The 102,243-nt window shown below is 36.5% G+C and overlaps 1 protein-coding gene across 1 annotated transcript; it reads right to left on the bottom strand.

The window, feature by feature from the left end:
- Positions 1-9,751: 9,751 nt before the first annotated feature.
- Positions 9,752-95,083, bottom strand: COLEC12 (collectin subfamily member 12). Its single transcript, XM_083359152.1, has 10 exons — positions 94,896-95,083; positions 85,100-85,150; positions 32,499-32,621; positions 27,857-27,955; positions 23,666-24,712; positions 18,972-19,442; positions 17,439-17,575; positions 15,116-15,225; positions 13,315-13,460; positions 9,752-10,820 (listed from the first exon to the last, which is right to left on the bottom strand). The coding sequence occupies exons 1-10, from the start codon at positions 94,900-94,902 to the stop codon at positions 10,801-10,803; spliced, it is 2,211 nt and encodes a 736-aa protein (XP_083215278.1). The 5' UTR covers positions 94,903-95,083; the 3' UTR covers positions 9,752-10,800.
- Between the last annotated feature and the right edge of the window lie 7,160 nt (positions 95,084-102,243).

The following is a 102,243-nucleotide window of genomic DNA, read 5'->3' as shown; positions in this document are numbered from 1 at the left end:
ATTTGATTTGATTTATAGCTACCTATCTCACAATAGCAACTCTGGGTGGCTTATAACATTTCAAAGTAATATACATTATACAAAAACATAAGCAACAATCAAGGAGCCAAACCAGTATAAACAAATAATAACCATATCACCTGCTCCAGTGCACCCCAACTCTCATTCCCCAGGAACACACTCATGTCTTGAGAGCCTTCTGAAAAGGTGGCAGATTGGGATCAATCTAGTGGAGCAGCGCACACAGCCACAAGAAAGGGTCATTTCCCACAATATAAGATTCTTTAACTGATGGAGCCCTTAGCAGTCTTCGCCTGCTGGATCTAAAGGGATGGACAGAAAGCAGTGCCATAAATAATCTGATCTTATGCCATGAAATTATTTATAAGGAAGACCCAGCACCTTCAATTGCACCCTCATATGTCTCCCTGTGGTCAGGGTAGCTCAAGGTGCACCAAAATGTATCATACCTGCTCATACCACTGCATTCTGTTTCTGCTGCAGTTCTGGATGCTTTTCAAGGGCAGCCCCATATCCCAATAATCCACATGATATGATTATATCATGAGGGACTGTAGGCATAGTCCCCCCCCATGTAGGAAACGATGCAACTGATAGACAAGCAAAGTTGTGCAAAAATCCTCCTGCCCAGTCATTGAATAAGAGTTGCAAGGCCAGGAGGACCATCAGGTTGCACACTGGTTCCATTTGTGATAGTGCAACTCCTCCAGAACTAAAGCTGGAAAATCCTTGAATACAGAGCTCCCTAAAACTCAAAGTCACTTTGTCTTCCCAGGATTGAGCTGAAGTCTGGTTTTCCCCATCCAGGATATATTTACAGTCATGGTAAAAATAATATCTATACAAGTATGAAATCCTAACCTTTAAATCATGGGTGTCAAATTCGCCGCATCACATGACACATCATGACATATCGTGACTTTTTTCCCATTGCCAGAGCTGAGGTGGGCGCGGCCTCCACATGATGCAACCGGCCCACGGGCCAGCAGCTTGACGTCCCTGCTGTATAGGCACCTAATTGATTTATTATTAATTTAAAACCATTTCTACTCCACTCATCAACCCAAGAAATCTCCCAGAATACAAAGTAATTATCTAAAATAATGCAAAAGGAAAAGTGATGATAGTAAAATAACAAATTTAAATGATTCTTGCGATGTGTATTCCCTCCTGCCTGGTATATGCAAGTTCACATAAAGACATAAACTGGCTTGTATGCCTCTACCATTTCAAGATGCAGACAGAAGGGAAGAGGGCTAGTTATTATTCTGGCTCTATTGCAGAAAATTAGCAGTGTAGGAAGGGACTGAGAAAGAATCACAGTGGAGGCTTCTGTAGTGCTCCAGGCCCATCGGGTGCAAACTGGAGCAATAGGGAGAGGAGTTTTCAGTAGTGTTGTCCTTGTTATGAAATACGCTGTGCTAGGAGGGTTGCATGGTACCTATATGTAGTCTTTGTAGCATCAGCTGAAGAGCTTGCTTTATTGTCCTAGTAATCTATCTATCTATCTATCTATCTATCTATCTATCTATCTATCTATCTATCTATCTATCTATCTATCTATTATTAGAGCCTTGGTGGAGCAGTGGGCTAATGCCTCCTTAAGTAACACCAGCTGCCTGCAATTAGTGCAGGTTCCCATCCCACCAGGCTCAAGGTTGACTCAGCCTTCCATCCTTCCCAGGTAGGTAAAATGAGGACCCAGACTGTTGGGGGCAATAAGCTGACTTTGTAATAATGCCGCTTGGGGTGTGTGTGAAAGCCCTAATAAGCAGGCATATACATAGAATGAAGGCTACTGCTAAGCTTGTAAGCCGCCCTGAGTCTTCGGAGAAGGGCGGGATATAAATGTAATAAAAATAAATAAAATAAAAATAAATATTAATCATGAAATAATGTAAACATTTTAGAAAATATTTTGTGTTGTTAATATTGTATTCATTTCAATTTTGTTAATGAATTCTTCAATGCTGTAACTGGGAATAGATATGTGCACACACACTGAAAACATCCTTTTCTGAGTGCACAGCAAATGGGAAGACAGGAGTTGCATGTGGTACAACAGGAAGAAATAATACGTACACTTCAGCGTAAGAATAATAGTCAAAAGTATAGGAATGCAGTGAACTGGTTTATTCTACCCAATAAGACCTAATCTAATCTTATCTATCCTACATGCAAGTGATTTAAATGGGCACTTGCTTGGCATGACTGAGATTAAATACAGTTTGGCACTGAGATCTTGATTAAGCATCAACTTAATGCTTTTAAGTTGAGAATCCCTGGCTGTGCACTGATGCCAGTTATTGTGATTAATGGTATCAGAATCAGGATTATTTCAACACAGGACCTGGATCTAAATGAATATTTTTAACTAGTCATTTCTGAAAAAGAATTTCTAAGATATTGCTGTTTCTTTATAAGATGTCATGAGAAAAATATTTACTTACACTTGTGTATTAAATAAGCAGGCTTTTATCTTGCAAGTTCTTGGCAAAGCTTTTTATCATGTGAGTTCTTTCATACATTCCTCCCTCCCTAATCATATTTAGAGCAAGTTCAGGGCCATTTTCCTTCTCCTTGTATTAAAAATGTGTGCTTATAAGTAACTCCATTCCTCATTTTGCCTATTCATATAGCTGAAAGTTTTGAATGCTTCCAAACAAGGATATTAATTGTGCAATTCTACAGCTTTGTTCAAGAACTGTTAGTTATAGGAGAAGTGTCAGACCCACTCTATTGTTGGTAACCCATGATGTTTTCTCACTGTGTCCCACTTATTCTTCAAGGAGGGAAGGTGAGGAGAGGGTGAAGGATGGAGGGAGGGAGGAAGGAAGGAAGAGGAATGTCTTGACTGGAAGTACTAGGAATTGTCAAAGTCAGAGTGCTGGTCAAAATTATTCTGAAAATTAAATTTCATTTTCATTGATTTATAGAAATACTGAGCAAGATTCTACTGTTCTACAGAAGCAGTTCTCTCTTCTTCACAGTAATTTGAGGACTGAATACTGCATTACAGTGGTTTTTAAATGTCTTGTGGAAAGGCAAAACAAATGCACTTATATTTATAGGCAAAAACATTTTAATGAGTGGTCCCATTGTCTGGTGAGGGAAAAATCAACTTGATTTTTGATAGCAAAATGAAAGGAGTGTTAGAATATTTGTCTTCAAAGATATTTGCCTTTTATTTATTTTCCCACTACCTGGAATAAGACTGTTTTGTTTAATTTGCTTATGTCTAGTAGAGATGCTGTATAGTATTATTGTGCCAGTAGGTGTCAGAGCTAACACAGAAAATAAACTTGTGTTGTTTCTCTATTTTGTTTTCCAGCTTACATAGATCACTGGTGCTTAAGGCATTTCAACTGCAACTTCTACACAAATCAGTTTGTGTTGGTAACAGCAGGTAAATGTAACCAATACATTCAGCAAATTGGGGGAGGGGAAAATGCCAGGGCTATTTTAAACAGCAACTGTATTATTATTAATTCTTTCTTAGGAATGATACTCATACTGTTTTCCTGTATTAATCTGAAAGAAAATCATATGCAAATCGACTAACCATATGTCTCCTCCTATATTTTAGAACTTATTTTTCATTATTAGTATTCCATTTTAAAATGAGCTCATACAGACAAGACTAATTCAGTTAATGGAAGCTAGTTACTGTAATCTTTTCATTCCCTGCTCATTTCTTGAATCATTTTCTGCTATTTATGTGTGATCAACAGGAAAGAACATCTCTCGGGTAATAAGTGTTTTAAATTTGAAGGCACCGCTAGAAATGCTTGCATGGAAAAACTTTATGAAAATCCAAACGCTGAATTATTACACACAATGTTACTTTGCCAAACTTACTAAAAAACAACTTTAAAACTTTTTATGCTTAGCTTGGTTAAAGGAGAAGAGAATGACAGCATCAGCAAATAGAAAACATTGTAAATAGTGTTGTTTCCAGTAGTAAAACACTATTTTCAAACCTGTCAAGACAGAATGAACTATTAAAATGTGTCGCGGGACAATACTACAAGATTACTGAAAAGCAAATTCATGACTAACTCATGAATTCATGACTTTCAGTTTACCCATCAGCAAAACAACTTCCCCTCAAAAATGACTGGAGAACCAATGTAAGTATTATAAGCAACATTCCTATACGTATTATTATTGCCACACTAGCAAATTTCAGTTTATATAATGATTGCACAAATGGAACATTTAGGCAAGTAAAAACGTTCTGTTTTTTAAGACAGAATGTCTTCAAGTTATTTATCATAGAAATTGGCAAGCCAAATCATTGCGAAATTACAAACAGATTCCTAAAACCCTTTAAGTCATTTCCTTTCAGGCATAGAAAAAATGACGACCCCCCCACTCCCTCATTACTTAGTTTAAAGCATTTTTGTGCTTCATTCTAGTCACTACATAAACCAAAACAAACACAGTGTTCTCAGTAACACTAGAATAAATATCCTTATGTTTTATTGTTGTTGTTAGGTCAACTATATATTTGGACCCTGCTCAAAAAAGCAAAGTGTTGATTTTCCAAATACTTATTTGCCATAGTTAGTGAAATTTGTTCAACTGCATTGCCAGAAACATGCTGCATGGTTTAAAGACTCATTATTCCCAAGCTGATCAGTAACAGGATCAGAGCCCAATAATACTACAAACACCAAACTTTATTTCAGGAGCCAAAAAAAATGTATAATGTTATTTCTCTGAGGTATGTCCCATGTTTGTTTTAATAAAATGAAGATAATATGCAGCCATCAGTACACAAAAACAGTTAGCACTTAATATTAATTTTCAAAAATCCTAAATTGACTTCCAGTGCCATTATAGATACTGTGATAGTTATTTACATCTACTGTATACTTCTTCTCTCTCAGGAAGTCAAGGTGGAAGGGTAGCCTGTTCCCACACACCAGTATGGGGGGAATTGGCTGAGAAAGTGACTAGTCCAAAGTGAGTTTCTATGGAGGAAGAGGAAGATTAGAACCTAGGTCATTCCTTTCCTAGTCTGATACATGACCCACTGCATTTCACTGGCTCTCAAGCTTTTAGTTGTTTTAGACACCAGTCTTGCAACTTGGTGAGGATCCAATTAATGACTGCTTTAAAAATAAAGTAATAAAACACGTGTGAACACAGATTAAAAGCATTTCAAGTCAGAACTTTCATGTATTCATGTTCAGATATGAAATGCTGACACCATATAGGAAAGTTTATGGTCTACTTTGGAATATATATGGAATATATATAATATATATTATAAAGGGGGAAAGAATGCCATCTCTAGCATATATTGTTTTTTTCATGATGATCTAATTGCCTGATAAATTAATTATTCAGTAACTCATAAGATTAACCAAGTTTTTTTAAAATAAAATAAAAAGAGCCATATTTTCTAAGCAACAGTTAAGGCAGTTTGAGTATTAGGAAGAGAAGCACAGCTTCAAAAGAAGTACAGTACATTAGCAAATGAGAAATTATAATTAACTTGTTTCTTAGAATATAAATAATATAGCACTATTCTTTTAAAACATTTCTTATAATCCCCACAGTCACGTATTCAAAATTCAGGTGCTTGGCAACTGGCATGTATTAACAACAGTTGCAGCATCGCAGGATCATGTGATAACAAAGCTAGTGAATGAAGTAGCAATAGCAATAGCACTTAGACTTATATACAGCTTCACAGTGTTTTGCAGCCCTCTCTAAGCAGTTTACAGAGTCAGCATATTTCCCCCAACAATCTGGATCCTCATTTTATTGACCTCAGAAGGATGGAAGGCTGAGTCAACCTTGAGCCATCAAGATCAAACTCCTGGCAGTGGGCAGAATTAGCCTACATTCTAACCACTGTGCTACCACAGCTCCTAATAACCTTGTGATTCATTTAACAGCTACAAAAATAATAATAATAATCATAAAATCCAGTTTGACTCATTTAACAGCCACCTTCCTTAGCGGTGGAAATTATGGTCCTGACTGTGATCGTACATCGAGGTCTACCTGTACAGGCAAACTGCAATTTTAAAGCTAGTTGCACATTATTATAAAAATGTGTGTAGGTGGGAAATGACTAAGACAAATTTGACGGGTTTCCAAGACAAACTGCTTTCCCTCAGCAAGCTGCCTCTGACAGGAAAAAGTCATTAGATTCATAACACATTGCTTTCAAACTGTGAGGTGTTATTATTAATTTTTTTTACTGCAAAACACTTAGCTGAATATTTTCCACGAACATCATGGAACTCTTTGCATATTCCAGATGCACACAATTAATATATTTCGCCCATTACTTTGTAATTAGGTACAGTCATATATGCTAAATATAGCCATGGTGATAAAACATTCCAGGCAGAGAGTGAAGTGGCTGCCAGCCATGAGACAGCATATTTTAACTTTCCTTTCTGTGTAGCATAACACCAAAGCTGCCTGGTATAGGGGAAAAAAGATGCTTCTTCTCTGCAGGTCCCTAGTAGATTAACAACCTTTACTTTTCTTATGAAGCTTCTTCTGGGAAGAGTTACATACAGATTTAAAAATGGCAAAAGTTAGGAAGAAAAACAATTTTGCATAGACAAACCTTTCAGAGGATGTAAACCTGTTTAAAAATTCTCTGCCCACAAGGGCTGACAGCTTTTTTTCTATCTGAAAATAATTGTAACCTTCAAAGCCTTATTAAGAGAATATTTTTCAGCAGGAGGGGGCAAGTATGAAATGTCATAGCAATCACATTCCTCAACAATATTGGGAAGAAAAGCATGGTTGCTACTGCTGCTGCTAAACTGCAATGTTTGCATGCCATGTCAGTTTAAGTTGGGAGAAGTGAGAACAATAGAAGCCATTCAGGCAGAGGACTTCAAAATGAAATAGTGGTTTGGCTTGGAACTTTTACAACTTTTCTTGTCACAATTGTTAAGTGAATCACTGCAGTTGTTAGTAACACGGTTGTTAAATGAATCTGGTTTCCCCATTGACTTTGCTTGTCAGAAGGTCACAAAAGGAGATCACATGATCCTGGGACGCTGCAGCAGTCATAAATGAGTCAGTTGTCAAGCATTTTAATTTTGATCACATGATCATGGAGATGATGCAACATTCATGTGAAAAACGGTCATAAATCACTTTTTCCAGTGCTGTTCTAACTTTTTTATGATTGTTCTTCCCACTCCTAAGACCTCAGAATGTAGATTCAGGAAGAGTCCAGTAACACCTTTTCTATCAAATTTTATTAAAAGGCACAAGCTTTCACTAAATCAGTTGCATGGAGTGGCTAAACTGATGCAGATGGTGCCTGGGGAAAGGCGATTATGAAAGTGCAGGTTACACACGAGAACGAATGAGGCCTTCTGAGAGCATTTGAAATCTGTTGACATATGTGAATTCAGCAATCTCTCAATTGTATTGGTCAAGCTTCTTTTTTCTTTTGACCTTTCCCCTCCCAAAATGGCTATTTTGAAATCTCTAATGGACCCAAGATTGACATCAGAACTCAAAATAACAAATAGCTACTTGGAAAAATGAAAAAGCCACACGTATCAGGTCATCTGTCTATGCAAATACGTAGATCATTCATAAACAATTAACATGAAATATGATTTCTTTTTTGAAACTGTTATGCAAAATCTTCATGCATATTATGCGTATGTACAGGAAGCCCTTATATGTACAATTTACCTTGATATAGGTGCATTGCTTTGTTCTTTTTTATGTTTTAATATTTTTCTATATTCTGTTGCTATACATACACAAACAGCAAGTTCTATAAGAAGTCAACTTGCAAATTATCTGAAATGAGTTTGAGCCTGTTGGTCCTAAGTAAGTAAACAAGATTCTTTGAAACCATCTTTCACCTGATTAGTGAAAGATTTCAGGCATGTAACAGGAGGTTGAGTCAGGCTAGTAATCAGTGGAACTTGGGACAAGCAGTGGTGAATCTTTCTTTGAGGAGAGTGGTAGTATCCTCTTTCCTCAAAGCCTTATTGCTATTCCAATTGGGGAGTAGAGAAGTTGACATCTAGAGTTCTCCACTTGACTGCAACTAACCTCATTATGTTAACCTACTTAGCCAGCTGGAGACAACCAGTCTGGGCCAGCTAGCAACCGTTACAAGTATACACGTGAACAAGCATTAGCAACTGAATTCAAACAATTAGCAAGCAGTGCAACTCCAGCAAACACAACATATATAAAACCCAATACATTACAATTTCATCCCATTTTGGAAATCCTGTTATAACCTGGCTCAGGTTCAGGACTAGCAGGACATTCAGTACGGCTCTGGGTACAGAAGCCAAGCAAATTCATTTGAGTTTCCATTTTTGTTTCTGGCCAGGATAGAACTCCAGCATGCAGAATTGACTCATAATCTACAGAACTATTTATATTCACAGTTCCTGCTCAAAGAGCAGATGGCTTCCAGCTTGGGTCCCTTTTTTGGCAATTTCTGGGTCAGTAAGCTGTGCTAAGGGGCTTTGTTACCATGTCCTTTATTACTGCAATGGTGCAATGTACTCTACCTTGGGCTGCACTTGGAGATCACAAGCTTCAGCTGGTCTATAATGTAATGACTTAAGTAATGTCAGGCAAAACTTGATTTATGTACGCTATACCTATATACCCATATTTAGAGAGCTGCGTTGCTAATCAATTACTGGCCACATTTCAAAATGCTAGATATCACCTTTAAAGTCACGTATGACTCAGAAGGTGGCTATCTATGAGATCACCGAATCCAAGTATCAAATTAAAAAAACACGATTGCTCTGAGTGTCGATTTCTAGGGATTGTTGTGATTGGGAAATACAGGGGCAGATCTTCTCTGTCACTGTTCCCCTTCTCTAAAACTGCATATGCCGGAGATTAGAGCCCTACCCCTGCCAGGTTCTTAAGGGTCATTAGGACCTGGTGCTTCTAAAGGGCCTGAGAGGCTGATATGAATATTTGTTTGTCTTTGAACAGAGGTATTTGTCACTTTTGTTTTGACTGTCCTTTAGTGGCACATTATAATGGGCTATTTTATGTTTTTAACCATTTTGCTAGACATTGGAGTTTAAGTGGCTCTGAGTCCTTTATGACTGGAGCAACACGTAAGTCTCAGTAAATAAATAACTCACTCTATATCCAGTTTCAAACTAATTGAGAATTTGCCTTGGTACCAGTGAGGGACATACAAAAGGATGTTAGAGATAGAAAGAAAAGGTTTGTACATTATTTAACTGAACAGCACCAAGCACAGCAACAAATTATCCTAATGTGAAAAACATTTCAGAAGAAAAGTTAATTACTTCAATGTAGTCATTGTTTTGATATTCTGAGTTTATCAGCATTCTTTTTAGGTACCCAGTTGTGTCCAGATCTACAGCAAAATGTTAAGTATAAACCATTACAGAACACTGTGGAAGTACAGAAAGTACTGTAGTACTGTAGTATTTTTTGCCTGCTGATCTACCAAATTAGATGTTACAGGCAGATATACTGAACACTCTCTCTCTCTCTCCATGGAATGGTTAACCATTTTCTGACAAGTTCTTTGCCATGTGGAAGAAAAAGCTGCAATTTGGAGGGGTTTGAAGTGGAGCAGAAAAAAGTCTAACCAAGAAATGGCAAAATCTATTGGTTCATGTCCCCCCACCCCTGCCCCAGTGGTTGGTACCAAAAAAGTATTAAGAACAAGTTACACACGTCTATCAGAAAAATCTACTTTGGTTAAAAACTTTATTTATTAGTCTTAAACTAGTCCCCAATGGTCGGAAGCCCATTACACCAATAGAAATTGCCTACACATGAAAAAATAAGAGGAACATAAAACATATTTTATATTAAGTCATGTTAAGCAGCTAAGCACCAAGCCCTGCATTATAGCTAGTAAAATTCCCAGGGCCCTTGGCAAAGCCTTTTTTTTTTTTAGCTCTCTGACCACTTGATTATTTTAATTAGAATCAGGAAGACTGAATTGGGAATTTTCTATACAATATGTAAAGTATGTACTTTACTGCTCAATGTCATTCCTTCCTTCAGATCTATTGCTAGACTTTCATCTGCCTGGAGTTTTATCAACGGACCCAGTTCAGAAAAACAAGCATGTTGTCCTTGGATCATAAATTTGTATACATTTTTGTATAATAGACTGCAACTGCCATCTAAAATCAAATTTAAAAGTTATTAAACTTGGGTAATTTATTCCAGACAGTTATTTCTAGTGAATGATAAGTAGTATCAATGGTATTTTTTTAATTTCTATTTACTATATTTATATAAAAAGGCAAATAAATCAATATAAGAGGCAACATTTTGTACAAAAATACAGAATTTTAAAAGCTTTAAAAAGTATATTCTATATTACTGATCAGAACTGGACTATATATATTTATATATAAAATTTATATAAATTTATACATGTATATTTATATAAATTGCCAATATTTGGGAATTTAACAAGTAGCTGCTTTGTTTACACAGTAGCTTTGTATGCTTTTTTGTCTTCCTAGAGTAATCAGCTTGCTGTTTTCTAGTTCTTACCAGAACATATCTTCTGCTTAATCAGTGAAGAGATCTACAGGTAGTTTTGTCCAATTGCATTTTCTACCAACATGTTTGTGCAACAGGTTGTAAAGCCCCTGAAAAATTAGAAAATGTGGAAGACAAATTGTGCTGATGAAGTTTATTCATCAAAGTTCTCAGTGCTCCTTTTCTTGATTGGGTGATGGTTCAATCCCAGATGAATTTCTTTGCGAAGAAAATATCAGTCTCTTGGCCCACAACTTATTACAATGCTGGTGGCTGAGCTGCAGTGGGAAAGGGAAAGTAACAAGTGTTACAAAGGTAAAACTTGGCTTTAAAATCCAGAAACCAATACCAGAGCTGTAAGTTGCATTGATAAGTACTGCTTTCCAAATCTGTATCTGTATCATATCCAGTTAAAATGCTAATACAACAATGGTAAGAAGATATTTAATGTGAAGATCACCTGTACTAATAGAGGTGATGAAAGAAAGGTCACCAGTCTATCTTGTGTCCATTGCCAATGAACCACAAGGGCAGTGCAGTTGGTTTCACTCTTGAAACACAGAAGTAGAAAAAATAATAATAAAACCTTCCATCCACTGATTCTTCTCTACAGGTAATCCCTTCCCACCTCCACTTCCATAGTCTGGTTAAAAGACAATTTTGGTTCTAAAAAAAAAGTCACCTAAGTGTTGGCTGTTGTTAACATAATGAAATCTTGGAGGGTTTTTTTTGGAAAGATTGCTATACCACCTGAGAAAAGACTTGTCTTTATTTAACACATCATAATTAATAATAATAATAATAAATAATAATAATAATAATAATAATAATAATAATAATAATAATAATAATAATAATAATAATAATAATAATAATAATAATAATTTTATTTGTATACCGCCCTTCTCCCAAAGGACTCAGGGCGGTGAACAGGGCAATACATGTTAAAAGACAAGAATACAAAAATTAAAAGAGATTAAACAAGATGCCCAAGAACTATAACAATAAGTTAAATAAATAAAAAGCAATAAAAACCCATCACCCATCAGGCCAGGCCGGCTTGTTCGAACAGGTAAGTCTTTAGGTTGCGCCGGAAGGAGCGAAGGTCAGGCGCCATCCGGAGCTCAACCGGAAGATGGTTCCATAAATCCGGGGCGCCCCCAGAGGATGCCCTCCCCCTGGGGGCCACCCTGAGGAGGCCCTCTCTGTGGGAGCGCACTGGGCGGAGGGAAGTTGATGCCGGCCGCAGGTGCTCCCTGAGGTATTCCGGACCCATGCCATGAAGGGCTTTGTAGGTCATTACCAGCACCTTGAATCTCACACGGAAGACAACTGGGAGCCAATGCAGCTTGCGGAGCAGGGGTATAACATGGGAGTATCGGGAAACTCCCAACACAACTCTCGCGGCTGCATTCTGTACCAGTTGGAGCCTATACTTTTATTGTATAGTTTCTTAATCATCTCAGAGGGCCAGTTATAAAGTGAAATGATGTGCTGTTAATCACGTGGTAAGGTAATTGAAGATGGGGCAAGGCAGGGGATCCAACGGACCAAGACCGAAGTGATGGCATAGAGGTAAGGTGAACTAACTCTTCTTGCATTACTTCACTGTAGAAGTTATTTACTTTGTAGGACCAAGTAAACACAAATAGATTTCTAAGAAATATTTTTCTAGATGTCATATACTACAGAATACATTTTGGTTGCAATGACAACATGTTTCAGATATTAAAAGTTGCTGAGATTTAAATACACATGAAAATTCTAACTGAAATTTAAATTCAGTGAAATGGGTAGCATATAAATTTAATAAATAAGGAAGGCGGATTCAAGAGAGCCCTATGTTTGCTGTATATTTCTCACTTCCTTTTCTCCAGAAGCTCAAATGAGCACTTTATCCTAGCCCCAGCCTTCTTTACAAGGTTAGGCTGAGAGAGGAAAAAAGAAGAATAATTTGTCCAAAGCATCCAATGAATTTTATGGTAGACCCTCTACCTCAAACTCTTGTGGTTATATTGACTTAAGAGTCAGACATGAACAATTTATATATAATTGATAATAACAAAACACAGAAGGTAGAATTGTACCTCATTTTTCAAGTTTTCATTTTCATGTACAGGTACAGAAAGGATGAATGAAAGAGGGAAGCTGAGTAATAACATCTGACTCTTCATCCATTGTCTTTGATTATTGTAATGTGCTCTATCTTGGGCTGCTCTTTCAAGTTTGATTTTTAATAATACTTTTAGTACAACAATATTTTTGTCATTGTGGATCTATTATATGTTGTTGTTTTTTGTATTCCACTTTGTTTTATTTCACGGGAAAGGAAATGCATCACTAAATAGTCTTTAAAAAATTTTCAGGAACATTAGGTCCTGTTGCTTATAGCTTTTCAAACTGCATATTTGAGTTCTGAAATTACTGTCTTTTAGGTGTTAACTGGAAAAAATAAATTACTGCAGTGCTTTTCTTCAGAGTTAGCTGGGCATGTTTTAGAACACGGATTGCCAAATGTATGTAATCTAGTAAGAATAGCTGTGTAATCTTGAAATACTTGCCAATAGTTTAAAACTCTGTAGCCTGAATAAGAGAAGCAGCTGGGGAGAATTTTTATACACAGATGCTAATAAGGATTGATCCCCAGTTCTTTTCCAAGACCTTCTATCTATATGAGCAGGACATTCAATTCCCTCGTCCCAGCTGTGGAAATTTGGTTGCTTCAAGTCTTTGCAATAAATGTGAATACGTTTGGTTCAAAGTTTATCATACCTTTTCCCACATCTTGTTCACAAATAAAACTATTAACATCTTCACAGTGAAAGTCATTCCAGAGCCCAGCATGAATTAATCCAGCACAATCTTCCCCTGGCCCATGGCCATGTTTCCAGTTATCAGGCTGTCCCGCACTCCAGTTTCTTGCAATAAAACAAACAAACAAATGATCATTTCATAACCAAACCATCATATGACAATGAGAAAGAGGAGATTAGTAGTAGTAAAAAGAAAACAAAAATAAAACAATCTCTCCTAAAGCATAAATCTTACTCCTTAACAAATAATGCATGACTTTTCCTGGAAATGGAAAACAGCTGGGCTTAGAGATGGGAATCGATTGGAGAAACTGCCAAAGTTGAAAAGTCTAAAATTAGATCAAATATTCTGTTCTGGTTGTGGACTGCACATAGACACATGTACAGAGTGTAATCTGTCAATGAGGCTGTATTTGTTTCATCTATAGCTGCAGATGAGTTACTAAGATATAAATACAACTTCCTATTGGATTTATATATGCATCATTTCGCAGGGATTTGAAAACTTGGCTTTTTGAGCTGTCTGGCCTAGACTGAGGGGTCTTAATTATTTATTAATGGGGTTTTAGTTTAAATTCAGGGACTTAATTTAATTTTAGTTTTAATCGATTTTAGCTTTGTATGTATGTATTTTTAATTTTTCCCTGTAAACTGCCCTGAGTCCTACGGGAATAGGGCGGTATACAAGTTTAAATAATAAATAAATAAATCTCCAAATCAAAACAAAAAGAATAGTTTCTTGTTATACATTATTTAGAGAGAAATACCTAATATTATCATATAATAAACTCAAAACACACCAACAATCATATATTGTGTGTGTCATGTATGTGTTCACTTTGACAGCGGGCAACTAAATTTCATTTTTGATGTGTGCCATTGTGCCCACAGTAAAAAATCCTATCTTACAAAAACTATCTTATAATAAAGATAAATTTGTATAATTAGAGCTATCAGAGCTGGACTGCAAAACTGCAGAGGAGAGATTCTCAATCTCTTTATTGCCATTTAGTGATTCTTCAGATTTCTGTAGCCTTTGCATTTATTTGGGAATGCACCACTCTCCTAGTAAATTACCCTTTGGGTGGATTAGGAACAATCACTTTAAGATTTCGTAAGGTCCTTAAAGATGCAATGGTTTAAGTTACAAATGTGGAGTTTTCGTCAGGATAAGAAGGACTTAGCCAAAGATACCAGTAATATTTCCTTAACGTAAGCTCCAATGCTCAACAGCAGCCAAACTGAGAGATTGAAGGAAAAAGTAATAATTTCATTCAGTGGGAATGGCAGATCTTAGTCTACTTGATCTAGTGCTGATCCAGTGTATATCCTGATTCCAGTTCAAAAGAATTTGGCTGATATTAAGCTTCAATGACAAATGAAGATACAAGTGTGGTTCCAGCAATGATGCAATACAGAAGTCTTATTTTTTGTAATCAGCCAAGTAAAACTGACCCTTTCTCTTTCTTTATTTGTTGTCCCCACTCCACCCACATACGTTTATATAAAAATTGTTTTAAAAAAGCCTGTGGTTTCTGCCACCTAGTTTGCTATTAACTCTGTAATAAGCATCGTAAGCCTCTTCTTTTATTGGTTATTCAGGTGTTTTTTCTGGCAATAAGCTTTTTGAAATCAAAGAACTGTTAATCTGAATTTAAAAGCCAGTGAGTGCCCTTTATAAGGTTGTCACACCATTTCTTATTGGCAGATGCTAAGAAACAGTTACAGCAGAAAGCAGCGAACATCCTTCCTGCACTCACATGTATTCTGGTAGAGTGCCATCCAGCCATCGCCACTCATCTTCCTTCACTGAGTCGGTGAGACCAATCCAGAAACTGCCTTTTGCAATAACTTGCATTTTCAACCATTGCTGTGTACAGAAGAAAGAATCGTCACATTATTTCACTTCCCAGAGTTTTGACTTCCTAAACTACTCTAGCCTCTTGAAAAATGTGACTGAGCATAAACATGAGCTTATGAGCAGAAGCAACTTGGAACTATTTCTAGGTGTATCTCAGTAGTAGTAGTAGTAGTAGTAGTAGTAGTAGTAAAGTTGGAAGGGACCTTGGAGGTCATCTAGTCCAACCCCTGCTCAGGCAGGAAACCCTATACCATTTCAGACAAATGGCTGTCCATTTGATCTGAGCATCCCTCCAACACAGACTTCCTTTCATGCTCCCAATCTCAGTCCAATCTCCTTTTCACTATCCACCAAGAATTTCTTTTTCCCAACCAATTTTCTGGTTAAAGAAGGTGCACTGATAACAGTAATAGCCATCTATGGCATATGACAGGGGTAGGCAACCTTGGCTCTTTTATGACTCGTGGACTTCAACTCCCAGAATTCCATGGCTCAGGAATTCTGGGAGTTGAAGTCCACGAGTCATAAAAGAGCCAAGGTTGCCTACCCCTGTCATATGAGATGAAGAGATGGACTTTTTTCTTTCCTCTCTAGCAATGGAAATGGAGCAAAGTAGATTGTGAGAAAAGTTGCTTCCACGGGTCTATTTGACATGTGGCGTACTCTGCTGCCAGAATGAAAAGGGATAATTAAAGAACCTCTCTCATTCCTTTCTCCTGTTTGCTGCCACAAGAGCATCATCTCAGTAAGTGCTGACCAAGCATTTAGATTTCTCTGCCTCAAATACAAAATGCTGTCTTTTATTATCTTTACAGTGGCTCATTGTAGCATAATCTCGATATTGATGCGGCTGTAGTTTCCCTGGAATCAGATTTGAAGATGCCTAAGAAGAACTATTTCAAATAAATAAATAAACAGTTTGGGGCTCTGAGGCTAGGGAGAAGGGAATTTGGAAGCTGAATGGGAAACACGACTTAAATCAAAATCCAACATGTTCCCCGCAAAAGCATTTAGAAATTACAACAATCATCTCATATGGAATGACATCCTCTGCCTTATTTCCAGCAAGACCTTTTGGAAGGTCCCTATTTCTATTTCTGGGGCTGAAAATATTCTTCTCAACCATAGCACTAGTTTACAGTTGAACACACACAATGAGCTTAAGATGTCACTTGAGACAATCTTTTGTCTTCATAGGATCAAACTACATATTGCTTAGATTGCTTTCAACTTTGTTTTGTCATGTAGTGAAGCATAGCCATGTGGGAATGTCAGCTATTAACATGACAAAGTGGACGGGAATAAGGTATGCATTCCTTTTCCAGTCCTGCCCTCACCTCTAGCTTGCATTTTGCTTTAGAAAAGAAAAACATTTTTTGGGGGGGAGGGGCAGGCATAAGTGTCACAATATCAGTGGAGTAAGAAAGGGTGATCGATCCTCTTCTTCTCATGGATTGCTCTGAACAAACTGGCAGCATCTGACAGCTCCATTTCAAGAAAGAAAAATCAACATAGATTTTCAGCAGAATATTCAACCTAGGTAACAGCATCAGAAGCTCCTGTAATAAGTGATGGTTGGTCTTCCATGCAAATACAGGTAATCCTCAAGTGGGAGCAGCAACTCAGTTGTTGAGCAAAATAGTTGCTAGTGAAACTGCAAGTGAGCTTACAACCTTACTTCAGCTTTCCTTCGCTTTACAGCAAGTAAATGCAAGGACTGGTAACAAGGCTACATTTTTATCACCATCGTAATTGCAAACAAAATGAGGCAGTTGCTAAACAAGGACTACTCATATTTTTTGCTGACTTTTTATAGTAAGACTGCAATCCCCTGATCATCCTGATTATCTTTAGTCAGATGTTTATATTTACGAGACCTTAATGGCTATAAAATGAACAAAGGCAAATATACGTGTCCCACGATAATGTTGCAGGGTCCAATCTGGGTCGGTCATCGGTACCAGAGTTTAATCTTCTTTAGTCACACAACACTTGTTGAGAGACAAGTTCACTGAAGATGGGCTCCGGCACGAGTTCGAAAGCTCGGAAGACTAAACCTCTGGTTCCAGTGACAGACCCAGATTGGATTCTGCAGCATATAAAATGCTTTCTGTCTGTTGTGTCTAACCTATTCAATTCCAATCATTGTCAACTGCCCTGGCTGGAAGTAATGCTCTTTTTTACTATTTAAATCTAACGGCATGCTAGACAGGATTCTATACCTGTTCCTCTTTGCTATTGATGAAAACCAAATGAGATGATTTCTCTTGGCAGAAAAGCTTTGCATCTTCAAAAATGGCTCTTTCGTTTGAAAAGTAGTAACAGTTGCCTGAAAAGTTCTTCCAGTAAACAGGACAACCTGTAACGTGAAAACACTTGCAATAAACCCTCATGAGAAGTGAAACTTAATCCTCCCTCAGAAATTTGGGCCCTGCACCCTTTGAAAATGATTTGAAAGAAATATTTCAGACCTCGGGGCACAAAACAGCACCCTGCTATATGTTAAGGCAGGCTGGTTTTTTTCTGGGCTTTAGTAGGGACTGAAAAAAGGTACCTCTGTTTTAAGAACCAAAAGTCCATTAAAATCAGTGCCACTATTGAAACCACAGCATCTTTTTCCCCCCCAAAACCCACACAGAAGCCTGAGAAAAGATGCACCTGCTTTAAATAAGCATCAGGGGGCCACCATGGTTCTGTGAAGCCCAAGAGAACGTCCGACTTACTCTTGAAGCACTCAGAACCTTACTAGATATAGTTTTGAATAACACCCTTAGGAGCCAAGCAATGTAAAAAAAGTAATTATCTATTCAGAATATTGTTGAAATAGAATTTCCATTATTTATAGTTGCAGTCATCCTTTTCTATCAAATTGGCCTTCAAATCATTTCTAGTTTATCACAAAGAAAAAAAGGCTCAGTTTAACAATATAATTGCAGGATAAATTTTGAAAAGCATCCACATTTTTTTCATGTATCAAAACTCTTCTTCTAATACCATTCTGAAACAAATATTAACAAAGATTTGAACAATCCTACATAATTATCAGGTTTTAACAGGAATAATGGAGATATACCATGTTTTGCCCATTTTTTCCATGTAACTTTGTTTTCCCATTATTACAAGGGACAATTATTTGTCCTGCATATATGTATGTGGGTTCTACAGTAATGTAGGAATCATTTTGTGAATTAGAAAAGAAAAAAAGAAAAGAAAGCTTAATGAAAAACCAGCCTGTTCAATGAACTTTAGATATCACCGAATGTAGATATCAGTTGAAGGAAGAGAAAGAAATTAAAAGATGGGGAAGAGGAATTGGTCAGTTTGAACTTCCAATTTTTTCAGGTTCAAAATTACATTGTTTTCTTAACACTATAGAGAGAAGCTTTGGATTTAGAAGGTGAGAAAGAAAAAAATGTGCTTCATGGGCTCAGACCATTTCTCTTGTGTAATGTGATAGATTAGATGTCTGAATCCAAGCACTAACCACTCTGAAACAGATTGTGAGGAATTCTGAGGAAAAAAGGAAGAATTGCTTTTCTGTTCTTCCTTAAGAAACCATAGATTTAAGGACTATGATGTTCATTTCAAGCTAGTTGGAGACTTGAACAGATAAAGGCTACAAACTTCCATTGCAATACGTACACAGAGTACAATCCAATCCAATAGTCAACATAGTTTCAAACCATACTTTTACATATTGGTAATAAATATACAGTGAAGCATACAGACAGATAGTAGGTATGTCAACAGCTTACCATTAGTCTCACTTTGTAGCGCCATAGCTATTGCCGGACCTGGTAGTCCAGGAGGACCAGGCTCGCCTGGAAGACCACGTAGTCCAGGTACACCTGGAAAACCAGGCAGTCCACGAGCACCAGGTGCACCTGGTTGACCAGGAATTCCTTGAAAACCTGGGGCTCCAGGTGGGCCTTGTGGACCTGGGAGTCCATCTTTGCCAGGTGGTCCAGGGAATCCTGGATCTCCACTAGGACCAGGTAGCCCAGTCTTCCCAGTTGAACCTCTCTGGCCTTTAGATCCAGGTGAACCTCTGGAACCTTTGTCACCTTGTTCACCTGGTGGCCCAGGTGGGCCGCTTGGTCCCTTTTCACCTTGAGGTCCTGGAGGTCCTGGTTCACCTTTGTCTCCTTTTTGACCCTTGGGCCCAGTAAGTCCAATTGGACCTTGGGGTCCTCTGTCACCTTTGGACCCTCTTGGACCTGGAGGACCTACAACAACATGAATACGTGAAGAAGGTCAGAAGAATAATGAAATAATCTAATGTAATAAAATAACAAACAGTTCTTCTTAGTACTAAAAACATATTTCTACTTTAGATTTAAATCAATGTCTAAATATTTTTAAAAATAACTGGGCTCCTCCAAAGAACTCAAGAAAACTGAATCTGTAAGTGTGTCTTTATCACAAGACAAGTCAACAGAAAACTAAAATTAAAAGATTTTATTTTAAATAGATGTTTACAGCTTCCTTAAAAGATTACGGAAATTGGCCAAATTTGTTTAGGTTGTTTAATTTCTTTACATGATTCAGTGTTACATCAAAGAATGTCCATAATTTTATCAATCTCTCTTCTTATTTATATTTTTATTTGAAACAAGTATGAGGGTGATTCAATGGCCATATTTTAATTTTTCCTTGCTTTTCTATTCATTACAGTCACAAGTTAAACAAAGCAAATTCGATTAACTTTCCAAGTTACGAGAGACATATTTACAGAAGAAAGTTTAAAAAGTGGTGAAACTTATAAAATTCATGTTCAAGGAAAAAAATTATTAGGTAAAATAAAAAACTATTAAAACTATTGGAAAAGCTTTAAAAAAATTCTATATCTTCATGTTCTCTTGCTGATAAAGATATCTAGAGATCTCAAAAAGAGAGAAATCTCAATTTCATGAAACTGAGGAAACTCAGTTTTTGAAAGCTGACTATAAAAAATATCTCATTTTCATGAAGTTGTAAAAAAAAAAAGTTCCATTTACAAGAAGAAAAGGTTTTGCTAAGTGTCTTCACAACATTGGGCTGTTTTTCAGATAGTGACATATTCTATTTATCACATATGCATAATGCAATATATACATGATTATAGGGTAGTGAAAAATAGTAATGAAAACTTTAGAAATCTAAGATATTTTCATTTCTTTTCCAGTATATAGACAATATATATGAAATCCAGAAAGGATGATGTGATGTGTATTTCCTATTTTATTTGTTTTATTTATTTCATTTTACCCACCTTTATTATTTTTATAAACAACTCTAAGTGATGAATACTCCTTCTATTTTTCCCACAATGACCACCCTGTTGGGCTGAGAGAGAGTACTTTCCTTTTAACACTTTGGTGATTTAATATAAAGCCTTCATACTGTATATTTCAGTATGCTTTCCAGTATAATGGCAAAAATTGCACTCTAGGAATAGTTTCAAACTTTTCATTAAAGCTCTCCCCATGTGTCAGAGGCCAGCACAAGCACTGTAAAATCCTTTTTAGTAGCTGGGCTAAAGGAAAAAGTTATTGTTAACATGGCTAAGGTACAACACAAGTAAGCTTGTAAGCCGCCCTGAGTCTTCGGAGAAGGGCGGGATATAAATGTAATAAAATAAATAAATAAATAAAAAATGTGGACTAGGCTACGTCAGGAAATTCTGCCTAACTAGTTGTGGCCTAATGCAATGATCATTTATTATAGGGAGACTAAGAAAGAAGAGGTCTGTTAATAAGATAAAATTATTCCACCTTCCAGCTTGTAACATAAATCACTGATGGTAACACCAAGGCAAGAGCATCTGAGTCTAATCCACCAAGAATGCAAGTTTAGATGGGTGTAGACTGGGTGGAAGGTATAAATATTAAGTGAATAAAACGGAGTTGTAAATAATAGTTCATGACGATTCATTAATGGAATAAGTGTTCAGCATTTTTATTATCTGGATGAGGAGATAAATGGAACATTTAAAATATTTGTAGATGGCACATACTGTATTTCCCTGGAAGAGTAAAATAAAATTCAAAATAATAGGTTAGAAAGATAGGCTGAAAATAATAGGATGCAATTTAAGGGAGACAAATTTAAAGTTATGCATTCAGAAAAAGAATTCAAATGCTGAACTACAGGATGGGGAATAGCTAGCTTACCAGTACTGGAAAAGAACCTGGAATAATAACTGATTGCACTCTGAGTATGACATCATCATCATCATCATCATCATCATCATAATGAAAATAAGAAAATGCAATTTTAGGCTGTATCAAGTGAAGTATAGTTTTCAAATCATGGGAAACATTACTTCCTTTTCTTTCCTTTGGCAGTCCCACTAGAGTATTTTGTCCGCACTTTAAAAAGGATTCAAATGAATTGGACAGCCAGAGATTAGAAACCAAGTATTATAAAAAAGAGATTGAAGGAGCTAAGAATGTTTGGCCTTGATGAGAAAAGATTGAGCGGGAATATGACAGCACTCTTCGGATAGGATATTACAAAAGTTTAGGATACTAAATTATTCTCATTTGTTCTGGAGAGCCCTATACGAAATAATGGATGCAAATTACAAAAAGGCTGATATTGATTACTAACAATAAGAATGATTTGATAGTGGAACCAGGTTTCCAGACTATCATTCACTATGTATACACAAGAAGAGACCAAACACTATTTAATTCTTCTTGAACATACCTATAGGGGAGATGCCACATGGGTAGTTGTTAAGATGTTGGGTTAGGACTGAGTAAAACCCAAGTTCTTTGGAGCCATTCACTCAGCTCAATACCTCAGCATATTGTTGTGGAGAAAATATAAATCTAACAAATAAATAAATATCTGCCATAGATGCTTTAATTTGGATTCCTGCTTGGAGGAGTGGACAGACTTGATCACCTAAATAACAATTTTCATCTATGATTTTAAGATACTTCAGCATAATCAGCAAACCAAAAGGTCACAACAAACCAGACATATAATGGACCAATTTTACCTTACAGTTATTTTTTTTAAAATTGAGCTGTTTGTGGAATAATGTTATAACAACTAATGCAATACAGTATTGTTCTCCTTACTAGAAATTGGCATCTTAAACAAGTGATACAAGTTCATTCATTTATTACATTTTGTTTTAGAAATTAGCTCCAAAAGAAGTCAGATAGAGGAATATGAACTTAAGAATAGCAAAAATAAAAAAACCCAACCAGTGATAACCCTACTATGTTAATAATAAATTTTCACATAATCTGTATTTAAATTATACAACAAATAGCTTGTGTCTATAGCACTGTTTCTCAACAAGTGGTATCCAGTACCACAGTAGTTTATGACACACATTTCCCTTCCAAAATCATGAAAAAATGCAAGAGAGGAAAATAGGGCAGAGAAGGAAGGCAGAATTGCTAGTATGCAGCTGAAAGTTTTGAGCAACTCAGCATTTTCCAGTGTTTCTTAGTCCTCAAGGTTGCAGCAGCCTCTCTGAGGACAAAACAACATTTATGCTAGTTTGTTTCCTTTCATTATTTAATATTTTTACTTTTTTATTTTATTTTGGCTTAAAGACGTTCCAGATTGGCAAATATTGCTTCAATCTCAACGAGCTTGCTCATTATCTTACCATTATTAGTTCAAAAGTATTATTACAATGTTTAAGTCCATAAGAATATCAAAACAGATAGTAGCTACATATAGTAGCAGAAGATTTGCAAACATATTACCGCTTTCAAAAAAAGAAGATTGTCTGGTTATATGTTTGAGGACACAGATTCTTAGATACAGGAATGAAGTAATCTGAGAACCACTGGTCTAGACCAGGGATCTTCAAACTTGGCCCTTCAGCAATAAATTCAAGTATTATTTATACTGTCTGTAAATAAAATTTATGTGCCTGGTTAATCAAAGATGTGTTGTATACAATGTTCTGAAAATTATGATTTTGAGATTAACACATTTACATTAATGAATTATGAGGCACAGAGTCACCTGTAAATATAATATTAAAAAAATAAAGCCACCTCTAAGTCAGTCTAAAATCTATAAACAGCAATAATAAAATACAATGGTAAATGTGATATGTGGGATTTATAACTGTTTTAGGGGTTATCTGACTATTATGAATATTTTGCTTGATGTTTTAAAATTTTATTTATTTAAACAATATATATGGCCACATATCTCGCAACAGTGACCCTGGGAGACATACAAAGATTAAAATATTATTACTGATATGAGAAAAGTGTAGCTCTAATAAATCTAAAAGGTTGACCTACTATTTCTTCCTACCCTTCTATTCCCTTCTCCGCCCCCAACTTTACAGAAAGCCAGGACATGATGTAGTCACCATATTTATTTTCCTACAATGCTGAAATCCATATGGAGCTGGAAATCTGAGGTACCCTTGACAATTTGAAAATCAATATAAATATCTATTTGGGAAAAGTCATCCAGTACTTACCTTGCAATATTGTGAAATTTTTAATCAGCTGGCCATGTTTAGAATCTACTAGCTTCATTTCTTCCATTATTACTGATAAATTGGCTATTTCAATATCTAATCGTGTCCGCATCACATCCTGCTGCATCCTTAAAGTAGTAGCATCAAAACGAATATTTGCTAATGTGTTGTTCATAAAAGTCAGCTCATCTGTATGCTTACTAAGAGTATCTGTGCACGTTGTCCTGACATCATTAAGATTGCTGGTTAGTGTCCGTAAGTGATGGGCAGTGTAGCTAATATTACTAATAATGTTGACCATATCTGTCTCAAAGCTATAAAATCGGTCTTCTTGCTGGTTAAATTTGGCAGATGTTCTGTTTTCATATTCTTTGTAGTGTTCTTGGAGACCCTTCAAACTTTGTTCATTGGCTTGAGCAATAGTAGTGATATTCTCCATCTGTGCACTGAATGAATTTAACTGACTGCTCATATCCTCAAGTGTATCATTATTAGCTTTGGTCGTAACTGAATTATTAGCTGCTAATACTTGCAAATTCTGCACTTTCTCTTTAAGCCAGTCGGTATCTTTCTGTGCTTGGAGGGCAACCTGCTGAAGGTTTTGAAAGTCATTTTTGATTCTTTGGATAGTCTGACTTGTGTCATCCACAGATCTCTGCAAAGCACTGATAAGACTTCTTTGCTGAACCTGTGTCTGGTTAAGATTATTTAGATTCAATATGACAACATTATGTGAGTCCATTTGGCTTTGCAAGCTTGTTTGAATGTTACTTGTGTCTTGTTGGAGATCATTGATGTAGCCATTGTAAGCTTGCAGAGTTTTGTTGATATTGCTCATAATGAAAGAGTTGCTGTCCAAAACACTATTCATTTGATTTTGCCAGTTATTTAACATGCTACCAGATTCTTGTAACTTTTCCAGTGTATCTTTGTTCTTTGTGGTTTTCTCTGAAATCTCATGAAGTTGCTGGCGGAGGGCTAGGATATCGGCTTTGAAACTTGAAAACTCTGTGTTTGTGTTCATGGCTTTCTCTTCAGCTTGATAATCTGAAAGATGCAGGAAAGTGATAAATGTTCACATTTGTTACTTATTAGAAGAACAGTTTAACAGAGTTTACTTCATTATACAAACAGAAGGATAAGCCAATACATAAACAAACTTATTTGGGGAATTGCTAATGAACATCAGTTTGTGTTGGGAAACTCTGAATTAATACAAACTAATTTCTATTTACAAGGCTGGTGGAAGGGTCACTGAAAGGGGCGTTGTTTTACCTGAATGCCTTTTCCCAGCATGATGATGGAGAATCCACGAATGGGTTATCTCTGTCTTCCTGCCCAATTAGACTAAGTCAATCAAACTTTCCATGCCTCTCCTGGGCCAGGACACCTCCCAGTCACGACAAAGGCGAAGCAAATGACGACAGTCCGACGTGTTGGCTCCCATACCCCTGACACAGGACCTGACGGACACTAAGGGGTGGGTGTGGATTCTCCATCATCATGCTGAGAAAAGGTGTTCAGGTAAGACAACGCCCCTTCTCCAGCATGATAGATGGAGAATCCACGAATGGGACATACCAAACCTGCCCTGTCCCTATGGGAGGGAATCAGTCTGGGCCTGTGTCCCACCCTGTGGCACTACCTGTTACAGCACTCTTCAGCCAAATGAGGCCTCTGCGAAGGCAAACCTATCCTGTTTATAATGCCTCACGAAAGGGGAAGGCGAGGACTACGTCACCACCTTACAAATGTCCTCAATGGACGCCTGTGTCGCCCAAGCCACCGAAGTTGCAGCACTACGAGTGGAGTGAGCAGTGATATGCCTGGGAACTGCCAGGGAATGAGATTGGTATGCCCCTGTAATACAAGCCCTGATCCACCTGCCTATAGTGGAGGCAGAAACCTTCCGCCCCATAGTAGAGGGTTGAAAGGAAACAAAGAGCGCTTTGGACTTGCGAAAAGACGCTATCCACTTAATATAGTGGCATAAAGCCCTGTGGACGTCCAGAGTGTGCCATTGCTGTTCCAAGGCATAAGATGGATGAGGACAAAAATCTGGCAAAATGACTTCCTGAGCTCTATGAAACAAGGTATTGACCTTAGGAATAAAGGAGGGATCTAATCGAAGGACCACCTGTCAGCATGAAAAACGCATAAGTCCTGTCTGACATAGAGAGCTGCCAATTCAGAAATGCGTCTAGCCAACGTGACGGCTATCAAGAAGGCCATCTTAATTGTCAAGAACCGCAGAGTACAGGTTCTGATGGGTTCAAATGGAGGAGAGGTAAGGGCCTGCAAGACCCGTGACAAATCCCAAGAGGGATACCGGTGAACCACTGGAGGTTTGGTGTTGGTCACTCCTTTGAGAAATGAGCATACCATAGGATATTGAGCCAATGCCTCTGAATTGCCCCAAGTAAATACGGTGGAGAGAGCTGCTACTTGTCAGCGGATGGTATTGGGTGCCAAGCCCTTGTTAAGCCCCTCCAATAAATAGTCCAAGATCCTTGGGATAGTAATAGCCAAAAGATCTAACTGGTTCTTATCACACCAACTACAGAAACTCTTCCAAGTGGAGTCATAGATCCTGTTTCTTGTAGGCCATCTGGAGACCTGAATCATCTTAATTACCTCTGATGAATAAGAATCATGTGTCAGGAGCCGCCGTTCAAGTGCCAGGTGGTCAACTGGAGCCACTGGGGTTTTGGATGATGCAGAGCTCCCTGGCTGAGTGAAATGCGATCTGGAGGAATCCTCCATGGGGGAGAGATTGACAGACTCACGAGGTCAGCAAACCACGGCCGTCTTGGCCAGTGTAGTGCAACAAGTATTACCTCTGCCTCTGTGGGTGGCGGCGAGGCCAAGAATGGCACAGCCAGCACACATCTTCTGTTGGAATGGACAATGAGACAGCTAGGTTGAGGCCTAGAGCTACAGTTGAAGCCTCCTGTACTTGACCATCCAGTTTGAAAGGTTTCGGGCAAGGCAAACAATGATTGTGCTACAGTCAGAAGGGATCTGAACTCAGAACCCTCTGCAATGATTGGGAGAGGAGGAGTCTGAAAAAGGACCCCTGTGACTGACCAGAGACTCAGGGGACCAACTTCCCTGAGCTGGAAGGCAAGGTAAGCCATTTTGAAGTCTGTGGGGTTTTTTGGGGGGGAGCTGAAATCTACCCTCCCCTTCTCAGAAGCTAGCAAAGAAGACTGCACAAGCCTTTTCAGAGTAAAAGCAATGTGATCGTGGCACCCAAAATGGCGGCTGCTACTGCTGGTAGTGAAAAAAGAAGCAACCTGTCCTTCCCCCTTAATTCAGGAGAGAAGGCAGGCAGTGCTGAGAGTATTCACGTGCCTCTGATGCTATTGGCACTCTTAAAAAGGCAGCGGAGGCTTTCTGATAAAGAGCCTCCTCCTGGCCAGCTGCTGGTAAACTGAAATTCAAAGTGGCGGCCGCAACTAGCGTGCCGCAAAAGAACAGCCTGGGGCTTCTGAGAGAAAGATAAGGGCAAACTCCAATCCTGAGAAGAACTACAGTGAATGCTATCTAAGTGAAGAATCCACAAAGGGGAAAATATATATATACGAGAGATGACTCAGCAAGATTCTGGGAGCCAAAATTACCACATCTATTTTGGTCACAGACTAAGTCGTGACTGGGAGGTGTCCTGGCCCAGGAGAGGCGTGGCAAGGCAGGAAGACAGAGTTAACCCATTCATGAATTTTCCATCTATCATGCTGGAGAACATAGAAAATTAAAGGCATACAAAAAGCATATGAATTCTCTTTTATTGAAAGACCACCAGTAAACCTAGATCAGTATCATCTGTTTTCACTCTCAGAAGCTCTGTCTTATTGTATGTTTTCAAAAGGGTGAAAACTGTGTTTGCCAATATCCCATTTACCCAAGAGATTAATCTTAGCTTTAATAGACTTAACACATACTTTAGTTGGCTTTATAGTGAGTAAATACATAATTTGTATATGCATTTATTCAGTATGGTATTGTAAAAAGTGCAGGATTAAGAGTTTGAAAGCTTAAAGATGAACCATTAACAAATTAAACTAATCTTTTAAGGAATCTATAACCAGCTACTATAAAAACAATTACTACTGGTTCCAATTTTAGTATGTTGTGATGAAGGCATAATAACTTTACCATTTACTTAACCAGTTCATTCATATTAATTACCCAATTTCTTTAAATCATCCTTCACTTCTAAAAATTTTTTACTGCATCGTTGACGTGAATCTTCCATGTCATCAGAAACATTGTCCATTTTTTCTACAACTAGAACAGAAGAAAACAATGTCTTAGCATTGATCAATTTTGATAAAAGATTGAAAGATGTAATACAATGGTCTATGAAATGAAAATTAAGGCTCTCCATTCCAAACTATGTTAATATAGGCCTAAAGATACCAGGGTAATCTTCCCACTGGCACCAGCACTTAAAAATAACTATGAGATTGTTGATGATAATAACAATATTATCAATGACAATATAAATTTATTATGTGCTATTTTTTTAAATGATGCTACCAAAATAGCATGCAACAAAATAAAACCATGTAACATGATCAATAATATTTTTTAAAAGAAACCAAAAAACAGAACTAGACAAAAATCAGGCAGCAGCAAAAGGCAAGTATGCTAGATTTAAACTAGCAATAAAACAAGGGATACACATTAAAGCCTGTTTATATTTTATATAAACATAAAGTATATGTTTATTCATAATTTTAGTGAGATACACAAAGAGGGAATGCAGCAAATTTGACCTAGGAAGACATTATAGGTTTACTCATACCACCTATATGACAGGAGCACTTGTCTCTTATGTACTTTCACTAAATCTCTTAAAAATAGAACTGATATAAAAACCTTGGATACTTAATATGTAGGGATTTTTTTCTTTTAAGAAGTTGCAAATTATCAGAATTATCAGGTTTGTTTGGCTTTTCAGTTCATAAGCATGTTGCGACTGCTGCCACCCACAAGGGACTCAATAGGGCTTGGAAGCTTTCCTCTGGCCCACAAGGGAACAGAAGGATGGAGCAAGTGTTCACAGAACACCTGGTTTCAATTGTTAGAAATATTTATTTTATTTTATTTTATTTTATCACACTTATATACCGCCCTTTCCCGAAGGACTCAGGGCGGTTTACAGGGTGAATTAAAAAACAAAGATACAAAACTTAAAAACAGATTAAAAAAAATTATATTCGTTCCTGCATAAGTAAAACCCCAGTTAAAATTAAGATTAAAGCTAAAATTAGAATCCTCAGCCTGGGCCAGAGAGCTCGAAGAGCCAGGTCTTCAGGTCCCGTCGGAATGAACGGAGGTCGGGGGCAGTCCTCAGCTCCACTGGCAGCTGGTTCCAAAGGGCAGGCGCACCCACTGAGAAGGCCCTATCCCTGGGTGTCGTCCGCCGGCAATCTCTTACCGGTGGCACCCTGAGAAGACCCTCCCTGTGGGAGCGCACTGGACGAAGGGAGCTTGATGCCGGCACTTTTGGCACTTTTTAGAATCATGAAAGTACACAATACGAAGTGGCTCAATAAAAATAAACCCTAAACAACTGCATTTGGATGAAAATGTAATAGAAAAAGGCAAAAAAAAAAGTCACAATGAGATGACTGTAAAGCTATCTGTTAGGCATACTTAAAACCTCATGGAATATAGGGCTTTTTGTTTTTATTTAATAAGACAGAATTTGGCAAATGTTGTACAGGTAGCCCTTTATTTACTATGTACTTCTGACCTGCCTTTGAAATTCTGGTGGCTGGCACTGCCTCTCATAGTTTGATGACCACAATTTGAGTGCTCGGCAACCAGCCTGCAGTTATAATATTTGCAGCAAACCCCAGTTATGTGTCTGCAATTTACAATATTTTTGCTGGGAACCAGCATTTACCTCCAGTTTGTGACAAAAAAATCCCCATAGCAAACAGTACATTTGCTTATCGATCATCACATTTTGACCATCATGTTTGATTTATGACCACCAGGTTCATTTTATGACTGCCATGTTTGTTTAAAGACCTTTCAAAAAAAGGAATTTGGGGTCTGTCATGTGATGATCTGTTTTATGACCATCACAATTATGACCATACTTACTGGGCTTAGTTATGGTCATAAGTCAAGCACTACCCATATAAACAAAATAACAAATTTACAATCAAAAGTCAATCCAGGGGAGGAGCCAAATATTAAATGGAAAGTCATTCCTGGGGAAAGTTTTTGTTTCTTACAAAATAGGCTAAGAAATTTCTGAGAGCACACAATATCATAGTGAAATAGTGCTTTTGAAAGTTAAAATATCTTTTCATACTTTAGCAAACATTTTATGCCAGATTCTAATGGCATTTAAGACCATTAAAGACCATTGTACCACTAACCATAGCTCATAAAGGCTTTAGATAAACTATAGGAATTCAAATAATTTTGCACAAGAATAATTTACATAATTATTATTGCGCTATATAGTGTTGAATGTCTTATACATTTTATGGATAAGACATTTAATTAAGAAGGAATACAAAATGTTACCTTCTGGCAAGGCAACAATGACACTGGAGCCAGTATTAACGGTGAGTATTAAATGAGAAGAAAACGATGATCTTGTGATGTTTTTAAACATACGGTATGTACATGGATATCTTTCACATTATTACATTTCAGTTAAACTATTGCAAAATAAACGGGTAAGGGATGCTAAGCCAAAGAAACGTAATGGCATAAAATAAGAGAAACAAAAGGAAACATTGCTAAAACTATCTTAACACCAACACTTTCTCTATATCTTTCTATATTTTCTATAAGCTGCTTTCTGCACTGCCTTTTGTTCTTTAAACTTCTCACCTTTCACTTTTTCAAGCCTCCATTAATTTCATCCAACCATACTTCTTTGGTCTTTCCTTTCATTCTTGATCCATTCATTCTTTCTACATATATTACTTGCAACTCATTCATTATGTTATTCAACACCCTTATTTCATTCCATTCACTTTCATATTCAGTCCAGCTGTATTTAGCACACATTCTGTACTCACACATCTTGTCCCAATTCATGTCAACTAGCAGAATATTTTTTCCTGAATCACATTCATTCATTCATTCATTCATTCATTCATTCATTCATTCATTCATTCATTCATAGCATTATGCACTTTTCCCAGAAATAATAACAACAATAAAAAAGTTGGAAGAGACAGAAAATTCAGGCAGAAACCCTATACCATTTTAGACAAATGGTTGTCCAGTCTCTTCTTAAAAACTAATAATCTCTCTCTTTTTAAAAATCATTATTTATTATCATTTACTGGAGCTCTAACATGTATCTATGATCAATATATCATTTTTACTTTCCCATAACTATTTTCATTATGGTATTGCATACTTTCTGACATTTATTTTAGTTTTTTCATTTATTCATGCATTTATAATTTTTATTTTATTTTTATTTTAATTCCATTTATATCCCGTCCTTCTCCGAAGACTCAGGGCGGCTTACAAGCTTAGCAGTAGCCTTCATTCTATGTATATGCCTGTTTATTAGGGCTTTCACACACAATGAGCTTTCATAAGCTCAAACCTCCTTCAGTCATATCCAATACATCCTTTCTCTTTCTTTTAAACTCACAATATACAATATATTTATTTTCCTTTTTAAACCACTAGTGTAGCTTTAGTTATTCAGAAGTTTACATAATACTTTTTACTAAGATAGATAAAGATTATCAGTCTTTGTACTGATATCAAATGCACCATCCCTAACTTAATACAGGTTGTCCTCAGTTTATGATCACAATTGGGATCAGAATTTCAGTTGCTAAGCAAGGTGGGTGTTAAATGAGTTGCACCTGATTTTATAATTTTTTCTTGCCATGGTTGTTAAGCAAATCATTACAGTTGTTCAGAGAATCATGTGGTTGTTAAATGAACCCAGCTATTCCCCCATTGATTTTGCTTGTTGGAAGCTGACTAGGAAAGTGGCAGAGGGTGATCACATGACACACTCCAGGACTTGCAACCATTGTAAGTACATGCCAATTCCAAGTACCCAAATTTTGATCATGTGACTGTGGATATGCTGCAACAGTCATAAATGCAAGGGGGTGTCATAAATATTTTTTTCCCAGTGCCACTTTAAGCAGTTGCTAAACAAGTAATTGTTAAATTGAGGACTATCTGTAATATGGAAATTATCAGTTTTGACATTTTGGCCAGAATGCCACAAGTACAATGCAAATCCTGCTCTTCCCAATTCTGTGGGAACTGGGATCTCTAATAAAGAAAGGTAACATGCTGTTTACCTGCATTTCAACAGGTAGATAATAAATGCAGAGAACTGACACATTCAAATTTCCCATTACTATTGATGTTTAAATATTATTCAAGTTCTTTGTGTATCCATCCAGTCCTTAAACTGAAATCAATTAATAAGCTGTATTTGAAGAACAGTCAGTGAAATTTAACTGAATTACTGAGCGTCTGTTACACACCTGTTCCCTAAATACAGTAATATTATAAAAGACGGAAGTATGAAATAGATCATGGCAAAGAGCAACTATCTTTGTCTGTCCTAATCTTTAAGGGGTTCTTCCATTTTTATAATTTAATAATCTGAGATTAGTAATCTTACCCTATTTAAGTAATTATTTAGGATGAGGAATTAACTGATAGGCTACCATGGAAAATAATAAGGATGATTACCATTTGCTTTCATCTCTGACATATTCTGAAATCACACTGAGTTAATTAATTGCTTTTTTGTGGTCAATTTTTTTTGGACTCAATATGCAGCTATTATTATAGATATGGAACTTACCTTTGTATCCCAAGACGGCTACTGTTATTACTAGCAAGGCACATAATATATACAAAAGTATGATAGAAAATTTCAGTGCCCAGTTACTTTTACACTTGGTGCATTGTGTTCCTTCTTGAATACCTATAAAATAAAATTAAGAATTTAGATTCCTCTTTATATTTAATCTGAAGATATTTATTTGCAAGTCTGCATAAGGCTAAAACTAAATGTGGTTTATTGATTACTCATAATAATTTAATTTATTGGTCTGATAAGAGACAGTCATGCATTATATTCAATGCAAGTTCAGCAGTTAATCAATCAGTCTATCTATTGATAGACAGAGATAAGTTATTCATATAAAATGTTCAATGTATATGTTGCATACATGTAATTTTATTTATTTATATTTCATGTTTCTAGCCCGCCCATCTCCCTCAAGTATGGACCATGTGTGCATTCATACCAGGATTCCTAAATGATAGTAACATGTTGCTTTGCATACCAAAAGTTATTCCTTCACCTAAGAAGGTATGGTAAATTACTATCCTTTACATTGCTATTAAAATATTCAGGTTCCCAAATGCATAAACACCACACACACATTTTTTAAATCTTATTAATAAGAGTTTTGATTCAAGCAACTAGAAATAAGAACCATGCATTCTGTGGGTTTTACCTAGAATTGTGCTTTTCAGAAAAGTTTCTGTTCTACTTAAAGCATTCAAACTATAAGATAACTACTTACCTAACAGGTAAAAGAAATACAGAATTGATCAACCAAAAACATTATTATTGAATCCTAGAAATTGAATGTATGCTAATTTGGCCAAATTAGGAGCAAACAAAAGTAACAACAAAAAGCATGAGACAATATCTGACTGTAAGAAGGGCACAAATAAATTGCAACAGGGCACTTTGTGCCCTCCTTACAGTCTAAATATCTCAGGCCTGAATCGTCTCTGTAAATGTAAGTAAAATGAATGCAATATACCGTAAGTGAAACTGGGGAGGGCTTTAGTCCCTGACTGCTTTTGTTAGGTGGGAAAAGCTGTACAGTGAATTTCCCAGTGTTCATTAGTAGATTAAAAGTTCGTAAGACTATTCTATGCTCTTGAAGTGACCGTATTCTAAATTATGCAAAACCGAGTTTAATCTTAATTGCACTTTTATCTGTTCATATTAGTTTGGTTTGGGTCCTTCCTTATGTAATCTGAGCACACATCTTTAATGATGAGCTGCTTCGAAACCTTTGTCACCGGTTGAACATACCAGAGAGTCCGGGTCATTTCCGGATGCTGCACATTTCTCCCTGCTGACTTAAACAACCCTTAATAAATATCAGATGGGATACAATGAGCCTTCTTTCACTAGACACACTTTTCTGTTTCCTGGATTATTATAATGCAAGGTCTGTTTTTTCTTTGTCCCTGTTGGGAAGACATCTGGCTAAACAGACTGAGACTTAGTACAAAGGGTATATCCAGCTGATACATATGTTTTGGGGACCCCCTTTCTCCAGGAGCCAAGATGGTCACAAAAAAACCAGCTCGAAAGGCATCCGCCTGTTACTAGCCTTTGTAGTATTTGTTTTTCTTGGATTACATTCCAGTGACTGGAGACTTTGTTCTCAAATGGGGGTCTCCATCTGCAGATTTTTTGGGGGTAGGAAGACTGCAGATAAACAATTTTACTACTGAGGAATGAAAAAAATATTTTTGCCTTTTTTTTTTTAGTAAAACTCATCAGTAATTTCAAGAGCCTTTATTTGCATCTTTGAATGTCATCCTCTGTCTTTTTTTTCTTACTAAATAATTGCTAAGAGTTTTCCACCAAGCTATTTTTTTATTATCTTGGGTGAAAAATCTATTCTTGTTTTCCACAAAAGAAAAACTGAAGTAAAATTATCTAAAGTACTTTTGAAATGGGGCCCATCAATATGAAATGGTATGTTATCTGAAAATCTGAGAGAAAGAAACAGACAGACAGAGAGAAAGCTTTTACAAAATCTCTAGGGTGTAGAGCATGAAGAATAGACTTTCTATTTTGTAGACATTCTGCTAAAGCCAGAGGAAAAACCACACAACAAGAGCTCCTTAGCAAAAGTTAATTACTATAGAAGAGTGGTGGCGAACCTATGGCACGCATGCCAGAGGCGGCACTCAGAGCCCTCTCTGTGGGCATGCACGCTATTGCCCCAGCCCCGGCTCCCCCCGTAGCCCCCTTCTCACCAGCAGCACCTTCGGAGGAGAGTTGCCCCCAAGCGTGGCCCGTGTGGAACAGCACAGTCAAGGATATGGCAGCCAGCGGGGACAAGACTCCACCCTCACGCCCTGTCACGTAAAAATGATACTGTGGGGCACAGGTGGAGGGCATACCGCCATAGTGCGGCTGGGCTGCCTGGGCAATCTGCTGCAGCAGGTCATGGAGGTGGTGGGTGGCCCTGTGGGGGGGACGAGTGGGGGCAGGTTTTGGACACTCGGTCTCTAAAAGGTTTGCCATCACTGCTATAGAACCTTCCTGGAAGTGAATAATGGAAGTGAAACTAATAATTGTGAATGAATGAATTTTCTGTACAGCATAGCCATTTAGGTCTCTGAATTTCTATAGGACATGTGAAAGTATTAGTTCTAATTTTTCCCTTCAAAGAAAAGAGAAATATCTCTCACAGAATCATGAAATCATGAGATATGTGTCTTCATTAATCCCTTCTTTAGCATCAAACATAACAAAGAATCCACAACAGCCTTCATTATTCTCAACAAAGGGTTTCAACAAAGGAAATATTTTTGATTGTATGCAACGTACACAAAACAAGTAAAGATTGTCCTGAGCAGGGACAAGACAGGGATGTCCCCTGTCACCATTATTGTTTGTTTTAACATTGGAGATTTTATTGATTAAAATTCGGGAATCAATCAAAATAAAGGGAATAAAGATAAAGCAGAATGATTAAAGGTTAAGAGCATTTGCGGATGACTTGGTTGTTACATTATCTCAACCGACTCAATCGGTTATAGATTTGATGGAAATTATAACTCAATATGGGAAAGTTTCTGGTTTTAAGGTAAATAATAATAAGACCAAAATATTATCTAAAAATATGACCATGAACGAAAAGGAAATGTTAGTAAAATTGACAGGTTATGAAATAGTGAAAAAGGTTAAATATTTGGGAGTATATTTTACAGCTTCTAATGTTAAATTATATAAGAATAATTATGAGATGTTATGGTTAAAAGTACAAAAGGATTTAAATAATTGGAAAAAATTACAATTATCTTTGTTGGGGAAAATTGCAGCTGTTAAAATGAATGTTTTACCAAAGTTTCTCTTTTTGTTTCAAATGATACCTATTTTGAAAAAGGACGCTAATTTGGATGAATGGCAGAAGGGTATTAATAAATTTATTTGGGCGGGGGAAAAACCGAGAGTTAAACTTAAGATTTTACAAGACGCACGGGAAAGAGGAGGACTTAAGGTGCCTAATTTGAAATTATATTATGATGTGATGGTTTTAACATTGGTTAGTGATTGGCTTAATTTAACAAATAAAAGAATACTCTATCTTGAGGGATGGGATTTACTATATGGGTGGCATGCATATTTAATATATAACAAAAAAGTTGACAAGGTATTTAAATCTCATATTTTAAGAAGTGCTTTATTGCGTGTTTGGAAAAAGTATTATTATAAGTTGAATTATAAAATACCAATTTGGGGGATTCCTGGACATGCAATAGAGGGTGTATCTATGGGTGTGAATTTGGATACGATTTCTTATAAGGAATTACTTAGAATGGTAGGGAATGATTGGCAATTAAGGTCGTTAGCTGAGTTAAAACAAGAAAATATTGTACAGTCTTGGTTCCAGTATACTCAACTGCAAGCTAGGTGGAAGTTACATCAGAAGGTTGGTTTGACAGTGATGGATGAAAATTTGGTAAAACAGATTAAAGATCAAACTCGAGCGCATATAAAGAGAATTTATAATGCTTTAATAGAATTGGATTCGGAAATGGAATTAGTGAAAGATTGCATGGTAAAGTGGGCTCAAAATATTCAAGAACCTATCCCATTGGATGTATGGGAGGTAATTTGGGTTAGAAATGTAAAATTTACTCAAGCCCAAAATTTAAGAGAAAATTTTTATAAAATGTTTTATAGATGGCATTTGGATCGTAAAAAGCTGTCTTGTATGTATTCCAATTTACAGCCCAAATGTTGGAGATGTGGTAGTTTGGACGCTACTTATTTTCATATTTGGTGGACTTGTAGAAATATAAAAGCTTTTTGGATTAAAATTTGGTGGAACATTCAAAAGATTTTTAAGAGAAAGATAAAGTTTACCCCACAATTATTTTTATTGGGTGTTATTACAGATTGTGATACTAAAGAAATCAACTTGATGTTGAATTTGATAACAGCTGCAAGGTTATTGGTAGGGCAATATTGGAAGAAGGACTGCCTGCCTACTATAGAGGAATGGACGCTTAAAGTGTCAAATTTAGCAGAAATGGCTAAGATTTCTGCTTATCTGAAGGATCATTCACAAGAAAGATACATTTCGGTTTGGAGAAGATGGATAGATTATATTCAGAAAAAATATGGGACTAAAAAGTTCCATTTAGCTTATGAGTAAATTTTAGATTGTTATAATTTATTATAATGGCATTTTCCTTTCTCTTTTCTTTTTTATTATTAGTTTTCATTATACGGTATTACTATTGTATTAGTATAATTTGGATACTTTTAGATTGCTTGTAATTATGTTATAGGGGAGTTAAAGTGCATTATGTATTTGATTATTTATATAGTTGCTTAATGTTAGATTATGATTATTATATATTTGTAACCCTGTAATCAGCTTTGGAAAGTGGGGGAGGGGGAGGGGAGGTTTAGGGGTGGGTTGGGGATGGGATAATATTGTAACTTTTACAAAACTTTTCAATAAAAAAAAAGATTGTCCTGAGCAGAGTGCAGCTCCTGGTGACTATTAAGGAAACAGCCAAGCAGTTTTCTTGGCAACTGTATGGAAGCTTGCCACTGCTTTTTTCAGGATATTTTTTCAGCTTCAATCTAGCCAACAAGCTTTTTCATAAAGAGGTAAAGAATCCTCATTATTCAGCTTGATTATAATCTCTCAATTGTTTTTATAACCCAATCACTTAGTTTATGGCTTTGTTTTTGCTCACGGCAGGCTCGGAGATTCAGAATGAATTGTTAAAAATTTGAATTACACACTTCAATAGGCATGGACCTGTAATTAAATGGAACGATGTCATGCTGTGATTAATGACAAAATACAATATTTTAACTGACAAGAAAAAGAAGACAGGTGCAAAAGGGGAAAATAAATACATGCAAACAAGCAAGAATTTTTCTCTGTGCATATTTGAAGTGAAAGAACCTGAAATGTGCTTTTGGTTCATTTTCTGGCAAATATGTTTCAGCAATATATCTGGCCATAAAATGGACTAAGACTCTTTAATTGCTGGAGCTTATTTTCCTCATTGTCTTCTACTTGCTGAATTAGTCTGAATGTCTTATAAAGACTTTTTAAAAAGTAATTACAAGCAAAGAAAGTGAAGTAAATACACAACAATTAGCAAATTCACACATCTTCCCAGTACATATAGAAAGAGGTAGGTTTTTGAGACCAAAAAAAGTTTGAAAGATAAGCTTTTGCTATACCATCTTTTTTATTTTAAAAAATACCAATACTGTATTCTTGAAAAGCAAACTTCATTAATTAATAGAATCATAGGAGTCCACAGGATATGACCAAACACATCAAAATGATGGTCACAATGATGCAGTAGAAACACCACCCATTTTTAAAGGTGCATCACACACACAACACAAATACCCAAAACAACAGTACTGCAGCTGTCATCTTGATTTTTTTTTTTTAACACACCCTGAAAATACTCTTGTAATGGGAGATACGTGGATGGAACCCAGCACCTTTTCACGAAAAAAACCCTGTGCTTATGACATAAATTACTGTTCTTCTGTCATCAAAGATTTCATGACGAATAATATATTTTAACAGATTTAAATTTTGCTTACTAGACTCATTGTATTAAGTTGTTGGCTTTTTTAAACTAAAATCTTATTCATATCATTAGCATACGAACATTTTCCTTAGAAACAGAAATATAAACATGTGTTAGTGTTTGCCCAAAGTATTGCTGAATACTAGATATGTTTAACTCATTTCATTCAAACAAATGGCTGTGGCACAGCTATCAGAAAGGGTGTAACAGGCATGGCCACATAACAAAAAATATTATACACCTTTTCTTCATCCACATTTCATGATGCTTACCCTGGCATTTTACGGTTTTTCTGTTCTCTCAGAATGTGGACTTTTCCAAATAACAGGTCAATCTATTATGACCCATAAAAAGTCAATCATTGTGACTTTAACTTTACCTCTAATTAATTTACATTCTAAACTTAGAGGGAAATTCTCCCTAAATAGTCACCTAAAATTCTTTCTGTCATTTAAGTTAATATTTCAATTTTGAGGCTGTTTGACCCCACAGTGGGGCGACTTACAATTAAAAGAAAATTAACAGGAATACAGCATCTATCAAAAAAAAAGAGAATACAAGAGACAAACACAAATTCGTCCTTTGATTATTTATCTTAAAACCTGCCAATATACCCAAGTCATTTAATGTTCCAATAATGCTTCAACACCCTCTAGTGGATTTTCTAAAATTAACACCAAATCTTCGACAAATGCACCTAATTTATAAGAATATCAGTGCAGTTTGTTTTTCATTATGTTCTAAGTATTCTGGAATATTCAAAATATTTCTAATGTTATCTTATAGTTATAGTTTAGACAAAAATCCACATTGATCTTCATGAGTAAATCCCATAAAATTATTTTAAGCCTTTCAGCCAAAATCGTGGTAAACGGTTTCTAACCTTTATTCAATAACAATATTGGTTGATGGTCTCTTGTTAAAATAAAATTTATTTTTTATTTTATTTATTTTTAATTCCATTTATATCCCGCCCTTCTCCGAAGACTCAGGGCGGCTTACAAGCTTAGCAGTAGCCTTCATTCTATGTATATGCCTGCTTATTAGGGCTTTCACACACACCCCAAGCAGCATTATTACAAAGTCAGCTTATTGCCCCCAACAATCTGGGTCCTCATTTTACCTACCTCGGAAGGATGGAAGGCTGAGTCAACCTTGAGCCTGGTGGGATGCGAACCTGCACTAATTGCAGGCAGCTGGTGTTACTTAAGGAGGCATTAGCCCACTGCTCCACCAAAATCTTGTCCATCTTTAGTATTAATGTTATATTAACAGGAATCTTTCTATTCTGCAAAACTATATTCATCTTTTGTTGTAAAGGCTTTAAAATCTCATCTTCAGACTTCTGGTTTTGCGTCGTGAGACAGCTGAGGGATTGCGGAGCTCCACACCGTACAGCTGATTTTGCCCTGCCTGGGGACACTAAATGGGTCTAAAGTCACCCCGGAGAGGCGACAAAGAAGGCTCCATTGATCACGGAAAGACAGTAGTAAATCCATTTGATCTGGGGGAAGCCCTCCAACTTGAAAGGAGAAAGGCTAGCTGCACTCCGGTGACTAGCCCAAGCTACTGGCATCCGAAGTCCAAAAGCACCAACTAAGAACAACTGTGAACAGCGTGTTGGAGCTGGGTGAAAATATTGATCTTCTCTTCTCTATTTTGAAACTTATTTCCTGGAAAAGATCCCCAAGAAGCCAAAAATCCTCTAAAAGTGAGAAGGAAGGGGGACTATAACTCCACCCTTCCATAGATAGAAGCGGCGATTTAATTTTTATGGGGGACAAAAATACCTTGAAATGGACTAATGTAAAGCTATAATCTGTATAAAACTGAAAACTATGAAAATTGTTAAGATTTTCCATTTAAAAGTATATTGATGAAATTATAAGAAAATAAACTTTTCATTTTAGAAGTTGGAAAATAAACAGCTACTGATATATAGTGGTGGAACAAAGTATAGAACTACAGCTTCCCTGCCTCAGAAATTGGCAAGATGCCCACAAACAGAGCACAATTCATCCCTTTGATCCTCAATGATTCTTAGCTCAACAGAGAACAGCTGGGAATAGAGGGGAAAAAATACACTGGGCTATCTATTGCAGAATGAGAAACACAATTGCTATGAAAACTGCTGACCTTCTTGGATTATAAATACTTACTGAGCTGTGATATTTAAGTTTAAGAATCATTTGCAGAGAAAGAAAAACATTGACTTTTTGGCTATTCTTCTAGGAATTGTTTTTAAATGGTTGAACATTTTGGACTGTTCATAAAGATAAGAAACATATAAGACTATAGTGTTTGGAATTTAAGACTGGTTTGGTTTGATGAAAATGGAGGTTGCATATACAACTAAAAGTGGTAAGAAACCACATGCAATATTCTTTTCTAAAATCCCCAGTCTGGAACATCAGAGATTGTACGAGTAATACCTCAAGACAAGACAAATACTTTCCAGGAGAAAATGTATGCTATGCTGCAACTAATCCAAATGACAATTGCTTCAAATCATAATGAGATTAAAAATAATTTTGATATAAATGAACACAATTAAAATTATCAGAAAATGGTGACAAAGAATGAATAAATAAATAGAATAATAGAACAAAAACCAGAGGAAAGTGATCTAAAGATGGAGGCCACAAATGAAGAAAATTACAGCTTAACAAAAACAAAGAAAAATCTGCAAGATTTTGCAATAATATTGGAAATGGAAAACACTTTATCTTTCAGAGCTTCAAAACAAACCTGAAGATAAGAAAGAAGACCTAATAAAATGGACAATACAGCTGTCAGGAGAACCACTAGAGTTTGAGAGACAAAAAATGAAAACAGAAGTCAAGGGAGAAGGAAAGTAGAAGCTTCTTAGCAAATATAAATGGGTGAAATTGCTCCTCAAAAGCACTTTACTCAATTTGTCTTTCCCATACTTAACAATATCTATAAAAATACAGGAAGAATTCCTTGGCAAGCTGAATACACCGACTTGGAAAGCTGCTAAGCAAAAGAAGAAGGTGAGAGCCAGACTCAAGAGAGATGATTTGACCTACCAGATGGAGTACTACATGACTAAATACTTCTTTGAATATGGTTAAAAGAACAGTTAAATTCTGGATATGAGTGGGTTCTATAGTAAGAGAGATGTGATTCCTAAGTAGTATAGAGTAGAGCCTTGGTGGAGCAGTGGGCTAATGCCTCCTTAAGTAACACCAGCTGCCTGCAATTAGTGCAGGTTCGCATCCCACCAGGCTCAAGGTTGACTCAGCCTTCCATCCTTCCGAGGTAGGTAAAATGAGGACCCAGATTGTTGGGGGCAATTAAGCTGACTTTGTAATAATGCCGCTTGAGGGGTGTATGAAAGCCCTAATAAGCAGGCATATACATAGAATGAAGGCTACTGCTAAGCTTGTAAGCTGCCCTGAGTCTTCGGAGAAGGGCGGGATATAAATGGAATAAAAATAAAAATAAATAAAAATAAAAATATAGTATTTTTTATGATATGGGAAATGTAAAAATAACAGGATGATTTAAATGAACAAAATATTTTGGATATTCAAATGTAATCAACTTGGAGAAAATTATAACTGATAAGAAATATTTTGAATACTGAAGGGATACTAAGCTTAAATAAGAACAGGCAAGAGCAAGTCTCAAGAGAGATGACTTGACATAACAGATGGAGTATCATATGACCAAACATTTGTCTGAATATGGTTAAAAGAATAGTAAAAGTTTGGCTATTAAGGGTTTTATAGTAAGAGAGATGTGATTTATAAGTAGTATAGTATTTTTTTAATGATATGGGAAATGTAATAATATTGGGATGATTTAAATGTATGAAATGTTTTGGATATTTAAATGTAATCAATTTTGAGAAAATTATAAATGACAAGAAATGTTTTGAATATTGAGGGGAAACTAAGCTTAAATAAGACTTCTGAAAACAGGATTTATAGCAATTTACATAAGATGATTTTTTGCAAATGCAACTGTAAAATAAGCTGATTAGAAAAGATGTTACATATTGATGTCATTGTTAAATACTAGAAAAATGTTTATATTCAACTTTGTATGTATTGAAAATACTAAGAACTATATCTGCTCAATATTGGTAAAAGGAGAATACTATTGGGATAAGAGAAGACCAAGGAAAGGTATTTCTAGTAGGTATGTTGATTATGAAAGCATAGAAATTAACTATTATTGATTGTTGTTAAATAATGCAGTGTCCAATGTGGAATCCTCATCAGTGTCTTGTATCTGTTCTGGCATTTGTTTAGTTTCATCTATCACTGTCATTTCCCATTGTGCCTCCTCCAGTTCTTCTATAACCTAAATCTATAACCTAATCGATGTTGTTTAAAAGTAAAAATTACCCCTTCCAACTTGTCCCACCTAAATGAAATGTTATTCTATTTACATTTATCAGAAAAAAACTACTGTGCAATATTCTAACTGGGATTTTCTTAAGTACAGTTGCAGCTGTAACATCAATCCTCAGTGAACTATTAAAATGCTGCTTTACAACTTGGCCTTTTTCTTGCCAAAGTGCATGAGGACATCCCTTGGAACAGGGGATCCTTAATTTTGTAAAATATGTTGGGATAATGATTTAAAGCCTAAGCAGCTTATGTAATGATGTAATATAAGGTGGATGATGCAATGATAGGAATGACTCAGCAGGTGTGTGTATCCCTTTAAGAGTCTGAGTATAAAAGGGAAGGCTTTGCTGGAGTCTTTCTCTCTTGTCTGTTTCCTGCTGTAATTGCTATGTATTGGAGTTTGCTGTATTACCACATGTATATATTTTGTTCCCTGTGTATATTTGTAGATAGTGTGTAATATAAACCACCATTTAATACGAACCGCTGTTTACTGTATTTACTCCTGGGATACCTCAGTGCAATAAGACTGTGCATGCTCTGACAGACCTTATCAATTTCTATATCAGTATCACATTCCTCCCAATCCAGAAAATTACAGAGATTTAACAAGTCTTTTCTCTAATAGACTCTCCATGTGTTTTTCTGGAATTGCTCTAAATCTTAAGCAAAATCCCTTTTCTCTCATCCAATAATGCCAAATTGTCCAAATCCTCCTCTGTTTCTCTATTTATAACCTCTGTCTTACTTTCCAAAACTTCTATTCAAAATTTGTTTTTAAGTCTGAGACAGATTTAATGGATTCTTCGGTTTTCTTAAGTTCTTCTTTCAGATCTTTTTTCATCCTTGCAAATCCCTCCATTTCCTTTTTAACTGCTGCAGTCATTTTTTTTACCAAATTGCGGGATGGTTGGTGGTCTCAAGGCTTAGTGGTTTTCCTTACAGATGCTTTATTACCAAACTAGGTAACATCACCAGTGCTACCAAATTGCTTTTGGTAATGCTTTTACCAAATTCTTCAGACCTTTCCCTCCTCTCTTTAATTTCAAAAAGAAGCCACTCACCAAGAGTTTTTGATTTCAATGCCATTAGGAATATCTATTTTTGACTGTAAAGCAATTAAATCATAAAGTGATTAAGAACATGAGGCTTTTGCCAATTCAATTTTCATGAATGCCCCACAGCAGTTTAGGGTGCATTGCAAATCCTTTAGCTCTCAAGCTAACTCACCGCCCTGAGTCCTTCGGGAGAAGGGTGGTATAGAAATTCAATTATTTATAAATAAATAAATAAACAAACAAACAAATAAATAAACTGAACCATAATCATTTACAGATAAGCCACAAGAAAGTAAATTCCTGAAGACTCCTTGCAAGGAACAGGGAGTGCAAGTAGCATCCTCCAGCTTCTCTTTCCTCCAGAGAAATTTCTATCAGCCAGAACTCTGGGTGTATCTTTTTAAAGAAATCAATACTTAAGAATTTTATATTCCACTTTTTCTCTCCTATTTTAAAGAAACAGTGCTCTGTGAAAATAGATTTCATTTTAAATCTATTGCAAAAAAGAGAAGTTTTCAAATTTAAAAGGTTTGAATGGCTGCCCATCTTAAAGATAACTCTGGGCAGCTCACACATTGCCCCTCAAGAGTTAATATCTGGAAATTAGAAAATGATCATGTGATCAGAGTCCTCCTCATACTATGTGTATTACAATACCACTTGAACTATAACAATTATTTCAAATGTGAATATACAAATAGACCCATATTGTAGCAATATGTATAAAAATAACATTCCCTCCAAATTCCACCCAACAATTGGCTGTTATAGTGACAGCATTAAACACTCCAATTAATCTTTGCCAATAAAACCATTTAATAATTTCAGTGACCATGACTTGGAGCACACATATCTTCCCAGTGATATGTGTGTATTTAGCTAGAAGTCTCAAATTCAATATAGGGAAAAAAGATGACTGGCCATTGATCGTGTATAAAAGGCGATGTACAAAAGCCTTTTGCCATGTACAAAAGGCTACGGTAGAAGGAACTCTGCTTTTGGCTACCTAACCTCAGATGCTTGTGAATTAAACTCCTCACTTCGTGGATGGAAGTAGAAGATCTCCCCCTTCTCTTCCTCTCACAAATGTTATTTAAAGGCATAAGAATTGATAAGCTGCAATTCACTTCATCAGGTGAATAGAGTGGCTTGAGCAATGTAAAAAAGTATTAGTTGTGAATGAAAGATTAGATATTGATATAGATAGACAGACAGACAATTATGAAACTTTGTGTTTTGTTCCTTTTGTTTTTTATTATTTTAAACACAGTAACATTTTTAAAAAATAAAATAAAATATGTTAGTTGGAAATAGTGCCATGAAACTTCTCCTATTTTGGGAGGGAGGGGTACCATAAAGTAACACATGTCTTCTACAACATCAGCTTTTCAAAAAATTATCTTCTCACTGGGAGGAGACTAGTTGAGAAGCAATCTCAAGAGAAGGTGGAAGAAAAAATTCAAAATTGATTGTACTTCTGGAGGTTATTAGATTTATTGACTAATATTTATTATATTGTTGAATATTATATTTCATGTACTTCAGATGCAATCAGGGTTTTACTCTCATACTAGAAATTATTGGGTAAACTTTCTGATCACACTTATTTTTCATAGTATTTTTTGGTTTTGCCTAACCATACCAAACTTTCAGGTTATAGAACAATGCAAACAAGTTGTAAACCAGCATTTTCCTTATTAGTACACAATGAGTACTGGTTTCCTGTTGCAGCAAGGCATATTTGCTTAGAGTTTAAAATGCACTTTCTAGTAAATCATTTCTAGTACTGCAGAATCACACACAATTTCTTTTCTACCTGATAGAGTATAAACAACCCATTGTCTAGAAAATAAATAAAAATAAATAGAAAATAAATGCTACTTTGCATCTAGGATCGATTTTAAGCATTAACTTACAGCCAAAGTCATTTGGAATTGATTTCTACTTGGTAGCACTGACAACATGCTGTTAAAGAATTATTACAACATTGACCTTTTATATCAAGACTCTTACAATGTGATTGACAGGTTGACAGATCACTGGTGGTCTGTAAGAGTCTACCAAGAGTCTACTAGAGTTCCCCACAGGTTTGGACTACAGTCCACTTACCACCTCATTTCCTATCTTCCTGGTTGGCAAGAATGAATAGGCGGCTGTAAAGTGGTTACCAATCACAAATGGTAATAAAAATAGCAACATAAACATTAACATTAAGTATACTGACAGAAGAACAGGCTTTAGATGAGGATATTTACTGAGTTTGCATGTGTTGTGCAACATGGAACGTATTTTTAAAGAAGCAACTCATAAAAAAGGAAATGTGATAATTATGCAAAAATAGAATTTATCAAGTTGGAGATCTACTTGTCCCTAAACCCCTTATTTCTAAATTCATTCTTGACCAGCAAATTTATTATATGCCATGACTACATGGCAGTCCAAAATAATTATCAAAGAATAATTTAGGGAAGTTTAATTAAACAGTCCCTGCATTTTCTGAATATTTATTTAGTAGTTCCCAATGTGAAAAACACAATGGGTGGAGACGTTGCAGTTTACAGGATGTTAATCAACAGTATTTTGTGAGACAGCACAGCACAAATGTAAAAAGTAAATACTCTTTGGTCAGCATAACTGAGGAAGTTTGTTTAAGTAAAATTACAAAAAAATGTTTTAAAAGTTTGATGAGAATGGAAAGGAATTTCTGCCTTTTAAAATGTACTGAATTATGGAATTTAATTCTTTTTCATATTTAATTCCTCTTGATAGTTTACATATAATGTTAAAATGCTTCAATAGATAGGGAAGGACCAACTTTTTGCATGAAATAAAATGCCCTTTCAAAACTTTATGAGATTGGATAAAAGCAAACTCATATTTATACATTTTTGAATCTGTACATCTTTAGAAAAAGGGAGGTTTTTTTAATATGCTTCCTTTATCCTAATGCTTACCTAAGTGCCCCAAACAGCTATAACTGGGAATTATACCATGCCTACTCAAATCAGACCCAACTACTGCACTTTCCTGCCTCCTTTTTTAAAAAAAGCACACTTCACATCTGCTTGTTATCAGTAGCTATCTCACAGCATGCTTCTGAATCATTTTGCAAACTCAAACCACATGCTAAGCCTGCTGAGGAATTAGCCATGACTGGGCTATTTACAGGACCCCTGTGACCTGAAACAACACCAGATGAAGGAGAAAAACTGTCCAGAATTTTCTTTCACTGTCACATTTAATTACTTCTCAGCTTTTAAATTTTCTCTCTCTCACTCACTCTGTGTATATGTTGAGTATCAGGGTCTGTAAAATTATGCCATAAAACTGCAGAGAGTTTCTCTGCCATGCAGTCATTAAATACAATTCAGGAAGCTTGTCAGTCGTTCCTACGGCCTTCTGTTCAGATGGCTAAGCTCTTAAAAGCCATGAATTAATTCTACCTTACATTTCTCTTGGCCTGAAATGGCAGGTGGGTCCAAAATACGTTTTTTCACATACCTATCAATTTCAAAAATAATTCCATTAAAATAGTCATTCTCCCAACAGACAAGATGGCCATGTTATTTTAGTATATACACTATATAGTTAAAAAGTCAGATTTGTATCATATTGGAAAATTTACACTGTCACTGGAGCATCATCAAATACAAACTCTGTGTGGATATACACAGATGAGAAAATCCACTCTCAAAAATACAAATCTCCTCTTTGTGTGAATTTACTCCACCTAAAAATAGAGTAGCAAAAAGTTTTGTCAATTTCCATTGGATAACTTAGACATTATCAATTAAGGCAAATATATGTGTCTCAGGATGTCACCGACCCAGATTAGATCCTGCATTATCAATTACAGCAATATACAATTTCATTCTGAATCTCTAGTATTGAACAAGCAGGAAAGGAAACAATTGTACTAGGAAAGACATAATCAATATATATCAAGATATTTCGAATAAACAGAGGACTATTTGGATAATTAAGTAAGTGTAAGCAGTATTCATTTTCAAAATAAAAGAAGGTTATGGTTATTAAATCCTAACAAAGGAGAAAGAGGAAGTATTAATTATAAAATAGTGGCCCTAAAAAGCCCCCAAGTTTCCCAATACCTACTAGATTGTCTTGGTTGCAATTAATTTCATCAAGATCAATTAGGAAGGTGGATTTAACTCCTACAGATTTTACTAATTTGTTGAACTGTCTCACAATATTCTATTGGAGTACACAGACAAGTCAGTCTCTACAAAGGCTGGGTATCACTTTCTATAAAATTAAGAAATATTGAAGGGAAAAAAGGATGAGAAGAAAAAAGAAGACAAGAGAGATTGAAAAAGAAAGAAGCTCACAAACATCAAACAAGGAAACCTAAAGTAACTCTTTCTATCCATCTTCTTTGCATCTAACATCTTCTGAAACTCCAGACCTTATTCAAGTCACTAGCAAATAACTAGTTGGCTAGGCTGATTGTACTGATTTTAAGAATTCTGTTGATGTATTCTGTTGTGTCCTCTGTATTTTCTGTTTCTCAATATACTCCTTTAGTTGATATAGATAATAAATTATAGATAGACAGACCGATATGTCTTTGTTGGTTTTATAAAAGAATTTCTCATTAAAACCTTCCTCAAGTATATAACTATCTGATTAAATAGCAACCTCTTACATTTTGGAACTAACAAAGGATAGTTACCGTAAGTTCTGTATTTCTGGGCTTTGAGTAGAAAATCCCAAAGTACTATCCTTTCGACTTTCCTAAATTTTGGTTTGAAAGCAAAGTTATGGGCAATGGACTAGGAACTAAGGTGGAGTGATTGCCAAAGGGTTCCACCTGACTGTCAGAAGTCTGCCATAATTATCTTTTATTGGAACTCCTGGGAAAAAATAAGCTGCCAGGAAAATTTTAAATCCTCTTCTCTTTCACTCTGTAACAAGTTATATCTCAATGATGCCTTAATTATTGTGACTTTGCTATGTGTTCTAGAACCTTGTACACTTGCAAAACAACCTGTTGTGGTTTGCAGTTGATACATTTTAAAATCTTGTGTCACTGGACTAGAGCCATTCTATCACAGAGTTTCAGGTCTCTGTGTAAAAATGATTTCAGCTGTCATATTTAGCCTGATTCCACACATTGTCTCTATTATGTCACTTAGATCTACTTATTCTTAAATAAGACAATATCAATTATTACATTCGTGCAGAAAGAAACAGTTAAGCCCATTTGGATTACTTCCAGATTAATCTTAGGCTAACATGATCAAATGCCCCCACTTTAATCTTTAATTAAAAGACAATCTTTTTAGCCTTAAGGAAATCTGAACTTCAGTAAATCTTTTTTTTTTTAATTGAAAAGTTTTACAATACAGTTTTCCTTTAAAGAACCCCTCCTTCCCCCACCCTCCTCCCCCCCCTACCTCCCCCCTACCTCCCCCCTCCCTCCCTCCCTCCTCACCCCCCTACCTCCCCCCCTCCCCCCTCCCCCCCGACTTCCCAGAGCTAAATACAAGGTATATATATATAAAAAAGCAATCATAAACAACCATATACTAACAATTACAAGTTCTAAAATCCATTACTCTCTAGCTTGTATAGGATAAAACAATCCTTAGCAATATTAAATATATATAAGAAACTAAAATAGAAAAAAGAGAAAACAAAGCGAAGGAAGACTTATTCGAATGCTACGTAAAACTTCTTAACCCTATACTTGTTCTGGATAAACTCAATCCATTTTCTCCATTCCATAATATAATGTTCTTGCGAATGATCTTTCAAATAGGCCGAAATCTTCGCCATCTCTGCCAGGTCGGAAACCTTTAAAATCCACTCTTGTATAGTCGGCAGTTCCTCTTTCTTCCAATATTGACCTATCAAAAGTCTTGCTGCCGTGACTAAGTTCAACATCAGCTTAGAGTCCACCACTGTGGCGTCAACAATTATTCCCAACAAAAAAAATTGTGGGCAAAATTTTATCCTCCGTTTAAAAACCTTCTGCATATTCCACCAGACTTTTATCCAAAAAGCCTTAACTTTTTTACATGTCCACCATATATGAAAATATGTTGCATCTTCATCACCGCACCTCCAACATTTAGGCTGGTAATTCGGATACATACTTGCAAGCTTTTTAGGATCTAAATGCCATCTATAAAACATTTTATAAAAGTTCTCTCTTAGATTTTGAGCTTGAGTAAATTTTACATTCCTCACCCAAATCTTTTCCCACGTGTCCATTGTAATAACTTCCTGAATGTTTTGGGCCCATTTTATCATGCAATCCTTAACCAGCTCCGTTTCTGAATCGATCTCTATCAATGCAAGATATATCCGTTTAATATGTGCTGGTCCCTGATTTCTAATTTGCTTTATCAAATTTTCATCAGTCATTACAAATCCATTTTTCTGGTCTTCTTTCCACCTGGCCCGTAACTGAATATATTGAAACCAAGTTTGAACAACCTTCTCTTCTCGCAAGAAATTATATGATTTCAGGCACCAAACATTCCTTTCCAAACTTAAAATTTCCTTGTATGTAGTCTCATCGTGTTTGAAGCCAGCATGTATATTTTCTATTGCGTGTTTTGGAATTGCCCACAATGGTATCTTGCTGCTTAACTTGTATCTGTACTTCTTCCAAACTCTCAGCAGTGCCTGTCTTAAAATATGCATCCTAAACACAGAATCTACCTTCTTGTCATACAACAAATATGCATGCCAGCCAAACAACAAATCATGGCCCTCAAGATTTAATAACCTCGGTTGCGTCAAATTAATCCAATCGCTTATTCCTACTAATGCAGCAGCTTCATAATATAATTTAAGATTTGGCAATTTAAGGCCACCTCTCTCACGAGTATCCTGCATAATCTTAAGTTTAACTCGTGGCTTTTTCCCTGCCCACACAAATTTATTGATACCACGCTGCCATTCCTCCAGATTAGAATCTTTCTTAAGAATCGGTATCATTTGAAATAAAAATAAAAATTTGGGCAGGACATTCATTTTCACTGCTGCAATCCGTCCCAACAAAGACAATTGCAATTTTTCCCAACTCTCCAATTCTTTTTGAATTTTCCCCCATAGTTTTTCATAATTATTTTTATATAGCTTTGTATTAGAGGGCGACAAAGTCACCCCCAAATATTTAACCCTTTTAACAATCTCAAATCCAGTTAATCCTTCTAAAAGAGCCTTCTGTGAAACTGTCATATTTCTAGCCAAAATTTTAGTTTTCTGTATATTTACTTTAAATCCAGAAACCTTCCCATATTGTGTTATTATCTCCATCAGGTCCACAACAGAGTTCTCTGGCTGGGTCACTGTAACAACCAGATCATCTGCAAATGCTCTCAATCTGTAGTCCTGATCTCCGACTTGTATCCCCTTAATTTTTTCCGAGTTCCGAATCTTAACCAATAATATCTCTAATGTTAACACAAATAACAAGGGCGATAGCGGACACCCTTGCCTTGTGCCCTTCTCAATATTACATGCTGTTGTCAGGCTATTGTTAACTATGATTCGGGCAGTTTGTTTTTGATATAACGCCCTAATCGGTTGTAGGAATTTTTCCCCAAAATCCATTTTATCTAAAACTTTCAACAAAAATTGCCAATTCAATTGATCAAAAGCCTTTTCAGCATCTAAAAAGATTAGCGCTGCAGAGATCTGGTTGTGCCTTTCCAAAAACTCTAACACATCAACTATATGTCTCACGTTATTTTTCATTTGTCTACCACTAATAAACCCCGTTTGATCCCCATGAACCACCTGTTGTAGAACCCTCATCAGTCTATTAGCCAAAACCTTAGCAAATATCTTATAATCTGTATCAGTAAATCTTTTTCATCATCACAAAATGCCAGTTTCAAAACAAAATGAACTAATATTGGTTTTATTCTATTTTTATATTGTGGTTTTTTTTCTAATTTACACAGGAAGAATATGGTCTCTGACTTCTTAACCAATATAGCAAGAATTGGCAGCCTGTTGCCAGCTTTGCTGGACTATAACTCCTATCAGTCTCAAAAAATACAACTATAGTAAGCAATGCTGGTAGTTGCACTCAGCAACATCTGGATGGACAAATGTCTTCCTTCCATAGCCTATAACTAATAAATTATGAATCGGTATAATCTAGAAACAAGCTCTAGACCAGAATGGGAATGATGTAACTTTCAGGTGCTGCTGATATATTACCCCCACAGCTTTCAACTCCATTAGATCTGATGTATGACTTACAATGGTTTTAACCCCACTGTGGACTTAATCTTGATCCAACCCCACTGTGCTTGTTATTTGCATCAGGAGAAAAATTTCTACTGACTTCTTTTCCTCCAGTGGAAAAATCAGGTATAATATCTCAGTCTAAATCAAGACCATAACAGAAATTTGGAAGAAAGGATTATTGTATTGTATTGTATTATTATATCTTTACACTCATTCCTTTGTTTTTACAAGCCATTCATATAATTGCTAATTGTCTGAATGGTGCTTCATTAATCTGAATATGATAGAGCAGACTGAATCCTGAGAGTACCTCATGTATCTTTTAAAACTTTTTTTTAAAAATTTACTCTTGGACCTGTTAATTAATACAGAAGACAGATCTTTCCCCTGCTGGATTATTTTAAATGATTTTACAGTTCATTCCAGAATGCTTTGCCATAGCCTATGGAATTGAAGCAAGGAGAACAAAGAACTAACCAGCCACTGGTTCTTTGCCTAAGAGTCCCTAACCAACAGACTGTAACTGCAAAGATATCTGAATATCCTTGCCAGTCTCTAATCTTGAGGCTTTCTTTGCTTGCTTTCAATGATCCCAATGAATGTAGGGAAAGATTACAAAAGACAAAAAAACCCAACCCAATAAAAAAGGAGAGGCTATGTTTGCTACTTTGCATGCTACAGTATATTGAAGGCAATAACAAACATTAATGAGCAACACCATAGTGGTGTTTGTCTGAAATGCCATGGCATAGTTTAAGGCCATCAATCTGGTAACAATGAATTGCAAATGCATGAATATCTATGTGAAATCAATCAATTTAGGAGCCATAGCTTTTTGTTTTCACTATATTGGTAGCAATACCATTGATTCAGCAGAATATTTACTGAGAACTCAGAATTTTTACCAGAAAACCAATGAATAGCCATAGGTGTTGAACGAGTTCTTGTGCAATGTCAGAATTTGATACTTGATTCTGCCTTATCCAAAGCAAATAAGGCTTAAAATTCCAGAAATGCAGACTGAAGTGTTTCCACACATATCTCTCTGCAAACAATATTTTGTATCACTGTATCAAATTCTACTCAGAACTTGCACTGCATTTAATTTTTGACACTGAGGTTGCAGGTGCTGGTCAACCAATCATAACCATTATGTAAGCAGAGAAAATAGCTGCTCAAGAACTTGAAGGATTTGCAGATGCTTCTCTGTGTGAGAAGCAATTATTGTTCAGTTTTACTAGACTGAGAAATTGGAAAGGGCCCAGAATCTAAGTTTATTAAGATAGGCAATGTACATAAAAACAAAATCAAACAAGGGATTCAGCAAAACACAGGAAAGCAAAGGTTAACAAGGAAGGGCAATTCAATTACAAAGACGCTGAGGACTCTACAGAATCGGTAGACCGTGTGTTATAGCAAGAAAGAAAATGTCTCTGTAGGTCAAATTATAGGAAGTAAAGGAAGAGGCAGGTAACAAGAACTTGGAATGTATATGAAAATTCTGTCATACGCAGTTTCAAACTATCTCTACCACAACTATCTCTACCACTAGCAAAAATGTGAATGAGGTGAAGGAGATTTAAAACACATAAATGAATGGGCTGTTTCAAATAATACATGACTCAATGCCATAAAACAATAGTGAAAGCAGTGAACAAGGATGGATTTAAAGAGGGCGGGCTTAATTCATGGGAGGCAGGTCTACCAATGACTATTACTTTGAAGGCAGCAGCCATTCCAAAGCGTAGACTATCAGGAGAAGAGCATGTTTTAATCTCCTGCTGTGAGCTTCCAGAGTCATCTGGTATGAGAAACAAAATGCTGGATTAGGATGGGCTTTGCCCTGATCCCATAGGGCTCGTCTTACCTTTAGTACTGTGGAGAATGGTAACTTTTAAAAAAGCAACTCAAAGAAGAAAGCCACAGAGAGATCTATATTTTCATGTACTATTTTGAAGCAAATAAGTAAAACTATGTACAGTAAGTAAAACTTCAGTTCAATAAAATATTTTGCCAAATTTTGAAAAAATGGAGGTAAGATAGCAATTTTCTTTCATAACAACATGGAATGATATAATGTAATTTATGTTCCAGACATCTGCTTCTCTCTTTTGTCATTCCAGGACCCCCACCATTCTGTTCTGCTTCTTTGAAGAAAGGTTAAACCATCACCATACACACAATACATTCTTAGCATTCCTAAAGAGTTCTCTCAATTCAGTCCGTATGAATATATTCAGTTGCATAATTTAACCGCTTCAGAGCTAATTGTTAGCATACTTGAAGAAGTTCAATGTGCAGAGAGCCTTTCATTTTGGCCTACCAAGGTATTGGATTATCTATAGTTTAGCTCACTTGGGCAAGGTGAACATTGGAGTTCCTATCATCAAAACACCAAGGCATGTCCTCCTATTATGGTAGCTCCTCAACACTGAGCACTCTTCAGCTCCTATATGGGAGAAAACACAGTTGAGTATATGCTGTGTTCCCAACAGAAGCCTGCATCACACACACTAAGGGCAGAGTTGTAAATCTGGAACAATAAAAAGTTATTTGACTATTCACAGGAAGGATCTCTGCCGTTTTTTCCCCACAGATACTAAAAGAAGGCCTGCGTAGGCATAGAATACACAAAAGTATTATATCCCCTGTTCCTAAGTTAAAAAAGAGTGATAAACTGCTCCCAGGAGATCAGAAAAAAATAGTGAATATTTTACTAATATTATAATGAGTCCTTTTGTTTGCTGATTAGACTGCATTTGTCTTTCAATGGAAAGATTGCTAAACTACATTAGCAATGTGAGTGTGTGTCCTATCATACTTCCAATTTCAGTTAGTTTGTCCATGAAATCTGGTGTTATAGCAATATCATCAGTTTTTAGCAAATCTCCACACTCTGCTCAATTTCTTTCCTAACTGGTCCTAAAATTAGTTCCTTCTTTTCAGGTAAGGGAAAAACCTTTCCTTTCCCACATTTAAGAGCATCCTACTTCAATTCCCGCAATATCTTAAGGTGACATACCATCTACCTGGTATGCTCTCTGCTTTCTTTGATGTTCACTACTGCATTAGTGAGATCGCTGGCCCTATAAATAAATTTAAATAATATAAATAATTAACCATAATTTACTTTTGAAGAAGTGGGCATACAAAGAATTGTTAAAATTCATAGACTTTTAAAATAATTGGGAAAATCTACATGTAATAAGTAAGAAGACATGAATATCATATTTCTAAAAAATGAAACAGTATTCCTTATTTAGGGAAAAGGGATTGATTATTTTAGTCTGTTGTTTTTATTCCAAGATACTTCAAGTGGTTGTTTCATGTTGGTATTTCTAAAATTTCTATAATAAGATCTTCTCTTACAGACCTTTCTTTTTTCTTTGAAGAGGAAAGTCTAAAAACCACATTTCACTGCTATGTAAAGGATAGAGAAGCCAAAATATTATTGACTTTTGGTCAGTTAAATTGCATTAAGGTAATTATGTAAAATTTTTCTGACTATTATCCTGTCTCCAGCATTTAAAAACAGCAAGTAAAACAAAAATGAATTATCCTTTCATATCCCAAAACGAAGAGCCTGTTTAGTGTAGAAGTGAAAGCACCAGGCTATAAAACAGAAACTGTGAGTTCTAGTCCTGCCTTAGATAAAAAGCTAGCTGGGTAATCTTTGATTAGTCATTCACTCAGCCCTAGAAAAGAGGCAATGCAAATCACTTCTGAAATCTTGGCAAGAAAAGCTGCAGAGACTTGTCCAGACAACTGACAGGAGTCAACATTGATTCAAACACACAAACACACACACACACACACAAACACACACAGGAACCTCAAACCTATACCCACTTATTCCAAAGTGCATCCTTCTAGATACCACTGAACATAAAAACAAACAAGAAATATTCCTTCATATATGGCCAAAAGATTTTCACATATGCTCAGCTAACATGTTTTCTCATATATGGCAGTTCATATATTTTGAAACAATATTAATGCATTACATTAAAAAATCTAGCTTAAAATAAATATTTTGTTAAAACCAAAGAATATTTCCATATTTCCTATTAATTTTATTCCTATTAATATTTTCTGAAACAGTCTATAGGCACTTACTACTCTCAGTTTCCAAATTCTCTCCCACAAAACTCTTTTATATAAATCAGATATTTTTAATCTGGAGGTGAGCCTTAAATGTTCTTTCAGCAGTCTGAAATCTGTTTTCCAAAACCTCTTTTCAGTGCTTCATTTAACCCAGAAATGCATTTCTAATAAAACCAGATGAGAAATTGCAGTCCAAACTGAAAACAAGATTCAGACAATGCAATTACATATTTTATTATTTGGCAAGTTTTATTTAGTGTTCCATTGTCTTTTGACTAGCTTCCACTGGCCTCTTCTGGTAAGAAAAAGTATAAAAGAGGGCTCAATTAAAACTAATATGAATACAACCTCTCCACATAAAACAATCCCTCGTTCTTTAATACAGATACATTCCACTTAGAGACTAATAGTTAATATTGCTAAAATTTCAACCTCAGAAACCATTTTCCCCCAAACTGTTTAGTAGACATGTCTCAATAGTTATCTAGAATAATAAAAGATCTAGAAACCTTTGAACAGAGCAAGCCACATCTCAAAATCTGAGAGTTTCTAGTATCAGAATGGGGTAAAACTACTGTTGTAGAAAACCCCAGTGGAAAAGACAAGAGACAGCAACACAAAACAATAATTCTTACTTTAAGATTCAGAGGTTTATTTTGCTAATGATTTTGGAACATAGCAAGCATAATAACACAACATTACTAACATTCCATTGCAATGAGGACCATATGGTTATAGCAAATTCCAAAAGGACAGCTATAGGCCAATGGCAAATCAATCAGGTCCAGTCCCAACCCTTTATACACTTTCTCATTCTAAGGCTGTAGTCAGATGGTCCGCTGACTTTTTCTGACTTTTTACTGACCTCCTGCTGACCTTCTGCTGAACATAAACTTTCCACATATACACAAGTACTTTGGAACATACATCCATTAGCTACTTTCGATTCCCTATTTCTTACTGTTCCAGTCCTTATATTCTAAATATATTTGAAACAAGCAAGCTTAGCAAAATCATATTAAATAAAATACAATTGCAAACTGCAAAATTAAGCAAAGCACAAATTTTGGTTCAATACTTTGTTCATGAGGTCTGATTTAGTTTATCTGGGCCTAAACCTTGCATAAAAGAACAATAGCCAATATTTTCATTTTCCACACTACCCTTTTCTTGATTGTAAGAATTTTGATGGGAATAAAGTGTGACTTTCTCAGAAATGGAGTTACACCTATAGAGATGCAGCTTTTTAGATATAAATCTAATGTCATTGTCTGGGACTCAGAAGCTATCTACACCAGTGATTTATACTATCATCTAGCCATCAGTGTAGTGATATAACATTAATATGAATCAGTTTTATCTAGCAAAGTTCTGGATGGGGGTATTATAAATCAGTAGCCTGAATAATCTCTATCACTATATCCTCTCCTTCTGCTATTTCATAGATGGCTGATGTGTCCTAGGAAAAGGATATTAAGGAAGAGTAGTGATAACAAAAACAGTTGTATTGTGAGTGGCTAGAATATTTTGTGTACATCAAGCATTAATTAGCTCTATGCAGTATCATCGCACAGAAAGCATGGATTGAAACTCTATATTTTATTTATTTATTTATTTATTTATTTATTTATTTATTTATTTATTTATTTATTTATTTATTTATTTATTTATTTATTTTAATTCCATTTATATCCCGCCCTTCTCCGAAGACTCAGGGCGGCTTACAAGCTTATATATCCCTATATCATCATAGGAAATATCCCACCTTTTCTGGGCAATTTGCCCAATAGGAGGCAGACTATAAAAACTGGTCTTATCTGAACAGTTCTCCAAAAAGACAAACAAAAACGCTATACTTTTACCATACTAAGGAAACAATATTTAAGAATACAGTAATGGGTGGAGCAGAGTTAGGGGAAATGTGTTTGAATTCTACTAATTTTCATCAGATGTAGCCCACTACATCATAGATTACCATTTTGGGAGTGTGAAAGAGGTAAGAAGAGAGACAGAGAGATTCTCATGATATGATCAAACTATTATTGAGTTCAAAATTTTCTTGGTGTTGAGGTCATGAGATTGGTAAAAGGCAAATTGTAAAAATATTTTTGGAAAATTGAATATAAAACTGACTTCTAGCATCCTAGCACATCTATATTAAGAGGGGCAACTGATGGCTCTCCAGACTAGAACTATACATCCCAGACAAGATCTGGAGGGTTGTAATTGTTATGCCTGACCATTCTTTTGCATTCAGATTATGAAGCCAAGAACCCTCTATGTAGGCTAAAATGCATTCCTTAAACTGAAGAAATAAGGAACAATTAGGAACCAGACAGGCTACACTATTGACTTAAGGTTTTCAGTGTATTAGCCCATTAATAATAATAGATGGCATTGAAGGACAGGAAGAATTAATCTTTTATGGGAAATCTGGAGCTAATAAGTGTCTATAGAGATTCTCAGACGTCATCCAGGTCATAATTATTCCAAAGGTTCTTTTTCACAAGGCAACTGGACTTTGTTGTTTTTCTTTCTGGAGATAATAAGCTAATAAATAAGCTAAGAAAAAAAATGGATGGATGAAGGTTAAAGAAAGCAATAACTCTGGAAATTACTAGTACATTCAAAATTAATAATATTTTTATTCAGCTTATTGAAATTATAGAAATCTCTCTTCAGGCCAAATACATCTTTATGTGTCTCTATACAGGAATTCCAAAGTATATACAAGTACATTCCAATATCAGGGGTCTTGACAGTAACATTCTTTAAATCACTTTGCTTGTTTGAAAAGAAGAAATAGGATCAAGAGACCGATTCTTTTACATGTGTTACTGGTTTGCATGCAGATCATTTCTAGATTTAGTCTAGCCAGCATATTATGGATAGAAAATTATGGACATTTTTCATGTTTAAAAAATATAATCTAAGAATTTGTTAGGATAACTTGGTTTAAATTTAAAGATTATATTATCTTCTTTAAGAGGAAGAAGGCTTTCCAAATCTACTTGAAAAAGCAAGAAACTATCTAAAATGGGAACTTGGATGAATGAGAATTTACAGGATCTCCCTGTAAAGTTAAGTTACATTTAATAATCCACTATTCATAAACTAAACAATTTGTTTAATTTGAAAGTGTACAAGCATCTTCCCCAAAGCCCTTTCTAAAGTTTCTGACTAAAGAAGAAATAAAGAATACTCTATAACATGAATTAAATTAGTTTATGTTTAGTTAAATGTAAATTTAAATTAAATCAGATTAGTTTTTAATGTAATGTTACCTCCTTAATTTTTGGGTAATCAAAGACTATATATAGGGAAAGCATATGGAAAGCATATGATCCATCACAATAAAAATTCCCATGTGAAGAAACTATTTTCTCTGGGAGGAGAGCTTCCACTGGTACTAAATATTTCTAGGAAATTTCATTTATGAGAACCATAGATCATAAATATAATAAGATACCAGAAATTCAGATTTCATTACCCCAATTCAGAAACTGGGGCAAATATGCATTAGGATTCTATGGGAGGATGGAGAAAGTTTGTATCTGGAACAAAAAATAGCAGACAGATGTGCCAAAATGTCTAGCCAGCAATAGAAAACCATGTTTGCTGATCTTCACTGTTGATAATGGAGATTATATCAACACAAAATGATGAGAAGTGGTTTTCTGTAATTGCCTATAATCTTCCACAAATATGCTCCAAACGTTTGGGCAATTCTACAGAATCCTGTGGAGAGGGTGGGACAATCAATAGAGATCAGCTGTTTTTCCCTGCATTGATAGAACTATTAACTGGACTGAATAACATTCTATCAGCAGAGAGATATCAATAAGGTGGTTCTACAAGACCTGGAAAGCACTGCATTATTTTGGATGGTAAGCATTTAATCACATTTTCCAAGTTATTTGCATCCCAATGGGACTTGAATTTAACAGTAGTGGCTGAGCTTGTTCCTTCTTTATTTTTCTTTTCTGTTGGAAAGTACACACTTTCTTAGTATTAATATTTGTTACCTGTTCTGTGATAATTCTGACTAAAAGTGTACTTTGTTCTTTAATTTAAATGCTTATAAAGTGTACATCAGAACTGCCATGAGTTAGTCAGAGTATGACAAATGTGTTCAGGATCTGACTGAAATGTATATATGTAATGAAATAAAATATGAGCAATTTCTTCCTGTGTTATATTTAAAAAGTGATATAGAAGTAGCATGGTAAAGTTACATATATTTGAATTTGTCTCTGGATTAGAGTAAATGCTATTCTTTGGAATTTCACAACTGGTTCAAATGATTCATTTTTACGTCATTCTCCCATCAATTTAGACCACAAGTTCTATGTTCAAAACAATTCCTATGAATCTTGGTTCGTTTCTGCCAATACACATATTAAAACTGATTTTTTTTTAAAGAAGGAGGCAAATACAGTTGCCATTTACTACTCATTATGGTTATGAAATTCCAAGCATTTATAAGCAGGAAGTATTATGTTGACTTTGCAAAACCAATAGATTAAAAATATTGGTCAGCTGCTAAAAACTTTAAATATTCTTTAATGCTTTCATTTTTAAAGCTTCTATCTAAAATTTATAAATGCTGTTTTTAGGAAAAGCCAAAATATCTCCCTCATTATTTTGAAATGTTAGTCCTCATGTTTATTATTTTATTTCTACATTCAGGGCTTTTTTTCTCATAGAATGCTCAGAACGGAGTTCCAGCACCTTTTTTGGATGGAACCTTATAGGGTAGGCAAGGCGGGTTGTATGACGTGTGTGAGTTCTGGCACCTTTTTCTTTTACAAAAAAAGCACTGTCTACATTACAAAAAAAGATTATTTTTAGTATTTTTAAAAACTTTTTCTTTTGTGTTTTTATACTGTTTATTTTTTTTGTAATGTTGAATACAACCAATAAAAGGGATTTAAAAATGAATGAAGACATTAAAAATTACTTTGCCCAATAGTTCCTTTATGTGTCAATAAAGATGCTTTTGTTTCATAGTGTTCAGATGAAGATGTGTAAGCGTACATCTTAAAAACCATCTGAAATTTGCACATGGCTTTCATTTATTGCCAAATGATAACTCAGATAAGAGTTTTCTTATCCCATCTAACATATCCCAGTTACTGCTGTGATGAGATTTTAAAAGTTAAAATTGGGCCAACTTAACAGAACTTCTGAAGTCATTGTGCCATATTTTCCTCTGAGAGACCTACTGATACTGTGTATCATTTGCATTTCAGAATAATATCATCAGCACAGTGCAGACTATTGAAAGTTTCACATGAGGAGAAGGAAATGTTCTGGGAACCCTGTGCTTCTAAACACATTCCACAGCTCATCATTCTTGATACAATTGAAAGCCCTTCAATCAATGAATCACATGCTTTTATTTTTGTTTTTAATTATCTAGTTTTCTCAAATATCCCGCAAGTATCAGTAATAACGTCTGTTGTTCCTCAGCCTTTTTGTAATGCCAACTTGAACATCTGGTATTTCCCATATTGGATGATCCTAAACAATATTTTTCTAGCAAGTGAAATTAAGGATATTCTAGTGCAGTTGGCCCATTCCATTAAGTCTCTTTTCTTTGGCATTAGTATGTAGACTGACTTCTTGCAATTTGTTGGCCACTATGTCTTTTTCCAAATTTGCTGGCATAGTTTGGTTAGAATTTTTATTACGTTTTCTACTGCTTCCCATATTTGCATAACTACTCCATCTATTCCTGTAGTAGGTAATGAGAGTTTTTTTAATGCCCTGAGCAGTAAACAATCTTCTGATTGAAAAGTAAATTGAAAATTTACTTGTATATTTGTTTCATCTTTCACTGTGTTAAACTGTCCCATGCTCATGCTTCTTATATTATATGTTTCCACCATAATTTTAAGCTTCAGATTTTCTTTTTCTATATGGGAAAAGTAATTAGATGCCCCAAGGACTTGTTAAATTGTTATATTGTTTGCTCTTCTGTGGCATGTGAGCTTAGTCATGACATAAACACTATTAGTACAGGTAGTCCTTGATTTACTACCACAATTGAGCTCAAAATTTCTGTTGCTAAGCAAAATGTTATTGAGTTTTGTCCCATTTTACGACCTTTCTTGCCACAGTTGTTAAGTGAATCACTGCAGTTGTTAAATTAGTAACACAGTAGTTAACTGAATCTGGCTTCCCCATTGACTTTGCTTGTCAGAAGGTTGCAAAACATGACCCTGGGATACTGCAACCTTCATAAGTATGAACCAATTTCCAAGCATCTAAATATTGAACATGTGGCCAAGGAGATGCTACAACAGTCATACGTGTGAAAAACGGTCATAGGTTGCTTTTTTCAGTGCTATGGTAACTTTGAACAGTCAGTAAATGAATTGTTGTACGTCAAGGGCTACCTGAACAGCAATAAATCCTAAATTCTCCCTCAGTATCATGCTAAGTGCCATCAAACCTGAGCTGACCATCATCTGGCAATATATTATCAATATATTGTCTCTTCATGTAGGGTTTGGAGCAATATACAGGACGAATTTTTCCACTGCCCTTTCCCACACAGTGTGAAATGATGACTTTTCCATTGTTACTAAAATGATCATCTGCTCTCACCACTTTCTATACACTGTTCCCTAATATAGATAGCTGCTTACTTCAGCTGGGCAGCTGGGATTATATATACTTTTGGCATACATTCCTGGTATTCTTAACTCCTCCTTCCATGGGATGCACCCTGATTATGATGGAATAGCACAATAGATTGTTAGGGAACCTATCCCACCTCTTCCCAAACAGATCTCCACTGAAGATGATACTTTAAGAGCTTCTACGTGACCACTTCAAATGCTAGGATGAAGAAACATAAACAGATTTTATATACCTTAAGGTTGCTTTTGAACAATAAGGAAAAGAGACAACATAGCAATGGAGAACTTAAGTCTGCTTCATTCATGGTCTGGAATAAGATGAAGGCAACATCATATGGGAGTTGCTGTATTCAAAAAATCACTGTGCTGTGGTTATATGCAAGTGGGGATTTGGCTTTTCTGGGGGCAATAATAGAGTTTTAAATTTAGACAGTGTGTATGTCTGCATAGCTATGTTCAGTTAACAGGAAGAGCCATGGTTAGGATAAATAAACAATTTAGAATGATTTTAATTATAATGATCTCAAGATCTGAGTTCACATACCACAGAAGACCAAACAATATAATAATTTAACAAGTCATGCAAAATAGTTTATTGAGTTTAGGAATTATACAGGCTTATGAGCTTACATTCCCCCACAACTATCAGCTTGCTGAAATAACATGAACTATAAATATTTCTTGCAGAAACTGGTTCCAGTTGATGTTATGAGGATGGAGATATCCAACTCATAGCCCCTGCTTTGGAGAGTAGGATTCTGTATTCTCTCCTCTCCTATTTAATGTTAACATGGTATCATTGGGTTAAGTCATGTTAAGATTCGGGGTGAAGCATCATGAGTATTTTGATGATGTCTACATTTATATCTGTACCCCAGATCATTCAAATGATGTTATGGAGGTCTTGTCTCAATGTCTGGAGGCTATGGAGAGCTGGATGGGGAACAGGCTTCAACTCAACTCTAACAAGACTAGGTGGTTCTGGGTTATATGGCCCCTTGGTTTTGGGGATTTTCCATCTTTAGTTTTGGATAGAGTTGCTCTATTCCAGGTGGGACCTATGCACAATTTGGAGAGGTGGCAAGTATGGCTTTTGCACAGCTATGTGTTATGCATTAATTCTGCCCATTTCCTCATTGGGAGGCTCAGTTTACTGGATTACTGCAATGTGTTCTACCTTGGTTTGCTCTTGAAAAGCATTTGCATGCTATAGTTAATGCAAAGTAACAGAGGCAGTTATGAATTACGAGGCTTCCAGATACAAGTTAAGCAGCTGGTCATTGCCTGTAAAACCCTTCATGACCTGAGGTCAGTTTGCTTCTCTCCTCAGTTGTATCTATCTGCCTCATTAGATCTAACATAAGAGTTATGCTCTGTGTCCCATCCATTTGGAAGTACCGTTCTGTCATGGTACCTGCTCTCTGGAACATGGAAATTTGATTTGTCCCAAGCCTGATGGCTTTTTCTAAGGTCTTAAAGACCTTGGTTACTGAGCCTGAAGCCTCAGGTTATGGTTGATCCTGTATCACAGTTGTGTTATTTGTTGTTGGCTCTTTTTTTAAATTTTGGCTGCTGTACTATTTATTAGTTTCAAATGTTTTATTTTGTTTTGTTTTATTATGTTTATAATTGTTATCTCCCCAGAGTCATGATTTGGGATGGGTAACTGGAAAGAAAGAAAGAAAGAAAGAAAGAAAGAAAGAAAGAAAGAAAGAAAGAAAGAAAGAAAAAAAGAAAGAAAGAAAGAAAGAAAGAAAGAAAGAAAGAAAGAAAGAAAGAAAGAAGGAAGGAAGAATACAATTCCATCTTTTTAACAGCAGTTCATACTGATCAATAAGGACAGGACAGGACTAGGGCTTTTTTAACAATTTTGTAATATAGGCAATGCTCGACAGTCAAGACTAGAACCTCTGTTGTTAAGCAAGGCGAGTGTTAAGTGAGTTGCACCCAATTTTATGACCTTTTTTCTCATGGTTGTTAAACAAATAACTGCAGTCATTAAACAAATCTTTACTTTATTACAAGATTTTACAAGATTGTAAGATTGTATAACCTTTTTGCCATGGTTGTTAACAATCACTGTAGTTGTTAAATAAATCATGAGATAGTTAAGTGAATCTGGCTCCCACATTTTCTTGTTGGAAGGCAACTGGGAAGATTGCAGATGGTAATCACTTGATCCTGGGACTCTGCAACTGTTGTAAATGCATGCCAGTTGCCAGGCAACCAAATTTTGATCATGTGACTATGTGGATGCTACATTGATTGTAAGTGCAAGAACCAATTTTAAGTCACTTTTTTCAATGCCATTATAACTTTGAAAGATCACTAAAGAATGGTTGTAAGTTGAGGACTATCTGTACAATATCAATTCATTTCTGCATATATAACACAAATAAAATATTCTAAATTAGAACTTTATGATGTGATTTAATTAAGAAACTGCAAAAGCATTACATTATTTCCTTACTGGAAGACTAAATACTAAATACAGCTTGAGGAAGATTAATCTTCTCTTCCCATTGCAATATCTAATAGCAGAACTTTCTTGAATACAGCAGCTATAATTAAAGATTAACTAACAGTGACATATGCATAAACAAGCATTTGCACTGAGCTGCACAAATTAGGACCGCAGAAATCGACACAATATAGAACAATCTTTTCTCTTTTGGTGTAAGAAACAATGGGATGACTATGTTTCTTTATGTTTATTAGGTCAGGCAAGAACTGATAAATTCATGGCTTCTACAAGTGCAAATCATATAATATGGCATTATATATGTGTATGAACCTCAAATATAAAACCTCCAATTAATGTTTATCTATTTGTTCTGGTCTACTCTAATTATGAAACATACAAGGACCAAAACAATTAAAAACTGTACTCTTGATAAGATATGAATAGACACTTCACACATACATACACAGACAGAGTTAAATTGCTTGCCTGCCACCAGAATCAAATGGAACGAACAACCAGTGCAACCAATGCTGTTTTAAATATGATCATCCGGCCTGAATCCAGAGTGAAAGAGGTCTAGATAATTCACTTCCTGAAAGGGTCCTTGGAATTGTAAAGAAGAAAGAAGCTAAAAATGGAAGGTTGGAAACCAGATGAAAATTTTGTTGCATCCAGAGATAGTTTCTTGAGGAAAGGGCAGACTAAACTTTTAACAGTTGGGGGAAGCAACCCCTCTGTCAAGGATGTATCTACTACCATATGTACCCAACCACATGGCACCATCTTGGAGGCTTTAACCAACAAAGTCCTCCATTAACTTTGCTTGTCAGAAGTTGGCTGGGAAGGGCGATCACATGACCCTAAGAGACTGCAGCCATTGCAAATGCATGCCAGTTGCCAACCACCCCCAATTTTGATCATGTGACTGTGGAGAGGCCACAACAGTTGTCCATGTGAGAACTGTTTGTAAGTCACTTTTTTCAGTGCCATTGTAACTTTGCACAATCGCTAAATGGTTGTTAAGTTGAGGACTACCTGTATGAAACTAAGAGTTATTGGAAAATCTGTAACACTCTTCTGAGATCACAAGAAGAAATAGGGATGGAATGGTATTTTTTACCAACTGTTCTGAAAAGAGCTCATATAATTTACAGCCCACTAAGCTTGCAAGATCACTCTTCTTCCAACACTATTTGTTTGGAAATATCCAAAAGACATGGTTCAAAAAGGTCTTTGCCTGAGCTTAGTATCTGTACAATTTACTGGAAATCCACTGGTTACTCTTTATTGCTCGATTTGAAAAGAAGCAATGTGAGTACCAGACTTTCCAAGCAGACAAAGAAATATGCTGACTTGTTACACTGACTCTCAGTGGTAGTCAATTCTGGCAGTCTGAGAACAATCAGATCAGACCAGAAAGCATCAAAGCCCTGCCAGATGTCCATCTCTCTAACAAAGGAGAAAGAAAACAAACAAACAAAATTAAGCCAGTAGGGAAGGTATAATTTTCATACACCCAACAAAGGAGCTAGAAAACTGACACTACAAAGGCAGTCCTAGAGTAAATTATCACTTAGGTTTATAAAAGTAAATAAGCAGGGAAGACTATCATCTCCAAGAAGACAGGGCAGTTATAAACATTTCAGTTTTGATCCAGCAGCATAGTACAGCCAAAACCTACATATAACACTGTTAGGTCTACTGCTAGCTGAGATACGGCAGATGGGGTTGTGAAAACATTAATTATCTTTCTTCACTTATCTCCTGATCACTTTGAGTTTCTTCCTAAAAGAAAGACAGTAAATTCAATTAGAAAACTATTAAGTGTACTAATACAATTTCACTTATTCTATTTTGGATGCTTTCCAAAGCATAAATTAGTCTGGAAAGCAAATTCCTTTTTAAAATCATTACTGAAAATGTGGTTTGGAAATAGAATAAAAAACTGATGGTCCAGACCTCCATTCAGATTTAAGCAACATTTTATTTCTGAATTCCAAAGCTATCCAGACAACTGATAGAATTTACACCATTTGCCTCAAAAGGTATAATTAAGTAATTAATTTTCAATTATATAATTACACAAATTAGACAAATGTAAATCAGGTCAGTTGTGTGCAGGTAGTCCTTGATTTACAGCCATTTGTTAAGTGACTATTCGAAGTTACAGTGGCGCTGAAAAAAGTGACTTATGACCTCTCCTCAAACTTATAATCATCGCAACATCCCCACAGTCATGTGATCAAAATTTATGATGGTTGCAGCATCTCAGGTCACATAATTACCATTTGTGACTTCTTAAGCCAGCTTCTGACAAGCAAAGTCAATGGGGGAAGCCAGGTTCACTTAATGACGTGTTTCACTTAACAACTGTCCCTTCATATATTTTATTTTTTTATTCCAGCACTGCTATTTACTTGGTTTTACAATCAAGATTTTTCCCTCCTTCACTATAACTGTAAAATTACTAGAATTAGCAAAACTACAGCACACACAATAACAGAATGAAAAAAACCATGTTGATTTAAGGATATTAGAATTCTAATTTTAATACATATTTCCCAGCATTCTACACTGCTGTTGGGAACTGAAGTTCAGCAACATTTGGAGGGACCTGCGCTTTCCCTGACCCTGTTTCAGGCTTTAACTCCTCCCCCAGTTTCTGTTGTTCTTCCACTGCCACCACCTCAGCAGCTTTGTAACTGGTCCTCACAACTACTAGACTTATTTTTGATGCAATTGTTTGTAAAGTAAGGATCTTAATTGTCCTTGCTAGAAATGACACTCCATTGTTTCCTTAGGCAGCATACTCCAGTGCTGCTTGCTCTTCTTTATATTACATCAAAGTTCCTGCAGTTGGCCAAGATGATAAACACATCCACTTTTTTATTTTTTAATAATTCATTCTTTCATTCATTCCTGTAGGGCAGAGATCTTCCATAATCTACAATTTTTTCAATCATTCCTATACTAGCTAGGAAATCTTAGCAATTGTCCCTGTGGAACTGGACAATGCTGGGTTGAGTAGAGTAAGTCTAAATAATATCTTACCTGTGCTGTAGAAGACTATTCCCCCCCCCCAATTCATTATACTGCCTCTTTCTCATGAAGGAATAATGTGAGCAGGAGCTGTCCAACAGCCTTCCTCCCAATATGATGCATATGGGATGCATCAAAAGGAGATATACATATATAGTAATCTATAGAAGTAAAACTGTGCCGAGGTTGAACATCATAGGACCAGGGGTTTTCCATTGTATGGAAGAGTTATACAACTAGTCCTCATTTAACAACTGAGACTGGCAACTTGATCGTTAAGCGAAGTGTTTGCTAAGTGAAATCATGTCTGCGCTTATGATCTTAATTCAGTTTTCGATTGCTTTAAATGTGAGACTGGTTGTAAAATTATTTTTCATTACTCCTGTTAACCGTGAATGGTCTTTAAACAAGACAGTACCTAAACAAGAACTATCCGTATACACCTGTACATTAAGTGCATTATACAGATCCAGGCCCTTTTCAATTAGTTTTAAACAACATAAGGGTGGTAGATCCTGGAACGGGAAGATGGAGCTAATCCATGTAGCTTCTTTACCTCCTTATGCTTTTTCCTGCAAAGATAAAGGTTTTGTGAAACTCCTCATGTTTCCCTATAGTGAATATTTTATTTATTTACATCTCATGTTCATTGTATTTTTAAATAGCTCAAGCGTGAATACTCCTCATCCTATTTTCCCTGCAACAACAACCCTGTGAGGTGGCTTGGGCTGAGAGAGAGAGAGAGAGAGAGAGAGAGAGAGAGAGAGAGAGAGAGAGAGAGAGATTGGCCCAAAGTCACTCAACCAGCTTCCATGCTTAAAGCGGGATTAGAGTTCACAGTGTCCTGGTTTCTGGAGACTTTATTGAAATGTCCATAGAGTTTCCTTGGCAACGATACAGAGATATTTGCCACTGTCTTCATCCCAATTTCTTTTAAAAACTTCCTAGGGTAATTTAGCATTTAACCCTTAATAAGAACAGCCAAGGAGGCCAGGTGCTCTATACACAGGAGATTGACATCCCTGAAGAACTCTGCTGAGAATCTCCATGATATTATACTTTGTATGTTTTTTTCAGTAATTTTCCATATACAATAGAGCAAGTTTACACAAGATCATATTTTGTGAAGTTTCCAGTAAGAATCATCCACCTTGTTTACTAAACAGGACATTTTAAATACAAAGAGCATCAGGTTAGCCTGGCAGGTTGGCAAAAAAATGTAATATATGGTGGTATATTTTAAATGGCAACATTGTGTAGCATTCCTGTGAAATGTTAGGAGTAGTAGATAAAAATACAGTATAGTATCCCAAACTAAGGCATCTATTTGTGTTAATAATGAAAGTAAAAGATAGCAACTGTCCATTCCTTTCAAAGCTTGCGCTGACAGCACAGTTTAAAACATAAATTAATAAAATACGTTTTGGGATTCTGAGATCTCATTAGGAGTACGTAAAAAGCAAGAGGTGAAACCAGCAATTCTTGGCCTGCTGACATAGACTTAGTAGGATAATTCTTATTTGCTGCAGCTCAGAGGGATATTCAGTTACAGTGAAGAAATCATAACAAAAACAGGAAACAGATCAGCACTCTCTGGATTTAACACCCTCTCCAGGGACCTTGTTTTTAAACTGGAGATGTTTTTAACCTTGTCTTAAAATGCAGCTGTATCATATGCCCCATTCTGATGAACTTAAGAATAGTATATAAACTGAAACAATTTGAGTTAGAGCAGAGAGGGAGGCTTGCTTATATGCCAGTTGGAGCAGCCGACCTTTCAAATAATATTGTCCACCAATGAACACCATAACTGTACATTATGAAAGAAAATGTTCAAAACGCCAATATATACACTTTGCAATAATGGAAAGAAAAAAACAAAAAACAAAACCACAGCAATATTTTGCTTGGAAACAGCCACTGGCTGCTTTTGGGCCTTTCTAGAGAAATAGTTTTCAAGTGAAGGAAAGCATTGGGCTCCTCCACCGACCACAACTGTTTCTATAACTTCAGCTTGTCTGTGCTCTGTTGCACTTTGTTCTTCAGTTTTGCTGTCCTCAGCAGTACACACATCAAACAGGACAGAAAAATAATACTTCATTCCATTTTATTAAACCTCGTGTCAACAAAAAACTGAATGTTGGTGATTGAGTTGACCATATTTTAGCAGGGAGATACAGCAGTCCTTTTATGAACTAGAATAACACCGAAGTTCTGGAAGTATTTACTTATAAATAATTTTAGCCAACTTACATAAACATTTGTCAGATTCCATCAAAGAATTTGCATGAGAAATTTGCATTCCATGGGGGATTTCCAGTGAAGCATGCCCCTTTTATGCTTGATCCAACTCTCCTGGCTCCTACATAGAGCTGGCAAATCTGTGACTTGTTAGATCCAGGAAGCTGTCAATGGTTCACTATGGAGTGGATGATGCTGGCAGCTTTGAAGGAGGCTGAGGGGTATCTGCTCCTTTATAGGTTTTCCTTGGATCTAGTAGTGTTTGATCATTGTTGTCTACTACTCCGGTCTTTTGAGGAAGGTCACTAAGCATGTGGTAGAAACTGTGGTTGATTCAGATGCATAGCATCCAAAGCAATTGGTTTATCTTAACCTTTTCCATCAGGTTCAGGCCTGGGACTAAGATGAAGACAGCTTTGACTGCTACAGTTGATTACATTTATCAGGACCTTGATAGGGTCCTCTACTTGATCTAACTGGGTCTCTCAGAGATTTAATACCATTTGTTATAGTTTCTGCTAGGCCTGCTCTATTTTGCAGCAGTTCTAATATTAACTCAGTGGGAGATTTTAAGTATTACCGGTGAGAGAGAGATTGGTCCAGTGTCTACCTTCCTGTGTAGTGGATCTGTTTTCTCTCCTCTACTGTTTAATATCTTTATGAAGCTACTGGGAAAGTTCATATGGAAGTTCAGGCTGCAGTACTATCAATACTGCCACTCTGAGCCCAATTGAAAATCCCATCAAAATCTTGTTTGGATGTTTGGAGGCTGTTGGGGCCTAAATGGGAAGAAGAAAGAAAGCTAAAGCTGAATCTATATAAAATGGCATTGTTGTTTGTACATTGTGATTCTCTGCCAATTCTCAAAGGGCTTGCATTGACTCCAAGAACACAGGGTCCAAATAGGTGGTGCTGAATGAGGAAGTAGAGGCTGTGATCTTCGATCTGCTGGTGGACCATTTTTTTAAAAAAAAATTCAACCTGCCTTATTTTTATATTATTTTTATAAATAATCAAGATGGCATCTCGTGTAGTCCACGATCTTCCATCTTTGGTTATGGGGGGAGAGGTGTTGCCTCCCGTTGATAGGGCGCGCAACTTAGGCGTCCTCCTGGATGCACGACTCAGTTTAGAAGATCACGTTGGACTCGTGGCCAGGGGGGCATTTGCACAGGTTCACCTGGTGCGCCAGTTGCGACCCTATCTGGACCGAGATGCTTTACATACGGTCACTCATGCACTCGTCACCTCCCGGATAGATTACTGCAATGCTCTCTACATGGGGCTGCCCTTGAAGACCACCCGAAGGCTTCAGCTGGTGCAGAATGCGGCCGCGCGGGTTGTGATGGGAGCATCCCGATACTCCCATATTACACCCCTCCTGCGTGAGCTGCATTGGCTACCGGTTGCCCTCCAGGTGAGATTCAAGGTGTTGCTTCTTACCTATAAAGCCCTACATGACTTAGGCCCGGGATATTTGCAGGACCGTCTGCTGCCAGGAACGTTTTCCCATTGCCCTGTGCGCTCACACAGAGAGGACCTCCTCAGGGTGCTGTCGGCCAGACAATGTCGGCTGGCGACCCCCAGGGGGAGGGTCTTCTCTGTTGGGGCACCTGCTTGGTGGAATCAACTCCCCCGGGAGCTCCGGATGGCCCCAGACCTTCGGTCCTTTCGCTGTGACCTTAAGACATATCTTTTCCAACAGGCCGACCTGGACTGATGATAATGGGGTTTTTAATTATGATTTTAAATGTTTTTATTGGTTTTAGTGGGACTTTGCCATAATTTAATTCTTTTTTAATATTTGTACTTATTTGTATTTTATTGTTGTTAGCCGCCCTGTGTCCTTCGGAAGATAGGGTGGCATACAAGTCTCGTTATAAATAAATAAATGGTAAATATATCTAATATTCCTTCCTCCTCCTCCTTTTCCCACAACAACCCTCTGAGATGGGTTGGGGCTGAGAGAGAATGACTAGAATCCAGATTGCTTTCATGCCTATGGCAGGACTAAATCTCAAGAGCCATGGTTTCTAACCTGGTGTGAAAGGACCTTGCTATAGCAACTAATGGCCTTACCATTAGCTGAGTAGACTTTTGTTAATGTGCTCAACTTGAGGCTATGTTGGAGGCCAACTGGGATCTGCAGTAGGTCCAGAAAGCAGCGGCTCATTTAATGACTAGTACACAACACCATAATCCCATGATAACTATCTTGTACATCCTGCATTAGTTTACCAGCAGAATTCTGGATACAATATGAAGCTCTAGTGTTGATTATATAGCCCTATTTTGCCTGGCACCAAAATACCTTCAGGCCTTTATTTGCTTCCGTACAGTAGACAGAATCTTCCAAGGAGATTCTTTTGGGTGTATCTGCTCTGGGTAGCACAATTCCAAGAGGTGTGATGGGCTAAGGACAATAAAGCCCTGTTTCTCTGTCATTGCACTTATATTTTGGAATAATTCTTGAAGCTAGGTTAGACTTTAGCTGTGGCATTCCTGAAGTCGGTGAAAAATTACTCATTTACGATAATTTTATCTTTATTACCATTGCTGTTTGCATATTGCTACATTATGTTATTTCTGTTGTTACAGATATTATGTTATTTTTCTCTTGTGTATTGGGGATTTATGTACCATGGACTTTTTATAGTATTGTATGAATTCTATAAGCCACCATGACTCCAAAGGGGATTAACTGTCCACAGATTTAATAAATAATAAATTCACAAAACTAATTAAAATCACTACTGGCTATTTTATTTATTATTAGTTGTTAAATGCCATATCTTGAGGAACTCAAAACAACATTTGGAAATTTCCTTATGACAACTCTGTGAAATAAAGTTGGGCTGAGAGGATATAATTGGCTCAGGAATCACTCAGGGGGCTTTCATAGTTGAGAATGGATTTGAATGTAGGTTTATGTAGGCATATATATATATACATATATACATATATACATATATACATACACATACACACACACACACACACACACACACACACACACACACACACACATATATATATATATATATATATATATATATATATATATATATATATATATATATATATATATATATATATATATAAAGGTAAAGTTTCCCCCGCACATGCATGCTAGTCGTTTCCGACTCTAGGGGCCGGTGCTCATCTCCGTTTCAAAGCCGAAGAGCCAGCGCTTGTCCGAGGACGTCTCCATGGTCATGTGGCCGGCATGACTAGACGCCAAAGGCGCATGGAACGCTGTTACCTTCCCACCGTAGTGGTTCCTATTTTTCTACTTGCATTTTTACATGCTTTCGAACTGCTAGGTTGGCAGAAGCTGGGACGAGTAACAGGCGCTCACTCTGTTACACGGCACTCGGGATTCGACCCGCCAAACTGCAGATCTTCTGATCGACAAGCTCAGCGTCCTAACCCACTGAGCCACTGCGTCCCATATATATATATATATATATATATATATATATATATATATATATATATATATATATATATATATATATATATATATATATATATATATATATATATATATATGGATCTTTGGTCATTCGGGTTTTTTCCCGCATAGAATTGAAGGTGTAGGAGCAACGTCATCCTCAGGCTTGTGGCTTCAGCTTCCTTCTTCTGGGAGAAGCATGTGGTAGTGGCTGTTTGTTCCTCTTTTTTAAACTGCCAGAGGGGGTGTATTCTGCGGGTGGAGGTGTGCTCTGATTGGGTGGGGGATTAGGTGTGTTCTGATTGGGTGGGAGTGTGTTTTGAATGGTGGGTGTGTTCTGATTGGGTGGGGGTGTGTTTTGAATGGTGGGTGTGTTCTGATTGGGTGGGGGGGGTGTTTTGAGTGGATGGGCTGGTCTCAGCTGCCAGCCTTAGACCTGAGCTGGTGAGTTGTGCTGCTTTTGTTAGGCTTCGTGTTTGTGATGGTGCCATGTTTTTATAGTGGGTGTCAGTTTGCTTATTGTGTGGTTTGGAGGGGTTTAAAGTGAACAAACGAGATGATACCTCTCGCCTACCAGCCATTTGGAAACCCGCCTTGATTGACAGACGAGTCCCAACCACCAAGAATGATACCAGACCCAAACTCATGATAACATCACATGACATCACCACTACACAACCATTCAAAAAGCAAATCCGAACCCACAATGATAACGACGCACAACCACAAAACAGAAACCTAACTACAGCTGCAACATCAGCCACTTTAATCCCCAATCCCATGGCTGGTTGATATTGGTGAATGCTTTGAGTGGTAGGTTTAGCCTCTGGTCCAATTATCTTAGCAGGAAGATACACACAAAGATGTATTTTCACACACGTAACTTTCCAGGTAGCCTATTTTTAAATTTAGTGTGGTGGGGTTTTTTTTTTTTAAATTGGAATTAAAAATAGCCCATTTATTTATTTATTTATTTATTTATTTATTTGATTTATATACCGCCCTTCTCCTGAAGGACTCAGGGCGGTGTACAGGGCAATAAAATAAGAATACATTAGTTAAATAATTAAAACTTGCAATGTAACAGTCAGTAACAAAATCAGCAAAACTCAAGTCATACTTCTCTTTCCTGGTTTAAATCAATCTTTGGGCTAGACAGGACTACTGTTCTCACAATTGTTCTGTTTTTAAATATAGTTTGGACACTTTTTCAAGAGGACCAAATCCATATTTATCAGCAGCTTGCAAAGTTCAGAAAGAGGCAGTCAGATATTATGCAAGCAGGTGCTTCCTTAGAAGCTAGGATTTCTGGACATCTAAGTCAAAATGGTTATAGGGTGCAGTTCTACAGCCTGCAACGAAGAGAAGGCCCCAATACGTCTAAGGAGCAGAGCAGACCCCACTCCACATTGTCAATGAAGAATGCCAGACAACATCCACAGCAAAAAGGCTGTTGGAAAAAGAGGGAAACATTAGTTTAAGGTAGGACAGGTAAAAGTGATTTTAGATTGGTTCTGCTTTTAGCTGGGAATGAAACAAATGCATGAGGATTTAATTAAAAATGGTCAGAAAAGTATGTTCTGTGGATATGAATATGAACCCTAAGCTTTTCCTGTTTTCAAAAAGAAAAAGAAAGGGTGAAATTCAGTTTAATCAGTTAAAAAAAACAAAATTAAACACATCAAAGCTTGTTAGGTTGACATGTGCACAGTTAGATTTTGTATTTAATTTTAAAGGCAGACAATCAGAATTAAAAAATGTAGCCACAATTAAGGAGTTAAATCTTTAATTAAGGAATTGTATTGCAGTAAAGATTCTCTTCTTTAGTCAAATTTTGTGTTAGAAGGAAGTTTTTGTAATAATGAATAATTAATGTATAGGTTACATCACGACAAGCTGGAGCTATAGAAGTTATAATCTTGGATAAATTAGCTATTAGGATTGTATTGGACTTTGTTGTGTCAGAGCGTGGAATCACCACAGTAATAAAATAACAACAAATCATCATAAATCTGAACACTTTTCTTAATTTAGAAATGTGAAGAAATCTCTGTTAGCTCAAAGCTATAAGAAATCATATTCAAATTATGTATCCAAAGCAAATCCTGTTGGGCTAATCCATAACTTTCTATGATAAAAGAAAAGCAAGTTTTCAGAAGCTGAAGTATTTTCTTTTTAAAGAATTGAGTAGAAACAAACATGAATTTAAAACATGCTAGCTGCATTTCTATCACGTAACATATTTGAGCTTGTATAGGCAGAATGCCACATATTTAAAAGAGTATTGTGTACATTAGACATTCTTTTGTGACAACTAGACTGGCAAAACGTATGTATTTTTCCACTCTTATTGCATCTGCAGAGACTTGGATTGTGTTCCTTTTTAACATGACCCATTCTCTGCTAATGAGAAAGGAGCTGCAAGAAGATTTTAGGGCCTTTTTGAAGACTATTCTTAGTATCTGATAGATAAAATTCCAAGCACTTTGAGTTGGGTGCAAAATGAGTGGGTCCAGTAAAGAGGTAGGTAGGCATGATCTTGTATGGTTAGCTGGGAGGAGTTTCATCCTATAACAGTTGTGGAAGTGTACCTACAAGTGTACCTACAAGTGGATCAGTTAATCTGCCCACTTGTTTGTTAAAAATCCATGTCTGTCCTCGTTAGTGAAGAAAATATATGTTTTATCCAGGTAGTGTTGACTTACTCTCTGAGGAATGGGATGGAACTGACTGGATTGAAAGTGGTGATGGTGTGCCTTCTCCTCAAGAAATTATTGCAGAACCCATCAAGTCAAAAATAACTTTCACCCAGTTTCCAACTGCTTTCCGGGGAAGCTTGTTGAGAAGGTGATCAAGTTGCAGTTTCAAATGGACCTAGATCCATTCATGTTGGATTTCAGGCCAAAGAATAGCACTAAAATGGTATTGGTACATTTGTTGATGTCATCTGGTGTAATTCTGATGAGGTGGTATAACCATTCGTACTTTAATTGATCTCTTGGCAATCTTCAATGCCATCAATCATGTAGTTTTATGGACTGAATATAAAGATGGAGTAGGCAACACAATTCTCCATTCTCCATGGCTAGTTCTTGTTGCTGTTGGCAGGAATGGGGAGAACAAAGTCGTTAAATTGCAGGGTGCAAAAAGGCTTGACCCTCATTTAACATCTACATGAAACTGCTCAGCAAGGTCATCCATCAGATTCTGATGATTCTCAGCTTATATCTCAACTCCTTACCAACAAAATGATGCATCAAGATTTTATCCTAGTGAGAGAAGACTGGGATCTGGATGGGGAGGCACAGACTCATCCTGGTTGCTGCAGATACACAGATCTTCAAATATGGGATCTTGAATCTCTAGTTGCATCCCCCCAGATGGAACTGAAAGGAAACCATGACAGTCTGTAGACAACCACACAGATTACCTTTGGAAATCTAGGCAAGACCAGTGTCAGTTACAAAACAAAGAACATACTTTAAGCCTTGGAAACAACAAAAGTGTGAGAAAGAACGGTAGAGTATTATTAGAGTATAAGAGGGAGAAGGGAAAACTCAAGATTTTGTTAGTAGTCTATATCAATAAAATATAGTTACAATCAGATATGTGGAGTCTGCTTCCTAATCTGGCCTCTCCTGAAAGGCTGACTGGATATTCCTGGTCTCTCAGCTCTCATTCAGAGCAGACAGCAGCTGTAACTTGGAAGATCTTCACACCAATTGTACCTATTTCTATAACAGCAGGCCACTCTCATGATCATTCATGCCTTATTTACCTCATACAGTATGTGGACCAATACAATGTGCTTTACATAGAGCTGCCTTTACAGACCACTCAGAAACTTCAGCTGGTTCAGAATATGGTGGCACAAGCAGTTAGAGGCATGTTTTGGAATGCCCATATAACACCACTGCTTCACAAAGTGCAGAGGTTACTGGCAGGCTTCTCAGTGCTATTCAAGCACTGGTTAACAAAGCTCTACATGGCACAGGACCTTGTTATTTGAGGAAACTGCTCATATGTATTATTTCTACACATCCTGTGACACCCGACAGAATGTTCCAACCCGTTTCATTAAACAAAGTCAACTAATGGGACGCAGGAATCATGCCTTCTGTCACAGTGCCTACCTGCTGGAAGAACATCCACCCTGAGATATGAACAGTCCCAATCTTGCTGTTTTTAAAATGTACCTAGAAACCTGGCTCTTTCTCCATGCTTGGGCAAAGGTAGACTGTGAATCCTTTGTGAAAGGTTTTTATGTCAGTTCCACTGTGCTGTCTTCTCTATCTGTTTGCTGATGTTGTTCTATATCATTGGTTTTCACCTTGTATGCTGCCCACTGGTGTTGAGAAATTGGATGGCTTCAGAAATGTGAATTATAAACAAACACTTCAACAGTAGTTCACCTTTGACTATCTTCTTAATGCATCAAATGACCTTTTGTGAAGAGTGATGTTGGCTATCAGGGTTTAATAATCATGTTCTAGGTAACGGTTTTCCTGAAGTTTTGCCTCCAACTATGGCTGACATCTTCAGAACAAGGTAGTCTGCTGGGCAGATCAGCAACCGAGGAGGGTCTGACTTGGCTCCTGTCTTTACAGCCAGGTGTCCTGACTTTTGATTGATCTTTATCCAATCTGGTTTCCAGTTGATGCAGAGTGGTTCCTGATTGGTCTTTGTTTAGGATTCTGACTGGTTTTGAAGTGCTGATTCTTAATTTCCTGCTTCTTAGTTTGTATGAGGTTCTATTTGGCTTATGTGAAACCTTATGTAAAGCTTGCAAATATACCAAAGCTTATTTAGTTAGGAAGGGAATACATTAACAAAATTTCAAAGCAAGGAACAGAGTCTGTTGGGGAAAAAATGGAACAAGAAGGTCAGGAACTGAGGCAGCCTTAACACTCTCTTGGCAAAGTATCTGGCATCTTGTCAATCTTCCACTATTTACTCTCCGTGTTCTCAGACTCAGATTATCATTTAGTGAGTTATTTAGTTGTGATTCTGGATTGCACTGGAATAAGCATTTTTTACTTTTAAAGATTACTTTTGTGGTGGAATGCATAGGTATGTTATAAATGTACAATTCTGAAGCTAATGGCCTTTTAATTTCTAACATTATCTTCTGTACTAATATTTGAAAATCCAGCAGTTTACTCAGTAGGCAAGAAGCATATGTGAAGACATTAACATTCTGATTAGAAAAAGTTTTTTTTTTTAAAAAATTATATATATAAAATCTAAGAAGCATTACCAAATTACCAAATTCCTAAGATATAAAATATAATGCAAGATATAATTAACATAAATGAAGACATTATTGATCCAAAATCTAAAAATCATTATATGATTAAGATTACTTGTTAAAAATCTTATAAGTCACTAGGTGATTCTGCAAATATTATAGCATGGGGGAGGCAAATATAATTCCTTATTTGAAAAAAGACCTATTTCAGGTAGCTGCATGTCTTATCAAAGCCTGTTATGAAAAAGAAAAATCTGGAATAGTTGACCCTTCCAGCTTAGACAACTTGATTTGTAAACCTTCATTTCATTTTAGGAGAGCAAGCAGCTGTGTGTTACTAAAGACCTCTGACTCCTGGGTCTGAAAAGATGGGAAACTGAAAGAAGAACCTGGTTTTACTTAATTGCTTGATTCTAGAATTTCCATAGATTAATCTTACCCACCACACTTCAGAAATTCTGGTTTTTGTTAACTCTTTCTTCAAGGGTATGTGGGAGTATATTCTCCTCCTAGCAGGGGTAGGCAACCTTGGCTCTTTTATGATTCATGGACTTCAACTCCCAGAATTCCTGAGCCAGCACAGCTGGCTCAGGAATTCTGGGAGTTGAAGTCCACCAGTCATAAAAGAGCCAAGGTTGCCTACCCCTGTGGACCTAGCACATTCATCTGTCAAGGTGTCACACATCTCCCTAGTTCGTTCAGAGAGATCATTTAGAAGCATGAAGCTAATGATTGTTTCAATCTTAAATTGAAAAGTGTTTTTTTCTTCTTTGTTCCTGGAAACATTTTTTTCCCTTCATGCCATAAGAACAATGAGATTTCCTCCAAATACATGTTTTTTTATTACATAGTCTTCCAAAAACTGTAACGCAGTTCTTGTTAACCCAGCAATGACAGATTCCTAAATACATCAATTGAAGGATTTATTTTCTCAAAATAAACAGAGAACATTCCAAAATTGTAGGCTATCTACATACCAAATGTATAGCACTGAAGAACAAACCACTTCAGTTTCTTTGAATGATTCAATACACTTTTACTTCAATGAACAACGATCAACATTTCTAAATGTTATACCAAGTATTTTTCATGGGAGTACTAGCTTGAATCTTTAACTCTAAGGAGACCACTGAAAATCGAGAGTGTTTACAAAGTGGAATGTATCTGTTCTCCATTCATTGTTTTTTATATTAGCCTCGTTCCAGCTAATATGTAACTCTGGGATTGTACCTACAGATGATAATGATTTTTTAAATATTCATTTTTCCCCAATTTGGTTGGCAATTTAAAATAAAACAAAATTGTGACCTACATTATCATACAATATAGGGCAACAAGATTCAATGGGATTTTCAGGGGGCAAATCTCAGAGTAATCATTTTTTACAATTTGTTGAGGAAGGATTTCTCAACAGGAAAAGCCTGCCTTACAGAACGATTAGTTTTTCTTCAGTTTACTGAAAGATAGTCTATGACTAATGACTATCTGAGGGTGATAAGAAAACATGCCTTCTCAGGCACTTCATCAACCTGGTAAAACAGAGAAAGGATAAGTCAGCAAATCTTTTGGCTTTGCCAAGCATACAGTATAACATTCCATAGCACCAGTGGGATACACATCCCATTCTGTCACTAGAACAGGATACCCTTAGAAGCAGCAAAACTATTCCCAAGTAGATAAAAATCACCAGATCAGATCAAGTCAGTCATCTAAATAGCATTGCATTCTTCCATCTGCTAGCAAAGCCCACTCACTCAGCTATCACTGGAACCTTTGAAAAGGGCTTCAAAGGAGGATATATTTCTCCAGTTATTTTATTTTTAATCTTTTGGTTAGATGAATACAGCACTGTTAAAAAACTATCTAGCTATCACAAGTACAATAGTATTGAATTAGAGTTTTAAAAATTATTTGGAGGAACATTTTACAAGATTAACAAAATGTCCCTTCGAAGCTAGTGCCAAGGCACTACAGCCTATCAGAGGTTTGCCAAAAAGTGCAAAGTCCAGTCCATGATTTCTGGGTACGTGATCACATACATGCAGCTGAACTTAATTACTGACAGGAATGTGGTTAAGGCACCAGGCTAGAAACCAGGAGACTGTGAGTTGTGATTTTGCGCCAGTCACTCTCTCAACCTCTGTCTCTTGATTTCTAGCCTGATCCCTTAAACAAACTGGCTCAATTATATATAAATTATATATAAATACATAAATTCTAACACTGATATTAATAGCTCACATACTATATCAAACTTTTTTTATTTTTCTCAGTAACTCAGAAAGAAAAATCTATAAACATCTGTTATCATAATGAGATCATTAAGAAATGATTATTTCACAGGAAAGTTAGCATACAGCTTGGTGCTGTTTACTGGTTCTGAAATTACCATCAGTAGCAATAAAGAGCAAATACTACATTTCTACTCACATAGTTAAGACTAACCTTGTTGAAGTTATTTAATTTATTTCAGTATTCACCTTATTAATATCCTTCACTTATACATTCTGTCCTTTGGATAAAATAATTCCAAGACAGTGCAAAATATAAAATATACCGTGCATCATTGCCAAAAACACACAAGGAGCCTTTTTTTTCCCAACAAAAAGAATCACACAAAAGAGAAGATAGATATAAATCAACAGACAAAATCTGAAGAAGACCCAGAGCCACATTACAGTCCAAACAACTGTAAAAAATAGTTTTTATCTCAAAGTATTGCCAAGTGGGGCCTATCTCAAATTCTCTCATTATATGCCATTCCCACTGGAAGGGATCACAAGTAGGACCTAACCAGTGTTAAAACCTGAGTTTAACATTACTGGGAAAACCATTCATTATACATTCATGGTTCTTAAATTATGAAAGTATTTACACACAAATAATATATTGGGTTTATAGGCAACCAGTGCAATATTTTGAGGATCAGTATCACCTGGCCCCTTTTATTTCAGAGCTACAGTTCTTGGTTAATGTTCAGCATGCTTCTTGTTATGTACTGGGTTTTGGTGATACACCATGTGGGTTGCTGGAGCAGCTAACGGCTCTCCAGCAATCCAGACTGTCTCCTGTCCTGCAATTGGCTAGCCCCAGGCGGCAAGAGTTGGTTCAAACCTATTGGCTGCCGCCTAGGGGCTAGACTATATATTGCGGCTGGTTGCAGCCCATGCTTCAGTACAGTTCTAGCAAGAAATAAAGTATGAGTTATCCTGTACTCAGCCTCGTGTCATCATTCCTGCACCTAAGAGCCCACTATATAACACTTCTATACAGAAGAAATGCATTAGACTGCATTATAATTATCACTAAAATGCATCTTAAAGGTTAGACTGTATTCTCAGAATGTGACACTTTGTTTTTACATAGAGTAATCTTTCTGCATGCGGGTCAACTGAAATGTTAGCTCAGATATGGACATAATATGCTATTACTTTGAGAGCTGACAAATTTCAAAATATATAGGGCCCCAAAACTTGAGACTGATAATCTGACAAAGAGGATATACATATTTCACTTAGTTCTATATCTATATCTGAGAGCCAGCAACATGATTCATTTCCAAGCAAATTTTTACACACACATTTATAAGTGTTCCATAGATATAACAATGCTGTCAACAAATAGCCACAGTTGACAACATCCCAAAGTGTCTGTCAAAATATGTTAAATGGTATCATTTAGCTTTCTTCACAAAATAACAGAATCACTAAAAAGTATGGTCTTGTAACACCTTTTTTTAATAGAAGCTGCAGAAAATCTTTAAATCTCTCAAGTGGAACCAGGATTATACAGTATATCTTTCCCAATCTTTATTAACTGGTGACCTTTGCATTTTGAAAAATCACTGGGCACACATTTCATAACAAACAGTGATTTTCCAGAAAAATGGTGAATCAATATTTATTAGGAAGTTACATAATGCCTGAATGATATTTTACAATGAATGGTTTGGGGATTACAGGAGCTGATATGTTCTTGGATATGAGATATGTTGTTTTTCCTGCAGTCTAAGTCAAAAGGCCCATGAAGAGCCATGATAAGTGACCAGGGGAGAAAGAATGTGCCTGCAGCAAATTCAACTGTCTAACAAAGGATCATGAATGAGGCATCATAATTTGCCTGGATACCAAACCATATCAGGAAAAAAAAACCCCAAAAATGTTCTTAAAATTGGAACAGACAAATGCAGCTGTGTTGGTCAAATTTATTCTACAATTGTCAACTTTTGAGATTTATTTTCCACAGACAGACTGGTAGCTTGAAAACAGCTTTGTAATAATTAGATTTATTTTTTTATAAACAACCTAATATCCTTTTCAGTTATAATTCCAGCAGTGACACATGGCCAACTAGTATTTTTAACAGGTCATTTGCATTTTCACTATTATATGAAGACTAAGCAGATGTAAAATAATGCAAAATATTACTTTTTATTGCCATGTTCATAGTAACTTCATTATAGTCCAGGAACAACAATGTAAAAATCATAAAATATGTGAAGCTCGGCTACTGAATATATAGTATATTAATAGTTAATAAGTGGATCCTTAATAATACCATAACAAACATTATAAACAAACCCTAGAATTTAGCTAACTTGTAATTTGGGCTGCTGACAGAAACAGAAACATTATCTGGATGATTAGAAAGAGACATTAAAAAATAAAATTTACTTCCTATCTATAAATATCTCTATACAAATTTAATATAGAAAAAATGAGCAAGAGCTTCAGCAGGTTCAAAATCAAAACAACAAATGTATTCACTTTTTAGTATTCACTTTTGTATGTTACATCTACCTAAGCAGTTGTAAGAGCATTAAAACATGGCTTTGAAATTCTCTACAATAGGGCATGAGTAAGCATGGTAGAAAAACATGGTGATTTTCACCTAGGATTCAGTTTCTAGAATTTCAAAGTTTGGAATAATCACTTCATTTATGCCCATTTATTAACAGTGAAACAACATATTTTAGCATGATAATTTACAGAAGTGCTAAAGGAATACTTCTCAATTTTTTTCCTTCATTAGCCAAAACTGCGTATTAGAAAGTTCATTTTTCCCCAATGTAAGTAAAACCCTTAAAGTCAATTTAAGTGTTCCTGTCGAGAATGGATAATGAGTTTATGTGTCATTATCCAAACAACAACAACAACAACAACAAACCCACTTTTACCCAATTGTGGGCAATTTATCCAGGCTGGGGAAGCGTTGTGCTAAACTTTCACACCCATATATTTACATGGGGAAGATAAGATATTCTTAATAGTTACTGATTGGTGTATTGAACATCAAAAGGCTGTATTTTTTATGTTTAATGGAAATGCAAATCACTTAATTTGGCACTTTTTACTGACATGGCAACTCATCCTGCTATTTAGAAAATAATACTTGCAAATGTTGGATGATAGTTACTAACAGAGAAAGAGTCTTACTGAATAGCAAAAACAGTAACAGCTTTTATATAAATAAGCCAATGTTCTAAAACAAATCCCTCTCATAAGCACATTCTGTAAAATCACCAGTGAAATAACCAATATTCTTTATCAATCTCACCACTACGGATTCCTTGCCTCTATTGGCAAGCAATATTTTTAATGTTTTAACCATGTTTCAAAGTAACACATAGTGAGAATTCATTGGAGCAATTGTTTTGTCTACACTGTGCAAATGTGAAGGGGTTGTCTAACTTACCAAACCTCTTATAACCAAAGGACTGAACCTCTTCCTCTTCGACAAAATCGTCTGTTAAAAAAAAAGTTACAAAGTTATGAACATCAATACTGTATAAACATCAAGATGAGAGAGATTAGGATACATAATTTAGATTTTTATGTATTATAAATATATATGAAAATACATCCAGACCTACCGAAAAATTTGCATAGAAACTGCATTTAAATGTATCATTTGATACAAAGTAATATGAAAAATATCAACATTAATCCCCTCTTAATGCTATTTATTTCCTGACTCTTTGTTTTAATCATGAAGCTCTGCTTGTCTGATTCACAAATATATCATCTGGTCGTAGTCAGCAATCTGTGTATGGAAATTATTGGGTGGTCCAATATGTAGTGTAATAGAACAGTCCAGTTTTTTCTTACAAAACATTTTAGAAAGAAAACTACATTTGGCTTAAAATGTATTGTCGTTGCCAACTACAGTAACACTAACAAAGAAAGATATTTAACTCCATCCTGATTTGGAAGAGGAGAAAAGGAACCCAGATGAACAACAGAGAAGACCTCCTAGTAAGAAATTTGGAAGTTTCTCATCTCATTCACAGACATTCTTTCTATAGATTTTTTTTTTAAAAAAATAGGTACAAATAAAATTGTGGTCAACAAAATTGCCAAGTATCCACTTTACCATCATTTATTAATATATGCATCTGATAGGCATTATGCAAGATTCATGACTCTGTTTGCAGATTTGCACTGGAAGTTGGAGAAAACTTGTAAAATGATCTGAAAAACTGCCTTAAAATACAGAACCAAAATCGTAAACTAATATAATTATGAAGAAGCAAAGCCCACCTACCACAAAGCCAGAGGAAAAAAGGAAAAAAAAAGATTGGTGTCTTATTTCATTTAATGATTTGTTCACACATGTATGCATAAATATCTATCAATAATACTGATATCCTGCTCTCTACTTGAATCACCCCAAGCAGATTGCACTGGTTTAAAACTTCTTTACCTAACGTGTTCCACTCCAGATTATTGGGGCACAATTCTCATAACTACAGTCACTGTGGCAACGCACATCTGGGGTCCTAAGGACTACAATCTCAACACAAATGGAGGTATATGAAATGAAGTTGATTAGACTGGGTTCTATGGAATCTGAGGCTTCCTCAAAAATTAGGTGGGTGGACTGCTATAACGGACAAACAGGAGGAACATGGAAAAGGGGAGGAAAGGGAAAGGAAAGAGTTTGCCTCAGACAGCCAATTTTCTATTCAGTAACTGTATCAGTTTATTAGTAGTTCCAGGATATTTTTCTTTAAATTACAGTTACTGACCCCCTCATTTGAAAATTCTTAGCATAGATCAGGGGCAGGCAACCTTGGCTCTTTTATGACTCGTGGACTTCAATTCCCAGAATTCCTGAGCCAGCCATGCTGGCTCAGCAATTCTGGGAGTTGAAGTCCAGGAGTCATAAAAGAGCCAAGGTTGCCTACCCCTAGCATAGATTATAAAAATGTATCCATAATATGAAAGATAGTTTTGTGTCATGATTAAAGGTACCAGACTAGGAAGAGCTTTGGCCTGCATAAGCATGAAGCCATCTGGATGACTTTGGGCCAGTAACCCTCTCAGTTATTGGAGAAGAAGACAATGGCCAACCATTGTGAGCATAAATGGATATTTAATTATTAAGAAAAATAATCAAATAATCAAGACGAATGCTAAAGCTTTGTCATACCAACTTCACAAAGCCAGACAACTAGAAACTAAGGTGGATGCCATAACGAACAGATATGACCCATAATTAGTAACAAAAGGATCCAGATATGACCCATAATTAGTAACAAAAGGATCAGATGCTTCCACAGGCTGTATTGGATAAACACTACACAAGCTTTCTTGCTAGTTTCAGGCACTCCATCCTCCCTATTTGAATTGGATCTTTTAGATGATCTGAGCCTCAAATAGAAATAAAAGTATGAAAGAACAAAAGGATAAATCATTAGAAGGGAACAACTTGTGATCTACAGTAGATCCAAATATTCATTCAACTATATAACATTCACTAGATTAGAAGTTACGTAACATGAAAAAAGTAAGTGGTGTACAGAACATATATTTTCTTCCCAAACAATGGCTGCAAGCAAGGCTAAGAGAACTGAAATTACAGAGCAGAGGGAATTAGTTCTAGCAAGCTGGACTCATGGTATCTCTCATATTAATAACTAAGAACAGTGTTTGGCATGAAAACATAAGGAATGAGAAAGAAATTAAGATAAAAAATGATTCAGTATGTGGTTTCCAAGTTTTTAAGTCAATCAGTCTAACTGCAAGTTTTTATTATTCAGCAAGTTTTATACTGAACAACCAACGTTGTTTACGTTTATTACATACACCAGTATTAAACTCTGTCTGATTATAACCTACAATTAGGCAAAACTGTGCATAACAAGGCAACATTTTTTGAATCAACATAAAAGCATGCACCCAAATTCCAAGACCCAGTATTTCAGTGGGATTGAAACTTGGCAAAGCTGTGCCCGCTTCAGTGCTGTTTTGATTATCATTTCTAACACTCTCTACCAGCTTCCTACAAAAAAAGCAATGGGGAAGCAGCAGGATGTGAAAGATGCTCCTATGTTGTTGTTGTTTTTGCCAGCCCATGATTATTCTGTTACTCTGTTTTAGGTAAAGAAATATTCCTGAAACATCGACCCAATGGGTCACAAGTTCCTTAGTAAATTCTAAAGAAAGTGGGGGGGGGAGAGAGGCAAAACTGACTTGCCAACAACACAAAGCTTAGCAATCAGAAAGGATGGTGACCAACAAACAATGTTTGATTTTACACTTGCCTCAGTATGGAGTCTGCACTGTTAGTAGCAGACTTGTGAAGTATGTCACAAGAATACATTCACAGTCACCTACATAGTTAAATAAGAATTCAAATCTGACTCTCTATACTTCTAAATTCATTGATTTAATATTTTCCAGGAGGGGCTGTTTTTAAGCAATATCTTGAAAAGGGGTAGTTAGTATGTTTCCATCCAAAACACATTGTATCAACAAAAAAAGTGAAGTAAAATTGGCATAATTTCTGTACTGATGTTATATATCTATATGATGTAGCATATATACATAAGTCATTGAGCTCAAGAAAGAAAATTGGAAGCTAACAGCAATATTTTATACTCATATAGATTTAAATCCTTTTCTTTCTCCGATAGTTTGTCAGTTCCAAGAGTTTTTGGATTTCAAGATGATTTCAGTGGGACTGTTACAATCGTACTGGTAAGCTTTATTAATGTCGTTCTTGGCAAATGTAAAAGGGTTAAGTTCTTGTAAAATATAAATAACTCAAACATGATTTTAACAAAAAGTACTCCAAAATTGAGAACTGTTAAGAGAAAATGTTGTCGTTAAATTTATCCTAAATTTAATCACCAACTGCTTTTGGAATTTTAATCACGTATACATGAGTGGATCTTGAAAGTTAGTATAAAACATATGCTGTTCTGAAGGAATCATAGTGTTTCTTGAAGGTTCTAAATAAGTTAATAATGAAGAATTTGAATTTGCTGTGTATACAATGGAATTAATTTTCTATTTAAATTTCTCAGTATTAAGTAACATATTTCAGTCTGATAGAAATTAAGACATATCATTTATGTTTAAAGATTTCTTCCATATTAAAAAATATTTATTTTCTTAAAGCCAATTATATTCTTGCATAACTATTGCACTTAAACTTCAGTTTTGCGGCATAATTTTTGTACAGACATTTGCCATACTTGCATAAGCAATATTTGAGCCTTAATAATAAGGCACTGTAAATAAAGTTAAAATATTTCAAAAATTTAAATGACTGATACAATGGTGCTGAAATGTTGTGTACAGGTAATCCTCATTTAGCAAGCACAACTGGGACTTGCAGATTGTTAGGCAAAGTTATCACTAAGTGAAACCACAACTGTCTTTATGATATCTTACTTCAGCTTCCCTTTGTGCTTTACAGCTTTTGGTTTTTTTACAGAAGGTTGTAAATGCAAGGATTGGTCATAAACTTACTTTATCATCACTGTTGTAACTGTGGATGGTCACTGAATGTTGTAATCACTAAATAAGGAATACCTATACTCAAAGAATGAAATCAGGCATGTAACCAAAAGAAAAGATTACAAATGAAAAGTGAATTGAATTGTCCTCACACAAAAGATGCTCACAAAGAATAGATTGACATATTGTCCATTCCTGATGTATTTCTGATCTTTGGGAATATCTGGTAATGTCATTCATCAGAATCAGCTAATTTAAACTAAGTGGGTGCTGTAGATCCAATTGCAGATGTATTGTTCTCGGCAATAAAATTGTTGCTGTATAAGTACATTTTTAATAGTAATTTTATTAAAGATTTTACAACAGTAAAAGTTTGTATAACAATAAATCTAATTTTCCCAAACTACTGATTTTATTACAGCAAAGGTTTTTACAGCAATACAAACTAATACAAACTGAAAGATCCTCACTTAACAATGGCATGAAGGAAAGAGTAAGAAAAAAAGTGTTAGAGACTCTCTTCACTCTTGCCTCCTATCTTTGGCTCCTTAGACTGGAGAACCCCTGCAAACAGCATCAGTAAAAAAAAACCTCTGTTCCCAGCAGAGAAATAGACAAAGAAAGAGTTTAAGTTTCTACTGAGGAGCCCTCAGACATCTGTACAGGAACACTCAGTCCTAAAAAAGGTGCCCACAGCTTTTTAAGAAAACATCAATTTACCTTAGTAAGAAGCAAGAGGTGAAGAAGAAACTCAAAATTATCCTGCTTTGACTCTCTTTGGTATAAGATAAAAGGAGAGATAAACTCTGTCAGGCTTTCAATATATTCCTATAAGAACAGAATTTTAGTGTTCTTATGGCGTTCTGTTTCCTTACCTGGTCTATTTTAAAGGGCTGTCAGGTTTAGTATTGAGGATTCAGATGACAAGATTTTTTTTTTGTTCAAGGCTGTAATAATGCCAGTGCTGTAAACATAATCACAATGATTTCTGTGCAACTAGGTTCAAATGGCAAAATAAATAAAATTGAGAATTTCACTATTGGCAAATGCTACTGGAAGATCTGAAAATGGTAATTCCATCTCTGGACATTAGGGAAGGATGAAGTTAACTTTTGAAACCAGATCAGATATTTCTTCCTGAACTGCATGGAAGAACTGCTGCCTCAAATTTGTGTAGAAGATAGCATACCACATTCACTTGTTTCTCAGATTTTTCTGAACCAGTCTTAATGTATTCAGCATTAAACTTTTTTTTCATTCTGATATCCCTTGTGTATGGCATTCACAAGTAAATATCATCTTTATAGCAACTGCAACTATATTATGGGTCTTTGTCTTTTGTACTTTGTGTGTAATTGTTCAGGATATTTCAAGAAAATGTAAACTAAAAGTTATTTTAACATTGTGTGAATATCAGAATGATCTTCTGGTGCTGGCAGAGTAGGTATGTTGCTTTAGTATGTTTTACTTCATACGTTTGTAAAAAATGTGCACATTTTTATGATTACATTGCTGGGCAGGAAATGAAATCATGGATTCAGTAAACTAGTTTAAAAGTACACATTATAGTTTCTAATTATTTTTTAAAAATAACAGAAAGAAGAGACACAGTCATATAATCTAACACTAGCTTATTTACCCATGGCTTACTTTAAAAAGTCACACATTAAGTTTAATTTACGGAATGCAATAAGTAAAAAGTCACCTAAGTGAAAGACAAGTTAATCATCCTTTGGTTTATCATGATGTGTGAATCTATCCAATAAGTCATCAAAGTCTCTGAAAATATGATAATATATAACCTGAAAGAAAATTCTGAGAAGAGTTAGTAAGAACAAGATTACTAAGGCTCTTCAGTAATCTATCTGGGGGTCTCCGGATTTTATTGTTTTCAATTTATTGTTTTCTTTAGATTCTGCATCCAAGAAACAGGTTTTTACTTTTCTGTGTATGGGTAAACTTCATAATTACAAAGGGATGTGCAAATGCTGATTCAAATATATTGACTGGAACTTGAAAATCTATCCATTGGTCAGGGACAGGTTGCATTCTCTGACTCCTAAAAATAACATTAAGGCAAGGGGAAACATCAGTGCAGTTGTTCATATCACTAAAGGAAAAACTCAGAAATTTCTTTATCTTTTTTTGATAGATACTCAGCTCCTCTTAGGCCTGAAAAGCTGAAATAGAGCATATTCTAGTCTCATCTTTTGGTCAAGAGACCAAGAACCCCCAACAAGAGAAATTCAATCTGGCTGCATAACCATATCATGCTAGTTGCTAGTTGATAATTCACTGTTCCTCTATTGCTTTCTAAAGCTATCTTTTCTTTGCAGACCTTAGGTTTTTTTAGTTACTAAAACTAAGGACCAAGCTAGTTTATTTTTAAATGAGAGTCACTTGTATTATCTAAATGCTGTGATAAAAGTACAGCCAATAACTTTAAATACATTTTTGTATGTCCACTTAATCATAACTGTATTCTTGCTTTCATTTAGAAAACGTAAAACAGCTGTATTTTTGCCATATACTTAATGTTTACATTCCTAAAAATTTGTACTCCATTACATAGCATTTTATAGCCTCTGCTGATATGTTACATTAATAAATCTACATAATACAACAAACTCAGATTTCAGATTCTTTTCCACTATAATCATTTAGCTTCAGTTGGCAACCAGTTATAAAATCACTATTTTGTGTTCATTTAGGTCCAAACACCTGAAGGCAAGATAAGAAGCAATGGATGGAAACTAACCAAAGAGAGAAGCAACCTATAACTAAGGAGAAATTTCCTGACAGTTAGAACTATTAATCAGCAGAATAACCTGCCTCCAGAAGCTGTGAATGTTACAACACTGGAAGTTTTTAAGAAGAGAACGAACAGCCATTCGTCTGAAATGGTATAGGGTTTTCTTCCTGAGCAGGGGGTTGGACTAGATGATCTCCAAGGTTCCTTCCAACTTTATTACTATTACTAAATGTTGATCTGAGACCAGGGCCTAACAGTGGTGAAACTTCAAAGTAGGAGAGTGAAAATGATATTTTTCACTCATAAGAATTTTCTCATATTTTCCTCTTTCTTTTCTTTTTTTCTTGTTAGCCATTTAATGTTGAAAAAAGTTGAAATTTGGAAAAGAAGCTCAATTTTTAAGAATAAAAACTTTCACTATGGCAGAAGGAAAACAGTCTTCTTCATCAATTTGATTTTGCCCAATCTTGGTGAATAGAAAAGCAATGAAAATTTTACAAATAGATTTATCTTTACTGTGACCCCATGTACTTGAGCATCAGGGATTCTTGACGGTTATTTGTCACATAATATTAAAAATAATGAAAAATATATTATCCTTTTTACATATATTTACCAATGTCATTATTCTGATACTTTACAGTTCTACATAAAAAGTGCGGCAGGAATAGAGACAACTATATAATAAGTCTAAGGCTTAAACTCTGCTAAATTTAAAAAGTTCCAAATACAAAGAGAGGGTGCCAAGAGAGATAAACAAATTAGCTAAATTAATGATCCAATATTATGAAATATATTTATTTGACACCATACATAATTTTCATAACTCTTGATTAATCAGTTCATTTGAAAATGTTCACTGAGGGATGTTTTAATGAAGTCCTGATTTTAAAATTGTATTATTATTATTCTGGATATCTGAGAAAACATTCCAAAATTACTGGGAAATCTTTGCAAGAAGAGGTTAATTGTGAGTTCTGAAAGAGATGGGGAACACTACTGTAGTTAGCAAAAATCTCAAATTCTAAAAATTAAAATAGCAAGAGCACTTAAACTTATATTCCGCTCCACAGTGCTTTGCAGCACTCTCTGAACAGTTTACAATGTCAGTTTACAATATTGCCCCAAGAATCTGGATCCTCATTCTGAAGGCTGAATGGAAAGCTGAATCAACCTTGAACAGGTCAGGATTGAACTCCTGGCAGTAGGCAGAGTTAGCCTGCAATACTGCATAAAAGCTGTAACATTTTTTTAAAAAATGTATCTGATTAATTCGATCGAGTGAAAAATCTCACCAATGCTATGTTATTCACACCTACATACATATGAATTGAAATTGAGTAATTGGGATGCCTTTTAAACAAGCCTGCACAAACTTAGGTTAGAGTTAACAGCAATTATTCACAGAAAGCATCCTTTTAGCAACTGATCTGTCTGCAAGTGGCATGTCATTTCAGTTTATCAAGTATGCAAGCTACATAAATAAATATTCACAATCACTGATAAGGGAGCAATGTTTTTATCAAGTGAAGATCCATCATGATCTACATTATATACAAATGTATACATTAGGTAAAATTCTTGCTGGTATTACTATGATTAGCTTAGCATTTGGAATAAAGAGCAAAAAGATAACATTTTCTTCCTTCTTTATTCCTAAATAAAGCCCCTGCAAAAAGGGCTTAACCTTCCCTTTTTATGAAAATAGCACATTAAGTTATTTACTAAGCAAACATGCAATGTTTTTCATTTGCTAATGTCATCACATTGATCTTGGTAGGAACATGAAAAATAAATATGAGCCCCTGGTGGTTTTACTGATAAAAATAATTTTAATTTCTAATTATCTTAAGCATAATCGACTGTCCTCACTACCAGATGATATTCAAAACTTACTTTCATGTGTGTGGGCTTAACAGAACTAAATGCTATTCCCTATAGACTGCTTCTCTGGCAACAAAAAATGACTATACTGAATAGTGTTTTTATTGGTCTCTGGAAAAAACAATCACTCTTCCTGCCTTCTTGGCATCAACAGCCCCATACCATACTTCAAACAGCATGCTAGGATTCAGTCAGTTTTCCTCATATCCATACATGTGCGTGTTTATCCACATAGTTACTAAGATTATTTCTGAAAATCTACACTTGAAAGCTCACAACTATTTCCTGTATGGTTGAAAACATTTGATCCCAGGGTGCACAGAGATTTGTGCTTACTCTGCAGATTACTTGGCGTATTATTACTTTCATTAATGAGATGTGCACTGTAACGTATCTTTTTTATTAAGGTCCAAAATATGCCAAAGAGAAGATTCATTGGCGAAATTGAAAATGACACAAGCAATGGGAACCCAAAACGCTTTCCCTTAACGTGTGATTCAAAGGCTGGTGGGGGCAGCTGGGTTGTAAACTTGAGCTTTCGGCATATGCAATGCACAGCAAAGGCCAAATATTTTTCCAGTCTATAGATCTTGAGGGAAAAAATGCCAAATATATTTCATAAGGCAGTTAAGCCTCTACTGGAATCTAATCACTGCCAGATGTCTAGAAGAACATCACGAAATGCTGGCAACCCCCCACTGGTCTCTCCAAAAACTGCACAGGCAAATTTTAAAACTTTTTTTTTAGATAAGTGGCCAAGAAATATGTGCTACAGAAAGCAGAAATCATGCGAGTGAACACTCTGCACCCCTGGACTGAGTTTTTTTTTAATTTTAAAAAAATCCAAAAAGAAGAGTCTCTAAACAACTTACAAGAACCTGGGCTTTTCTTTAAGAACAAATGGCAGTTTTCATTCTTAATGACTAGAAATCCACCCAACTTCAGTTTCTCTTACACACAAACACACACAAAACATAAACCCTCTTGCAAAGATATTTGCTTCCACAATAAGCCCAGGTTCACTGCTGACAAGCCTCCTGCTCTTTCAGAACCGCCCAGCTCTTTCCAATACCTACTTTATGAAATAGCCACCCACTCATGGGTTTACCTTTCATGTTGGCACACAAGGGGTCACATAGAAAACTCAGATGCTGGAGGAATTTGCTGCTGTAAACACAAAACTCCTTATTGGATTTCCATGCCGGATGCCCGGGATCTTCTGATCAGGAACAAGGATGGATGGATGGATGGATGGACGGACGGAAGAATGGATAGATGGAACTCTAGACCTCTTGCTCAGCCGTCTGAAGGAGTCCGAAGTTTACACTCTCGTGACCGGTGTAAGCTCAGGCGACCAGCCTCTGCTGCCCCTCCTCTCTGCTCAGTTTTGGAAAGAAGAGAAAGCTTTTGGCTCCACAGTTCTCTCCCCCACCCCCCGCAGCTCCCCTTTCCCCCCGCCTCTTTCACGAGCTGGATTGTAAAGTGAGGCAAGGAAGAGACTGTAATAATAAACCTCCAGCGAACTTTGAATGAGGAGTAGAAACTTCTCCCTTCTTCTCTCTCCTAAATCAGCCTCCCAAAAGCTCCAAACTGTCCTAAAAAATTCGTCCACAATCAGCTGCCTTCTGTTCCTCCCTTTCCTTTCCTTTCCCTTCCCTTCCCTGTGAGGTTGACTCTTCTTAAACGAGAGGCCAAAATGTTTTGGCAGAGACCTAGGCGTGTAGGCTCAAAGTCTGGTCCCCCTTCCCAGGATGTAGAAACCTCTGTTAAGGAGGACTGTTTGTTCCAAAAGAAGATAAATTATCACCAATAAAATATGCAGTTTCATTCTGGTTAAATCAATAGTTATGGTTTCCTAATTTTGTGAATCAGAATAGAGTTTGACTTTGAAACATTCCAGTTTCTTTCAGAACATTCCATTTTCCTCCTGGAAAAGGCCCACCGAGATTCCAAGTGTGGCTTGTGAGTTTCCAGACCTTTATCATTAGGAACAGAAAGGAGTCTACAGAACTTCCTGTTCCAGACACATGAACCATTCTCAGAAAACTGGGTTTGCCTGCACCATTATGCATATCCCTAATGAGCACGCTCCCCTTGCAAGAAAACATGGATGGCTGTTGTGTGGTTTGCTGTGTTTTGAAAACCAGGCAATTGGGATAGACTTGTACAGTTTTACGTCCATTCTGCACTGTCCCATAACAATTTGACTACTGTAAACTTGAAATACTGAACTCTAGAGCATATAACAAATAATAACTGCCCACAGTTGCCACAGAATAAGGAATAAGGAAAGACTCTTACTCTTATTCCACCAAAGTGTGAGATAAAATAAATAACAGGCACGCACCTTCTTTCCCACATCTGACTCATATCCTTTGTTTATGTTGGGTAAAGTATATTTCTCTGGATGCATGTAAAAATAAACCAAAACTAAAATACTAGTTTCCCCATGATTTCAGCTACACATAGCTTGTGTTTAGCAACCACAATTGAAACCTGCAACTTGATTGTTAAGCAAAATGGTCACTAAGTGAAACCTGTGCTTATGTTCTTATTTCAGCTTTCCTTTGCTTTACAGAACTTCAAAGGCCATAAATGAAAAGATTGGTCACAAAGTTACTTTTCTATAACAGTCATTTAATAAGGTTACAGTCATAACTGTGAACAGTCCCTAAACAAGGCAGTTGCTAAACGTAACTTAGCCATACACCATTGCTGACTGAAAAATACTTCTGCTTAACTCTGTCCTGTTGCTAATATCATCTATACCAGGGGTGTCAAACTGCTGGCCCGTGGGCCGGTTTCATCAAACTGAAGCTGCGCCCACCCCATTGCCAGCAATGCAAAAAGAGTCACGATACGTTGCGACACGTCACATGATGTGGCGTTTGACACCCGTGATCTATACAGTCTAAGATAGGGGTCTTCAAACTTGGCCCTTTTATGACTTGTGGACTTCAACTCCCAGAATTCCTCAGCCAGCATGCCTGGCTGAGGAATTCTGGGAGCTGAAGTCCACAAGTTGTAAAAGGGCCAAGTTTGAAGACCCCTCTAAGACAGACATGTCAAACACAAGGCCCGGGGGCCAGATCCGGCCCGCGAAGTGGTTTCATGTGGCCCGCGAAGCCATCCTGGAAACAGTGAGGGAACGGCCCCCACTGCCTTGGCCCTGGCCCAGAGACCCTCCTTCTGCCAGAGACCCCCAAATCTGTCCCACTCCTGCCCAGGCCCCCATAGGCACCCTTGATGCGAACGATGTAGAGCTGGCCACGCCCACCCAGTAGGCCATAGGCACTCTAGCCACACCCACCCAGTAGGCCACGCCCACCCTGGCCATACGCACCCGGCCCCTTGAGGGCAACCGCAATGCTGATGCGGCCCTCAATGAAATTGAGTTTGACACCCCTGCTCTAAGACATCATGAGCTGATGTCACACAGAAACAGACCTTCCCTGTGGAACTGTCCTGAAAGGCATAAAAAAAGTCAAGATGGTGGCCATGACCATGAAATTAAAGCCCAGCCCCTTTTTAGATGCAGCATGCTATGGGCACCTTTCCATCTGAAATGAGATACAAATTCCTTCAAAATACATGTTGTATTGGATCCAAATATGTGAGCCTTAGAGTTCTGCTCAGAGCAGGACAAAGCTGTTCCGTTTTTCTGTGTATCACTTGAGAGTCTCTTCTGAAGGATCAGGAAATACTCTGGTACAGTCTTTTTCAATCTTTTGCCTTCCAAACAATCCCCCCAAACTCTTAGTTCCCATAACTCATTCTCTAGTTATGCTGACTGGAATTAAGAGGTCTGTAATCAAACATTTCTGGAGGGCATTAGATTGAAGAAAATGGTGACTATAAGTAAATGAATACATGTGAATGGACAGAAAGACTAACAAACAGCTTAGTCAACTCTTTTCTTTAATTGGTAGACTGGTGTTTTCCCAAAAACACCATGATTAAGTCCCGCATTTTGTTTTAATTTTTACTTTTTTATGTACCCTAAGGATGTCATATACAATTAATAAACACTTGTGGGTGTGCTTTTGTTTAATAAGGATACAGTATTTTTTAGCAGCTTTAAAAACTTTTGTAAAAAATGTAAAATGTAAGCATCAAACCCTTAATAATTCACTGATGTGCCCTTTATACCCTTCTCCACTCCCCCCAAAATGTCAATAAAATGCTCATGTTCTACAGGTAACCTAAGAGAAACAAGTAAATGCTCTCTAGCACTTCGGAATCCAATTCCCACAGCCCATAAATGTTTGCTGAGACTGATGGGAATCGAATCCAAAATATCTGTAGAATCTCCAGTTGTTTACCACTGATGTTCCGAAGAAAAGGTTCTGCAGTTTGATTGCAGTCTCTAATGTATTCACATGCTATATGGGGCTTTCAATTTCAGCTGTCCTTTTCTGGAGTTTCGGGGCCACCCTAAAGTACAATATCAATATTTCATATGGTATATGCGGGCTTTTTTTCTCACTGAACGCTCAGAACGGAGTTCCGGCACCTTTTTTGGATGGAACCTTGTAGGGTAGGCAAGGCGGGTTGTATAACATGTGTGAGTTCCAGCACCTTTTTCTTTTACAAAAAAAGCACTGGGTATATGCATTTAAATTCCAAATTCCTTAATTCTCATATCGAAACTTTTGTACAGTTTATTTTAAGACCTGCCATAATGTCAGGCTATATGTGGTTTATAAGCTTGGTTCACTCTGATTGTAAATTTAGGGGTTTTTTTAAGTCTAGAATCCATTCCGTTGATAAAACATGTGCTTTAATGAAGTTTTATTATGGTTGCATGTCCAATAGCATGATGATTTACATATTCCTTTATCTGGAATTGTGCTGCCACCACGTGGCTGGGTGGAGAAATCACAATGTGGGCAGTCAGACCCTCCTACTATATGATGTATTTCCTTTCCCCTCCCCTTTCTGGGATGGACTTCCTCCTCCCTCTTCCCTAGTGAGCCATGCTTCATTAGCAGAAAACATGGGGTCCCAATATGCAGACCCTGGGACCATTATCATCTTCTAACCTTGGAGACACCTCGGGAATATCTTGGAAATGCTGTACAACGTCATCTGAATTGCAATAAAGGTATTTCTATATAAAAGGTGTTTCTACGAGTTTAAACTATCTGGAGAGACCTGTTAAAGTTAATTATATCTGCTTACACAGACCATAGAAGTCTTACAAGAGATTAATTAAAGCACAACACGTCGTTCCAGAATACACGCCTTGATGTGGAGGTTTTAGTGCCTTTCCATTCCTGAGCTCGTTGGTCCTTAAACAGAACAAGGTCTCTAGCTTGGAGATTGGGTGAAGATGAAACATTGGTGACTGGATCATGACTTTGATGCTCCCCGCCATGCTGCTCCCCGCCATAACTTGAAGCAGGGTTGGATACAGGTGGTTGCTGTGGATTGCCTGGAAGTGGATCAGGATGCGTAGCTGTATCGTGTTTGTTGCTATCGCATTCTGTGCACTTGTTGAAGGCTTTTCAATTTTTAGCAAAATGGCCATATGAAGCACAGCACCTGTAACGTATTCGTCCCCACCACCTGAATTGCTCCATTTAGGAGGAGGTGGTACAGGATGTGAGTTGCCACCACCTGAATCACTCCAAAGAGGAGAGGATGGTACAGGAGGTGAAATGCTACCACCTGAATCACTCCATAGAGGAGGAGATGATACAGGAAGTGAGATGTCCATCTTTCTTGTAGACACAGCTCCACGTGAGTCTCTGTGTTGAGCTGCTGTGTTGTCATACCTTGGTGATGGTAATGGAGCAGGCACACTGGATTCAGCGAAGTCGAAGCTGGGTTCATTGTTTGTCCAGGCATGATGACTTATAAACCTGCAAAAATATGAGAATAGGGGAAAGGAAAAGAGTAGGTCGAGTTCCTTTCTGGCGGTAAGGTTGAGATCACCAACAACAGTTTTGAAGATTGTTTTCCAGGATCTGAAGTCTTCTGGATGGTCATTAAACTTTGAGAGGCTATTGGCGCTAAGCTCTCGACGAGTCGCGTGTTTGACGTACTCAGGAAGGTCTGGTCTCTCACTCTTTGATGCTGAAGAAACTTGTGGCACCTCTTGGGTGTGAGAGTTCTCTGGTGAATAAGGATCAGGTACACCAGGATAGAATGATGTTGCAGGAACATTTAGCTGTGGTGTAAGCTCTAAAATTTGTGCTGGTTGTTGATTCAACCATTGATCATTGCTGGAAATTATGTTGTCATTGGCAAGACGTAATGCTATTTGAGGTGTTGGCGCACCTGTATTGTGGGGTTGACTAGGTGCAGGTTTCTGCAGGCTTGGGGTCTGGGTGCTATTTGAAGGAAGCACGGTTGATGCACCTGTGTTGCTTTGAAGAAGAGGTGTAGGTCCTGGTAGGCATGGAACTTCTGTGCTGTTTGGAGGGAGCACAGCTGCTGCACTTGTGTTGCTTAAAGGAGGTGTAGGTCCTGGCAGGCGCGGAGCTTCTGTGCTGTTTGGAGGGAGCACAGCTGCTGCACTTGTGTTGCTTAGAAGAAGAGGTGTAGGCCCTTGCAGGTGCGGGACTTCTGTGCTGTTTGGAGGGAGTACAGCTGCTGCACTTGTGTTGCTTAGAAGAAGAGGTGTAGGCCCTTGCAGGTGCGGGACTTCTGTGCTGTTTGTGGATGGCACAGCTGACGCACCTGTGGTCTTTGACTGGTGAGTGGGGAGTGCCGAAAATGCACTTGTGCTGTGGTGTTGAGGGAGTGCAGGCCCTTGCAGTTCCGGGGTGACTGTGATGTTTGTAGGCAGTGTGGAAGATGGCTCTGTCTTGTTACAAACATTATGCTTTAGCACGTATTGACTGGTGCGTTCCATCGGATCTTCCACTTCCGTCGGGATGGAACTATCTACATCGGTATCTTCCTGTATCGCTTGTTCGATGGCCTTCACCATGAAGAGGTTAAGCACCAAGGCAGACATTTCACAGAAGGTGCCATAAGAGCGGCAGGCTTTTGGATTGTAGGAGCAAAAAGACAGATTGCAGCTATACTGCACAGATGTGTGCAATGCCGTAAATTAAGAGGAAGGCATCAGCAACAACAAATGTCAGACCTGCCAACCGACAAATTAAGCACTGACCCACCATTCACTCATGTTGGTCTGGACGTTTTCGGCCCATGGTCGGTAACAGCACGTAGGACACGTGGTGGCCAAGCAAATAACAAGCGTTGGGCAGTCCTATTCACTTGTATGAGCATACGTGCAGTACACATTGAGGTTTTGGAATCCATGGATACCTCATGTTTCATTAATGCTCTAAGGCGATTTCTTGCCATAAGAGGACCAGTAAACTCATTAAGATCTGACTGCGGAACTAATTTCATTGGAGCCTGCAAAGAATTAGACATCAATTCTAAGTCAGTCCAAGACTTTTTAGCTGGAAAGGGCTGCACTTGGATCTTTAATCCTCCTCACTCTTCCCACATGGGCGGCTCATGGGAGAGAATGATAGGAATTATGCGTAGAATATTGGACTCTATGTTAATGGACTTGAACTCCACAAGACTTACTCATGAGATCTTGACCACTTTATTAGCAGAAGTGTCTGCTATAATCAATTCAAGGCCACTAGTACCAGTGTCTACCGATCCAGAATTCCCGACCATCCTCACTCCAGCTACTCTTCTCACTCAAAAGCTCGGATCTGTTCCTGTTCCACCTGGAGATTTCGGAAAAGGAACTCTGTATCATGAACAATGGAGGAGAGTACAACACCTTGCCAACTGCTTCTGGAATCAATGGAAGATGGAATATCTTTCTCTTTTGCAAAGTCGCAGAAAATGGAAAAATCAATACCCCAATCTTCAAGTTGGAGACCTTGTTCTGCTCAAAGACCAACAAGTTCAAAGAATTGAGTGGCCCATGGGACTTATCGAGAAGGCCATTCTTAGCGACGATGGGAAGGTACGTAAAGTGGAAGTAAGGGTCGCAAAGCAAGGCACCATAAAAACCTTCATCAGACCCATTACAGAACTCATTCTGCTTCTACCTCTTGAAGATTGAACTCGTTGCTTTCCCTGTTGAATCCTGCCTTCAAGAAGAAAAGTGCCTTCAACCTGATCCAGACTATTGAAGCCTGAAAAGGCAATTGTTATTGTTGCAATATATATGCATGTTCTTTTATATCTTTCAGGTCTTGAACGCAACAAGCAAAACCTCAGCCTGAAATGGCAGTTGATTGTTGCAATATATATGCATGTTCTTTTATATCTTTCAGGTCTTGAACGCAACAAGCAAAACCTCAGCCTGAAATGGCAGTTTTATTATTGCAATATGTATGCATGTTTATTTTATATATCTCAGGTTTTTATGTCCTATATGGACGCATGTTTACCTTTTATATCTCAGGTTTTTATGCCTCATATATCATGTTTATTTTTTATATCCCTCAAGTTTACATTTATATGTATGC

Source organism: Vipera ursinii (genome assembly GCF_947247035.1).
Source record: "Vipera ursinii genome assembly, chromosome: 3".
NCBI classification, from domain to species: domain Eukaryota; kingdom Metazoa; phylum Chordata; class Lepidosauria; order Squamata; family Viperidae; genus Vipera; species Vipera ursinii.
The sequence above is the reverse complement of the archived record's forward strand: the minus strand, read 5'-3'. Positions and strand labels throughout refer to the sequence as shown.

Coding starts and splice junctions, on each gene's coding strand:
- COLEC12 (XM_083359152.1), bottom strand. Junction 32,622..85,099: donor CTTTGGTTATAAGAGGTTTG/GTAAGTTAGACA, acceptor TTTATTTTATAG/GTATTCAAGAAGGAACACAA. Junction 27,956..32,498: donor AGCCGTCTTGGGATACAAAG/GTAAGTTCCATA, acceptor CTTCTGTTCTAG/TTGTAGAAAAAATGGACAAT.